This window comes from Microcebus murinus, chromosome 2 (assembly GCF_040939455.1).
Source record: "Microcebus murinus isolate Inina chromosome 2, M.murinus_Inina_mat1.0, whole genome shotgun sequence".
Lineage (NCBI taxonomy): Eukaryota > Metazoa > Chordata > Mammalia > Primates > Cheirogaleidae > Microcebus > Microcebus murinus.
In genome coordinates this window covers 35,142,619-35,285,757 of record NC_134105.1, presented here as the reverse complement: position 1 = coordinate 35,285,757, position 143,139 = coordinate 35,142,619, and the positions used below count along the sequence as shown (strand labels likewise).

The 143,139-nt window shown below is 42.1% G+C and overlaps 3 protein-coding genes, 1 non-coding gene and 2 pseudogenes across 6 annotated transcripts; 5 read left to right on the top strand and 1 right to left on the bottom strand.

The window, feature by feature from the left end:
- The first annotated feature begins 39,704 nt into the window (after positions 1-39,704).
- Positions 39,705-40,320, top strand: LOC105877616 (translationally-controlled tumor protein-like; annotated as a pseudogene).
- Positions 40,321-46,173: 5,853 nt separating this feature from the next.
- EFCAB14 (EF-hand calcium binding domain 14) lies at positions 46,174-90,030 on the top strand. Of its 2 annotated transcripts, XM_012776092.2 has the most exons (10): positions 46,174-47,364; positions 48,829-48,977; positions 56,168-56,313; positions 67,540-67,638; positions 73,059-73,169; positions 75,299-75,394; positions 76,455-76,646; positions 81,319-81,430; positions 82,498-82,623; positions 86,524-90,030. In XM_012776092.2, exons 1-10 carry the CDS (start codon positions 47,180-47,182, stop codon positions 86,697-86,699), a joined length of 1,392 nt encoding a protein of 463 aa, XP_012631546.1. In that variant the 5' UTR covers positions 46,174-47,179; the 3' UTR covers positions 86,700-90,030. The 2 variants fall into 2 exon arrangements, with proteins under 2 accessions (XP_012631546.1, XP_075854160.1); XM_075998045.1 differs by lacking the exon at positions 76,455-76,646.
- Positions 70,838-71,767, top strand: LOC105877508 (ADP-ribosylation factor-like protein 5A pseudogene; annotated as a pseudogene).
- Positions 90,031-91,885: 1,855 nt separating the features above from the next.
- On the bottom strand, positions 91,886-96,518 carry TEX38 (testis expressed 38). Of its 2 annotated transcripts, none has more exons than XM_012776097.3 (2): positions 96,382-96,518; positions 91,886-92,635 (listed from the first exon to the last, which is right to left on the bottom strand). In XM_012776097.3, exon 2 carries the CDS (start codon positions 92,508-92,510, stop codon positions 92,022-92,024), a length of 489 nt encoding a protein of 162 aa, XP_012631551.1. In that variant the 5' UTR covers positions 92,511-92,635; positions 96,382-96,518; the 3' UTR covers positions 91,886-92,021. The 2 variants fall into 2 exon arrangements, with proteins under 2 accessions (XP_012631551.1, XP_012631549.3); XM_012776095.3 differs by lacking the exon at positions 96,382-96,518 and adding an exon at positions 93,241-93,493.
- Positions 96,519-96,571: 53 nt separating this feature from the next.
- Positions 96,572-131,097, top strand: ATPAF1 (ATP synthase mitochondrial F1 complex assembly factor 1). The gene is made up of 9 exons (XM_012776093.3): positions 96,572-97,106; positions 99,780-99,888; positions 105,312-105,362; positions 106,009-106,071; positions 110,264-110,314; positions 111,566-111,613; positions 118,308-118,403; positions 120,351-120,458; positions 128,688-131,097. The coding sequence occupies exons 1-9, from the start codon at positions 96,775-96,777 to the stop codon at positions 128,880-128,882; spliced, it is 1,053 nt and encodes a 350-aa protein (XP_012631547.1). The 5' UTR covers positions 96,572-96,774; the 3' UTR covers positions 128,883-131,097.
- Positions 119,556-119,659, top strand: LOC142869885 (small nucleolar RNA U13). Its single transcript, XR_012918433.1, has one exon. It is a non-coding gene; the product is annotated as a small nucleolar RNA U13 (small nucleolar RNA).
- Positions 131,098-143,139: the final 12,042 nt, after the last annotated feature.

The following is a 143,139-nucleotide window of genomic DNA, read 5'->3' as shown; positions in this document are numbered from 1 at the left end:
CTGGGAAGTGAACAGGGCTGGCTTAGAAGGTGTTGAGTTGGGAAAGTGGATGTTGGGTGAATAACTCCCCAGCATCCATTCCTTGGTTCCCACTTCCAGCCAGTATCTTGAATTTCCTAGCTTTAGGATGCATTAGGATTTATCTACCTCCAACTCAGGTATGAGCCTGTATTTATTTAAGACAGTCTGCATTCATCTTGTCCATAGCAACTGATTGTTTCAAGGATAGTCCCATGATGAAAGTTAGCCACTCAGGGCTAGTGAAACTCAGTTTCCAGGATTTAACTGAAGCTATCTGAGAACAGAGTCTCTCTTCAATATTGCATTCGAATGTGAAAGCATGCAATATCAACAGCCATCAGTGTGGGTGGAGCCAGGCAAGAATGTACTCAACACCAAAAGAATAGAACTGAAATATGTACAGAGAGAAACTGAATACTACCCCCTTGTTTGAATTCCTGGATCAAGCTTTTCCTGAAGCTTGGATTGGCTTTGATTCTTTTAATCACATGAACCAACAAATCCTCATTATTGTTTAAATTCTACTTGAGTTGGATTTTCTATTTGAAAATCCAACTGGTTTGAAACCATGGTTTGAAAGCATGATATATCCTACATGATATACCGGGGAAAGTCCAGGAAACATATTGAGGGGGTTTGCCTGGGACAAACTGAATGGAATTAACCTGGGAAGGGACAGCGGGATTAATGTGATATATTTTGAGTGGTGGGGCTACCCTGGGAGTTCACAGAGAAGTTCTAAGTGGGACTGGCCTGGGCAAGGCTCCCCTAAGATGGGAGTGAGCAGTGATGTGGGTACAGTAAAGAGAGGGGCACAGGCTGGGGAAGAGGCAGATGTCGGAGATGTTGTGAAGCAGAAAACACAAAGGGGAGAAATGTGTCAGGAAACTGAAGTGTCAAGAACAGGGTTAACGTGGAGCTTCAAACAGAGAGGTCAGGAGAATAAACATTGTCTTCTAGGCTGCAGGGAGCCATGGGAGGGTCTTAAGCAGAGGAACAAGGGTGGTCAGGGATGGACTCCAGGAAGGTGACCCCTCTGTGTGTGTGCAGTGGCGTGGGCTGGTGAGGATGAGGCGTGGAAAGGAGAAGCAGCTATCAATGCGCTGATCCTTGTGGGAGACGACAAACCTGGACAGTGAGGTAGCAGAGGGCGTGATTCTTGGCTGGTGGCATGAAAGGGGCTGGGGCCCAGCCTGGGTTGGCAGGCAGGGAGGCGAAGTCAGAGGAAGGACGGGTTGAGTAAATGCTGCTTGTGGCCTCAGAGGTCCTTGCGTGCCTTCTCCTGCCAGAAACATGGCCCAGCGCTCATGGTTTATTTGTCACACACCCTGCTGTCTACTCCTTGGCTGAAATCTGGCAGCCATCCACACTTCTAGGGCAAAAGGCAGGTCGTCATGTGGCCAGAGTAGGGGCTGGGCAGCAGTCAACTCCCAGGTCCTGATCCTAGTAGCTACCCAACCTGGCCACCATGGCAGTGTGATTCTTGGAAGCCAAAATGTGCCTCCCTGAATGGTCCACCCACTGGCCTTATTTCTGCCCACAAGGGCCCCATAGAAAACTTCAGCTGTATTAAAAAAAAAAAAAAAAAGGCTTGGAGACAACTCCCAACTGCAGCAGTGTGCTAGGGCAGGCCGGCACTGGCTCTCCAGAGCAGATTGTGTGTGTCACTTCCCAACTCTAAGTCCAGTGACATCACATTAGTGACCTGAACTTGGCCATCAAGGGAGTGTTTATACCATGGAAATTGGCAAATGCTACAACTCAAACTTTTTCCCCTGCAGAGGCAGTTGTCAAACATTCTCCAAGACACCATTGCCCCGACCCCAGGCTGCACAGTCAGCAGCTCTCCTTCACCGGTGATACGTGCCTAAGAGACCACCACTCTGCAGGCCTGTAGGACCAGACTGGAAGGCTCCTTTTAAGGCTCCTTAGAAAAAAAAAATCTTTAGGTCTTTAGCAATGATAAATTCCCATTTGTGGGAGGAGACCTGGGGCCATGGAAGTAGGGAGAGAACGTTAGATGGAGACAATGAGATTGCCCTTATCCAATCCTCCCCATCCATTCTTCTCCCAGAAGGCTTCCTCCACACCCTTCCACTTCAGAAACACCAACCAGAGCCAGTCTTCTAAATCTGCTACCTCAGTCTACAACTTCTCTTGGATGTGTTCACTTTCAACCTTGCAGTAGCCATTTCATTCAGTGCTTGTCTTATCCTCAAATCCTCTCATTCTGCCATAAGCCAGAGACCAAGCTTGTCTTTTCCCTGACTTTGCATAGGACAGACAAGATATAAGCACTTGGTGAACACATGACCATGTGCATGAATGAAAGAATGGACCATCCTTGAAGGTTTTGTAGGCACTGAGTTACGGGAGTTGGGAGAACATTGCCCGTGCACCCGCCACACTGCACCGCTCTTACCCGCAGTTCCATAAACCATCAAGGGCCATTCCAGGTCCTTTCCACTTCCCCAGCATCCAGCACACTGTAGACACTTAATAAATAATTGTTTGTTGAATGAATGTTGAAGAGATTGGCTATTATACCTGGGGATGTGGGGAGGAGATGGCAAGGAAAGGTTGACTGAGCAACACAAATATATTGGAAATGCTATACTGACATTTGGACAATGCAGTTGGCGCCTCTTGTGACTGGGTCCCAGTAGCCACTGCTTGGTGGGGAGCCCAGAGCTTACCACAGTCCTCAACAGGACCCCTACCTCAATTCCCAGTCTCCCCGCTTAGCACTATGCGGAATAGACTCTTTCTCCATTGCAACCTCACTGTCTCAGTACACTGGCTCTTCTCTGCACAGCAGGCAATACAACCTAGTTGGGCGGCAATATATCAGCCCCAGCAACTTTCATGCTGCATCTCACATGCCCTCAGACTTTCTGCTCTGACCATTGCCGTAGCAGCCAGCTGCACACAGGTGTAACCTGTTGGCACTTCATCTCTTGCTTTCTGCCCTAGGATTACCCTGCTGCTGCCAAGTGGAATAATGGAAGGAGCTTGCCCAGCCTTTCCAGCACAGCCATGCCACACCTGCTCCAGCCAGGGTGCTAGGCAACCCCTGACCAATGGACAACAGGGGAAGAGTGGCTAAATACTCTCCCACATCCCAAGCAGGCAACCCTGGGGTGCATTCTGCGCAGCTCCTCAGAGGGTCCCCAGCATGACTAGCCATCATCTTCTATAGATAACAGCTTCGTCTTCTTTCCTGCAGGCTCTTCTCAGCCCCTCATTTTCAGCCCCTGGGCTCACTACCTGCAAATAAGCCTTTCCCTCCAGCTCTGAATTTGGGGGGAACCCAAGCTAAGACATACGGATATGCTGCTCTGTGTGGATGGGAGGGTGCTGAGGTGACAAGGTTCAGAAGACAGGGGTGAGGTTTACATGCTGATGCCAAACACATGTGGTAATCCTATTTTATTGCACTAATAGTGCAATAAACCCTGAGTCAACGGGCAGCTCTTGCAGCCTGGTCCTGGAGAACCATTAAGCTTGGGAATTCCGATAAATGCACAATTTCCCAGATGCCAAGAAAAGAGATATGGGTATTCTCAATTGCTTCAGAACCATTTGTGGCAGAGGGATGTGTTTGGCACATCAGACAAAACTTCTTCTGACATCCCAAAAGGGGGGGGAGCCCCCCCCCGTTTCCCTATGTGGGTGGGCTCTTTAGCCCGCCCCTCCTGTCCTGCACAGCCCCATTTGGCATCTTCCAGAAACAAAGCTCCACCAGTTTCTGCTCTCAGGGGCCTGGCCCTTAGCCTGGCATGCAGGCCACCCACAGTAGAAGCCTTGCCGTCCCCTGTGCCTCCTCATCAGACGTGCTAGCTGCCTGGGATGGCAGGAGCTTCAGTCAAGAGCATCATCTTGGGTTTCTGACCAGCCTGAGATGCAAATCCAACCCTGGGCAAGTTCTTAACCTCTCTAAATCTCAGGTTGGTAACCTATGGAACAAAAGTTATAACAGTATCTGGCTTACAAAGTTAAGGAGGGTTAAATGAGATAATATTACTAAAGTATATAGCTCTCACATTGAGAGCTCAGTACAGTTTAGTTTAATATTCATACCTGTAGTTGCTTATGGATGGGTGGTGATCAATAAAAGGAGAATGGGTAAGATAGCCTCTAGCCTAGACTCTAGGCTACCCTGCCTTCTGCACATCTTATTCCCCTGAGATACACTTGCTTCAGTGTAATTCCAGCTGCCCCTGGTCCCTGAGCTTGGGTGTGTGTGAAGTGCAGGGAGAGGGAAAGATCTGTGGAATGTGAGCAGGCCAGGCAAAATGAGGAGGCCTGGAAGCTGGCCATGTTCCTCTCAGATACTATGCCAGTAAGGCAAGCTGGCATCTTCCAGAGCAGCCTGAGGGCCTTTGGCTAAGTGGCCAGGATCAGGTCCCTGGAATGAACAGTTTGGGTGTGTGCTGGGCAGCATATTGGGCTGGAGAGCTGAATTCCAGGATAACTTCTTCCATGGACCCACTGTGTGATACTGGGCAATCAGATTCCTTCTCAGGTCCTCAGTTTACCCATCTGTTTAATGGGAGAGTTGGACAAGGACCCATCTTACTCTAAGATACGGCATTTGAAAGGATCTGACATCTTAGAAAGAAAGCAGAGTTAACACAAAATCGTAGGTGGGTGGGTGTCTGAAAGCAGCTGAGAGAGAAGCAAAACTGACTTTTTGTCTCTTCTAACCTCCAATCTCTGCCTACCTAATACTACGCATTCTATACCCCAGGCACTTCCTCCAGGAAGCCCTCCCTGAGCCCATCTCCACCCCCAGCCCCCCTACTGCTGTGCTTGGCTGTCTATGATTCCCTTCCTGCATTTAGCCTGCTGTATACAAGTACATTTGTCCACAAACCTCCCTCGGCTCATCCTCCACCTAAGTCCCCCAAGGCCCTCCAAGACCCGTCCCCCTCCTCAAAAGCAAGGGCTCATCCAATTCAACTCTCTGGTGGCCCATGGCTCAGCACAGAACCCAGTGACCAACCACCCCAGTGTGCCTGAGACAGAGTTTCCCAGGACACAGGACCTGCAGCGGTAAAATCAGCAAAGTCTTGAGCATACCGGGATGGCGGGTCACCAGTTGATCCACAGTTGGGTCAGGAAGTGCTTATTGAATTAAATTAAGAGAAAAGAAAAAGCACAGGAAACTTGTTATCAAAAGAGGTGGCCTGTTTCTGGTGAATTTTAATCTCAGAAAGCAGGGGCCGGAAATTGGTGGGTCTTAATAACATGCCAAGGCTTCAACAAACACGTGCAGAACTACAGATTTGAAGAGCATTTTCTTATTTATTTATTTATTTTATTTTTCTTTTCTTTTTGCCACAGGTTAATCTGCTTCAAAAAAGAGCATTTTTTTGAGCATAGTCTCTGTGGATTCTCACACAACCTGTTAGCTTGTTAAAGAAAGAAACCTAATCCCCAGCTCACCAGCCAGCGAGGTCTAGAGAAGTTGACACATGGAGTAATATACCAAATCCATACAAGAGGAGACTCAAGATCACACAGATGGTACTTCTTCCTAAAGTATAATAATATTTCATTCCAGACAAAATCCCAACAGGAATTTTCATGGGACTTAATGAGATGATCCTAAAATTCTTATGGAATAATAAAAGTCTAAATATGGCCAGAAAAATTTGAAAAAGAACAAGAGTGGACTCACCCCTACAAGGACATCAAGACTTACTTTAAAGCTATCATCGTATGAAAAAGTGTAATAATGGCACAATGGGACAGAAAGACTAATAATTATATTGAAACTTCATATATGACAAAAGTATCATCACAAATCAGTGGGAATAAGAGAAATACGCAATAGATGGTGCTGTGACTACCAACTATCCACATGGAAATGGGGAAAATTAGATCTCGATTTCGTATTACACACAAAAATTCCAAATTCCAAACATTAAATTTTGTTTAAGTCTTTAGGTTTTTAAAGCTTTAAAACTTTTGGAAAAATATCAAGGTATAAAGGAAAAAAATTTGACCACATTAAAAATCAATAAATTTCACCATATTAAAATTTAAAATTTGTGTATGACAAAAGATATATTAGCATAATAAGCAAAATTAAAAGACAAGTCACAGACTGAATCAGATATTCACAAAACATGTAACTGACAACAAATTAGCATCCAAAATATGTAAAGATTTATAAATAATAAGCAAAAGACAAACATCCCAGCAGAAAAATAGGCAAAAAGTATGAAAAGGCAATTCATAGAAGAAAATTCAATGGCCAAACACATGGGACAATGTTTAACTCTACTGAAAACCAGGGGTATGAAAATTTACTCCACAAATGGAGTTCTTTTCACATGCAACAAATTAGCAAAAATCTTCAAGTTTGACAATATCACGTGTTAAAGATGTGGGGAAACAGAAGCCTGCATGCATTTCCAGTAAGAGTATGAGCTGGACAGCAATGTGGCAACACTCAGGAAATTTGCAGAGGCGCAAAACTCACCACCCAGCAATTCTTCTTCTAGCCATGCACCCAACTCCTATGCTTGCACCTGGAGACCACACAAGGGTGCTCCTTGCAGCTGTGCTTGTGATGGTAGAAAAAGTAGAAATATCCAAACTTTCCCTCAGTCGGAAAGTGGATATGTAAACTGAACAATCCCTACGACGGAATACTACAGGACAGTTAAAATGAATCAACCAATCCACATATATCAACATGGAGAAATCTCAAAAACGAAGCTGGTGGGGTGGAGGTGGGGAAGGAAGTTGCAGAAGCATATAACCATTTATGTAAAATTTTAAAACACACAAAGCAATACTATACATTATACACACACCCTATATGTAGAAAAAGTATAAAAACATGCACGGAAACAATACATGCCAATTTCAGGTTAGATTTTTGCGGAGAGAGGGAGGGAACAGGGACAGGAGATCAGCGTAGGGTTTTAGCTGTATCTAGCATTTAACTGCTTTTAAAAGATAGAGAGGGCCATCTGAAGCAGACAGGGCAAAATATTCACATCTGTTAAATCTGGGAGGTAGGTTCGTAGGTTTCTGTTATATTATTTTCTATATTGTCGGTTTGTTTGACATCTTGTCTCATAATTTAAATGTTAGGCTTGACACGCCCCCTTAGTGGGGTGGTGTGTGCATGGCGCTGCTGCAGGGCTTGGAGCGTTGGCGGGAGCAACGTCGCAGCAGCAGTGGTGGTGACGGTGACACTCAGAATCTCTTGAGCTTCTGGTGGCAGTTATGGTGTCCTCATGGCTCCAAGGAGACCCATCTAAGGTAAGTATAGCCAGAAGTGGTCTTTTGATCCCAGCAATCTCCTGGGGATTTCCTAAAATGTCACATTAGCAGGAGCCCGGGAAAGGGCATTCTCAGAGATTAGGGAGGTGGGAAATCAGCCATCTCACTGAAATATTAAAGTGAGATATAAAGTAGTGCCGCTTCCCTTTTGGCTCTTTTTTTCAGGATATTATGAGGGTACACACATTTTGGTTACATTTTATGTCTTTGCCTCACCCAAGCGAGGATTAGAGGCATGCCTTTCCCCTCTACAACGCTCACCTCATGGAAACTGCTAGAAGAACTCATTCCCAGCTTCAGGGCCCCAGGCTAAGAAATACTTTCTCTTGCTGAGATGACCCAGAGGGTCTTGGTGGAGCTGGGAGGAGAGGTCAGAGTCCTCACTGCCAGCCCACCGACAGCTGCCATCTCAGCAAACTCCCAGCACCCCACCCTCCACAGCATCAGGGAAGGTTCTGGTTTGGTAGTAGAGTCAGGTTGTTGCCCAGAGTTGCCAGGTAAGGCACTTGGAATGAAGATAGCTCTCTCTGCCCGAAGCCCCTGAAACCTCCTTCAGAACCCAAGATCCCTCCCTCAAATTTGCTGTCCCCAATAGTTCAAAGTTAGGTTATTTTTGCTTACAAAATTTGAATGGAAACCTTCATGCCATAGATTTTTTTTCTTTTGCAAGATACCTGTTTATCACTTTGTTTAAATGTAAATGTTTCCTTATGCTTTTGAAATAAATTTCCTTTTGTAATTTTGAAAAAAAAAATTGCTGTCTCCAGGTGCATGCAGGTCAGTGTCCCCATCCTCACCCTAAAGCTCTTTGGCCTATGGTCAGTTAATCAGTTTCCAATCATCAGAATTACAGAGCTCAGAGCTGAAAGCCTTAGCAATTGTCTTTCGGTCTTGGGTAAGTCCTCGAGAGGAGAGGGACCTGGCTAGCAAGGCTCTGAAAGAGCTGGGAAGAGACCTTCAGTCTCTAGATTTGCACAGTCACTGAGGCTAAAAGTCCTCGGACAGAGCTGGAAGCCAGGAGGAAAAATGACTCAGAGAAGGGAGGAGAGTAGTCTGAGCCATTCCAGTTATGGAGCCCAAAGTGAGGAGACAGAGCTCATGGAATGCGGTCCTTGGAAACTGGGAGGAGCCCAAGAGTCCTGAGCTGTGAGGCCCAGAAGGCGGGGTCCTTGGGACAAACTCCACCGGCCTTCTCTAATTCTCTAGGTCTGCCCAGAGAGTACAACCCACAGTCAAAGGGCAAAGCAAGCTCCAGCTCCAGCAAAGCAGTGGGAGGCGAGAAGCCGGCAGGAGTCACGGCCTAAGTCACGAAACTGACAGGAGGCCATCACAGCAGAGTCTGGCAGGGATGGTCACAGTGGCTGGCCACTCCTTTTGGCTCTATCTTTTCCCCCAGCACTATTTATGTTACCCAGATGTAATGGGGGAGAAGCAGCCTGTATTAGTCAGGGTTCTCCAGAGACACGTACTAAGAGGATCAATATACAGAGGGAGGCAGACTTATCACAAGGAATTTACTCGTGTGACTGTGGAGACCAACAGGTCCCACGATCTGCAGTGAGTCCCAGCCCGAAGGCCTGAGAACCAGGAGAGGTGATGGGGTAGTTCCAGTCCAGAAGCCAGTAGGTTTGAGGCCCAAAGACAGGAAGAGTGATGTCCCGGCTCCAGGGCAGTACGGTGGTGGGTCCCTCCCATTCAGCCTTTTCGTTATCTTCGGGTTCTCAACTGAATGGAAGAGACCCACTCACATGAGGGAGGGCAGTCTGCCTTGCTCAGTCTACCCATTCAAATGCTAATTTTATCTAGAAGCATCCTCACAGACACACCCAGAATAATGTTTGACCAAGTATCTGGGCACCCCATGGCCCCGTCAAGTTAACACATAAAGTTAACCATCACACAGCCTCTCCATGCAAAAGCACAGATGGCCATTCTATCTCTTTGGCCACTCCTTCTTAGCCCCCTTGCTGGCTCTTTCCTCTCTGAATTAGTTATCTTTGTTATACAACAAATTATCCCAAAACTTAACAGCTAAAAACAACAAACATTATCTCACAAAGTTTCTGACAGTCAGGATCTAGGGGACAGTTTGGGAGAATGTTCTGGCTCAGGGTTTCTAAAGAGGTTGTAGTCGAGCTGTTGGCCAAGGCTGCCATCATCTGGAAGGGCTGGAGGATCCCCTGCCAAGTGCACTTGCGTGGCTGTCGGCAGGAGGCCTCAGTTCCTCCCTCCCTGGGGCTGCTCCCAGCATAGCAACTGGCTTCCCCCAGAGCAAGGGATCTGTAAGGGCAAAAGTACAAGACAGCAACCAAAAAGGAAGTCTTTTATCATTTATCTCAGATGTGACATATCATCACTTCTGCCATATTCTGTTGGTCCCATGGACGAAACCTGGCACAATGTGGAAGGAACTACACAAGGAGGAAAATCCAGGAAGCAGAGACCATTGAGGGCCATCTGAGAGGCTGACTACCACACCCTCTACCAGACCATCAAATGTTGGTGGCCTCAGGGCTCTGTCTCCTGCCTTTTCCTCTGCATTTTCTCTGAAGGCAATGTCCTATTCCCACGTATACCATTCCCAGGTTTATATCTCCTGCCCAAACCACTCCTCTGAACTCCTTTTATCCACACCCTGGCTGGACACTCCCACTCAGCTAGCTGTCTCCCAGGCACTGCAAACTCAGTATGTCCAACATTCCAACATACCCCAAACCAAACCTGTTACCCACCTGTGTACCACACCTCAAGAAGTAGCCCCACCATCCACCCCTTGATCAAGTAGAATTTGGATTTCCTCCCAATGCAACCTGTCATTGTGTTCAGTAGACTATACTTTCCAACGAGCTCTCAAATCCATCTGCTTCTTTCCGTCCCACTGCCACTTCCTGAGTGCATCCCACTATCATGTTTACACAGACTACTGCAGTGGTCTCCTGACTGTCCTCCCAAACCTACTCCTGTGTCCCTCAAATGCATACCCCATGCTGGGGCCAGTAGTACTTCCAGAATGCAGATTTGACCATGTCACTGCTCTGCTTAAATCTCTCCTGTGGCTTCCCTTGCCCCTCAGCTAAAGGAAGAAGTTCTTCATGTGCCCCCATGGAAGTGCTCAGCCCAGCTCCTGCTCCCCACTCAGCTTCAGCCTCTTCCCCACCCTCCCTTCGGGGTTTCCAGGACGATCTGCTCCCTCTTGTCTTCAGGCTTGCCACGTGTGTATTCTTCCCTCAGCCAGGAATCCTCTTTCCACTCTCTTTGAAATATCTCAGTCATCTCTCAATTCAAACATCACTTCCTGCAGGAATCATTCTATGAATTACTGAACAAAACTGAGCTTATCTGTTTTCTGTACTTCTATGGAGACTTGCCCTTATTTTTCGTATCTCTCAGCATATTTTCACTTGCTTGTTCAGTTCACTGTCTCCCTGACTAGAGTTTAAATGACTAGTTGAGGTGGAAGGTGGAAAAAAAAAGAGAAGTAGGGATGTTTTCAAGGTCATTGACTTGAACGCCTGATTTGATGGTGGTGCTCTTCTCTGAGAGAAAAGACTAAAAGAATCAGGTCTGAAGATGAGAGGTGAGGGAGAGGGAGCAGGGTGAGAGATGATAACAGTAGGTTGGCCCAGTGAGTTTGAGGTACCTGGGGTTTGTCCACATGGAGATATGTGTCACTCAAGTCTGTAACACAAGCTGGAGGCTGGAATGGCAGTAAAGTTTTGGAACTGTATCCATTCAGAAATGGGAAGAATCGAGGGTGCTCTGGGGATACAGGCAGCAGGAACTCGTGGTCAGTCTCACTGGGACACTGCTGCCAGGAAAAACCATCTCAAAATTCAGGATCCAAGAAAAACACCCTGATTGGTCCAACTGGAGTCACGTGCTCACACCTTCACCAGGGAGGGCAGGCAGCTCGATGAGTGCTTCCACCCGGATTACATCCAAGCGGAGAAGGAGGGGTGCATGCAGAAGACCAGAAGAAGCGGGAAGGCACGTTGCAGGACGGCCAGGGAAGTCGGCTTCAGGGCCAATAGCCTCCATGGAGATTAAAGCTGTGGAGATGGATGAGATCCATGAACTGTGTGGGTAGCATGAGAAGAGAGAGGCGGAGGAGGAGGAGCAGGAAAGGTTTTTTCCTGATGTTCCCCGTGTTCACCAGAAATCACCTGCCCTCAGAGCTCACTCGGAGCACGGAAGGCTGCTTCTCCACAGGAGCTGAAGGGGACCCAAATCGAGGCTCTGGCTTCTTTCTCAGAAGAGTCTAGTTTTCATCCATCATTTTGCACCACCTAGTATTTTAGGGATTTGAGAGGGACCTGGACAAGCTTACAGGCTGGAGAGAACACAGAAAGTTGCCCACCAACCTGGGGATCTGATTTTGTCCCCTTTCAGGCAACTGGTGAGCACACCAGAAGATGCCAAGATCCCCCTTGGTCACCCCAGCCATCTCCAGTACACATGCCCTCTGCAGAGCACAGAGATGCGTCCCCTCTGCAGCGCATTGACACCCACATCGCTTTGCCCATATCACGGGACTTGGGGAAGGCAGAGCCCCTGCAGGCAGGCACCCCACGAGAGGGCAACCACTCCCTCCAGGCCTCAAGCATGTGAAGGAACTCACTCACTGAGGTGGAGTGAGACAAAACAGCTTGAACCTTTGGCTTCTGTCGTCAGCCATTGCCTCCTCCCTTCTGCTTTGGAGTTATTTCTGAAAGATTAGCAACTGGATTAGGGCACCCATGCCTACACACATTATATCCAATTAGCTCAGGGAGGATTTACCAAGCAGCTAATTACTGTGCATGGCATCACCAAGGTGAGTAGGGAGGGTGAGAAACAGAAGACAAAAGACCAAAGGATTATCAGGCCTGGAACAGTGTTGGTCCCCATGGGCTTGGGTTGCAGTGACCACAGCACTGGCCCAGAAATGGAAGGAGAGAATTCTTTAAATTCTGTCCCTGGCTGAATTCCGCCTTGGCTTATGTTGAGGTAAGCCTGCCTCAATCTTGTTCATATGTGTTGTTGACAAATCATGTCCCTTCCATCCCCAAATACCTGTAGGTGAACTTTCGAACCATTGCTCAGGATTCTGTGCTTCTCCCTAGTAGTATCATCTTAGTTGTTTAGCCTACCTTTCTGGCTTCTCATGACCTCTTTGAGGCCATACTTGGTCACTCATCACGGTGATTCTTGCCCCCCAGCCCAGCTCTGTGTTACTGACAATGTACTGAGCAGGTCTTCCACCTGAGACAACCTGCTGGCTCACCAGAACTCTCCTAACATCTTTACTAAATCAATTGTATCCTTTCCAAACTAAAGCCCCACTTATGGACAGAGAAGATGGAAGGAAGTCAAAGGAGATCTTTTGCCTTTATCCCTCTCCTTTATAAAGCCATTGCTCTGTCATTGCTCAGGATACATCCACCCAACCTTCCTGTCACAAGCACAGCATCAAAGCCCCTCACCTGTCTAGGGCCTTCCTGGACCCACTCTGCTCTATCCCATTGCTACCCAAGCAGGACCATGCTCTTTGGCCCACCCTCCTCCACCGCTTCCTCCCCTCACGCCTGTCTTTCTTGATTCCTCTCTCCCTCTCATTTCAGCTCCTGCACCTCTATGATGGCCCATTCTGTTTGGACTCAGCAGCCCAGCTTGACTTTCCAGGGTGCAACTTAAGGAGCCTGGCTTCCAGCTCCTCTTGCTGTAACTCAAGTAAAAGGCCAACTGTCCCCATCTCAGGCCACCTGCCTCTACCATGGCCCTGTGGCTGTACTCCTGGCTTCCCCATTGGTGACAGAAACCTTTCTTAACCTTTCACTCCTTCTTAACATCAGAGGTGACCAAGGAGCAACCCATATAGCCACAGATGCTTGTCAGAAGGCCAGAGCAGCAGGGACTCGCCCAAGATCTGGTCACAGAAGTTGGGTGTACCTCAGAATAATACCTCTGCCAACATCTTGTCAGGCAAACAAAGCAAAACCTCCCCATAACCCACCTGACCCAGATGGCCTGCCCTGCCTGACAGCCCAGCCCCATCTCGCCTCTAAATGTGTCTGCTTCACAAGGTTGCCTTCTCTGGCCCCTTCTTGCAGGCTTTTTCCAGTCTTGGTGCCTTCACTCGCACTGTCATCTTACTCCTGCTCCAGGGCCCAGCTGCAGAGACACTTCCTCTGCCAGCCAACCCGCAGCCTCCCTCTACCCAGTCGGAACCACATGCTCCTATATGAAGTTGCCCAAGGAGCATGAAATGGAGAACAGGAATTCTGAATAAATGCTCTGTTTGCCCAGGTGGATGAGGAATTTGTAATTTTTATTTGTAAAACATTCAAATACATACTTCAGCTAAACATTCAAGTATTTAGAAATGAAGTATCATGTTGAGTGCCACTTATCTTCAAATGATTCAGAAAAAATACATAAAGATATAAATATGTATATGTAAGCTATGTATGTATATGTAATACATAACAATATATATATTCATATATGGAGTGTGTACGTATGTGTATAGTAATGTGTTACATAGGGATAATTTCATTGCTGGAACATCACAGAGTGTACTTACACAAACCTAGATGGTCTAGCCTCCTACACGCCTAGGCTATATGGCATAGCCTATTGCTCCTAGGCTACAAACCTGCACAGCGTGTTACTGTCCTGAATACTGTAGGCAATTGTAACACAGTGGCAAGTATTTGTATATCTAAGCATATCTCAATGTAGCAAATGTACAGTAAAAATATGGTATAAAACGGCAGTCCCCAACTTTTTTGGGACCAGGGACCAGTTTCATGGAAAACAATTATTTTCATGGCAAGGTGGATGGTGAGTGATGGGGAGTGGCTGTAAATACAGATGAAGCTTCCCTCGCTGGCCTGCCACTCACCTCCTGCTGTGCGGCCAATTCCTAACAGGCTGCAGACTTCCGGGGTTGGGAACTGCAGGCATAAAAGATAAAACATGATGCATCTACACAGGGCACTTACCGTGAATGGAGCTTGCAGGACTGGAAGCTGCTCTGGGTGAGTCAGTGAGTGAGCAGTGAGTGAATGTGAAGGCCTAAGAAATTACTAGGTATTAGAGTAGACTTTGTAAACACTGTACACTTAGACTACACTAAATTTATATAAATTTATTTCCTCAATAATAAATTAACCTTAGCTTACTGTAATTTTTTTACTTCATAAACTTCTTAATTTTTTAAACTTTTTGACTCTTTTGCAATAACACTTAGCTTAAAACACAAGCACATTGTTCAGTTGTACAAGAATATTTTCTTTATCTATATCCTTATTCTATAAATTTTTTTATACTTTTAAATTTTTTATTTTGTTTGTACTTTTAAAATTTTTTTGTTAAAAAGTAAGACACAAATACACACATTAACCTAGGCCTACACAGGGTCAGGAGCACCAATGTCACTGTCTTCCACCTCCATATCTTGTCCCACTGGAAGGTTCTTAGGGGTTGTAGCATGCATGGAGCTGTCACTTCCTATGATAATAATACCTTTCCTGCAATACCTCCTGAAGGACCTACCTGAGGCTGTTTTACGTTAGCTTTTTAAATATATAAGTAGAAGTACACTCTAAGTATAAAAACTATAGTATAGTAATACACAAACCACTGACATAATCATTTATTATCATCAAATATTATGATAGTACTGTACATAATTATTCTGGAGGGGATAAAATATTGATATTAACTTTGGACTTTGATATGTAAAATATGGATGTTAAAACTTCTAGGTAGCCACTTAAGAATGTAATTTAACAGCTTTCAAATTTGTAGGTAGAAAATGGAAAAAGAAAGTATTCAGTCAACCCGAAAGAAAGCAAGAAAGATGAGAAAAGGAAATATAGAAAAGGTGGGGCAAATAGAAAGCACAAAATATAGCCGAGAGCGGTGGCTCACGCCTGTAATCCTAGCTATCTGGGAGGCCGAGGCGGGCGGATTGCTCGAGGTCAGGAGTTCGAAACCAGCCTGAGCAAGAGCAAGACCCCGTCTCTACTATAAATAGAAAGAAACTAATTGGCCAACTAATATAGATAGAAAAAAAATTAGCCGGGCATGGTGGCACATGCCTGTAGTCCCAGCTACTCGGGAGGCTGAGGCAGGAGGATCACTTGAGCCCAGGAGTTTGAGGTTGCTGTGAGCTAGGCTGACGCCACGGCACTCACTCTAGCCTGGGCAACAAAGCAAGACTTTGTCTCAAAAAAAAAAAAAAAAAAAGAAAGCACAAAATATAATGAAAGAAAGATGACACGACTGCTGGCGAATGGAGTGGAGGGTGAGGGGGCCATGTTGGCCCCCCCTCAGTGGAGGGACAGTGGGGGAGGGGCTACAGACGCATACAATTACGATGCCTTAACCCAATCCCCAATATCTCCAAGGGCCTCCCACTAATGCATCCCTCACAAATACAGTTTAAGCAAAAGCAAAGCACTTGTTATAAAAATGCAGAAAACATAGGCCGGGCGCGGTGGCTCACACCTGTAATCCTAGTACTCCAGGAGGCCGAGGCCGGAGGATAGCTTCAAGGTCAGGAGTTTGAAAAATGCAGAAAACAAGTGCTCTAGGTATTCCCCACCCCTAATACATACCACCCATTCCAGCCAGGGTTCTTGTGAAGAGTAGATGCCATGATCTCATTTGCAAACGCACAGAAAGAAGTGCTCCAGGTTTCACTGGGTTTCCCCTGAGCCATAAGGCAGAGCTGAGCCAACTGTTGGGACTCATCAAAAATATAACAGGCTTGGTATCAGACCCAGTGGGGAAAAAACTCTCCAACATGCACCACTGCCTGGAGACACAAAAGGAAAAAGGGAACAGAAACTCACAGGTCCATTACACAACCAACCTGCCAGGCAGCTACCTCTGAGCTATGAGATAGTGAGCTCCCCAGCACTGGAAGTAAGCAAGCAGGGGCTGGGCCTCCCATCAGTAGGGGAGAGGAAAGGAGCTAAGTTGATGCCCTCAGAGACTCGTTTCTGTCTAGTTCAGGGAACAGGGCTCTACTTTAGCAAGATAGGCCAGATTATGGAGGGTGGCCTGGTCTCCAACAAGGGCAACCAAGGACAGCTGGCACAGGTGCAGGTTAGGGCAAGGGATCAAGTTACCAGGCTCAGGTTACAGTAATACCATCGTGTGTCCTACCCCTGCCCTGTGGCAGCTCAGGCAATTAGACAGAATTTAGGCTTAGGACAGCTTCCAGAAACTGCAAAAGCTTTCTAAAGTGCCTTTCTCTCCTGCTCAGCCTCTGGCCCTGCCCTGGGAACAGCTCTCTCTATTCTGTGTAAAACAAACATCGTCCTGGCCTGGTAATCCCAGCTAAGCAGCTTTAGTAAAAGGGCTGTGCTCAGAGAAAGGTCATGAATTGGATAGGAGGGGTGGGGCAGCATTGGTGGCTTGGGCCAGAGCCACGTCAGGGGAATGACTCTGGGGTCAGAAATTAGAAAACAGTGGATTTGATTTGAGACAGGAGACAGGAATTTTAAATGAGTATCAGGGACCCTTCGAGGGTGAAGGGTGTTCATTATCTTGATTGTATGATTGTTTCCTAAGTGTATACATATGTCAAAACTTATCAAATTGTATACTGTAAATATGTGCAGTTTTTGGTATGTCAATTATACCTCAGCAAAGCCGTTAATAAATAGAAAAAAAAAAGAAAAAGAAAAGAAAACAGTGGGCAGAGGACTGAGCAGGAGGTGAGGAATGCGGGCAGCGCAGATCAACAGCAACTCTTCTGAGCATGGCTGCGAAGGGGAGAAGCTGGGGGCACCGAAGGGGCCAGGGCAGGATTCTCTGCTTTTAAAATGGGGAGACCCGAGCATGTCTAAATGCTCAAAGAAGCAAGGTTGTGAATGCAGGAGAGAAGGAGGGATTAAGAGAGGGATCCATGTCCCAACGTGCCATAGGACATGAGAACTACAGGGCAACACTGGCCATGCCCAGGTGGGACAGGGTCATGAGAGTGGGGTGTGGTGAAGACAGGGCTTCAGGGGGACAAGGAGGACACTGGATCCTTCTAAGGGCAGAAGGAGACAGGCCTCAGGCAGAGAGGAGGCTGCCCTGAGTGAGAGAAAGAGGAAACAGTGGCCAGCCAGAGAAGCCTGGGAACAGTCCAGAGAAGGGGCACAGCAGAGTAGGAGTTGGGGGCCCAGCAATACAGAGGGCCCTGGGAGCCGCCACTAGCAGGTGGGCAGAGCTACGAGGACCACAGCAAGCCAGGGTGGAAAGCTCCTCCTTGGGGGCTCCTCTTCATCCCTCAAGGCCCAGCCTGAGAAGTCCCCCAGTCCACCCTCCCTGCTCCCCTCTGAGAGCCTCCACAGGCCTCTCTTGATAATTGCAATCCCTACAGTAATGCCTGGATGTTCTTTAGATATATTGATTTTTCTCATTTAACCCTCATAACACACCCTCCATAGGCAGGAATCATCATCCTCATTTTACCAAGGGGAAACTGAGGCTCAGAGAGGTAAAGACAGTTGCCCAAGGTGACTCAGCCAGGACTTGCCCAGGTGAGTCTGAGCACGAAGCTCATCCTTTCCACCTTGCCAGTGTGTTAGAACCATCTTAGTATGAGTCTGAGGCCCTCTGGACCGTGTGCTCCGTGAGGGCAGGAATGGGGTCTGGTTCGTCTTCGTACCACCAGCAGACTCAGCATGGTACTTGTGGGGGACACGCAGAGACAGATCATCTAGTCCAACCCTTTCATTTTATAGATGAGGGTATCCAAAGTATCCTTACAATATCTGTCATAAATAAGGAAACCGAGGCTCAAGAGAGGAGAAGGGGACTTGCCAGGATCACATGACAAATTAGTCCTGGTGCTGGGTTAGGACCCAGGTCTTCTGACTCCAAGATCAGAGCTGGGCCCACACAACCTAGAACGAGGTTTGGGTTTCCTCTCTGGAGCCAAACCCTCACTTGTAGCAACCTATTTATTTACCAATTATTTACCCACTAATCTTATCATATTCTTTATGACTTGACCCATGGATCAGAAACAGATTCCAATGCCTGGGAGTGCTGCCTGTGCTACCTCCCTGCTCCCTATGCCAAAAGAATCCACCCCAGGGAGCAACTCACCCCCCTGCCCAGGCAGCCTACAGCTCAGATGTTAGGCTGGGTTCCCCTTTGGGACACTTTACAGGAAACACAGATCAGAAACATCTATGGAGCACAGAGGGAGCACCTTGGCTCAGCCTAGGGGCCTGGGTATGGTTTGGGGAGGTAACTCCAGAGTCAAGATGTAAAAGATGAGTAAGAGATCACCAGAGGGAAAGGGGCAGGACACATGCTCCTGGTGAAGGGAACAGCAAGAGCAAAGGCCTAGAGGAAGAAGAGAGGGTATTCTGAGACCATGCCCTGCAGATGCAGGGTGACTGCAAAGAAGGTGCTGTGAGCTGCAGGGTGCCGGAGCAGAGGGGAAGGAGATGGGGTGTTGGGCTGGGTGAAACCAGAAATTCTTCCCATACAAGGAAGAGAATGGCCCTGGGCACCTCAGGAGGGAAGAATGGAATGAGCAAATACCAGAAGGAGGACAAAGTGTTTGAATCCTGGCACTGCCCTGCCTAGAACATTTCAATGGGCTCACACCTCTTATGCTCAGGATGGAAGCCAAACCCTTTGCCTCTCAGGCCTGGCACAAGCCATCCCCTGCAGGCCACCCTCATGCCCCTTACCTGCTGCTCATGGTGCTCAGGACAACCTTTGCCTGGAATGCACTCCCAGCTCAAATGGCACTTCCTCCAAGAAGCCTTCTGTGACCTGCCCTTGCAACTAGTCTCTGCCCTGGGGTCCCCAGTCCTGGCCTCCACCATAGCTCTGGCTGCACAGGTTTATAATTACATAACAGCAAGGAGGGAAATGGGGAAAAGTGTTTTGAAACAGTCATCTGCAATCTGGCCTAACTGGCCTAGGAAGAAGATGGAATTGTTTTTAGGGAGATAATGGTCTTTCAGTCAGAAAGGGACAATAAGAATTAAGTTTTGAAATAAAATGTCCCTGGCTGTAGGTTAGATGTGAAGTGAGTGAGCAGACAAAGAGACTTTAAATCACCGTGAAAGGCATCTGCTTCCCAAGACTCCCCGTTATCTCTGCACACGGCTCCCCCTCCTCGCCCAATCCCCGCTCCAGCAGCTAGGCCTTGCCATTCTTTGCAACCAGAGTTAAATTCTTGATTTGAGGATTCAAAAGCCAAGACTTTGAGTTGCAAAAACCCAGGCTTTTGAACTTCAAAAGGCTAAGCCCTGAAGGATTTGGAGCATGAATTCTATAACATAAATAGCAGATTTGGAGAAGTACATGATCGGTTAGAGCCATTTTCCCAGCTGAGACCAGAACTGAACTGAATGGGGCAGCAGGGGAAAAAGAGAAACAGCCAGAGGTGAAGAAGAGAGGAGGACTGAGGAATCCCTGAGAAAGTCCATTACCTCTGCAGGGAGCTCGGAGAGTGAGAAATGACATGTGCGCTTCCTGGGTCAAGCCCAGGAAAGCAGCAGTCACCACCGTTCAAGGAAGGTGGAGGAGAAGGGGCTGCATGGGGCTTCTAGGCTGATGAGTCTTAACAGCTTCATGGCAGGGGAGTGAATAAGTGCTCTGTGCACCCAGGAGGTTCAGGGAGAGCTGGGAGGTAGTTGGATCTGGAGAGGCCTTGTGGTTAGAGATGCACAATGACACAGCAGCCTCCCCCGTGACCTGACAACTAAGGGTTGTCAGAGATAGAACCAAGCAGTCCAGGTCATACCCACGAGAATGGGCACCCTGAACCTCAGCCCCACTAGCGTTGTGGACTCTTAGAATTTAACACAGCCTGGTGCAATGGTCCGAATGTTTGTGCCCTCCCAAATTCATGTGTTGGAACCTAATCATCAATGTGATGATATTAGGAGGTGATTAGGTCATGAGGGCAGAACCTTCATGAAAGAGATTAGTGCCTTTTTATAAGGACAACACTTGCCCCTTCCCCTATGTGAGGAAACAGAGAGAAGGTGCCATCTATGAATCAGGAAGTGGTCCCTCACCACAACTTGAGTCTGCAGGTATCTTGATCACGGACTTCCCAGTCTCCAGAACTGTGAAAAATAAATTTCTGTTGTTTACAAGCCACCCAATTTATGGTACAGAATATTGTTATAACAGCCCGAATGGACTAAGACACCCAGCAAGAAGCGGTGCAGAGACCCTAAAGTGACTGAAATTTGTTTCTGCCACCTATAGGATGGGATTTGGAAAGAGAAAATAAGTTTATATGTGGGGAAATAACATTTGGTTTCTGAAAGCCCTAAGTTTGTGGTCTAAGAATCTAACCTTTGGATAGCTCTGCAGATGAAGGCAAGAATTCATGTAACTAAGAAAAAGAGAGGAGGGCTAGGGTGAGCAAGAGGCTCAAGGCAACGGCAGCTGCTGCCCAAGCGTGGGCAAGACCTGTAAGAAATTCCCCGTGATGGGGAATGCCTGTGAATTTTCATTCGGATAAGTCTAATACTCAAATTTAAGTTCTCATTCGTTCTGGTCTTTGCTGCAACCCTTTTTGTGGCCCCAAATCTTCCATATCACCTACTGCACACATTCGTCTTGCATTGGTCTGGGCTTCCTCACAGCATGGTATCCTGACAGAAGCTCAACTGTTTCTTATGACCACCTCGCTCCACGAATCAAGCAGCATCTCTTCCACTTCCTTCTGTTTATTAGAAGCAAATCACATTTTTTTTATTTCAAGATGGCTGACCAGAGATATTAGCTGCTAGATCATTTCAGAAAAAAGGAAAAGTTTTAGATGAAAGAAAAAAGAGAAAAAAAAAAACATAGATCAGATGTAATTCTGAGGGAAAGGTGCCAGAATCTACCAGAGATTCCACAGGAAGAAGTGGTACAGCAGAATAAGAAGGAGCAAGATATCAGTAGAGATTAACCCCAGAGAGGCTTGGAGCCTGGCAAAAAAAGGTGGGGCTTTTGTTTCTCCTTCCCTCACACTTCTGGAAGTCAGCAGGCTCCCAAACACAATGAACAGAACAGCATCCCACATATCAGTTCTATCACTCAATGTGAACAGTCTGAATGTCCCACTCAGGAGACACAGGCTAGCTGAATGTATGAAAAAATACAACTCAAGCATTTGCTATCTCCAGGAAACGCATCTCACCCACAAGGACTCACACAGACTCAAGGTGAAGAGATGAAAAAAAAAAAAAAACACTGCACACAAACAGAAACCAAAAGAGAGCAAGTGTAGCCATTCTTGTATCAGATAAAACTGACTTTAAACCAACAACAGTAAAGAAAGACAAAGATGGTCATTATATAATGGTAAACGGGGCAATTCAACAAAAGATATAAGAATACAAACAGAAGTTTTTCAAAAGAAGATAGACAAATGGCCAACAAACACATGAAAAAATGCTCAATGTCACTAATAATCAGAGAAATGCAAATTAAAACAACAATGAGATATCACCCAACCCCTGTTAGAATGGCTTATATTAAAAAGTTCAAAAAAAATGGATGTTGGCATGGATGCAGAGAGAAAGGAACATTTATACACCATTGGTGAGACTGTAAATTAGTACAACCTCTGTGGAAAACAGTATGGAGATGTATCAAGAACTAAAAGTAGACCTATCAGTCAATCCAGCACTACTGGGTATCTACCCAAAGGAAAAGAGCTCATTTTATCAAAAAGACACCTGCCCTTGAATGTTTATTGCAGCACAATTCACAACTGCAAAGATGTGGAATCAACCCAAGTACCCATCAATTCATAAGTGGATTAACAAAATGTGAAGTACTGCTCAGCCATAAAAGGACAAATTAATGCCTTTTGCAGCCATTTGGATGGAACTGGAGACCATTATTCTAAGTGAATATCTAAAGAGTGGAAAAACAAACACCACACATACTCTCTAATAAACTGGAACTAACCAAGGGGCATACATCTGGACAGAGAGAAGTAAAAGTCATTGGAAATCAAGCGTGGCCGTTTGGAGGAGGAAGAGATGGGCAAAAACTTACCTAACGGGCACAATGAACACTGTTTGGGCACACCTATAAGCCTGACTCAAGTATTACAAAAGGTATTCATATAACCAAAACATTTGTATCCCCTTAATATTTTGGGGGAAAAATAAAACAAGATAAATAGGGCTTTTTTTTTTTAACACTCCAAGTAGTTTACATGTGATGAATAAGAAAATATATTGTTAGAAAGTAAAAAAAAAAAAAAAAAAAAAAGGAAATTTCTGAATTCTTATTGCCTAGGAGATATATTTCTAACAAACAACTTCCATAATAATAATAGTGGCCCTTTATTTGCCTTAATTCAAACAAAGAAGCAAATCACTAAGCCTGGCCCATATTCAAGGAAAGGGGAATTAGATCTCATCTCTTGATAGGAAGCGTGTCCGAGGATATGCAGACATGTTTAAAACCAGCCAAGGAGACCAAGAGGTCACCAGGAGAAACGTAATCCCCTGAGAATCTCTGAAAACATTGATTGTGAGGGTGGTGCTAGTTTTCCCACCATGTGTAGAAATGCATCCCAGAAAGAGTGGCCCCAGAGGCTGGAGGACTTTGGAGAACCCAGGACAGCATGTGGCCTGCCTGTCACCGCCAGCAGACAGTGAACTTACTACCCTTTTCCCCGGGCGTTTGACTGTATTGGAGAATGAGTAGTGCAGGGCAAAGGAACTCCTCAGGGCTTCAGTTTCCACGGGATGCACATGCTTGCTTTGATCTAACGCACGTGTAAAGTTTATGAATACCACCACAAGAGAGGGAACAGTAATCTTCACAGGTGGGAATGAGCATCTGGAGTCGACTTTGGCACTGACCAGAGTCTGCCAGGCACACCCAGAGGTGGGTGATGGTTCCTCCAGTGATCAAAACTCCCAAACTACATCAGGCAGTTAAAATCAGCATCGACAGATTGAAGCATGGATCCCTCCATGGCATGGTGAGTGTCTAATAATAAAACAATCAAAGCACACATATTACACACATGTCTGTGAGTGGGAGAGGACAAGACAAGGACGGAAAGTGTGAATTAAGTTCTTCCAAAAGAAAAAAGAAAAGCCTGGAGCTTGGCAGCTCTGGCTGCCTAGGAGGACCCTCCCTCAGGGAGATGCTGAGGTTCCCTACAGTAAATCATTCATCCCTTTCCCAGATTCCCAGCAGCAAGTGCCAAAGAGGAGGAATTACTTTGGCTTAATTTGGCTTAATCAGTGCTAGCCACTTCACCAGAACAGTGGAAGCCCTGGAACGTAAAGGGATTACTCACCTTCTCCTATCTCCAATAAGGGATTACTCACCTTCTCCTATCTCCAATCTCCAGCCGCACCTTCTCCCTCCCCTCTCTCCTAGTAAAGGACAGCAACAGAGGATGAGTAATGCATAGAGATTTTGTAAAGACTTGTGGCCAGACTTTTGGAGAAAGAAGTGATTGAGGAAGGAAGGAGGGAATGTGCCTCAAAGCTTATGCGGAGGCAGAATTCAGACAAGATCTCCCTCTGGCTGTGTGGGTGGGGGTGGGGTAGGGGAGGAGGAAACATGGGACAGGTGCCCTAATTATGAAAGGGTTTCTGGAAGAAGGAGGAACCTAACCAGCAGGGACACTGAGGCTAGCCCTTTCTTCACGTATCTTTGCAAATTTTTCCTACCACCTAGGAGGAGATTGGAGCAGCAGGAACCTGAAGCCATGGGCCTGAGCAGTGTAAGCCATCCAAGGTCTAGTTCAGGCATTCAGCAGACACGCACTAAGCTACTACTGTGTGCCAGGCCCAGTGCAAGGGCTGTGAACACAGAGGTATCTCAGACATGGACCCTGACATTAAGAGCTCAAAGATGAGCAGGAGAGAAAGACACAGAACAGATCGAGGCAGTCAAGTCTTTTCAGTGCTGGCACCATGGGGAGGGGAGTGGAGGAAGAATTTGTTCCAGCTGAAGTGGTAGAGGAAATCATGGAAGACTCCCCAGAAGAGGGGCCACTACAGTTGAGTCTGGAAAGATAAATGAGCATCCCCTAGCAGGGATGTAGTGTAGGTGGGCAAGGCCACAGAGGCAGAGGACGGTTGGCCAGTTGTTGGATAAAGCCAGAACAGCGGGCGTGAGGATGGGGCAGGTTGAGGGAAGAGCCTGGAGAGGCAGACCAGGCCCAGGCCATCCCTGGCCTTGCAGGCTGGGCTGAGGAGTTGGAGCTTTACCCTGAGGCCATGGGGGGTGGGGGTACTGGAAGGTTTCAAGGGAATGGAGGCATTGCCAGTGAGGGCCACTCTGGCCGTTATGTGGGGATTAATGTGGGGAAGCAGATTCCCATTAATACGATTATTATAGAGAGGTAGACTGGAGGGTAGGAGATCAGCGAGGAGGTGGTGGATCAGCAAGAGATGGGGGAGGTTGATATTAGGGCAGTGGCCACTAAGAGCACCTGGGTGCAGGATGGGCCACAACAAGACCAGGATGACCAGTAAGGCCAGAGGCTAGAGGTCAGGACCCAGGCCAGTCCAGTGTCCCAGGATCTTGCCCCAAACACCTGGTTCCTGTCCTAGCTTTGGGGGGAAAAGAAGTATTGGAAGCAGGTTCAAGAAAAATGGAGAGGAAGGTATCACGGGAGACATCAGGCAGTGACAGACTCAGGAGGTATGAGGCAGGAGGCATCGGGCTAGGGATGTGCTCTCAGCCCTGTGTGGTGGCAACCTGGAGAAGTAGGAGGGCTGGGAGGAGGAGGACAGCTGGGAGGGAGGGAGGAAGACCTTCCCTGACTTTATTCAGTATTTGTCCTGGGCCTGCTAAGAGAGAGGCACCAATCCTTTGGAACCAGTAGACTTGGTTCAAATCCCAGCCAAATCATTTACCAATTCCATGGCTTCCGGCAAGTGATTTAATCTCTGAGCCAATTTCCCCATCTGGAAAAGGGAGACGGCCATCCCTGCCATGCAAAGCTGTTTTAAGGATTACAAATATATATGCAATTCATAATTCAGGCACGTGGTGCATGTTCAGTAAATGATAGTCCTTATTATTTGCCTAGAATTTCACCGAGGCTCTGATCACGTATATTGAGGGTGAAGCTAAACCAGTCCTAAGCTTAGGCAGGCTCTGCGTTTCAGTGCTTCCCTCTGCCGGCCAAATGGGGCAGACGCGCTGGAGAGAGAACCGCAGGATGCTAAGACCAGACACAGCTCCCTGCCCCTACCCAGATTAGGAATCCCCCTACCCTGAGCATCCCCCGGTGGGAAGACATCAGCCTGGGCGTGGATCCCTCCAGAGGTGGCAGACATGGTGTAGCATGTAGACCAGCAACAGTGTGAAGTGAGATGCATCACTTCACCTGTCTGAGCCTCAGTTTCCTTGGCTATGAAGTGGGATGATGATTCCCAACATCTTTCACAGAGTTGCTGTGAATCCCAAATGAGATTATGTCTGTGGAACTTTTTAGGAAACCTGAGCTACCTGCAAATGTTAGTGGTCAAGCACTTTCTGATGCCCTTTCGCCACCATACTGGGTGCTGGGGACCCCAGGAAGACTTAAGAAGCCGGCCCTGCCCCTCAGAAGCCCCCGTCTGGTGGGGGAGATAGTCACGCTTCAGGCAGTTATTGATGCAGTGGATGGGGACTCTGTGTGCCCAGGGGACTCAGGGAAAGACCAGCCTGTTTCAAGGCCCCAGTTTCTTGGCCCTAAAAGAACAGAGGCCGAAGCCAAGTCCAGAATGACCTGCAGGCCTCCAACCATTGCATCTCTTGGCATAATCCTTCTTTCTCCCCCACAAGCCCATCTCCCCCGAACCAGTGAACAGGGAGATGTGGAAGGGGGTCGTCAGAGTGAACTGGCTAAAATCACAGCTGTGTCTCCAAGCAGTACAGACCACTTCGTACTCAGAGAAGGCTCTAGAGACACTGCTATAGTTTACAATACCCTCTCACCAGATTCCCTGGACCAGCTCCTGATGCACTTCACAATTACCCTCATCTCCAAAGCTTTGTTTCGACTTCACCTCACTAAACTTGTTAGATCGCCATAGGTAGGTTTCTACCAGGTAAATTTACCCTGGTCCCCCAAACTTAAATTCCTGAAGACATGGGTTTTGACAAAGAATCATAGGGATGGAAAGAGGTTCAGGCCAGCAGACAGGGACAAACTGGCAGGAAAACAGAGACCCCTTCCTTAGAATTTAGAATCAGGAAAAGAAATTTGTGTGTGTGATGAGGAAAACTATGTAAATAAGCATTTTCCAAAATAAACTACTCAAAATGTTGGCTTCTTCCAAGATGTTAATAAATTTTCCATGAGAAAGGGGCTCCATGATCAAGTAAACCTGGGAAACTGAGTAAAAAAATTTAATTTTGCTGCAAGATATGTCAGAGCCTTCATTATTTAATACCATTAGGAATCTTCAAACAGGATATGGGATGTAGTATATGTAGTATTCCTCAGGTTTGTTTGACTAAAGAACTGCTTATTCTAGGCACACATTAACATCTTAAGGGACTCTGGATTTCATAAAACGAAATCTATTGTGGTTCCCTTTGTGCCTTGGCTTCCAAGGGAGCTCAATGCTAAGCATAATGCTCATTTGTAGTTACAGAAAGTATGTATCTTAGGTCTGAGATGGAATTATCTCCACCAATAATATTTTAGGATTTCTGAACAAGATATAGCTGTTATTCCATAGCATTAGAGGGCACAGATATTGCTATAGATAGTAGAACATTTTCTCCCACCCTTGACCACCCTTAAGCTCTAGACCAGGCTCATTAATGTGAGCCCCTGAACCTGAGGTCTGGCTATTCCTGTCCCTGCAAAAGTTGCACAGCTTGAGGTTAAGGAGGCAGCTCTAACCTCCTAGGAGCCAAGACTAGAAGCCAAGGATTGGCCCTTGAGGGACTGCTCCCTGGGAATTTCCAAGCCGAAGGCTCACAGGCCATCTGTTGCGAAGTCCAGGGAGGTCGCTGGAGTAAAAGATGAACCCACAATCCCTGAGGAATCAGAACTTTCTGGTCATTCCTCAGACCCAAAGAAAAGTCTTAGGCCACCTTTCACATTGCCTGAATTGATAAGGCTGTCCCAGGATACCAGCCACTGTGATGGCCCTGCCAGACTATGAACCCCCAGCATATTACTGCTCCCAAAGACTGCTGGGGAAGGGTGCAGAATATACAATGGGCCTCACTATGTTGCAGGGGGGACCACTAGGGCTTCCAGAGGTAACCAGAACCAGTAGCCTTGTGCTCAAACCTCTCCAGAGAAAGAGGGACTCCAAGAGATCTTCTTAAACCACCCGCAGACTGAAGGAGGCACCCTGATGCTTCCTCCTACCAATTCACTCATTAATTCACTAGGGAAGCATTAAAAAATGGTGATTAAGAGAAAAGTGTTAGGTATCAAATTTGAGCTCAAATCCAAGCGCATCTTCTTTCTAGTTGCATGTCTTTTGGTGAGTTGCTTAACTTCTCTGAGTCTCAGTTTGCTCATTTGAAAAAGGAGATAATAATTGTACCCATCTTATAGTGTTGTTAGAAGGCTTAAATGTAATTATTTATATAAAATGCATAGCACAGTGCTCAATAAATTATTATTATTACTCCCAAACATTCACTCTGGGCCACGATTTATTGAGTACCACAAATTCAGAGGCAAATCAATCTATGTCCTCAAGGAATTCTGAGGCTAGTAAAGGAGACAGACAAAAAATCAGAGATTAATAATACGTACTATCAGTCCTGTGGTTGAGGGAAGCACAGGAGCTTAGAGAGCATGAAAGGAAAACTTCAGCTCTAATAAGTAAAAAAGACATTCAGGCATAAATGATTGGAAAGGGAGAAATAAAGCTGTCATTATGTACAGGTGATATGATTGTTCACATAAAATGAAACAAAATGAAAAATCCATAGACAAATTATTTCTGAAGAAGAAAAATAGGAAGGAAGAACATCTCTTATCATCTATCAGAATATTATTATGAAATCCTGATAATTAAGACAGTGTACCCTGAGCAAGAGACTCTGTCTCTATAAAAAATAGAAAAATTAGCTGAACATTTTAGCATCATAGCTGGGCTGTAGGAGGCTGAGGCAGGAGGGTCACTTGAGCCTATGAGTTTGAGGTTACAGTAAGCTATGGTGATGCCACTGCACTCTGGCTCAGGTGACAGAGTGAGATCCTGTGCTCCCCCCCCAAAAAGACAGTGTGTTGGTACAAGCTGGCCAATATGGATTAAAATAGGCACCCCCAAAACAGACCTACCACATAATATGATAGACACAGAAAAAATAAAATTGGGTTCCTATTTTTCCCCATATGCAAAAAAAATCCATTCAAGATAGACTAAGGGCTGAAAGAAAAAATAAAAATCTTAAAGCATTTAGTATAAAATATAGATAAATATCTTTATTACTTTGGCCTAGGGAATAATTTCTTAAACAATTAACCCAAAATACAGCTAATCATATAAGAAAAGATTAATAACTGGAATTATATTAAAACAATTGCTTCTGTTAATGAAAGATATTTTAAAGAAAGAAGAGAGATAATTTACAAATTGGGAGAAAATAATTTCAACAGATAATCAGCAAAGGATTTATATCAAGAATCTATAAAATGCCTCAAATCATTCAGAGAAGGAAAAAACAATAGGAAAAATGAATGAAAGTCAGGATTAGACATTTCATAGGAAAGGAAACCATATCTTCAATAAACATTGGCTCAACCCTATAAGTAATGAGGAAAATAAAAATAAAGACTATAATGAAAGTCCAAATACCCCCATTTAATTTACAAAGATTAAGAAATCTGGCAATAGCAAGTGTTAGAATGTGGGCCAACCATTCTACTATACATTGTTGGAGGGAATGTAAATTGACATAACTGTTTAGAAAAACAATTTAGTGTTATCTTGTAAAGTTGAATTTTCACATATTTTACAACCCAGAAATTCCACTTCAAGATACGTGCATGTGTATGTGTGAGTGTGTGTGTGAGAGAGAAAGAGAATGTACAATAGGACATGCACCAGGAGACATGTACCATAATATTTTTAGCAGTACTATTTGTAATAGCAAAATAATGGCAACTCCAATGCTCATTGACAGGAAAATGGATAAATAAATTGTAATATATTTGCACAAAAGAATGTTTTATATATACCAGCAAAATTGAATGAACTACAGTCCATATAACAACTTGAATGAATCTTGGTAACATTATATTAAAAAAAAAAAAAACAAGCCTCAGAAGATTGCATATGACATGATACCCTTTTTATAAATTTCAATAAAAACTAAAACCAAAAATAAGTTAGATATGTATATATTTTTAAAAACCAAAAAAATTACAAACACAAATTTCAGGATGGTGTTTACTTGGGGATGGGGAACGGGACGGGACACTTAAATGCAAATGATTGTTGATGTGACGTATTGGATTGGGTTCGGTTGTGAGTTTCTTTATGTGTGTGTGTGTGTGTGTGTGTGTGTGTGTGTGCGTGTGTGTGCAGAGAGAGAGAGAAAGAAAGAAAGCAAGACAGTAAGTAAGGAGGAAGAAAGGAAAAAGAAAAAAAACAGAAGGAAGGAAAAAGGGAGGAAGGGAAAGAGGTCTATACAAGGATGACAATGATGACAATGTCAGGAGCCAAGATTATAGACAAGCCAATTTTCTGCATAGTGTCAATTAAGAAGAAGAGGATTCCATCTTGAAGTTATTCCTTAAAAAATTAAAAAAAAAAAAAAAGAAAGAAAGAAGAAGAGGAGAGAAAGAAGTGACACCTAAGCAATCTTGGAGGGATCAGGGAAGGCTTTCTGGAACCAGATACAGACATACCTCGTTTTATTGCGCTTCTCTTATTTGCACTTTGCAGATATTGTGTTCATTTTACAAATTGAAGGTTTGTGGCAACCCTTCATGGAGCAAGTCTATTGGTGCCATTTTTCCAACAGCACGTGCTCACTTTGTGTCTCTGTGTCACATCTTGGTAATTCTCTGAATATTTCAAACTTTTTCATTATTATTATTCTTATTGTGTCTATTATGGTGATCTGTGATCACGGATCTTTGATGTTACTATTATAATTGTTTTGGGGCACCATGAACCACGCCCATATAAGATGACAAACTTAATTGATAAATGTAGCATGTGTTCTAACTGCTCCACTTACCAGGCGTTCTCCTGTCCTTTTTCCTCTCCTGGGGCCTCCTATTCCGTGGAACACAAAAATATTGAAATCGGGCCAATTAATAACCCTAAAATGACCTCTAAATGTTCAAGGGAAAGGAAGAGTCACACATCTCTCACTTTAAATCAAAAGCTAGAAAGATGAAGTTTAGCTAGGAAAACATGTTGAAAGCCAAGACAGGCTGAAAGGTAGGCCTCTTCCACCAATGGTTAACCAAGTTGTGAATGCAAATGAAAAACTCTACTCCAGTAGAAATAAAATTAAATATATATGTGTATAAAGTACTACTCCAATGAACACATGAAAGGTAAGAAAGTGAAACAGCCTTATTAGTGATATGGAGAAAGTTTTCAGTGGTCTAAATATATGAAACCAGCCACATTTCCTTAATTGAAAGCCTAATCTAGGCCGGGCGTGGTGGCTCACGCCTGTAATCCTAGCAACTCTGGGAGGCTGAGGTGGGCGGATCGCTCGAGGTCAGGAGTTCGAAACCAGCCTGAGTGAGACCCCGTCTCTACCAAAAACAGAAAGAAATTAATCGACCAACTAAAAATATATATACAAAAAATTAGCCGGGCATAGTGGCACATGCCTATAGTCCCAGCTACTCAGGAGGCTGAGGCAGCAGGATTGCTTGAGCCCAAGAGATTGAGGTTGCTGTGAGCTAGGTTGATGCCATGGCACTCACTCTAGCCTGGGCAACAAAGTGAGACTCTGTCTCAAAAAAAAAAAGAAGAAAGAAAGAAAAGAAAGCCTAATCCAGAGCGAGGCCTTTTTTTCTAATAGAAACGAGGTCTCGCTCTTGCTCAGGCTGGTCTCATACTCCTGAGCTCAAGGGATCCTCCCAACTCAGCCTCCCAGAGTTCCAGGATTACAGGTGGGAGCCACCGCACCTGGACTCAGAGTAAGGCCTTAACCCTTTTCAACTCTATGAAGACTGAGAGAGCTGAGAAAGCTACGGAAGAAAAGTTTGAAGCTAGCAGAGGTTAGTTCATGAGGTTTAAGGAAAGAAGGCATCTCCATAACATAAAAGTGCAAGGTGAAGCAGCAAGTGCTGATGTATGTAGAAGTCACAGCAAGTTATCCAGAAGATCTAGCTAAGATAAATGATAAAGGTAGCTACACCAAGCAACAAATTTTCAAATGTAGACGAAACACCCTTCTAATGGAAGAAGATGCCATCTAGAACTTTCATAGCTAGAGAGGAAAAGCCAATGCCTGGATTCAAAGTTCGAAGGACCGGCTGACTCTCTTGTTAGAGGCCACAGCAGCCAGTAACTTGAAGTTGAAGCCAATGCTCACTTACTATTCCAAAAATCTCAGTGTCCTTAAGAATTAAGCTAAATCTACTCTGCCTGTGCTCTGTAAGTGGAACAGCAAAGCCTGGATGACAGCACATCTGTTTACGGAATGTTTAGTGAATATTATAAACCCACTGTTGAGACCTACTGCCAGAAAAAAATATTCCTTTCAAAATATTACTGCTCATTCACAATGTGCCTGGTCACCCAAGAGCTCTGATGAATATGTGCAAGGAGATCAATGTTGTTTTCATGCCTGCTAATACAACATCCATTGAGCAGCCCATGGATCAAGGAGTAATTTTGACTTTCAAATCTCATTATTATTTAAGAAATACATTTTATAAGGCTATAGCTGCCATAGTGATTACTGTGATGGATCTGGGCAAAGTAAATTGAAAACTTTCGGAAAGGATTCACCATTCTAGGTGCCATTTAGAACAATCATGATTCATGGGAAGAAGTCAAAATATCGACATTAACAGGAGTTTGGAAGAAGTTGATTCCAACTCTCATGGATGACTTTGAGGAGTTCAAGACTTCAGTGGAGGAAGTAACTGCAAATGTGGTAGAAATAGCAAAAGAACTAGAATTAGAAGTGGAGCCTGAAGATGTTACTGAATTGCTGCAATCTCATGATAAAACTTGAACGAATAGAATGGAGCCTGCAATATCTCTGAGGTATGTCTGTATACCTAAGTTGAGCATTGAATAGTACCTGGGACATAGCCAGATGAAGGAGTCATAAAGGTACTTTTCAGGAAAAGCTAACATGCAAAGACAAAATTCCAGAAAGTTCAGGCCTACAGGTTGCTCAGGAAACCTGCTGAGCAGAGTGGGAACTAGGCCACTATGAGAAACAAAATTAGCCAAGTCCTGAGCCACCTCCAACAGCCTCGACCACAGGAGTGGAGGAGCTTAGGGAAGTAACTGGGTCAGAGTCCTACTGTTCTCTAGATATGAAGCTTTTCTCCATCTGTCTGGCCAGCCAGATTCCACCAAAACAGCTATGACCTGGGGGAATCTAAACAGATGTCGAGCCAGGCACACATCCCAAAACCATCTTTTATCTGAACCCAAAGCCTCTGTACCTCTGGCCATTTGTGGGGTGATGCTGGTGTCGTTGATTCTGTGCCCGTTGGAGATCTGAGATGGAATGCTGGTGTGCCTGCAAGAGGTGGATGCGGAGAATTATGCATCAGCACCATGGACAGAGGCCAAGAACTTTCTCTGGGTTCAGGCCAAGCCATGAAGGCCAGGGTAGAATCAAACAAATTCCTGGAGACTTTGACACTCCAGGTTGGAGGATCCCAGGAGCAGAAAATTTCCAGATCAGTAGACCATCTCGGCCCTGATCTAGCCTGATATAATGGCCTCCTGGTTCCTCTTGCCTCTTCCCTGGTCTTCCTGCCTGCAAGCTTACCTCACCCTAAGCTCCGTTTCATCTCCTCAGTGCTGCCAGAGCAATCTTTCTAAATCATGAATCTGACTATGACTCTGCCTTCAGAGTCATAGTTTTAGAAGCCCTTCAATGATACCCCTAGCCTTGCATTCAAGGCCCTTGATGACCTCCTCTGCCCTTATTTCTAAGATTATCGGTAGCCTCTGTTCCTACACACCTTTGCTCATAGCAAAGCTTTCCCTCCTACTTCTCTAATTATTTTCCCCATTCCTCCAAGCTGGGGATTGGAGGATCACCAGGGCTCAGTTCTTGAAACCCTGTCCTTCTATTTCCACTCATCCCATTACTGATCTAATCTAGTCTATGGCTTTAGATATATCTCTAACCTAGATCTCTGCTCTGAACTTCAGATTCACTTTTCTAACTACTTGACAGATCCTCTTAGATATCTAACAGACACCTCAAACTTAACAAATATGCAGCAAAACACTTGGTCTACCCCTCCCAAAATGTATCCTCCCTCATCTTCCCCATCTCAATAATAAGCAACTCTGTCTTCCAGTTGCTCAGGCATTAACTTATTTCTTTCATATCTCATACCCAATTCATCAGCAAATTTTGTCAGCTATACCTTCAAAATGTGTCCATAAATCGACCAGTTTTCACCACCTTCAGCTTGATCCAGATCAACATCATCTCCGCATTATTGCAGCAAAATTGCCTCAAAATTGATTTCCCTGCTTCTGCTCTCGCACCCTTTTATTCTATTCTGAACATGGCAACCAGACTGGTCCTGTTAAAACATTAAGAGGGATCATGTAATTCCCTCTATCAAAACTCTCTAATGGCTTCCTAACTCACCTAGAGTAAAATCCATAATCTTTACAATAATCTCCCTGGACCTAAGTGATCTGGCCTTCTGTTACCTGTCTGACCTCATCTCTGCTATGCTCTGCATCCATCATTCTGCCACAGCCATACTGTATCCTCATTGTTCCGCAAATATGCCAAATGTACTCTCTCCTTGGGGCCTTTGCATTTTTTCTTCTTCCTGCTTGAATTACTTTCTCCCCTAATTTCCACATGGTTTGGTCCCTCACTTACCTCCATCTTGGTTACTGTCACATTCTTTAAGTCTTGGAACCAAACAGTGAAAATCTTCCAACTTCTTTAAAAACTTTTGGACTATTCTAGATTCTTTGCATTTCCATATGTATTTTAGGATCATCTCGTCGATTTCTGAAAAAAAGAAAACAATTTGCTGGCATTTTGCTTAAGACTGCATTGAAACTATAGATCAATTTGGGAATAATTGACATCTTAACAATATTGTCTTCTAGTCTATGAGCATGGTACAGATCTTCATTTATTTAGGTCTTATTTTGACCTCTCAGTAATATTTCATAGATTTGTTGCACAGATTTTACACATAATTTGTGAAACATTCACAAATATTTCATGTTTTATGTTATTTTAAATGGTATTATTTTTTAAATTTCATTTTCCAGTGTTCATTCCTAGCAGGTAAAAATACAATTGATTTTTGCATATTGACCTCTTGTGAGTTTGCTAAATTAATATGTTAGTTCTCATCGTTGTTTTTTTTTTTAGACTCCCCAGGACTTTTCATTTGTATGATCATATTGTTTGTAAATACAATTTTACTTCTATATCTAGCTATGTGTAAACACATATCTAGCTATGTGTTTTTTGTTTTTGTTTTTTGGGTGTTTTTGTCTTAAGGCGCTGATTAGGACCTCAGTACAATGTTGAATAGAAATGGTGAGAGCAGACATATTTGCCTTGTTCCCAATCTAAGAGAAAATACATGCTATATTTCAGCATCAAGTATGATATTTAGCTGTAGGCTCTTCATAGATACCTTTAATCACATTGAGGAAGTTCCCTTTTACTCTTAATTTGCTTAGAGTTTTTATGAATAGATAGTGAATGCTGTCAAATGTCTTTTTTGCATATATCATATTGTTTTCCCCATTTATTCTATAATATGAAGTACATATCTTTTTATATGTTGATGATTTCAATTTGCAAAAATTTGCTAAAGATTTTTGCATGGTTTTTCATAAGAGAACATGATGTATAGTTTCTTTCCTTATAATGTCTTTGTCTGATTTTAATATTAGGATAATATTGGCCTCAACAAATAAGTTGGAAATTTTCTCTCCCCTCATATTCTTTGAATATGTTTGTATTAGATTAGCATTGTTTATTCCTTGTGTGTTTAACAGAATTCACCAGGGAAGCTATATAGGCCTGGATTTTCTTTTCCGTTATTATTTTTGCAGGGTGAAGGGAGAGACTTTAATTACAGATTTAATGTATTTAATAGATCTGAGGATATTAAGGTCATCTATTTTTTCTTGACTAAGCTTTGGCAGTTTGTACTTTTCAAGAAATTTGTCCACTTCATTTAAGTTGTCAAACGTATTACCATAAAGTTTTTTCAAAATATTACCTTCTTAGGCCGGGCGCTGTGGCTCACGCCTGTAATCCTAGCTCTTGGGAGGCCGAGGCGGGCTGATTGCTCAAGGTCAGGAGTTCAAAACCAGCCTGAGCAAGAGCGAGACCCCGTCTCTACTATAAATAGAAAAAAATTAATTGGCCAACTGATATATATATAAAAAAAATTAGCCGGGCATGGTGGCGCATGCCTGTAGTCCCAGCTACTCGGGAGGCTGAGGCAGAAGGATCACTCAAGCCCAGGAGTTTGAGGTTGCTGTGGGCTAGGCTGACACCATGGCACTCACGCTAGCCTGGACAACAAAGCGAGACTCTGTCTCAAAAAAAAAAAAAATATTACCTTCTTATCTTATTCATGTCTGAAGGGTATATAGTGATGTTCCCTCTTTTATTAATCATATTGATAATTTGTGCCTTCTCTCTTTTCTCATGATTACTCTAGCTAGAGGTATATCCATTTTATTAAAATTTTCAGAGAACCAGCCTTTGGTTTAATTTTTTTCTATTGTTTTCTATTTAGTTAATTTCCACTCATATTATTTCCTTCCTTCTATTTAAGTTTAATTTGTTCTATTTTTATAGTGTGTTAAGGTAGAAATTTAGATAATTGATTTTTAACCTTTCTTCTTTTCTAACATAAGCAGTTAAAGCTATAAATTTTCTTTTAAGTAGTTTTAGTCACTATTCTCAGATTTTGGTTTGTTCTTTGTTCCCTTTCCCTGACTTCTTTTGGATTGAGTATTTTTTACTATTTCATTTTACTTCCACCATTAGTTTATTAGCCATGAATCTTTTATTTTTAGTGGTTTCTCTAGGGTTTTCAATATACATCTATAACTTACCACAACCTGCCTTCCATCAATATTATTCTACTTCATACATATTGAAGGAAACATAACAATATGCTTCGATATTCTCCATCATAGTCTTTGCTGCCATACATTTTATTCTACATGTTGTAAACACCATATTACATTGTTGTTATTTTTGCCTTAAATAGTCAATTTAAACAAATTTTTAACTAAGAAAAATGGCACTGCATTTAATATTCCCAGTGTTCTTCATTCTTTGATATAGATCCAAATTTCTAGCTGGTATTATTTTACTACACCCTGAAGAATTTCCTTGAACATTTTTTATAATGCAGAATTGTTGGCATAAATTCTCCCGGTTTTTGTTTATCTGAAAATGTCTCTATTTTGTCTTCATTTTGAAGAATATTTACACTGGATGTAGAATTTCAGTTTGACTTTTTTTTTTTCTTTCAGCTCCTTAAAGATATGCCATTATATCAAGTACCAGTATCTTCAAATGTTAAAAAAATGTAATTATTAAAAATTATTTAAATAAAAAAATACTATGCCATTGTCTTTTAGTCTAATAATTAATTAATGATAATTCTTATCTTTATTCCCTTGTATATAATACATGTCTTCTTTTTTATCTTCAATATTTTCTCTTTATCACTGTTTATTTGGTAAATGGGTTATGATGTGCCTTGGTATCATTTTCTGTGTGTTTATCCTGTTTAGGATTGGTTGAACTTCTTAGGTTTATTGCTTAGTCTTCGAGTTTGGACAATTTTTGTCTATTATGTCTTCAACTATTTTTCTGCCCCTACTTTTTCTGAGACCCCAATTACACATACATTAGACCATTTGACAGTGTCCCATAGGTACTATGGTGCCATTCTTTCTTTTAAAGTCTTTTTTTTTAGTTTTTTTCTTTCTGTGCTATAGTTTGTATATTTTCTATTACTATATCTTCAAGTTCACTGAAATGTTCTTCTTTAGTATCTAATATGCATATATATATATATTTATATATTAGTTGTCCAGCTAATTTCTTTTTATCTTTTTAGTAGAGACAGTGTCTTGCCCTTGCTCAGGCTGGTCTCAAACTCCTGAGCTCAAATGATCTGCCCAGCTTGGCCTCCCAGAGTGCTAGGATTACAGGCATGAGCCACCATGCCTAGCCTATACAGTGCTTTTTTTTTGATACAGAGTCTCACTTTGTTGCCCAGGCTAGAGTGAGTGCTGTGGCGTCAGCCTAGCTCACAGCAACCTCAATCTTCTGGACTCAAGCAATCCTCCTGCCTCAGCCTCCTGAGTAGCTGGGACTACAGGCATGCACCACCATGCCTGACTAATTTTTTCTATATATATTAGTTGGCCAATTAATTTCTTTCTATTTATAGTAGAGACGGAGTCTCTTGCTCAGGCTGGTTTCAAACTCCTGACCTTGAGCAATCCGCCCGCCTTGGCCTCCCATTACAGGCGTGAGCCATGCGCCCGGCCAACAGTGCATTTTTAAATTCAGATATTGTACTTTTAAACTCTTAAAGTTCCATTTCGTAACTTCCACTTCTTTCTTCATGATGTTCATGTTTTCATTGAAATATTTTAATATATATTTAGAATAGGTGCTGCAAATTCTGTCTGCTACTTCTATCATCTCTATATTTCTGGGTCTATTTCTATAGAATGATTTTTCTCCTGGTTAGAGGTCATATTTTCCTGCTCCTTTCCATGGTCTAATTATTTTATTGGATGGTGGACATTGTGAATGTTCCATTATTGAGGGTCTGAATTCTTGTTTCCTTCCTTTCGAGAGTGTGAAGTTTGTTTTATTTTGGTAAGTAGTAAAATTACTTGTGCATCAGCTTTTTCCTTTTGAGGCTTGTTTTTAAGCTTTGTTAAGGGGCCTCTAGGGTAGACTTTAGTCTAAAGCTAGTTTAACCCTATTACAATGACCCTTTTGAGGTCTATGTTGAATGCTGCAGGTGTTCGACAAGTTCTCTCCATTCTGGCCACCTGAAACTTGAATGTTTCTCAGCCCTTCCTTAATCTAGAAATTGTTCAGTAGTTGTTACCTGGCCACACACATGGAGTTGCACCCTATGCATGTACAACTTAGTATTTAGACAAAGACTCAAGGGAGACACTTACACAGATTTTTCTGGAGCTCTTTTTCTGAGTAGCTCCTTCCACTCTGGTACTCTTCCCTGCAAATTCTAGTGCTTCAACCTTTCCAAATGCCAACATCTCTGTCTTCAACACAAAAAGATCCCTACCATCTACTTGGGTTTCTCCTCCCTGCTCTGTCAGAAAGTGCCTTCAGACAGAAAGCTAGGGATCACTTTGCTTGCTTTCCTTGTCTTGGGATCATAGTACTGTGCTAACTATTGTCCAGGGTCTGTATAGTTGTTTCATATATTTGTCGAGTTTTCCAGTTATTTATACAGGACAGAAAGTTCAGTACCAGTTAATCATGCTTAGAAGCTGAAGCCCCTCTCCCTTGGGTCTTTATTCAAATGTTACCACAAGAGGTGCAATTATCCCAACGATATTCCCTGTTCTCCTTTCCTGTTTCATTTTTCTCCTTAGTACTCATCCAACACTATATATTTACCTATCTTAATCTATTAATTTTTTCTCTTCATTAGAATGTAAGCTTCACACAGGCAGGAATTTTTATGTATTCGGTTCCCTGTTGTAGTTCCAGCATGAATATTAGGGCTTGAAATACATTACATGCTCAATAAATATTTGGTGGATGAATGAATGAATGAAAGATCATCACCTTTTGAAAACTTTCCCTGGTACCATCCCTATCATTTCTGTATCTTGTATTATGGTGTTGATCACACTTTTATTCATCTCTCTCTCTCTCTCTCTCTCTCTCTCTCTCTCTCTCTCTCTTTCACTCTCTCTCATCCCCCACCACATACACACATCAGGAGCTTTCAAAAAGCAGGAACATGATTTTGTCTGTGTGTCCCCACTACCCAACACAGGGTTATGAGAGTCACTGTGTGTGAGCAGAAATTGTCCCCATCTAAGAAGCGCACTTGTCCGTGACACCAGCAGAGGGCAGCACAAGGCCGTGCCTGTCAGTGCTTACGCTCGCCCCAGCACCAGCCTTCTCGGGTGAGGAGGGGCTGGCATCCGTGGAGCTGGAGCGGCTGACTCAGGCTGCCAGGGATGTGCCCTCAGAAAAGAGAGCATTGCTGTGCCACCCGGGACCCCACAACTGGAAAAAAAACTTTTGCTTGCTTGTAAATGACCCCGTTTTTGTACGGATCAACAGTTAGTTCTTGTTGAGATGGTCAGTACGACAGAGAGTAACATTGATGACTCGCTCATTGGTGGAAATGCTTCCGCTGAAGGCCCTGAGGGCGAAGGTGCCAAGCGCAGTAATCACTGGTGTTGATATCGTCATGAACTATCATTTGCAAGAAACCAGCTTCACAAAAGAAGCCGACAACTAAGTACATCAAAGACTACATGAAGTCAATCAAAGGCAAACTTGAAGAACAGAGGTCAGAAAGAGTAAAACCTTTTATGACAGGGGCTGCAGAACAAATCAAACACATCCTTGCTAGTTTCAAAAACTACCAGTTCTTTATTGGTGAAAACATGAATCCAGATGGCATGGTTGCTCTACCGGACTACCGTGAGGACGGTGTGACCCCATATATGATTTTCTTTAAGGATGGTTTAGAAATGGAAAAATGTTAACAAATTTGGCAATTACTTTGGATCTATCACCTGTCATCATAACTGGCTGCTGCTTGTCACCCACACAGCACCAGAACTCAAGACAAACGGGACTGATGTCATCTTGAGCTCTTCATTTATTTTCACCATGATTTATTTGGAGGCATTGTTTTTAAGGAAAAAACATTGTCATGTAGGTTGTCTCAAAATGAAATGCATTTAAACTCAAAAAAAAAAAAAAACAACAACAACAACAACAACGTAGGAGAGACCAGGCAGCCTTCCCTGGGGGTCCCTCACATGGCCTTGCTGACTCAGCATCTCCCACCGCTTATTCCTTCATCCACACACACCCAGCCAGGATGGCAGGAGCGTGCGCACACACACTCAAACACACATACACGGCCCTTCCTCAACTTCTCTCCCAGCCTGTGTTGTTTAAATTTTTTCATTCATATGGGATCTCTCAGAGTCCAATTCTTGCCGCCCTGTCCACTCCGTGCACTTAGCAATTCCCTGGAAGTCCTTTAATGCCTACTACTTAAATTTAGTCCTTACCACGGGCACTGCCAGGAGGTGAATGTTGTTAGTTCCAATTTACAGATGAGGAAACAGGCCTGAAGAGGAAAAGGAATTTGCAGAAGGCCACATGGCTAGTGAATGGAGAGGCTGAAATTCAAACCCAGTGCTGCTGGCCCAGGGCTCCTTCCACGGCGGTTTCAGCCTCTTCTCCCACTAGAGCCCACAGCAAGGGGATCGGAGTGGAGGCCACAGCAGGGTCCTTTCCTCCCAGGATTATTATTCTCATCCTAAAGTAAACCTAGACACTACAGACTTGCTATGTCCCCCCTATACACATACACGCTATAAACCTTTCTGTGGCACTTACCCTGGAAAAGGACGGTGGCATTGCCTGCTTCCTGGGAACACTTGCAGGGCAGAGCCTGGGTGTCATCAACATACCCCAGGGCCTCACAGCGGACCTCGCACACAGTAGGGACTCATCAGGGCAGGGTTATGGGTCGGATGGGTGGATGGATGGGGATCGCCAAGGTGATGGACAATGCTGGGAGGCTCTTTAGAGTCTCATCTACTCTAATAATTTAATTCAGCAAACAGCCCCTGAAGGTTCCCCCCAGCACGGGGCTGTGTTCTGGATACTATAGACAGTTTACAGATGGGGAAACTAAGGCTACGAGTTGAAACAGAGACACAAAAGCTTGCAGCAATTCAGAAGAAGATGTGCCTGGAATAGAAGGAGAATCTTAGCAGGGGCAGCCCTCATCGCTGGCCACAATAATGCTGAGAACCACTTGCTGCTTCCGGCTCTTTAGGACCCACCATTGTTTAGCTCGGTGCTTGGCCCCTTTCCTACCACCCAGTCCTTCCTCTTCCCATTGTCCCTGGGCCCCTCACCAGGGCACAGGAAGCAGCTGCTGCACAGCAGCAAAAAGAATGGGAAGGAACTGGGGGAAGTAGATGAGGCCATCCCTGGAGAGTTGAGAGGTTTTGGCTGATGGTTCCTTTCCAGATGAGCTGCTGACAAAGGCCCCGGGTGAGGGCTCTCCCAGCATAGCGCCAGGCACTGGGTGCTGAACTCAGGCTTCAGAAGCAGACAGATCCAGGTTCAAGCCCTCGCATCTGCTGATTTGCTGTGTGTCCTTGGGCAAGCCTCTTTCAATCTCTGAGCATCAGCTTCCTTGTTGGTTAGAGCAAGAATAAGGTGCTTGCCTGCTAAGGAATGACTTACTGTAGTGAGGGTTAACACAAAATTGCATGCTACCTAACTATTTTAAAAGGTTCATTTCTGTTCCTTTCTGTTCCTTCCCCCCACTTCAACCATAACAAAGCACCAAGAAAGAGGATGTCAAAGAGAGTTCTTATAGGCAAGTGGCAGCTTCCTATTAGGTAAATGAAGATATTTTCCCACAGTGGAGTCATCATCAAACTCACATTTAATAAATCTATAATAAATCACATTTAATAATTTATAATCACATTAATGGAACAGCTGACATTTACTGAGCACTTGCCATGAGTCAGGCACATCACTTCTGCACAGACCCTCTGTGAGCTAGGTGCTATCACAGCCAACTTCATGGGCATGTAACCAGCGCAGCTGCATAGAGTCCCCTACTCAGACTGGTGCTCCACACTTGGGGTTTGATGCTTTATGGTCACGATCTTGAAATTCTTAATAATTCTATCTTTGAAATTGTGTTTGTAAGTGAATGGAACAATGGAACAATGAAACATGCACTGGGTATTCAGAGCCTTGGCGCACACATGGGCCTGCCTTTCTCACCTCCCCATCTCCTCCTCCCCAACAGGGGTTCTCATCTACTGTGCTTCCTTCCTGACTACCCTCCCATCCCCCACCCCACTCCCAGCCACAATTCCATCCTAGGCAGGGTCTGGACACAGGCACAGGGAGAGGAAGGGAGGGTTGCGAGTTCAGTCATAAGCCAGGACCCCCAGGTCCCTGAGAATGTCTGCACTCTCTTTGTGGGCATCACCAGGCCCAAAAGAGCCTGACATTAGGTTGAAAGAGAAATCGGAGAAGAAAGGGAAAAAGGAGCCCTGAATTTCTGTTTTTAAGGGTCCCCACAAATTATGTAGCCAGTCCTGGGTACTATTATTACCAACATTTCACAAAACTGGACACTTAGGCTCAGAAAGGTTCATTAATTGGCCCAAGATCACATAGCTGCCAAGTGGCAGCATTCAGACACACACTTAGATCCCCAACAACAAAGGACTGCGAGATAGTAAAGAGCTTCAGCCCAGGAATTAGGAGATCTGGGTCCAATTTCTGACCATGACCCTGGGCAAATTTGCCTCACTTTATGCCCCATTTTTCCCAAGTGAAAGCACTGTGTTGAGTCTTCCAGGGCAGCACAGGTCCTCAAGACTTGGCTTTGCCACTTACACAGGCTGTGATTTTGAGCACAGAGAAATCATCTTTGCCCAGCTTCTCCACAGAGCTGCCAGGAGCATTGAGTGGACAAGCACTCACCCTGTGTGACACCTCATAGCATATAAAGTACTTTCATGCCACTCCTCCCTCAAACAACATTCAGCAGAAGGCTGGGCGAGAAATATTATCCGCATTTTACAGACAGGAACTTTGAAGCACCAGAGCTGTAAAGCGACTTCCCCAAGCTCACAATGCATTTTAGGCAAACTTTGAATAGGTTAACAGGCCTCCACAGTGTCATGATATGAACATCCCCAAAGGAGAAGATGGGAGTCCTGGTGTGGTAGGGCAGCGTGGGCCTCACAGTACAGGAGCCCCTGCTCCAAGGGGATTGGCTTAATCCCTGGCCTTGAGGGTTCCAGGTCTAAGGGAGGAGGCCAGAGAGGTGTCCAAGAGCTCCTGAGAAAAGAGAAAGACCTGGCCAGCAGCTTTTAAAGGGTGGCAACATCCTGTGGGATGTCTGCCCAATACAGGAGGGGAGTTATGTACAGATCATAGCAAACAGGCAGACAGAAGGACCAACAGATAGATCCAGCAGAAGCATCTCCTTATCTGTAGACTCCACTTTTACAGCCTCTCCACCTGTGACCAGCCCACTGGCCAGTCCTGGGGAAGGTCTCCACCTGCAGAGAGGGCAGGATCTGGTAGAACAGAAGTCATTGCAGCTGGGGTGGTGCATCCCTGGCCCTGCCCCATACCCCTAGGTTCTGCAGACCCTGGTTCCTTTGGTAAGGATGTGACATCTATGACACAGGAGGGCCACCCAACCTGGGCCAGCCATCTTTCTTGCCTGGGGCTTCTGGTGACCACAGGATGTGTTTGTGAAATGGTTCCTGAAGTCTGGAGCCTCACCTGTCTGTCTCCAGTCCTTTAGGAAAGTATTAGTGCAGAACTGTCCAATAAAACTTTCTATAATGATGGAATTGTACTATTGTGTGCTGTCCAATAGCCACTAGCCACATATGGCTGCTGGGCACCATATGCCAGTTGCCAGTGATACCGAGGAACTAATTTAAAATTTTTGTTTTATTTTAATTAAATTAAATGCAGATTTAAATTGCCTTATATAGCTAGTGGCTACTGTATTGGGCAGTGCAGCTCTCAAAACAAAAATAAAACAACAGTGCCATGATTTGGGGTTTCAAAAGTACGTTTATGATCATCTCATTATCCTGGGAAATAGGTCTTTATCCCCTATACTTCAGAGGGAAAAACTGAAGAGAAATTAAATTGTGCCATGTTGACAGAGCTAGGAAGTATTAGAGGCATGATTCAATCCCAGATCTCTCTATTCCAAAACGCCACTCACACCTCTATGCAACACTGCACACCTACGTAGTCATCCCTTATTTATTGGGTCATTGTTATTAGGTGCATACCTCTGGACCAGACACTTAAAAACAAATTAGACACAGGCCGAGACTTTGGGTGGGAAATCCCAAACAAATGTGGTGTAATTCCACAATAAGAATATGGGTATAAAATTACTTTAAGTGACTTTCTTCCAAGTAGTTCAAAATACTTTGCTTTAAATACCATTTATATCTGACGATTCCCCAATTTACATTCCAGGCCCTAACCTCTGCCCAGAACTCCCAATGCATATACCAAATAACCTCCATTTGAATATTGAAATGGCTTCTCAAGATTGCCCGGACCTGCTTTTTCCCATCTCAGCAAATGACAATTCCCTTCTTCCAGTTGTTCCACCCGAAAACCCTGGAGTCATCCATGACTTCTCTTTTTTTCACATCTTTCATCTAATCTATCAGCAAAAAATTGCTAGCTCTATCTTCAAAAAGCACCCAGAATGCTCTCCATCTCCACCACTGCCTCCCTAGTCTAGAATCATCACCATCAATGCACCTTCATCACAGCCGGACTGTAACAAACTGATCTCCTGTGTCCCTCACTCTCCCAATTCTTTTTTCCACCTGTAACCAAAGTGATCTTTTTAAAACCTGAAAAGCCAGAAAATGCTCCTCTCAGCTTAAAGCCCCCAAGGTTTCCCAAAGTCCTTGCAGTGATCCTTAAGGCCCTATAACCTCTGGCCCCTGATGCTTGTCTGACTGCATTTCTGACTGCTCAACTCCTTGCTCTTCAGGTCCACCCACACCAGGTCTTCCTGGCCACTCCTTCCTGCAGCCTCTGCTTAGGTCATTTGCTCACTCCCTCCCACCTCTGACCAAATAAATGTCCCTTTATCACAGAGGCACTCTCCATCACCTTATCATGTTTCTATTTTCCTCATAACACTTATCACCTCCTGACATTTAATATGTTTGCCTGTTGCTGTTTTCCTCCCACTGGAGTGTAAGCTGCAGGAATAGATCAACAGATAAAATACAAGATGCCCAGTTAAACTTGAATTCAGAAAAACAACGAATAATTTTTTAGTATGAGGATGTCCCAGATGTTGCATGGGATTTATTTATATTAAAATATTATTCACTGTTTATCTGAAATTCAAACTTTATTGGGTGACCTATATTTTTATTTGCTGAATCCGGCAACCCTATACAGGAAGGCAAGGACCCCGGTTATTTAGTTCATTGCAGTATCCCCAGAGCTAGAACAGTTCCTGACACATAGTAATTTCTCAATGAATATTTACTGAATAAATTCATGTGTTAAACTGGATCATTAATCTGAAACGCGCCTAAACTTTTAACAAACAGCCTGCGAGTCAGAGGGGCGAGGCCTCTAGGCTGGGTTAGTCCAGTTCACAATTAGGAGCCTGAGTGGCTGATGAACGTTTCATGCAAATCAAGAGCTGGGTGCTTTGCCTGCCCCCGCCCTAGCTCCATGGGAAACAAAACTCAGCCGGGGTCAGGTAAGCGGTAGATACCAGGTGGCCCTCCTGGGGGCGGGGCCTCCCTAACCGGCAGGTGGGACCCAGCCCTACCCAGAGCCAGGGCCCCTTTAACGCCCCGCCTCCCCGCCATCCCTCGCGCCCAGGGGCGTGACGTCAGTCCAGCGGGCGACCAATCGGGGCACGGCTTACTGGCAGGCAGTGCCGGCGGCCGCTGCCAAAGGGGAAGTGATCTGGGGCAGGAGCGATGGCCCGGGTCTGGAGCCCGCGGCCGCCGCCGCTTCCACCAGCGCGTCGGGAGCAGCCGCGGCCGGAGCGGAGGCCGGAGTCGCGGCTGGATTGGGGGCGGCGCGTGTGAGTTGCCCGAGCTGGAACATCTCAAACTCTAGGCAGGAGTGCTTTAAGTGGGCCGGGCCGCAGTCGCCTTCAGCACCGCGCCCCCCAGGCCCAGGAAGCCGGGCTGGGGTCTACCCTGGCGCAGGACTGGCTCTTCTCAGGAGGAGCCCTCTGAGTTGGGCTCTGGGTCTTCCTCAGTCTTTGGCTCCCTTCAAACTCAGGACGGAGGCCGGAAAACGGTGATCATCCCAGACCCCTGCCAGACTTCCTGGCCCCGGCATTTTTCAGCGGCCACGCAGTGCAGGGTTGATGCGGGTAGGAGCCCCCTTCTGCCACCTCTCCAGCCAAGAAGGGACTAACAGGTTCCCACGTTCTTGCTCTGCACCCGCCCCTCCCCTCCCATTCAAGAATAAGTTTCTTTTCCCTCTCTTTTGGAAATCCTGTCCCAAAGGTACAAAACACCCATTCTATGTGCCCTTCCCTAGCTCCTGGAACACCTTTGGAAATATTGCATACTTATCAGGGCTGAGAATCTCTGGTTCTTGACTTGGTTTTTCCCCCTTTTGGGATTCAGAGGTTGTCCTCGCTTTTCACTCTCTTAACTGACACTCTATGCCTAAGACCTTATCCATTTGGATCACCAGCTCTCTGGCCATTTTTATGTGACTCCCCCTACCCATCTGAGTTCCAGTTTCCTCTGGGCTCCATCTCCAGTCGCCAGAGGATCTGGTCAGTCCCACCCCTAGGTGGGAGTGACCGGGGGGCTCTGGCCCGGGATTCCCCACCCTGGAAGGCAGCTCCAAGGCAGCAAGAGAATTGGGCGTCGGGTACGAACCTGGCTGCTCAGGAGTGGGCGCTCCACTCACCCCACACAAGAAGATGAAAAAGCGCAAAGAGCTCAATGCATTGATCGGCTTGGCTGGCGACAGCAGGAGAAAGAAGCCGAAGAAAGGCTCAAGCAGCCACCGCCTGCTTCGCACGGAGCCTCCTGACTCAGACTCTGAGTCTACCTCCGAGGAGGAAGAGGAATTCGGTGTGGTTGGAAATCGCTCTCGTTTTGTCAAGTGAGTGCTGAGGGGTGGGATAGGGAAAAGGCATCTCCCTGCACTATCAAGGGAGCAAATTAACAGGAAGGAAAAAAGGAAGTCCTTAGGAAGAAAAAAGGAAGTAAAGCTTGGAACACAAAGAGGGAGAAAAGGTTTTAGGGAGAAGGCAAGTTCAGATCTGACTGAAGGGTAAGTTAGAGATCTGTCTTTAAGGATAGAAGGAAAAGTTCCAAATCTAAAGTGGAAGTGTGGATTTGGGGAATGTGCCAAGAGCCCAGTGAGTGGTAAAGAAGCTAAGAACAGAGAGAGGAGCAGAGAAGTTTTCAGGACTAGACCTTTATAAAACAATGCAGGAGAGATAGGGACCTTAAGACTTCAATTTACTTATTTTTTGTACTCTTCATGAGTCTGAATCTTGGTGATGGGAGAATATGGTGAGGGACATACTGTAGGAAGTATGAGACTTGAGAGCAGCTGGAGGGTTGGGAGCAAAAAGAAGAGGAATCTTTTCCCCAAATCATTTGTAGGTGGAGAGACTACTAGACAAGTAGTGGGGTTTGAGGACATTGGTAGTGGGGCTCAGGGTGGGAAAGGGCTGAAGGGAACCTTGAAGATGCCCTTGGACCCTCTCAGGGTGCACACTAAAAGAAAAGAGTATTCTGCTGACGATGTGGAAGCAAGGGCCAGGCAGCAGGTTGGGGTGCTAAAAGAGATTGCCTGGTTGGTTTAAAATGTCTGTGTTCTTTAATTTTGTTAAAGGAAAAGTATTGTTTCTAATGCCCTTTGCCATATTTGGTAATTAACGGTAATCCTGGGTTTGGGGTGTGTGTTAAGTGTTAATCCTGAAATAGTTATGCTGCTGAGTTAGTTTGGACCTTGAGGGCCAGTTGAAGTTTGGTGTGAAAATGAACCCCTTTCTGTGTTTCCTTCCTTCCGAGCCAATAAGTTAGAATGCGCCAAGTGTTACTTCAACCTACAGATCCTATTTCTTTCATTCCATTTGCAGTAAAACTTGCTCAAAAGTTTATAAAGTTTCAGTGAACTGAAACAAGATCCTCTGGAGTAAGTGAGTGTGTATTAGTGAGAGAAATAGATAGATAGATAAATTACAGTGCAGTGATGGAATTGCAGAGAAGCATTCATCTTTGTATTTTTATAACCTAAGCTTGTCTCAAAGACCTGCCTCCTGAATTGATGATAATAATGGCAATGAGTTACGTTACTATTAGGTTCTCCCTGTCATCCACAGAACCTCCCTCTGTTTCATTTGAAACTTTTGTACCCAATAGGTGAACTCTTCACAGGTCATATTATTTAGTCATTTTTCAAACTGCTGTTAAGATTTAAATGCATTAGTCTACCTGCCCTGATAAATCTACTGGTTATTCATTAGAGAAGATAATTGCATGGCAACACATGTGTACTATTTCTAGCTATACTCATGACTTTTGTACTCTTGGTTGAATTTGTTCTTTTGAATAGGGGAGACTATTTACGATGCTGCAAGATCTGTTATCCCCTCTGTGGTTTTGTCATCCTTGCTGCCTGTGTTGTAGCCTGTGTTGGCTTGGTGTGGATGCAGGTTGCTCTCAAGGAGGATCTGGATGCCCTCAAGGAAAAATTTAGAACAAGTAAGTGGTCATCCTTTTCAGAGTGTAATCTTGGACTCCTTCCCAGGTTCTAGAACAAAGTGGACCATGCTGAATTAAGAGTTTTGCCCACTCTGGTGAAGCAATTATACATTCCTTTCAGCATTTTTATACTCTTTCTCAGCTGTCAGCTTGAATGTTGTAACACTGATTTGTTTTTAAACTCACAAACAAAAGACAGTGTTTACATACCATCAGAACAAGTGGTGGCATTACAAGTCAATACTTAAGAGTGCAGAAGGGAACAGCTAAGGTCCAGGAGTCCAGATCCTTGTTTAATCTCCACCTGTGGCCTGCACATCCCCAAGTTTAAAGTGGCAATGGCAACAATGGGCTATTTCCTTCTATCTCACAGGGCCACTTGGGAAAAGAATGTAGGAGCACCTATCAAATGATTTCCTCTTAAGAAAAACCGTATAAGAACATAGGAATGAGTGATAATAATAGGCAACATTTATGGAATGCCTACTGTATGCCAAGTGACAAATAAATCGTTTTAGTCCTAAAATAGTCCCATGAGATGGGCATTATTTTTATTACTTGCATGCTCTTGAAAAGGCTCAGAAGGATTAAGTATTAACTTGTCCATTGATTAAGTATAGCAGAGCTGAGACTTGTCCCTGGTTCTCTTGTTCCCTTGCTGCCCAAGTTCATGTTCATCACCACTGCTATACTGCATCACTGTTCTTAGTCTCTTTGTAAGCCTACGCACATTTCTCTGAGTGCTCATAGATCCCTTTGATAATGAATTGATCGGTAATCCAAAAGAAGTTTGGTAGAAGTACTGGAAGAGCTGGTTTTCTGCATTCTTAGTTTTCAAGCTTATAGCAAGAACTAATAGATTTCTTTCCTATGCTTAGATGTGCTTGTGTTTGTGATATTATCTACTTAAAGGAAAAAAACTTTAAATGCTATTAATGAGTGTAATTATTTTAAAGTTATAGGAAACCTTTGTGATTCTTTGAACTAAATTACATATTCATAAAGGACTTACAATAATCATAATGTTGCCTACCTTGAACACTACAACTAGCAGAAATATTTGTCTCATGAGTGAATTTTAAAGTTTAAGGGACTTTTCAAGTCACAGAATTGTGCATATTCTAAATTGTAAAGTTGTATTTTATATATCAAACTACTTTTTCTAAAAGGTGTTTGCATAGTAGCTTCAACCAAATTTAACTTAAATATCTCTTATTAACAACACTGAAATTTTTGGTTCTGTGTTTTAAGGGTTAATCTTCTAAGCAAAGGAACCAGTTTCAACTTAATCACAAATATCCTATCCTTAATAACATTAGCACACCAGGAAACTGACCACAAGACTTTCTCAAGGTCATAAAGAAATCTGGCTCCAGAGCTGGAATAAGAGTTCTTACTTCCTATCTTAAGCCTAGATCACAACATCCTCTCTTTCCTTCACCCCAGCTTCCCTTTGCTGCCTGTGATTATTCAAGTTTTGAACTTGACCTAGGAATAGGTAATCCTTAGCATGTTAATGATGTTTCTAAAGATGTTGCTTAAACAAAAAAGTTGAAGTACTACTTTTGGCTTTCTCCTGAGTTTCTGATCCAAGGAATAGGATTAGGTAAGCCACAATTCTCTGCCAGAATCATCCCAACCTATATGTTCTATCAACTGGTTGAATTCAGAGTACAGTATAAGAAAGATTGAGATTTATACTCTGTAGTTATTTTTCCTCCTTAAGTATAGTTTTTGCAGTATTGCAAGGCATTTTTAAGACATGTGTTTTCTTTGTATGTAAGTAATAATCATGACTTGGAAATGAGGTTCTAAGAAACAATGATTATAAATAACCACTGAAGACACCTGTCAGTGCCATCATCTCTCCATAATTAGTTGGTTCTCCTAGGCTGAGCCATAGCTTGTTTTGATCACATATGGCAATTATTTATTAATATATTTCAAAACATTGCTCAGTTCCACCCTCTAGGGATTCCTTTCTCTGACTACTTTGTGCCTATGTTTATAGGGTACTCATGTAATTTATACCTTAGCTGAGCTTTTCAGGGAATTTCTTTGTTTGGAAATACATATTTAAAATGTAGTGCCTATACATGGAATAGACCTGGCAATCAGTCAACAGATATGTATTGAGCACTTGTAAATACCAGTCCCTGGAAATACTGTACTGCCTTCAGGAGATGCCAGGAATTATAACCTGGATCATGAAGCCTGTTTTCTACCATTGAGCAGCATTCCCTAGGACCCAGACTACATTTGTTAGTCAGCTGAATGAAGCAGATTTGGAATTGTCAATCCAGCTGTTTTGTTGATTGTGATTTGCTACAATAGAAATGCCAGCACCTGCAATGTCTAAAAGCAGGACTGCCTGAGGGAGGGTAGAGGGTGGGTCCTAGGGCAGTCAGTCCATAGGCTGAACCATTGTAGACTATTTGCCAGGAGTTTTTTGTGAAAACCAATATCTTTACTAAATGGGGTCAATCTTGTTCAGTTTAAGTAATCTTTCTTTGAATTATGCTTCTACATATACATATATATATATATATATATATATGTATTTTTTTCTTTCTTTGAGAAAGGGTTTTACTCTCTTGCCTAGGCTAGAGTGCAGCAGCAGTATCACAGCTCACTGCAACCTCAAACTCATGGGCTCAAGCAGTCTTCCTGCCTCAGCCTTCTGAGTAACTGGGACTATAGGTGCACACCACCTTGGCCCACTAATTTTTCTATTTTTTGTGGAGAAAGGGATCTCAATATTTTGCTCAGGCTGGTCTTGAACTCCTGGCCTCAAGCAAGCCTCCTGCCTTGGCCTCCTAAAGTGTGTATAGGCATGAGTCACCTTGCCTGGCGTACTTTAAATATGTTTTTAAAAGTCAATTTTTATTTCTTGTTTTTCAAGAGGACAGAGGGATTCACTGGCTCAAATAAGACTACCTACTTGTCTGGCTTTAGTACTTTTTTGAGAAATTTAGAGCCCCTTGTTTCAATAAATTTTCCAAGATGCTTGTGAGGAAAGGAAGAGGGATTACTAAAATGTCTGAAACAGAAAGCAAAGCAGAGTTTTTCTTTATGGTCAAGGAGTAACTTGATCATAAGCTAAAAGCATTGGCTGGCCTTGAAACTCTCAGCTCAGTATTCTTTTTCCAGAACCAGGTACTTCAGAAGACCTCCACAGTTATTCTAAGGAAGAATTCTGTTCCCAGCCATCCCTCTTCTGTCACTCAACTATGAAACACTAGAGTAAATGAAAAGAATTTGGAAGAGAAATAAAGTATTAATAAATCAGGCATTTCCTTTTCTGGCCATACAAAGTAGTGGTTTGGTCATTTAGTACAGAACTTCAGAATGGTCTTGTGCTGATAAGGCCATTAGGAGATGTAAGTATCTGTGACCTCTGGAGTATAGTAGAAAGAGTACCGGTCCTAGGAGCAGAAGGTTTGACTGAATTTTGGCTTCTCATTACTAGCTGTAAAACTCAGACAAGTCACTTACTCTTTCTGAGGCTTCATTTTCTTACCCATAAAACATAAAGATGTATTTGTGCTACCAAAGCACTTTGGGCATTCCTGTTGTAACATCTGTCACACTGTATAGTAATTCTGTGACCATGCCTCACTCCCCACTAGACTGAGAGCTGCAGGGTCTTTGTACACACTGGTGCTGAGTGCAGGGCTGGGCATGTGGTAGGGACTCAATAGCAAATTGTTAAATAATTAATTATATAAAAGTTTATTGCAAACTGTAAAGACATTATATAAATATAAAATATTGCTATTAGCATTTTATGTTCTTTTTTTTTTTTGAGTCAGAGTCTCACTCTGTTGCCTGGGCTAGAGTGCCGTGGCATCAGCCTAGCTCACAGCAACCTCAAACTCCAGGATTCAAGTGATCCTTTTGCCTCACCCTCCCAAGTAGCTGGGAATACAGGCATGCGCCACCATGCCCAGCTAATTTTTTCTAGATATTTTTAGTTGTCCGGCTAATTTCTTTCTATTTTCAGTAGAGACAGGGTCTTGCTCTTGCTCAGGCTGGTCTCAAACTCCTGAGCTCAAACGATCCGCCCACCTTGGCCTCCCAGAGTGCTAGGATTACAGGCGTCAGCCACTGCGCCCGGCCAGCATTTTATGTTTTATTTGAAGGGTATATACAGAGATTTCCATTTCCTGATTTTAAAGATTAGGAAATCAAGAGAACTAAGTAAATTCTTTTGGGTATTAAACTACTAAATTTTAAATTAACTACTTTCCTTGTTGAAGAAACATGAATTAATAATCATAAGTTGCTTGTTTGCTATACTTCCTCCTGTTTTTTTAATCAAAGTGCCTCTACTCGGCTTGTCTCTTCTAAAATGCCCCAAATCAAATAATGATTATGATCCCCTCTTGGCACATACAAACCTCAGGATTCAAAGTGTTTTCGGGGATTGTCAGCTATATATATTTATTAGTTACTCATTAAAGCCCAGGTTATTTATGTATTTGTCTTATTTCCTCTTCCACTTCTCCCTCCTAGTTAATGCATATAAACTCCAGGAAAGGGACAGACTCCCTCTAACCCCCCTGACCCTTGGGATGTTTGACCACCTGAGATGGCAGACATTTTGTAGGATGTGTTTTTCTTTACAACTGAAAATGCATAGGAAATTCACTGTAATGCTAAGAGCTGCATTAATTCACACTAAGTGGTAAAATGTTCTTACTGTGAGATGGATATATTCCTGCAAACCATGTATATATTCCTGGAAATCAAGTACTACATGAAAAAGCACCCAGGAAGTCTAATATTTATAATGTAATCCTTTGTCAAACATTTTTTAAAAATGAATAAAAATATCTAATTTCTTTTAGTTATTCTGAATTTTCAGATGGTGGGCTTGCCTGAAATAAGGATACCACCACCCCTACCCCCACCCCGATTTTATGATGTTTTTGTTGGTTTTTTAAGTGTGTTTGCTTGTTTGGGTTTTTTATTTGTTGAGTTTTCTTTATTTAACTTGATAGTATAACAATAACTCCTTTTTTTTTTTTTTTTTTTGAGACAGAGTCTCACTTTGTTGCCCAGGCTAGAGTGAGTGCCGTGGCGTCAGCCTGGCTCACAGCAACCTCAATCTCCGGGGCTCAGTGATCCTACTGCCTCAGCCTCCCGAGTAGCTGGGACTACAGGCATGCGCCACCATGCCCGGCTAATTTTTTGTATATATATTTTTAGTTGGTCAATTAATTTATTTCTATTTTTGGTAGAGACGGGGTCTCGCTCAGGCTGGTTTCGAACTCCTGACCTTGAGCAATCCGCCCGCCTCGGCCTCCCAAAGTGTTAGGATTACAGGCGTGAGCCACCACGCCCGGCAATAACTCCATTTTATACCTTACAATTTCACTGGACAAGCTTTTGAGTGCTTCTGTGTACCTGGCAGTGTGCTGGCCACTGGTAATACATAACCAAGTAAGATCTAGTCTTTGTCCTCAAATATCTCTCTGTCTGGTAAAGGAGTCAGACCAGTGAACAGTTACAGCACAATGTGTTAAGTGCTTGGTAGAGTTTGGAGTGGTAAAAAGGTAGCAGTGGACCAAGGTGGGCACCACGCTATTTAAGCTGAATCTTAAATGGAATTAACTAGGCTAAGATGGCAGCAATGAAGAAGGGGCAAGCCAGGCACATCTAGGCAGAAAGCATAGCGTGTTCAAGGTCCCATAGACTTAAGAGGTTAGTGTATCAGCAAGATCAGTTTGGCTGGAAAGTAGACGGAAGAGGAAGGTAAAGTGATGAGAAATGTGGTTGGAAGGCAAGCAAAGGCCAGATTTTTTCAGGTAATAATATCTATTGAGTGCGTAAATTGTGCCAAGAGTATTCTAAGTACTAACTGTAGAAATGAACAAAGTCTTGGAGCTTACGTAAACTGTTTTATGTAGGTCCTTTGTGCCAGTATTTTGTTTTAAGAAAGCATACAGTAACTAATGAGATAGTCTGTGGCTTTTAAAATATGATGTAGGCTTTATTCTGAAGGACCAGATTTTATCAGTATTTTATTTTTCATGACAAGGAAAAATGCTCTTTAAAGAAAGAAGAGAAAGCACTCTTTTTGCCCTCTACTTTCAGGCTGGCAAATCTCTAAATCATTCAGGAGATACTTTTCACAAAAGAAATGCCAAATTTCACCCTGTACTTCACCTAGCATGTTTCTTTATCTTCTATTTCTCTTTCAGCTTTTGGGTTGATTTAAGACTTAAGAAAACACTATTTGCTATTTATGAAAAGATTAAAAATCTTAGTCCTCATAATAGCATTTGAAAGACGGTAAGATGCCACCTTGCAGGTGAGCAATTTAAGGTAGAAAAAATAGATTTAAGCATCTACAAGTATAACTTATAATGTCACCGTGAGCATTAACAGAGTAAGGTTTATAAATCTTCATTGACTAATCAAAAGGCTCCTTAATTGAGCTGGTCAGTACTAAGATTTATTTATCACTTATTGCATGCCTGGCCCGCTGAGTCAAGTACTGTATAGCCATTCTCTCACTTAATGTTAACAATCCTATGAAGTATATTTTATCACTATATTACAGAAGAGGAAACTGAGCTCTAAGAATTTGAGTAATTTGCTTAAGTTATAGAGTTGAGATTCAAATCCAACTTTTTCTACTCATATTCTTTATGATTTTTAGTTATCTGACTTTTTAAAAAGTGTACTGCCAGGCTGGGCAAAGTGGCTCATACCTGTAATCCTAGCACTGTGGAAGGCCAAGGCAGAAGGATCACTTGAGGCCAGGAATTCAAGACCAGCCTGAGCAAGAGTGAGACCCCGTCTCTACCAAAAGAAAAATAGAAAAATTAGCTGGACATGGTAGTGTGTGCCTGTTGTAGTCCCAGCTACTCGGGAGGCTGAGGCAGGAGGATTGCTTGAGCCCAGCAGTTTGAGGCTGCTGTGAGCTACAATGATGCCACTGCACTCTAGCTAGGGTGACAGAGTGAGACTCCGTCTCAAAGAAAAAAAAATTGCATTGCCAGTAGTGAAATGGCCCCAGTTAAAATGGAGCATTGGTGTTAAATATATACATTTACATAAATAACAGCGTAGTTGATAAACAGAATTAACTTCTGTTAATCCATCTTCTTTCCTATTGTATGATTATTTTTTCATCTTAAGGCCATGAAGGAACTTTGATTTTTCTTACTTTATATTTTTAGTGGAATCTAATCAGAAAGGCTCATTCCAAGAAATCCCCAGAATTAACGAAGACCTACTCAGCAAACAAAAACGACTTGAGAAGATTGAATCTGGAGAGTTGGGCTTGAACAAAGTCTGGATAAACGTCACAGAAATGCATAAGCAGGTAGCAAAAGTGTGATTTTATTTCTGTGTAAGCTATGAATATTTAGTTTGGTTAGTTGTTTAGTATGAATCTGTAAGTATAAGGAATTCACTTCAGATTGTTTTATGTTTTGAAATAGAGTTTTTGCATACTGTGATCCCAACACATTAAAGTCAGGTAAAATAGATAATAGTTATACATTTACCAAATACTTAAAATGTAACCCTTTCTGCAAAGGAACAGAATTCTACTAAGTATGGCAGTTTAGAGATAGTTAGAAATTCTTAAGTCAGCTTTTCCTACAGAACAGTGTAGGTATCAAATAGAAAAGGAGTGTCATCTAACCCACAAGAAAAATGGATAGTCTATTTTTATTAGCTAATTGGGTTTATGAACTTAACAGATGCAGCCTTAGGGTGTAGTGCTTTATACCATGCTAAAACAAATCTGGAAATCATCAATAGTCGTCATTCTAGAATAGCTTAGAAGCAGGTGGTAGAGTTGATTAAGTATCTTGGTCAGGCAAGCAAGCCCAGAGCATAAGCTCTTCTAGTCCCTAAATTGACCAGAGCTCGGTAGGCATTGATTCTAAAAGAGGGACTCTGCTAGAGAAAAGGGCTTATTCTATGGATGTTGATCAAGCATCCCATATGTATAAGAGTGCTATACTGTAGTTGCCATTGGGTAACTATAGCTCAAGTCCTTAGTATTTCCAATTTAGTTAAGAATGATACATGCATTGAAAAAGAAAAGTCAACTACACATGCAAAGTGTTTAAACATAGGCATATCATCCCTGTGGAGTCTAAGAGGGTATTCTTTGGAGTAGAGTCACAAATTTCAGAATGAACCAGTGGCAGGGAGCACAGTGCTAGAAGAAAGCACTTGCAAATGTTTCTGAAGCTATGTCTTTCAGCAGTGGTTCAGGAGTGGGACAGTTTAGCATTTAAGACCAAAGAACAGTGGCCTATGGCAATGGCTTCCAAACTTTTGCCTGGAGCCCATAGTAAAAAATGTTTTACATTGTTACCCAGTAAACACATACGTACATATAAGTAATTTAAATAAACATTTCTGAAACAATAGCTTACCCTTAATATGTATGATGCTTTATGATATTTTCTATTCAGTTCTATTTCATTTTTTGAATTGTTCATGAAATAATTGATGAGGTTGCAGCAGTTAGTATTTACTAGCTGTCATCTATTCTTGGATTCTCAGTAATTAGGGAAAAGCAAGTAGTCACCCCTTTTTTTACAAAAAAAAAAAAAAATAGGATAAGTTATGGCCTTGCTTACATTCACACAGCAGATAAGCAGTTTGACCAGATATTATATCAGGTGAAAGTAGACCACATTGAAGCACTGAGAAATAATTAACATTTCTTCTGGGGCAAACTGTGTATTCCATGTAGTTACCCAGTCATGGAGTTTATCATTCTGAGAGAAGAGTGAGATTGTTCAGCATGAAGAGGCAAAATCAACTATCTTTCTCATCTCCTTCTTGTAAATTGACATTAAAGGAAGAGTCAAAGGAGAAATTGGTACATTGTGTGAGAACACACATAAATATTTTAAATCTTTGGTACATATGTTGATTTCTGAGTTCTCTTTAACCAGGAATCTAGATACAAAAGAACCATTTTATTCTTGGCCTAGCTGTTATTTTTAGTGCAAGAAGCACCTGAGAAGGCAGATACAGGAAGTCTTCACTTAATGTTGCCGATAGGTTGTCTGAAACTGTGACTTTAAGTTATGTGATATATAATGAAACCAATTTTATCATAGGCTAATTGATAGAAACAAAAGTTAAGTTCCTAAGGCATATTTCTGGTCACAAAAATATCACCAAACTTATAAATAAAGACCAAAACACTTCTAACATTAAGCACTGAAATAAATGTGAGCTATACATGCATTTAAGAAAGATTAATAAAAAACAAGTGAGATAATTATTTACCCAGTTATTCCAGTTCAGAGTCGAAGGTGACCAGGGCCTAACCTGGCAGCTCAGGGTGCAAGGTGGGAACTGACTCTGGACCAGGTAACCATGCTATTGCAGGGCTCACTCCCACACCCACACTCACTTAGACTGGGACCATTTAGACATGCCAACTAACCATACCTGTGTAGCTTTGGGATGTGGGAGGAAACGAGTACCTGGAGAAAACCCATGCAGACGTGGGGAAAACATGCAAACTCCACACAGCCCCAGCTTGAAATCAATTTTTTTCTTAATAATGTTATTTAAAAAATGATGTTGAATGAAACGACATTATTCAAGGACCTGCTATAAACAGGAAAGTTTACTTCAGTCCTAGGGCTTCATATAGGAAATGGGGAGAGATTGAACTGAAACCCTTTCCATTTTAGTTTCAATGTACCTTCAATGATGCTAAGACTAACATAGGAAGCCAACCTGATGCAGAGGAATTCGCTTCTGGCATGAGCCCAGAAGGATGGGTGGTGGTGAAGCAGAACCTTATGTTGTTTCCAAAGTGAACTTGGCACTGTCTCTCTGAGTGGTTTTCTTTTTTTTTTTTTTTTTTGAGACAGAGTCTCACTTTGTTGTCCAGGCTAGAGTGAGTGCCGTGGCGTTAGCCTAGCTCACAGCAACCTCAAACTCCTGGGCTCAAGCGATCCTCCTGCCTCAGCCTCCCAAGTAGCTGGGACTACAGGCATGTGCCACCATGCCCGGCTAATCTTTTACATATATATATATCAGTTGGCCAATTAATTTCTTTCTATTTATAGTAGAGACGGGGTCTTGCTCTTGCTCAGGCTGGTTTTGAACTCCTGACCTCGAGCAATCCGCCCGCCTCGGCCTCCCAGAGAGCTAGGATTACAGGCGTGAGCCACTGCGCCCGGCCTCTCTGAGTGGTTTTCTAAAATTACTGTTACATATCTCTGATGGCCTGTTCATCTAAGAGGCATTTGTTCTCAACCAAAATAGGTATAAAAATAAAATTAATATTTAACCATGTTTCTATATTTAATGGTGAGTGTCAATTAAGATGCTTTTAGTGGCAATTTTTAAAAGCAGTTCAAAGTAGCTTAAACAACAAGGAAATGTATCATATCACTTAATAAGAACTGTTCTTTGCACAATATGAGCTGGAGTTAATGCAGTCTGAAAAAAAGCCATTAATCTGAAAAAGTTAAAATCACATTTTGTCTTGAAAAGCTTTAAGCTAGTAGTTGAAATCCCATTTCCTTTTCTGTTTTATTCATGAAACCTCTGATTTTATACCTATTCCCTCTATACCATTATAGGGAGTCTTCTCCCACTTCTTTGAAGACTATTAATTTAATAGATGTTAACTGAGCTGTTCTGTGGAGCTAGGCTTTACGTTCTGTCTTAATCTATTTAGGATGCTATAATAAAATACCTTAAACTAGGTAACTTATAAACAACAGAAAATTATTGCTCACAGTTCTGGAGGTTGGGAAGCCCAAGATCACGGTGCCAGCAGATTCAGTGTCTGGTGAAAGCTCACTCTCTAATTCATACATGTCACCTTGCTGTGTCCTCACATGGCGGAAGGGACAAACAAGCCCCCTCAGACTTCTATTTTAAGGGCAGTAATTCCATTCATGAGGGTGGAGTCCTCCTAAATCACCTCCCAAAGACTCCATCTCTTAATACCATCACATTGAGGTTCAATTTTCAACATATTAATTTTAGGGGCACACAAAATTCAAACACTAGTAGATTTAAAACCAAAAAAAGATGTGATTCCTTCCCTCAAGGATCTTACAGTCAAATGGAGGAGATAGAAAAGTAAACAATTATAAAATAGCCTGATAAGCAATAAGAAATGGGTCCAAATGAGCATTATGAGGGCATATTTAAGTATGTATGTAACTGAGACTGGGATCAGGTGAGATTTCCCAGCGATTTTGAGCTGACTCCTGAAGGGCAACTAGGAGTTGGCCAGGTGAATTCTACAGAAAGAAAGAAGGATATTCAGGCCGGGCGCTGTGGCTCACGCCTGTAATCCTAGCTCTTGGGAGGCCGAGGCGGGCGGATTGCTCAAGGTCAGGAGTTCAAAACCAGCCTGAGCAAGAGCGAGACCCCGTCTCTACTATAAATAGAAAGAAATTAATTGGCCAACTGATATATATATAAAAAATTAGCCGGGCATAGTGGCGCATGCCTGTAGTCCCAGCTACTTGGGAGGCTGAGGCAGAAGGATCACTGGAGCCCAGGAGTTTGAGGTTGCTGTGAGCTAGGCTAACGCCACGGCACTCACTCTAGCCTGGACAACAAAGCGAGACTCTGTCTCAAAAAAAAAAAAAAAAAAAAAGAAGGATATTCCAGGTAAAATTGATCTTCATAGTTTATGAATCCCATATTTCCAAATTTCCCATTTGCTAAATTTATTTATAACCCCCAAATCTATCCTGGCACTTTTGCAGTCATTCACCAACATGTACACAGTGGCAAAAAATTTGTGTCACTCAAAATGCATATTTACAGCTGAGGTCAAACAAGGTGACATGCTGCCTTCTTGTTTCAGCTCTCCTACTGTAAACAAGTGTTTACAGTATATTTAGTGTCACATTTTTGTGCTTTCTACTGCTGATTTCGCTGTTTAAAATGTCCCCCAGGTATAGTGCTAACCTGCTGTCTGAAGTTCCTAAGTGCAAGGAGACTATAACGTGCCATATGGAGAAAATACGTGTATTAGATAGGCTTCTTTCAGGCATGAGTTATGGTTCTGCTGGCCGTGAGTTCAGTGCTGAGTCAATAATATGCATTAAATAAGATGTCTTTAAACAGAAACACACATAAAACAAGGTTATGTATTGTACTGATCAGTTGATTGAAATGTGAGCAGAGGGCTCACAGACACCTAATCCTATGTTTCCCCTAGGTGCAATGGTTCAGTAATCACTAATTTGGTGTTTGTTACAAATTTCTAGAACATAGCTACAACTAATAATGAGAATTGACTGTGTGTGCAACAGCAGAGATGAATGAAAACAAGGTGTGTTCAGGGAATTGTAGTCATTCGTTATAGCTACAGTATAGTTTGGTGAAAAGAGGCCAGAGATAAAGGTAAGCCAGCAAGAGCCATATCAAGAAGGACCTGGAGGCCGAGTACGGTGGCTCACGCCTGTAACCCTAACACTCTGGGAGGCCAAAGCAGGTGGATCGTTCAAGGTCAGGAGTTCAAAACCAGCCTGAGCAAGAGCGAGACCCCGTCTCTACTAAAAATAGAAAGAAATTAATTGGCAAACTAAAAATATATATAGAAAAAATTAGCTGGGCATGGTGGTGCATGCCTGTAGTCCCAGCTACTCGGGAGGCTGAGGCAGCAGGATTGCTTGAGCCCAGGAGTTTGAGGTTGCTGTGGCTGATGTCACGGCACTCTAGCCCAGGCAACAGAGTGAGACTCTGTCACAAAAAAAAAAAAAAATAGAAGGACCTTGAGTGCTCTTCTCCTGTAGTACTCTATCTTTTTTTAACACTTGGTCCAAATACCTTATGTGATGATTATTTGCATATGTATCTAATTGCACCAAAAGACTGTATACTGTATTCTAAGCCTTAAGCATGGTGATGAAGATAACAATGGTGATGATGATGGTATTGAAAATAATTGCCATTCATGAATTGCTTTCTTTGTGCAGGCCATTATTAGATGCACTACCCATATGACTTCCTTTCTTTGTTTCTATAACCCTTTGTTCCCTATGAAGTGGAGGTGGTATCTCCATTTTACAGATAAGAAAACTAAGGCTCAAAGAGGTTAAGAAGTAATTTGCCCAAAATCACACAAATGTGTATCAATGCTAACATTAAAATACTCAAGTCCTGGGAACCTTTTTCCCCCCAGTTTCCCATTCTACCTCCTATCTTTGTATCTCCTGTAGGATTCAGTAGGTGCTCGGTAGATAAAGTTGAACATAAAGGATATGTTGTCGGGTCCCTAGTAGGGCTCACAATAATTCATCATTGATGATTGCCTGTCTTACTAACTCTTTTCCTTACTATTCAAAGAATACTTAATTTCAACTCCAAAGCAAAAAAGCAGCATTTCAGACTTTATAGTATAAAATGATCTATTAAGCAATGGTGTACAATAGCTATTTTTAATTTTTCTAATGAAAAGTCATGTAATATGCATAAAAGTCATGGCTCATCTTTTGGCTGGAATATGGATTTTTCTCTTAATGGTTTCTATTTAATTCAACTTCTTAGACTCTTCATATTGCAAAGTATAACTTTTAGGGAAAAGTTCTGTAATGCTTGAATCCAATCTGACATTCTAAAATGCATCTGTTAGAGTCCAGAGCAGTTCCAGAGACAGTAATAGGAGGATGCCCCTTGTCTCTCCATTCCAGTTACACACGTAGCTTTGCTGTACTTTTCCATAAATTGTGGCATTATTCTAAGGAGAAAAATATTGGAAGATGGAATCCAGCTTTGTAATTTATGGGAATATAGCTGTGTCCTGGGGACTAGTGTGTGATTCAGGTCTTTATATGTGAGTAAGGTGCCCTAAGTGATGTTTGGTACCTGGAGAGTTCATGGTCAGCTCCCCAGAGTGTGCTTTTTCATTGAGGCTGCCGATAACCCTAGTCCTAGAGTTTTGCAGCCTGGAGAGAAGTGTGGCAGTACCTCACCTAATCCTGCTGGCATTGGCTGTCCGCTGCTTCTCTGGCTTTGGGTGAAATGGCAGCTGCCAACCAGCCACCCTGGCTTTTTGTGAGGCCATTACCTTCCCTGAGATACTTCTTATTAACAATGAGCTCTGCTATAGCCTCAGGAACTCGCAGTACCTGGAAGGATAGTTTCTGCCCAGCGCACAGCTTTCTGTTCCTTTAGGATCTGGCCAGTTGTCAGTGGAGAGTTTGTTCCCTCAGGTGGTTGACAGGTAAACACATAATTGATAGGGTGTTTGGAATAATTATATTCTTGCCCATCAAACTAGTCTTGAGCCAGCTACATACATACTTTGGAGCACTGAAGAAAACATACCTGGGGGAGGACTACCTTCCTGGCACTTTATGATCGGGCATGTTAAGGTAGTCTTGGAAGGCCTCGTGGAGGGCATGGAGGAAAGGGTCAGCCAAGAAAACCCATCAAACCCCTTCCAAAGGTATATGGTATCTTTTTCTTATGTGCATATTTCTTTTCATCTTTTGTCTTTTTAAAAATGCCATAAGTAATTTGTGAATATATTCTTATTTAAGATTTAAACAATAAAATACATATAGAACTCCTATGAAAATTTTCCTTCGGCCCCCATCTTTGTTTATGCTGCACCACACATGCTCCCTGTCCCCATGGATGTCCACTGTCAATAATATAGGCTGTGTCCTTCCAGTCCTCTTTGTATTTGCAAAATCAAAGTAGCTTTTGATATGAATTAGCTTATGGGTTAATGTGTGTATGTGTGTAAATAGGGTCATTTGATACGTTATTCTAGAACTACCTTTGTTCACTGAATATACCATGTCCTTACTGATAGACATTTAGATTGTTTATGGTACAGGGTGTTCTAAACGTCTCCATACAAATGAAAAACTTTGTAATGAATATTTTGTAAATAAAGGGACATTTAGCTACAATTTCCCATTTTCCCTATATATGGTGACTTTTGGGACACCCGGTATTTTGCTGTTACGAATAAGGAAGAATTGCATAAATCTTTGTGCACATGAGCTAATAATCTTTAAGATTTCTAGAAGTGAAATTGCTGAATTAAAGGATATAAATGTTTCAAATTTTGATGGATTTTTCCTGAATAACCTTCTAATAAGCCTTCTCCAGTTTATACTCCCATAAACAATGCATGAGAATACCTGTTTCCATATGTCCTTTTCAAAGCTGGATATTATTCATATCTTTTTAAAGGCATGGGTGAAAACCTGCTTTATGTAATTGCTGCTCTTAAGAGGTTTATAGTTTGCTGAGAGTATCTCCTTGTGGGCTAAATTTTCTTACCTAATTTGTTTTTTAAGTGGATAGAGTTAGAATATTGGTGATTAGTCTGAATATTTTGGAGCACATGTGGAGAATTGCATGTTTAAGTTCTTATTAAATTTCACTGCTAAAAACTGTCACTTGACATTTTGTTTGTACTAGGTGTGGTGTTTTTTACTTACATATCTCAATTCTCATAGCTTGTATTAGTCATGTGTTGCTGGGTTACATATCATCCCAAAACTTAGTGGCTTAAAACAGCCAACATTTATTATCTTGTTGTTTCTATGGGTCAGGAATTTGGAACAGTTTAGCAGAGGGCTTCTGTCTAGAATATCTAAGGTTGTAGTTAAGATGTTGGCCTTGGGGCTTCATAATCTGAAGGCTTGACTGGGGCTGGATGATCCTCACTCACATGGCTATTGGCAGAAGGCCTCAGTTCCTCCCAACATAGGCTTCTCTACCCTGGGGCAACATGACAGCTGGCTTCCCCAGAGAGAACAAAAAGGAAGGCATAAGACTTTTGTGACCTGATTTCTAAAGTTGCCAATTGTTAATACCACTTTATTCTGTTCACTAGAAGCAAGTTATTTAAGTCAGGTCACATTCAAGAGGAAGAGAATTAGATTTCACCTCTTGAAGAGAGGACTATTGAAGAATTTATAGACATATTTTAAAACCATCACACATCCCTACAAGATGGTTGTTAAACAGTTGTTGTTATACCCATTTTACTGATGAGGAAAATAAGTTCATTACTTATCTGGCATTATCTCTTACTTCTTGGCCTCTGTCCTCCACCGTGCTTGGACTAGCCTTCTCAAATGCCCATCCTGGACAAGAATGTTCATTCTCAGCCATTCATTCAATCAGTAAATGCTTATTGAGTGCCTGTCTTTGTGCCAGGCATATTGTGGAAAGTAAAACAGACATGGTCCTTGATCACATGGAGCTTATAGTCTTGAGGAGAGAACCTTAATTAATAGTCACATAAATAAATAAATCATTGTCACTTTGAGAAATTCTATGGAAAAAGTCCTCCTGAGCCTATTCATACCATTGTACCACGTCTGTTCCCCATTGTGACCCTCACCCTTATAGCCTGGAAAGAATGCTTGCTTTGTGTTTATATATCAAACTCTAACTTCTTTGTTAGTCTAATTTGAGTCCTACCTCAATGAAGCCTGTCCTTTTCAGCTTGCACTGATACTCTTTTCTCAGAACTTTATTCAGTATCACATTTAATGCCTAATTGTTTCTTTAGTGTGAAACCTGTCTCTCAGCTATATTGAGAGCTCCTTGAGATGAGAGATCTAGGAGTTTCCCTCAGTTTCTCTCATCTCACCCCTCACATTTGGTCCCAGCAAATCATGTCATCTCTACTGTGACTGCCTCTGCTACCACTCAAGTCTAAACCATTATCTCCTGCCTAGACTATGCAGACATCCTTCTTACTGGCCTTCCTATTTCCACTAACCATAGGAATCTTCCTACAAGCTGTCTCCATTCATGTAATTATCCTGTTTACATGCCCTGTCTCATCACACTTCAAATAGAGTCGATATCCTTGTCCTGGTTTACAGAGTCCTGCCTATTCTGTCCTTTTCGTGTGTCTCTGGCCGCACCTCCTACTTCTCTCTCTGTCTCTTCTGTCTCTCTGTCTCTCTCATGTACACACACATATTTTGTGATCTGCCACCTGACCTTTCTATTCTATAAATATGCTATGCTCTTTCCTGTACTGAGGCCTTTGCCCAACAATTCCCTCTGCCCTGAAATGTACTTCATCCAATTTTCATATGATTAATTCTTACTTATTATCTAGATCTCAGTTTAAATTTCATCTCCTTATAGGGCCTTCTCTGGGCAGTCAGTCTAACACAGCTACCCAGTCACTCTTACCAAGTCACTTTATTTTAATTTTTTTCTAATGCTTCCCACTATCTAATTGCACTAAAATTTAAATACCACAAGATTCCTGCATCTGTGTTGTTCACCACTGGTGTATAGTAGGGCTCAATACATATTTGTTGTATTAATGAAGGAGTGAAAAATCGTCTTAAGCCTCTGAATTTATCCCTCCTAGAAGGAAGACAGAGGAGAGAACCTGAGTTCCCAGGCTCCTCACTGGACTCCCTTGTTCAGACCAAGCTACTGCTCACTTGGGGAACTCTGTTTAAATTCTTTGCATACTGCTTATTACTGTCTGATTTTTTTCTTCTTTGTTTTTTGTTTTTTGTTTTTGTTTTTGTTTTTTGTCTGGCACAGAGAAGATGCTAAACATTTGTTGAAGGAATGAGAAGGGAATCAGATTCTGCTTTGTCCTATATGCCCCAGTGCCTCCTACTGTGCTTGGCCTGTAGCAAGTGCCCAGAAACTCCACTAGTTACCCTATGAGGCTGATCCAAATATAATTGCTATTCGTAGATCTGTGTTCTCATCCAAGACTTTGGAATAGGAAAGCAGTTTGGAACTAAGGATCTTTCAAGAATGTTTTGAGCAATACTACAAGGCTTGTTAGAATATTATCTCTGCAGCCTGAAACTGGGTATTATATAGGTTCCCCCAGTTCCCATTCAAAAGAGAAGTCTAGCTTCTTAGAATTCTGCCCTTAAATAGCAGAAGAAAAGCCACATTTTATTTTGATGCAGCTCCTATTTTAATACATTCAGTGCATTAGTCAGTGAGTCAGTGGGTATATACTGAGCCCCTTCAGGATACAAAGTAGTGCTTTGGTTGAGCTATTGAGTTTGAAATATTAATCACATTATTAAACCAAAACCAAATCCCCAAGTAGTTGAGAGTGCTGTTCAAGTTGTCAGGGTATAGTACCTGTAGACTATATTTTGTGATGATGGGCTTTTACTTTATATGTTCCCACTTGGGCAGGAACAAAAGTTCAATAAATAACGGAGGTGTTATATTTTACCAAAAATGAAATATTGATGTGGCCCTTGATCATTAGCTTTCTTCCTGTCCAATTGTTGAAGGATTGTGTGGTAATTACTACATCTTTTGGGTAATTTAGGAGTTTGGGATCTTGTAGCTACCAGGACTAGAGTAAAGAATAATACTTGCTTTTCCCTCTTTGGCACTACTGTTTATATTGAACAGGAAAAAAGGGGGTATTATTGCTGCCTCCCAGATCTCTAGTCTAGGCAAGATACTATAGTTCCTCTACTCCTATACCTGACAGCATAACAGAAATGCATAAAATCCAAGGGTACCTTGACATCATAAACCATAGAGTATGTGAAGGAAGCATATACTCTACAAATACTGTTTTTATTGTTTGTTATTCTTTTTCTTTCAGATTTCCCTGTTGTCTTCTGCAGTAAACCACCTCAAAGCCAATGTTAAGTCAGCTGCAGACTTAATTAGCCTGCCTGCCACTGTAGAGGGACTTCAGAAGGTAAGTGCTATGTATGTGTACTGAGATTAACCTATTGCGGTAATTCTAGCTTCTTATAAGTTTTCTTTGAAAGCCTGGAATTTGAAATCAGCTGCTCCAAGAAAGCAATAACAGAATGTATCATTGTGTTCTAAAGAGTTCAGAACAACTATGTTTTGGTCTGGTTAGTTGGGCCTTTAATTTGTAACAAGTTTCATTAGCTATGGTTTATATAGATTCATACCTTTTTATTTGGCTCTGGGAGTCCCAGAATTGCTGTGCTGGGATTTAAGTTAGCATATATGGATTTGCTTTTTAACACTCGCCTTTTCAGTTGGTCATTCACAATGTGTTCATGAAAGCAGACCAATTATACATGAGAGTTGCTCTGAATCTCTATTTTCCATGCTTGAAAAAGAATTTCAGGAAAGAAAGGATCCAAGGCAGCAGTCCCTAACATTTTTGGCACCAGGGACCAGTCTCCTGCAAGACAGTTCTTCCACACAGGGGTAGGGTAGAGCTCTGTAGCCTGATTTCTAACAGGCCATGAACTGATACCAGTCCACTGCCCAGGGCTTGGGTACCACAGATATAGGGAATGGCAAAATTAAGAATTCAGGAAACATTTAAGTATTGGCAAGAATAGCAAAGGAAACTTTAAAACACTCCTACCTGGACTATAAATGGCAAAAATCACTTTGGAAAACAATTGGATGTTATTTTATAAAGGTAAAGGTGCACATACTCTAAGCAGTTCACTCCCAGGTATATAGACTCTAGGGCTGAGGCAAACAATAGTTTAAAATTTCTACTTACTTGATCCCTAGGACTCAGGTCTAGAGTAGGAGGCAAGGACCAACTAGAAGAATACTACCTTGAGGATCCTTTGAGCTAGATGGGGAGAGTAGGCAGGCATAGGAAGGGAGAAGAAAGTACCTAATTAGAACACAAGGAACATCATCCCCTGCAGCAGGGAATGGGTGAAGGGATTCCCCAAACAGTGAGTGTCAAATATAGGATCTGACTTTTAAAAGCAATTGTATGATAAGTTTGATCTGATGATGTGCCGGGTCCTATGAGCTTATGGGTTGTTTCCACAAAGGAGTAAAAGATTCCTAAGCCATGAGTGAAAACAAAATTTGTTGTTCTATCAGTATGTGCTCAGTCTCCATAATTTACTACTTGTCCAATATGGTCATCTACTTAAAACTTAAAAAAAAATTGTAGGGACAGCTTTGATGAGGCCACATTCTTGCCATTGTTCCCTAGGCCAAGTGGGGAAAAGGCAGGCCTCTGTAGCCTTTAGTATAGGAGCAACCTTGGCAGTCTTGCATTAGAAAAGGAAATTGTTTTTTTCTGGTATTCATTAATATAATAAACATTTGTGGAGCTTCCTCCAGGATGTACCAGGCACTTTGCAGTTGGTGGGAATACTTGTTTGAGAGTTTTGCTGCAGAGTTCACATGGGTCTGTCAGCTGCTTTCTTAAAAAAAAGATCTTTAAACAGGAGCTTACTATCTTCTGTATCCTCATGGACTCATACATCCAGCTAGTGAGGATTCTCAAACAGTAGGTGTCTTTGAATGCCTATGGCTTATTTAACAACAGAGCTTACTTAGATAGCATACCATCTTAGAGTCTTCCAGCCACTATATTATCTCTTTGCAAATCTGTGCATTTATAATGCCCAGGCACTGCTTTTATTGCAAGTGGCTCAGTTTTGAAATAGTAGGTCATGTCAAATGCCTAACTTCATTGTATCACATGTAATTTTTTAAATGTTGAAAATGTTATCTCTTGTTCTCTTGGACTCTGGATATCAGTACAGTAAAAAATGATATTGGTTAAAAATACTAATTTAGTGGCCGGGCGCAGTGGCTCACACCTGTAATCCTAGCACTCTGGGAGGCCGAGGAGGGCGGATTGCTCGAGGTCAGGAGTTCGAAACCAGCCTGAGCAAGAGCGAGACCCCGTCTCTACTATAAATAGAAAGAAATTAATTGGCCAACTAATATATATATATATAAATTAGCCGGGCATGGTGGCACATGCCTGTAGTCCCAGCTACTCGGGAGGCTGAGGCAGAAGGATTACTTGAGCCCAGGAGTTTGAGGTTGCTGTGAGCTAGGCTGACGCCACGGCACTCACTATAGCCTGGGCAACAAATGAGACTCTGTCTCAAAAAAAAAAAAAAAAAATACTAATTTAGTGGCACTACAAATAAAATCTTAATGAAAGGCCAAAACTCCCAAAAAAGAGTGTTACTGCCAACCAGTAACACTCTTTCGGATGTTCTGTTAGGACAGGCCTTTTTAAAAAGATGGCTTCTGAATTATATCTCCAAGTCCCCAGTCCACTTGGGCTCCTTAGTCCTAATGAAAACAAAGTAAGCTACTATCCATGTCTAACTCTATTCAGTGGCTGCTGAGAGGATGCTACAGTGGAAGCAGAACAAATACTGCCAAATGGAATTTTTTTTTCATCTCTGCAATGCTGGATTTCCCAAAGCCAAAAGTGGTTCCTGCCCATTTTTGCTCAAAAGTCATCATTTTCTCCTGACACAGTGGCCATCTGCAGTGTTAGCTCAGGCCATCTGCCTGCCCACAGCAGGAGACTTGATAGGCAGTTTGTGAGAAAACCTTACCCATGGGTGTCAGATTTATAAACTAATATTTTTTTCTTTAGGAATGATTTGGTTTTCCTCTAGGAAAAGTTCTTTGAGAAAACTGCTTGTTTGATAGATTGGTGAATAGATTATTGTTAATCGTCTCAGCATATGTTATGTGGAATTCATAGTTCGAACAGATTTGAAATAACTAAAAACACTGATCTCCATTAGGTCAGTGTTTAATGTAAATGAAAATCACGACATACACTTCCATTAGAATAGCTAAAATTGAAAAGACTGTCAGTGCCAATGTTGGTGAGGATATGGGATGAGAACTCTCACACCCCGCTGGTGGGATTATAAAAAGATACAACTGTTTTATTTATTTATTTATTGAGACAGAGTCTCGCTTTGTTGCCCAGGCTAGAGTGAGTGCCATGGCGTCAGCCTAGCTCACAGCAACCTCAAACTCCTGGGCTCCAGCAATCCTTCTGCCTCAGCCTCCCGAGTAGCTGGGACTACAGGCATGCGCCACCATGCCCGGCTAATTTTTTCTCTATATATTAGTTGGCCAATTAATTTCTTTCTATTTATGGTAGAGACAAGGTCTTGCTCTTGCTCAGGCTGGTTTCGAACTCCTGACCTCGAGCAATCCGCCCTCCTCGGCCTCCCAGAGAGCTAGTATTACAGGCATGAGTCACCGCACCCACCCGATACACCTGTTTTAGAACAGTTTGGCCATCTTTTAAAAAGTTAAGCATAGGCCTCCACCACTGCCACCTGAGAGGAGTTGGAGGAGGACAGTGGTCCACACAAGTCAGGCGAGTGCTGTGGTGCACAGTGGCAGGGCCTCATGTGCTTTGGGAAGCCTGGGCTTCAGTCTCCCTTCTGTTCCCTGGAAGCGGGCCAGCACTGGAGTAGCAGCAGAGGTGGAGGCACTAGTATGTCTCTCTCCTCCTCCTACGCCAGGCGGCTGGGGTGGCTGGAGGGGGGTCTGCTGCCCAAGAATGGGAATTCTCTTCACCAGAATATGGAGACTATTCAATCACCAGGAGCACAAAGTCATCATTGTTGGGCTGGATGAAGCAGGGAAAACTACTTTACCAATTTTCTATGAATGAAGTTGTACATATATCCTCCATAATAGGAAGTAATGTAGAAGAGATAGTGATTAATAATACATGTTTCCTAATGTGGGATATTGATGGCCAAGAATCGTTTCATTCTTCCTGGAACGCTTACTATACTAACATGGTGTTTGTAATAGTTGTTGTGGGACAATACAGAGAGAGGATATCTGTAACGAGAGAAGAACTCTATAAAATGTTAGCACAGGAGGCCCTAAGGAAAGCTGGATTGCTGATTTTTGTTAATAAACAAGATGTTTAAAAGTGCATGACCACAGCAGAAATCTCCCAGTTTTTGAAGCTAATGTCTCTCAAAGATCACCAGTGATCACCAACACAGGCATGCTGTGCTCTTACTGGCAAAGGATTGTGCTAAGGACTTGAATGGATGATGTCATGACTTAAGATTAGATGATCTCTACTGACCTCTTCTCATTGACTTTGTATAAACAAATTGCTGGACTTTACCTGGAAGCTGCAAAAATCAATGGTTTAGATATGTTTATAATAAACTGATTTAAACTTTTCCTATAAGAAGAAAAATTAAGACCACTTATTTGAAAACAAAGATAAGTCTCACCTTCCAATTTGCTTTCTCATTAGTTCCTTCCCAAGTAAGTTATTAAAGCTGTGATTGACATTTATCTCATAATCCTCTCAGGACATTGTGTAGCCAGTGTTAAGTACAAAGGGAGAGGAAGACATTTTGAACTTTAAGAGCTTTATTATCAGTGTAACCCTCCCCTAGTTAAATATTCTCTTTTTGCTTCATTAAGTCAAAAAACAAATCAGCACAGATACTCAGGTTTCAATATTTTAAAATGTAATGTTACTTATGAAAAGTGTTTTGTATAAGGTGTATGTATTGTGTATATGCCTCACATTCAAGTTAATGGCTTTGATTTATGTTCTAAAGAAAAGCAAATAATACAAAAATTAATAATATCCTTAGTTATAACCATAATAACTACTGGCATTGGTGTAAAGGGCCATTTTATACTCTTCCCTTATGTTCTCTGTATTATATTAACCAACCCCCCCCAAATCATTGAGCCATTCTTAAAAAAAAAAAAAAAGGAAAAGGAAAAAGCTTGCGGAAAAAAAAGTTCTGCCACACACTCAGCTATTCACTTTCTAGGTGTTGTGATCATAAGAGAGCACGTGATAAGGGAAATGAAAGCATAAGTCCACATGAAGACTTATGTGTGAATGTTCATAACAGCTTTATTTGTAGTAGTCAAATACTGAGAAACCTAAATGTCCATCAACATTTGTCCTCAATGTCCAGGTGAATAAACTAATATCGTCATTCAATGGAATGCTACACAGCAACATGCTGAGGAACCACAACATAGATGAATCTCAGTTATACTAGTGAATGAAGGCATACTTTTAAAAGTACTACTTGCTTACTGGTTGTGTTTGTATAAAATTCTGCAAAATGCAAACTGATTTATAGTGACAGAAAGTGTGTATCAGTGGTTGCCTGAGAACAGGGAGAGGGGATAGACTGGGGTATAAGGAAACTTTTGGAAGTGATGAATGCTTATTATCTTGATTGTGTTACTGGTTTCACAGTTGTATGTGTGTCAAAATAATCAAATTATACATTTTGAATATATGAAGTTTCTTGCATGTCAATTATAGCTTAATAAAGCTTATAAAAAGGAAAAAAAACACTGACTTTTCTCCATGTTTTTGTTCAGAGTGTAGCTTCCATTGGCAATACTTTAAACAGCGTCCATCTTGCTGTGGAGGCAATACAGAAAACTGTGGATGAGCAAAAGAAAACCTTGGAATTACTGCAGAGTGATACGGTAAGATCTACAAAAGCTCCAAAAAGTCAGCATGCTCTTTGCTCACCCTCTGTGTGAGAATTGTGATACCAGCTTTCCACTGATCTGAACAGGCCCTACTGTGCACCTGTTTAAAAGATCTAGCAATCAAAACAAGCAATATATGTTGATTGTTCTGCAATCTGTAAATTAAGCAGTTACAGTAGATAGAATCAAAGCTGAGTCTTTTGCAAGCATGGTGCTAGAGGAAATACAGTGATAAGACAATTCCTGAAAATGAAATGAGTAGGACAGAAAGTGGAAAAGAAGGAAAGGGAAGTGGGAAAGTGTCTCAGTTTATCTATTGCTACATAACAAACCATCCCACAACTTTGTGGCTTAAAACAAGTTATTACTTCTCACTATTCTGTGCATCAGGAATTTGAGCAGAGCTCTTAGACTCCCGGGTGCTGAGAGGTGTACTAGAGGATGAAAGGCCACCTGGGATGTTCCACCTCTAGCCAGGCTGTCAGTTGATAAATGCAGCCATATGTGTAACCTCAGCCTACACCACATGGAACAGAAGAATCACTCCTACCCCCACCTCCCAGCTGAGTCCAGTCAAGCCAAGAATCTAGAGAAACAATAAATTGTTGTCTTAATACACAAAGTTTTGTGATGATTTGCTATGTAGCAACAGATAACTAAGACAGAAGCAACCCCTGTAGTACCCAGGAATTATTTTCAAATGTCTCTGGGTCTCTCAATGCTGCTGCAGATGTAAGCTGTCCGCAGTCATTCGGAGGCCTTAATTAATCACTTCATGGGTAACAGCTCCATGAAGGATTTATAAAAGGTAAAAAGGATGGCACAGCCCTTGCTTTCTTGGTGGGGAAATGTGTTTTATGCGTAACTTACCTGAAATCAGGATTATTCAAGGCACACAAAAGTTCCCTAGCCTCACCACAAATTTCTAGATCTGCCCCGCACCCACCTAGTGCTGTGCAAGCTTCAGAATTCCAAGTTTAAACTGGGTAGTTTGTACCACGGAGACCTGGGCTGTATTAGAGAGTTCTAGAAGGGAGGGCGTTTCAGTTTCTTCAGAACCAGTACTCCGCACTGTTATTTAGTGGGGCTAACCCAGAGGAAAAAGCTTTGACCTGAGTGTCTAGGCACCTGTTGCTAGTTCTAATTGACACTGAGTAACTATGTGACCATAATAACAAAAACCCCTCTAACTCAGCAGTTCTTTTATTTTTATTTTAATATCCTGATCGTTACATTCTCAAGGTATTGACTATCTTCTAAAATATGTTTTCCTTACTAGAAATTCCTGCTTTCTAGAACCATGGGTTATTCCTCTCCTCCTTTTCTCTTTCTTGTTGCCTTTTGTTTTTTATAAAAGCGGGTTGATAAATGTCTGTGATTTCAAATTTCAGGAAAGCAATTTATTTTCACCAATTGCATTCTGTTTTAATTAAGTCTGCTCTCTTAAACTTCCATGGCTTCTAATAGTAATCCTCCTACTGGCATACTTTATACTGAATAAGTTATAGTTATGGGTTCTTAAGGTTTAAGCCATGCAAACTTTTTTCCCACTAAAGGGAAAAATTTTATATAAACATGTACTTCTGTCTCTGCAAAGAGAGACTTGAACAGTGGGAATGGAATGGGAAAGGAAGGATACCCCTCAAGCAAAAGTCTGGGTATGTGCTATAAGGGAAAAACTAATGATGTGTGTGATTGGTATAATAGTATGGTCAATGACCAAAGCCAGTGGTTACATGACTGGCTGTCCTTTTAATGTCCAAACCTCTAAGTCCAGTAGAAATGATAACACTGTCCCAGATTGAGTTGGTCCCTGGAAAGTTATAGTGATTCTGTAGTTTATCAGAGAGTACAGGTAATGGGGGAGAGGAGAAATGGTTTCAAGGGAGATTATTCCATTAAGAGACTGAGAAAGAGACTAGGAAGATCTCAGTTCCCTGAGGTAGATAATCTTGATGCTGCTGGTCCCGCTCATCCTTCAAACTGGGCAAAGTACGTGGTGACCCAAGGCGGAGCACTGAACTGGTTACATTACACATTCTTGGGAAATACTTGTGAATTAATCTATGGATACACTCTAATAATTACTTGTTGTCTACACTAACCTCCATTCCTCTTAACAGGATCAACAGGAGACTGCTGGAGGCACCCGAGTCATTCTGACACCTTCAGCCACATCAGAGCTTGATAATAAAACCCACAGTGAGAATTTGAAACAGGTATTGTTTTTGTCTCTGGCTTAACTCTCTCTGCCCACAGTGGGCTACGGAGGCAGCTGAGTTGTTTGGGCTTAGTGTTGTGATGCCTCCGCAGGCGTCTCCTGCATCTGTTTGCCTGCCTGGGAGCTGAATGAACAGAGAGGGGGATGTGTGTTGGTATCTTGTGATCCCAAATGCTGCCTCTCTCTTCTTTAGAGCTCTGCATTTTTCCCCTTGCATGTCAATCAGTGGGGTAAATTCCTTTTCATATCTTAAAAGACATAGAATCACCAGATTATCCTAAAACTCTTTATAAAAAATAGCAATCTTGGCATGTTGAAGATGGATGGATAGCACATTAATCCAGAGTGATGGCTATTTGGAACCACATTGAATTCTAAGAATGTTAGAAAGCATATCCTTGAAAATCAGGATTTTCTAAAGTCTAATGACAAAAAGGCGAGAGGAGAAAAAAGGATATTGAGTTCAGAATCACATTAAACAGAATAAAGGAAATCTTCACTAAGAAGAATTCCTGTCCTGAATTTAATGCCCTTTAAAACCTATAGTCATCATTCCTTTTTAAGTAGCAATCTGTACTAGAGGATGTCAATAAAAATAATTGAATCTTGTACTAAATAATGCACTACTTGTTATGGTTTTGTTACATGAGCCAATTCAGTAATTGGTATTGTTCCTAAGGTAGTTTTGTTCTGACAAATTAGGTTAATGGGCCTTTCAGTTAATAACCCAGCAAGATTTCCTGCCAGCAGGTGAGGTAAACATTGGGAAATCAATTCCCAAGCTCTCAGCTTCCTAGGACCAGAGAGTGAATCATGTAGGCAGTCCTCTTCCTTCTTTTTCCCTCCTGTCTCGCTGAGGTCAAACAATTCCAGAGGGAGTAAACTGAGAGCAATTTAGAGTGGGAGGGACAAAGCAGAGACAGGCAATTGATGGTCAAAACCAGGAAAAGGAGTTTACTTCAGTAGCTTGACACAATAATGGTTGTACGGTGCTACTGGCCTGCATGTCTAATATACATCTGTAGTGGATTCCACAACTTGATTTATTTCTGCTCTAGGATATCCTGTACCTTCACAACTCTTTAGAGGAGGTAAACAGTGCCCTGGTGGGGTACCAGAGACAGAATGATCTTAAACTCGAAGGGATGAATGAGACAGTCTGTAATCTTACCCAGAGAGTCAACCTGATAGAAAGCGACTTGATTGCTATGAGCAAGTTAGAAAAGAAAGCAAACCTGTCCTTCAGCATGGTAAGCCCTTTCAGATCTTTTGTGACGTATTCTATGTTGCAGTATGTTTTGTCTGTACATGGATGACATTCCACAACCTTTTGAAAACAGTCTTCTGGCATATTTGAGAGGTTACGCATTTGTACTGTGCTTTATCCACTTTATCCGTGTCTCCTTTAATCCTTGCACCAGCTCTATGATGTGAGTGGCACAGGCACTGTTAGCCCGGATTTGGAAGAGGCGATATGGAGAAGTCCAGTTGCTTGCCAAGGCCTCACCGCAAGCTGTTGGCAGAGATGACAAGTTTCCTATTATGTTACCAGTGGCCCATCTGGTAGGGAGGCTCTGGCACGTATGTCCAAGGGAGGGCTTCTTGATCTTTTTTAAGTTGTTAGGGGTGAGAGCCATGCAAGTGACAGTAACTGAAAATCTTTTGCCATTTCTTTACACCTGAACTTGGCTTTCAGATTCATCCTGCTTCTGTCTATCTATTAAGGAGAACCATTTGCCCATAATGCCAGGAAAGTCATTTAAAACAGATCAGGTCAGACCAGCTCCCCAACTTAAGAAGTCATTGAGTTCAACCCCTCATTTTGTATTAATGTATAAAGAAACTGAGTGACCTACTAAGTCACTGATGCTGGCAGACCGTGCACATTTACTGGTTTTCATGTTATTAATAAAATGTGGGTTTTTTAAAATCACCTTTCACATAAACACTGTGCAGGGATCCATATGGATTATTTTTTAATAGCTGCAGGCCCCACCCTTAGTGATTTCATACAGCAAAGACACAGGCGTATATTTAAAAATGGAAACCAAATACAGGAAATTGTACTATAAATTCAAGTAACCACCAAAGCTGGCTGCAAGCCCACAAATAGAGTAGAGAACTGTGGCACATGGAAAGCAGTGTTTGAACTGGCTCTGCCACAGTGGAGCCTTGGCAAGTTGCCTGGACTTGGCTTTGAAGGGTGGAATAGGAAGACCCATTTCCCCCTCTTGCTTTACAAGGGCGTGTAATTTACTATAATACAATGCTGTGAAGATTAAAGGAGCTTTATTTTAAAAAGCCCTTTTGAACTCAGCTGAGCTAAGTATAGGCTAGGAATTTTGGATGATGAGCATTATGTCTTGAAGGTTTTCAAGATTATTATGAAAACATGCCACCCCCAAACCCCCCTTACTGTATCTGCCCTCCCTATTTTATTTTTCTCCAGCAGAGAAAATTGGTAATAATATCCATCTGTCGTGATGTTTCTTCTAACAGCATCATACCCAGCATGGTTCTGGGTAAAAGTTCTATCGCCTTTTATACTTCAAAGTTCAAAAGTTTGTGACTGAACCACTAGCAGCACCAGCTTCAGTGGTGTCTCTCTGTGGCCTTTCTCCCTCTCTCCTCCCTTTTCCCACTCCTGCCATTTCTGTTGAAAGTATTCTGAGACCCTTTAAATAAATGTGACCAATTTGTTTAAACACTTCGGTACGGCACTCGCCAGCCGTGAAACCTTGCCCACAACCGGCACTCATAGTTCGCACTATAGTTTGTGCTGTGCATTGATGACGAATCCGTTTTGCTCTTGTGCAGAGGTCCTCAAACTTTTTGAACAGGGGGCCAGGTCACTGTCCCTCAGACCGTTGGAGGGCCAGACTATAGTTTAAAAAAACTATGAACAAATTCCTATGCACACTGCACATATCTTATTTTGAAGTAAAAAAACAAAGGGCAAAAACACCCGCATGTGACCTGCGGGCAATAGTTTGAGGACGCCTGCTCTTGTGTGATGAGGAAAGCTTTAAAGCGCTGAAAGCTTATTTTACTTTATAGGCAGCTTTACTTGTAATGTAAATCAGAATGGGTAACATCTACATATATGTTTTTATTATGTTATTTTTAAATGTTCACAATTTTATTTTGATAAATGAAAAATTAGAAAAGTCAATTCGAAATTATAGTTTTATTTTATTCATATCATAAAGAAATAAGGCAAGTTTTTGAATATTACGATAAATTTGTTCTTTGGTGTGATAAATTTTGAAGCATGGGGCTATATACATAGGCCAACATTACATTGTTTACAATAGTATCTAGTACTACGCCTTTTATTATTTTTTGAGCATACAATACATCTTATTGGATTTTTCCTTTTTGTTTTATCACTATTGTAAGGTGCTGGAAAATGTCTTTCTCTAAAACTCATGAGATTTTCTGATGCAGTACAAGGGTTGTTGTATTGCCTCGATTTGGAGTACTGTTGTAGAAGTTTTGTTATTAATGCTAAAGTCGACGCTCGGCTATGCTCCTTCATATCATGGCTGTGCACCTTCATATCATGGCTGTTGGCTACAGTCAGTGCTCAGCTGTGCGCGTTCATCTGTGGCTATCGACTATAGTCGACGCTCGTACCAAAGTGGTTAAAAGTGATAGATGTTGTTTAAATTTTAATGTTTGCCTTTGATCTTCCCTTGTTCCTTTTGCTCTTTAAGATGGGTAACAGAGCTGCCACTCTGAAAAGAGAGTCTTGGATCAAGTGACCAACAGAACAGATACAGTAAAAATCCAAAGCGTAATGGTAAATGAGAGGAGGCTTTTCCTGAAGTAAAAATAAAATACATCAGCATTTCTGTGCTTTTGATATACTACTTCTTTTTCAAATGGAGCACTTTTATCTCATATGCTGAACCATCAAGACAAAGCAATTAGCAAATTAGTATATTAGTTAATAAATGAATATTTTATCAGGCACCTACCCTGTGCCAAGCACTTTGCTGGGAGCTGGGGTGACCAGCATGAGCAAGGCAGACACATGACCCCTATTCTGGTGGAGCTCAAAGTCCATCAGTCAGAAAATCATTAAGACATAACTGAATAGATCATGAATCACAAGTATGATAAGTGCTACAAAGGAAAAGTATAGGGTATGATGAGGGGGCTATCAGAGAACCAGGAAGGCTTCCTAAGGAAATGACTTTTAAACTAAGACAGCAAGTTATCTATACTGATGTTGGGGGACAGAGGCACAGATAATCTAAAAATGATGTCTAACCTAAAAATTACTTCCTATTTTTAGATTGCAGATTTATGCAGTCCATTTAAGAGCTTCAGCCAGTTCCCTTCACCTTGTACCTTCCCCTTTTTTGTTCTTCCCAAACGTACTGTCAAAGCAATCTGTGATACACTTTAATATCCTAAGACAGAAAGTTTGATTACAATATTCTCTGATTAGAGTGGTGTTTAATATAAGCCCTGGGCTGAGATAAAGGAAAAGCCAGGAAGATTATGACTGAATGACTAAAATATCATCTCCGATGCACATTGCATTTGAGAAACTCAGAAAATATGAGGTTCAGAGGAAATGAACTTGGATTGGAACCATAGTCCAGGCAGCTTTTGATGTGATGCTTTCCATCTTTATTTTTTCTTCCTTAATAATTTTATAGACTAGATAAAGTCACTTATTAAGGTTTTAATGCTAGGCTTTGGTTGAGTTTTCTAACTGCTTATGTAGTTTTTTTTTAAACTTCACCTAGAGAATGACAAGAAAAATACAAGAGCACAAAAAATTAGCACTAATACTATTAGAAAGTAGTAGTGATTTCAGCAACAGTTCATGTTTTAACAGTAAATATCAGAACACAACACTAGTATGCACTTTTGCCTAAATTTCGTGGCTTTACTTTCAGACCCTTTGTTTTTAACTGTCATCCCAATGTATCAGTTCCTTTGTCCTACCTCATCTAAACATCCTAACCATATATAATTTCTCCTTACCATTAATTCTTCAAGCATTTAGTACCTCGTTTTTGTTACATATGTTCATATTTTAGTTCCCTAAATAAACCAAGAGTGATTACATACAGTAACTATTAAGGTAGAAATATTGGAGAGAGGTAAGTAAATATATATTGAATAAAAGAAATGTGTAACAAGTTGATGTTTAATTAAACGTAGGATCAGGACTTTTCTTGGTAGCCTAAGTAGTTAGCAACTAGCCTCATAGAAAACAGACTTCTCTCTTTTTATAATTAAGTGTATTTTTATAGGCCACTCTAGATCCTCCTGGGACTGAGGCAGGGTGTAGGGAAGAAACTTTTTAAAAAGATGTAAGCAAGCAAGACTTTGAATTGAAATAGTATAGCTCCTTCTTCATGTTCCTAATGGTTCCTGCCACCAGTTGAATTGTCACCAGGAGAGAGGGAAGATGGGGGAATACTGTGGTTTGTTTTCGTTTATTGCTTTTTTTTTTTAAGATAGTAAGAGCATGAAACTCTGCCTAATGTGGTCTAGTCACAAGGTGAAGTAAGATATTCAGGAAAGTTATTTAGTTAGTGTGAAATAGCTCCTGGAAAATATCCTACTCATTTAGGAAATGGGTGTCACACCTGAGCAAGGGTACATTTCCTTTACTGCTGACACATGCATGCCTTCCCTCATCAGCTGAAATCTTCACAGTGAATCAGATCATCTGTAGCATAATGTTCCCTTAATGGTCTCAAATCCAGCCAGACACTCATCAACCTTGAGGACCAAAGATATCGCTATTATTTGTTGATTCATTCCTTCATTGCCTTTATAAGGAACCTACTGAGGGTCAAACATTACGTGCTAAATAGGCTCTGGGAATAGAGCAGAGACTTAGATGAGGTCGTACATCCACCTTAATTAAACCTCTGTGATCTTTGTTTTGAACAGAAAGAAGATAGTTCAAATTCTCAGGTATCCAAGCTAAGAGAGAAACTGCAGCTTATCAGCGCTCTCACAAACAAACCTGAGAGCAACAGGCCTCCAGAGACTGCCAGTGAAGGTGAGAGCTGGGCGGCTTCTGAATATTTCATGCAGGCTTGGGCAGCTTGCCTCCCACACAGGGAGCGGGGAAGGTGTTCCAGCAGTACTGATCGAAGCAAGTGAGTGATGCCTGAGCGCACTGAGATGAAGCTGAAACACTTTGCTTTCATTTAGAAAAAGCCCATTTTGTACATGATTTGTATTCTAGTCTATTAAGGGAAGAATGGGTAATGTTTAGCTGGAAATAGACTTTTCCATGCTGTCTGCATCCAATTATAGGCAAAAATGTTACTGTCATAGCGGATATTAAAGCAGCCCTAAATATTGTTTATGGGAGTCTTTTCATTTCTCTAAGTATATAAAATTTACTTTAAAATAAATATTAGTCCTTCTGAAAATCATTAACAAATAGTGATGGGATCATTGGGTTAAAAGGGCCCTTGGCTTTAGGTAGGGACATAGCTAATCAATATTAGCAGATACATCAACCTCCACTAATTTTGGTCCTATGAGAATATAACCAAGGCATTGGACTGTGTTGGCTTTGATCCCTTGTCCTCCCAAAAGTATTTTTCAGTTTTTGAAAAATAATACACTCTCTTGAATTCTCTTTAGGGTAAGAAACAGAAATACAGTGGGTAGCCTTGTCCCTGCATTGTGCTACGTAATCCTGTGGTAGCACTGTCAGCACCAGGTTGTCTGCTGACACATATCCCCAGTCTGGGCTTAGGAGATGCTGGCACATCTCACAGGGTGTCAGAAGATCTTTAATATCCAACCACTATGCTGTTGTCACTTGGCAGCTTTAGACTCTTTCCATCTAAACATGTAAAAAGCTAACTTGTACCATAAGATCTTCCAATGAGACCGCTGCTTCAAACCTTAATGTAATATGAGACTGATCTTCACTTGCCCACAAACATATCTCAGTCCAAGCCTTTAACTTCACAGTCACTATGCTACTTAATTCTCAACTATTTCTCAAATAAGTACGTATGCAGTTACCCTAAAAGATGACCTTCAATACTAGTTTAATTTGGTGTTAGAGTCAATAATACTAAATAAAATCATATGTATTTGTTACAGAGCAAGTACAGAGTTTCACATCAAAGCCATCAGCATTGCCAAAATTTTCACAGTCCCCTGGAGGCCCAATTGAGAAAGCTGCCCAACTAAGACCTATCTCCCTACCAGGAATTTCTAGCATTGAAGGTAAATTTTTATATCATGGGGTAATGATGATGGGACTGTTCAAAGTAATAACTTTTATAATGTGTTCTTAACCTACAAAAAAATTATATTTAACATGTATTTAGCACTTCCTATGGGCCAGATAGATATGCATTATTTTATATTATCCTGATAACATCCTATGAATATAAGTATTCATTTATTATACCCATTTTACTGATAGGGAAACTGCCCAAGTCCACACAGCAAATAATTAATTGAGGCAGAATTCAAACCTAAGCAGTCCGACACTGAAGTTTGCACTCTTAACCAATGTACTATATTGTCTCTCTACTAATTTTGTTTAGGGTCTTTATTCATTCACCAAGCGCCTCATTAAACTCATTCTGAGCAGTAAGAAAACAGTATAAGATATGGTCTCTCTCCTCAAGGACATTATAATCTATTGGAGAAGGCATAAAAACAAATACAATACTGTGAGATTAGCAAAATAAAGTAAAAGTTGACCCTGTTTGTCAGGGCCCTCCAAAAAAGGAGGGACCCTTCTGCCAAAAATCAGCAAAATAAACATTAGTGGGAAGGATATGATTTACAGGAAGATGTGTTTGCCTTAAGCAGTGTGTGTTCTGTCCTTCATTGTGGTGTTTAGAGTCTCTTGATTTTGCATTTGCTAACTGCCTGACAAATCACCGGCTCCTGTCCACCTGCCCTCTTCCTCTGGCTCTTCTCTTTAGCTTAGAAACCATTCCACTGGCAAACATTTCTTTACCTCCCAAGACTGGATTATGCTCCTCCTGTACGCTCTTATATTTTGTTTGCCCCTGTTTAGCACATGTCACCCTGTTGTAATATCCTGGGGAGATACAAAGTTTAACTTCCTGTGGATAAGGGCTATCTATTTCTTGTTTACTCCCAGCCCTTAGCACAGTACTTTGTTAAGTGAATGAATGAGTTATCTATATGCTGCAATTAAATGCTTAAAGCATAGAAGACTTACAAATTTATATTACCATTTAAATGCGATTATTGTTTTTTTCCTATTTCTGATTTTGTTTGTTTGTTTGTTTTCTGGGAAGAGAATTTTAAGGTGTGTTTAATGGCAGCACAAGTTGCATCCTCCCACTCTCCATTATTACATCACCAATTAATGAGAACGAATGGGGAAAAGACTGTTAGTTTTGTGCTTCAGTCCTCAGCATAGGCTTTAGCACTTTTGAATGACTTTACTTTTGAAGTGACATAAAGCAGCAATGATATTTTTGTTCGAATACTGCTACCAAGTACATAGCATATTGTATAAACTCATGCCAGAAAAAAAAAAAAAGCCAGGTGGCTGCTTGGTGGCAGGCATTGGGAACAAGTGTACCACTTGCTTTTCTGGCTTGCAGAGAGCTTTTGAGGTTTTATTAGCTGCATTGCTGGACCTTTCATAGGAGTGAGAATAGGACCCTATTCAGAAGCTTGTTTACAAGAACTCCTTGTTGGACACTCCTTACACGACAACTATTTTCCCTCCTTTCGGGCCATTTTCATTCTTCGTGAGTACTAAACAGCAAGAGGCCTATTGAATCTAGATGTGGCATTGAATAAATGAAGAAAGTAAAGGAATTTAGGAAGATTTTTAAAGGAGCATATGCCCCATTGACCTTCTTTAGTATTAGGGACAAAATCTTCTATTTGATTATGAGGACACAATCTAGTTCTTTTTAAATGTTATATAAATAATCAGCCTTCCTAAGTGTTTATTATGGGGCCCTTAAGAAGAAAAATATTAGAAGAGACTAATATTGATAGAAATTCTCTAATCCTATGGACTCAAACAGTGCCTTACAAATTAAAAAAAGATAGATCAACTGGTAGTATTACTCTCTTTTTTTTTTTTTTTTTTGAGACAGAGTCTCACTGTTACCCAGACTAGAATGCCATGGCATCAGCCTAGCTCACAGCAACCTCAAACTCCTGAGCTCAGGCAATCCTCCCGCCTCATTGCCCCGAGTAGCTGGGACTACAGGCATGCACCACCATGCCCAGCTAATTTTTTCTATATTATTTTAGTTGACCAATTAATTTTCTATTTTTTATAGAGACAGGGTCTCGCTCTTGCTTAAGCTGGTTTCGAACTCCTGACCTTGAGCGATCCACCTGCCTGGGCCTCCCAGAGTGCTAGGATTATAGGCGTGAGCCACCATGCCTGGCCTCTCTTTCTTATTTATATTAAAAAAAAAAAAAAAACATGTAGAGAAAGCATGCTTTGAAGAGATATAGAGTCCTCTGGTTCTTGTTTTTAATTGAGATACAATTTACATACCATAACATTCATCCTTTTAAATGTATATTTCAGTGGTTTTTTTAGTGTATTCACACACTGTACAACTATCATTACTAATTCCAAAACATTTTCATCACCCTAAAAGGAATCTCTATACACATTAAACACTCACTCTCTAGCCCCTCTCCCCCTATTCCCTTCAACCGTAACTCTCTCAACCACTGTCTATGGATTTGCTTATTTGGGGTGTTTCATATACATGAAATCATACAATATATGGCCTTGTGTATGCTTCTTTCTTTCAATATGCTTCTTTCACTTAGTATAATTTTTATGGGCTATTCATGCTGTAGCAGGTAGCGATATTTCATTCCATTTTATGGCTGAATAATATTCCATTTTAGCGACATACATTTTGTTCATTCATCAGTTGATGGAAATTCAGGTTGTTGCCACTTACCTAGGAATGGAATTACTGGGTCATTTGATTACTCTAACTTTTTGAGGAATTGCCAAATTGTTTTCCAAAGTGGCTGTACCCTTTTATATTCCTATCTGCAGTGTAATAATATAAGGGTTCAATCCAGTTTCTCCACATCGTAACACTTGTTATCACTTATTGTTTTGATTATAGCCATCCTAGTGATTATGAAGTGGTATTTCATTGTGTTTTCAAGTCCCTGGTTCTTGAGCTGCTTAATTTCTGGATCCAGAGAGACAATGTCACATATTAGAACGAGCAACAGACTAGGTAATAAGAAAAGTTGTATTCTAGTCCACTTAAGAGTTATGTGGGCTGGGCATGGTGGCTCACACCTGTAATCCTAGCACCCTGGGAGGCCAAGGCAGGCCGTTTGTTCAAGGTCAAGAGTTCGAAACCAGCCTGAGCAAGAGCAAGACCCCGTCTCTACTATAAATAGAAAGAAATTAAGTGGCCAACTGAAAATATATAGAGAAAAAATAAGCCAGGCGTGGTGGCACATGCCTGTAGTCCCAGCTACTTGGGAGGCTGAGGCTGAAGGATTGCTTGAGCCCAGGAGTTTGAGGTTGCTGTGAGCTAGGCTGACGCCACAGCACTCTAGCCTGGGCAACAGAGTGAGACTCTGTCTCAAAAAAAAAAGTTATGTGACCTTAGGCAAGTTACTTTCCTCTTTGAGCTTTGGTTTTCCTATGAAAAATGAGGAAACTATGAGTGTTTTTTATTGTTACTATTTAAGGGCTTCCAAGTCTTTCCTCCAGTCCCCACCCAGCTCTGCAACAAGAAAGCTCACAATATGCCACACCTGTTTCACAAGCTAGCTCCTATCAAGTAGCTCATTAAGCCTCTGCTTTCCTTTTCTCCCTTTCAATTTAAGAATAAGATCTGGAATATCTAGAAGCTCTAGATAGAAAGAAAGCCAGTTCATTCATTTCTTCTATGATCATCTGTCACTGCTTCTGTTTTGAGGTCTAATGCCATATAGTTTTCCTCTCATTCTTAAAGGATTAAAATTTAGTCTTTCTGATTTAGGGAAACCCTAAACTTTACCTTTTGGAAACAAAATATGAAAAATAGCTTTTCCTTTAGTGCTTTAAATTCAGTTAAGGTTACTTTTAACTAAATTTAGCTATATGTGTAGACATATACATTTTTTGTAATTCCTTTTTAACAGATCTTCAGGATTTATTCCACAAGACTGGCCAGGATGCGGATGGGAAGCTGACCTACCAGGAAATCTGGAACTCACTAGGTTCTGCCATGCCAGAACCAGAGAGCTTGAGAGCATTTGATTCCAATGGAGATGGAAGATACTCATTCCTGGAGCTAAAAGTAGCTTTAGGTGTCTAGCGTCATTGGGCATGTTTTAGAAATGGCTGTGTACCCTGGACTGCCTAAAATCTACTTACCTAACAGAAACAACCCTTACCCATCAGTCCTCTAGTCCTCCAAACTACTGTAGCAGACACATTGCCACCTTTTAATTGTTTGAAGAAGCTATATAAAAGTTATTTTTTTAAAAAAGAAGACCATTTTACTTATAATATGATGTTCAGAAATCTTTGATTTCCTGACAGTAGTCAGATCTTACATTTTTAAATTGCCAGAAAAAAATAATAAAGCCCTCTTTTTTTCTCTTTCCTTTTTTTTTTTTTTTTTTTTTTGAGAGGAGGAGACCTTATCTTTTAAAACTGGGTAATGTGTATAGAGAGAATAAGCCACCTTTTATATTTCACATAAATTTGCCTTAAATTAGTTGCACTTTATAGAGACTCAGAAAATGTCTTTTCTTTAAAAGATAGGCCTTTTCTGTTTGTAAATATTTAAAAAGAAAGAAAGATTGTGCATATTGTGTGGAAAGTAGGAAGAATGATTTTGAACAGGATATGAACAAATGACTTGTTATTAAAAATTGCTAATCTGATCTGGCTAGCAGTTGAAACTGTGTCCACATCTCCTTAAGGCATCCCTCAAAGGCCCAGATGCTGCTGTGGGCTTTGGCTTGGTGGCTGGGGGAATAGATTCAGGGAGTAGACACTGTGAAGACAGTGCTGACTCCAGGCTCAGGAAAGTAGGATTCTGGTACTTTGTTCCTGTTCCCTCAGCTAATCCCAACCTGGGAATCAGAGAAGTCTTGGGGATTTTTCTCATTTTTAATCTTATTTCAGGGTTTATGAGCCTAAAACCTTATCCATTTTCTCTCTTCAGAAAGCTAGGTTGTCTTCCCCCACCCACCCACTCAAGTTTATCTTAAAGCTATAGCTGGCTTCCACCTCCAGTACCATCTCCATTCTGAATGGCAGGGCTAACGTCCCCTGGTCTCTGTCTCAGATTGACCATCCAGAGCTAAAGCTAGGCCTCTGATTTTGACCCAGGAAACAGCACCCCGTGAGATTTTACCTGAGCGCTAATGAAGAACCTGGTATGTTTCTCTGTGGGAAGAACAAGGCCAAAAAGGTTATGAAATGAAACATATGAAATCATATTTGATATCCTTATAGTTAGCTCAGAAGTAGCTAGAGGTTTTCTGTCCAGAGGATGCCAAAGTATGGCAGGGCAGGCCTGGAGCAGGGGCCTTCATGCGATGGTAGCAAGTTTTTTCAAATCTAATAAAAGCAAGTGCAATACTCCCTTCAGATACTTTGGTGGACCTGGACAAATGGACTAGAAGGAATAATACTTGCATGTCCCCTGTATGTTGAGTCTAAACTTGACGTGTTGTTCCTAGAAGCAGTCTTTGGGCAACACAAAAGGAAAAAGCTATATAACTTTGCTTTAGGCCAAGTCGGGGAGAAACTAGAGAAGCTTTCATGACACAGACTTCTTTCATAGAGATCATTTCCTTTTTAACTTTAAGTTGCCCTGTCAGCCTTGAATACAGTCCAGCATCCTTAAATATTTAAGGGCTGATTTTTTTCTTTCTGATATTCAGTTTGGTGTGAACTAATCTTAAATTTTTTTCTAGAAGTATTAAAATTTAGTTAAAGCAAGATGAGTCTTTTTCCATGAATGTGTCTGCTTATCTCATAATGGCTTATGCTTCTCCCTTTTTTTATTTTTTATTTTTGTTAACATTTCTTTTGCTCATCCAAATGATTTCACTTTCTTGGAAAGGTTAAAATATAGTATAAAATTAACCTGGCACTTTAGATAACTTGAAGATAATTCTTATTCTCTGGCTGCCTTCCATGCCCCCCTTTTTTTAAATATATACTTCCTTACAGATTTTATAACAACCAAATAAAATTCTAGCAATAAATTGAATTATACTGCTATATTTGTATATACTGTACCATAAATAGTATGTCTGTACCTGGAAGGTATTTTTTTCAAGAACTGATTTATATGAAATATACTTGAGGGTAATGTAGCTTGTCCTTTTCCGTTTCAAATTCTTATTCATAGGCAGATACTTTGAAGACACTTTAACTCTTTGCTGTATGTACTTTTCTTTTGCATCAAATAGCTATAGGTGAAGTCTGTCTTGTTTTTTAGTTTATCTTCTGTTCTTCCCACCTCGCTCAAGCTTGTCTGTCTAGCAGCACCCCTGAGCCAGTGTGTAGTACCATCTTTTCCCCTACCAAGTTTGGCAGAGGTGTTTATGCTATACTCTCAGACCTATGAATACCCTTGTCATCCTGCCTGAGAAAGTACCGTATCTTCCAGGCAGAAGTAGGGTATATTGAACTCCTTTGCTCTAACTTGAACATACCCACTGGCTTAAGAAAAGAGCCCCATAAGCCTGCTCAGTGTTGATTTGGGATTTTTATTTATCTTTACTTACCCAGCCTGTGACTTGTGTTCAGCTGTAATCAAGCCTCATCTGCCACAACTCAGCTCTGAGAGGAAGATTGGGTAGTGATGGTGAATTTGGTTTTGGTTTTGGTTTTAAATCCTTTTAGCTTTTTAGCCAGCAGCTCCTACTGCTTCTTTCTTAAGTTACCCAAAGCACTGCTTCTTGGTCCTTTTTTTCTTTTGCCTTGTACTATCTGATAAAATGTTTACTAAAAGAGCCTCCCCATAAAACAGAGAGGCAAAAAGGTAGTGTAGAAAGAGAAGACCCAAAAGAAGAGAGTACCTAACTCTGAGATGACTGCAGTGTCATCTAAAGGGCAGAGGGGTGCCTGGCACTCAGGAATGTGTCTGATGCAGCAAAGCTGAAGAGTGGACACCCCTCACCTGTTGCTGGCCATTCTCCCTTCCACTGGAGTTTCCTTTCTTAACAGTTGCTGTACATAACCCCGTCGGCCCCCTCACGGTCCTGCCGGTCACAGTTGAGGATTTTGACTGTGATGGCCTCATACTCATATGATGGCCTGTTGAGCTGTTTTTAGTGATAGTTTTTTTTGCTACACACCTCATTGGCTCGCTTACCAACACCAGCTAGATGTGGACCCTTCTCTCACATCCAAACCAGAACACATTTGGGTATTCCTGAGACTTTATAGAGCGTGTATTGTTTGTTATACGAACCTAACCTACCTTGTTGTTTTCTCATATTAAGAAATATAAATCTATTTTGTTTTAGTGGAGCTATTTTGGTAATGTATTAATATGAGCAATTTTGGTTGTTTATGGCGTGAATTCAAGGTTTCCATGATTTGATTTTAGCTTTGCTTATTTCATATCAGTAATATAGCCATTTTAATTTATCTAAATAAAACGTTTTCTTTTTCTCTCACTGTGTCTGAGTAAAGCCTCTCTCACTCCCCCAATTACTAAGAAAAAAAAATATGCTTTGATCCCTGTTTTTATGGACTCCTTACACCTTTTGAAAGCAAGGAGTACTAGATGCTGAGCACCAAGTAATGTTCAAGAATCTGTCTTAAAGATGGCAATATTGGGCCTGAAGAAGCAAAGGCTGCAGGGCACAGGCTTTAGGCATCTCCAGGGTGGGAAGGGTGGGTGGGGAAGGAATGAGCCCCCACCCCTGAGTCAGCCAAGAAGCACCACTTAGGCCTATTTTATATATATTTTTTTAATTTTTAATTTTTATTTTTTAAATTTTTCTCTATCTGCCACTGACACTGTAATATTTTATATTTAGAGATTCAGCATAAGAGCATGTTTGCAAGAAATATTCCATTGCCTTTAAAAAGGGAGTGGGGCCCCCGCTTGAAATCTATCACTAGAGAGGGGTCATATAGGAGCTAGAGGTTTTTTTACACATAGAAATATAAGAAAAAAAATAACTCTACATATTTGCTATATTCTGGGAATCTCCTCCTCCTCTCCCCCGCACACACACAAAATCTGGGTGGGCTGGGCACGGTGGCTCACGCCTGTAATCCTAGCACTCTGGGAGGCCGAGGCAGGAGGATTGCTTGAGGTCAGGAGTGTGAGACCAGCCTAAGCAAGAGTGAGACTCTGTCTCTACTAAAAATAGAAAAATTAACCAGGTATTGTACCTGTGGCTTGTACCTGTAATCCTAGCTACTCAGGAGGCTGAGGCTGGAGAATCGCTTGAACCCAGGAGTTTGAGGTTGCTGTGAGCTCGGCTGACACCATGGCACTCTAGCCCAGGTGACAGAGTGAGACTCCATATAAAAAAAAAAAAAAAATCCGGGTGGCCCTTCCCCTCAAGGAAGACCATACATACAGCTTAGGTCATTGACAAATAGGGTGAAAGGCATTGTTCATTTCCAAAATCATTTATCTTAAAATTCATTTTATCTTAAAACTGAGTCCAAATATTCTGTATTATCTTTGTGTCTCCTTTTAGGACCGTTTCCAGAAGGTATGAAATTTATTAATATTCTCATGTAGTACATCCTAATGTTTGGGGAGGGCGTGCATCCCAAAACTATGGATATATTTTTGTGTATAATTTTAGGGGGGTTCACTGACCAGCCCTCCTCCAAGCCAAGTTAATGACACCCTACACACTTGTATTCACCAAGTGTTTTCTAACAAGACATCATCAGGAAAGGTGTCTTGTGGGAAGATGTGATGGGAAGATCAGGAACTTTGCTGCCAGGCAGATGTACATTGGAGAGCTGGCTCTGCAACATAAGAAAGATACAGCATATGCCCCTGGAACCTGTCTCTTCATCTATCCATTTGGCAGGGTTCTTGTGAGTTATTAGAAATAATGTATAAAGACACATAAGAACTCAATACATCACAGATATTAATAACAAAGAATGCAGTTCAGCCAGTAGTGCAGTGTGGCTCATGGGTCTCATAATGACTTGCTTTGCCTATGACATAGCCACTGTGAGTCACCATAGTCATGTGCCCTCAGCAGCTATCACTCTTGTGGCAGCTGTGCTTCACATCCCACAGAATAGCAGTGCCTTTGGCTCCCTAGCCCAAGGCCTGGCACAAATTTTGGGGTCTTAAAAAAATACAGGGTGGATAGATATTTAGTGCGTCCACAAGTACCAGTTCAGTGTGTCTCCCCACGGCCAACCTCCAGTTCCCATTTATAGTCCCATTTACATTGGTGAGATTCAGTGACCAGCTTGGTTTGCAAAGTACCCCTCATCAAACGGCAGAAGGACATTGCCCTCCTAACAGCAAATGAGACACAAGGGAACCTTGGACTTCTTTTAATCTTTCATAATGTGACATCAAGATGGGCCCTGACCTCTGTGTCAATAACACCTCCCAGAGTTTAGCTCCATTTCTTACTCCGCACCTGATAGCTGCAGCTCCCGTAGGGAGAGGAAGTTACAATTCTGAGGCAAAAGGCTTGGCATTGAAGCGGTGGTCTCCGTGGGCCAGTGTGGGGAGGGAATGGAAGTTGACATTCCTTTCAGAAGAGGTGGCCAGAGGGTAGGAGACAGAGTGGTTCAGCATGGGTGGCAGGTTGCAGAGGGATAGGGGAAGGGGCGCCTCCTGAAAGATGGGAATCGGGAGCGGGGAGCTGGCCTGCGGCTGTGGCATCAGCATCGGGGAAGGTAGGGACTCCTGTAGGGGCAGCTGCCGTGCAGGTTGCAAGGGAACCGGCGCCTCTGCTTTGGGGCTGCCGTCTTGGACAGCATAGCTCCTGCCTTCGGGGATGTCCAACTCCCACCGAGGATCTGGATTCTGGACCTCAGTCTCAGACTTGGTGACAGCCGGGGGAGGGCCTGTGTTGATGGCTGCATTCATGCCATAGTGCCGTCGCTTATTAATCCAGTACAACAGTGGGCTATAGGTGAATGTGGCAACTTTCATCACCTCCACCCACTGCTGGGCTCGCTCTTCCCGCCGCAGGTTCTTCCTCCAGTGCAGAAAGAGAATGCAGCCGCCAGTTACCACGGAACACAGCCCCAGGAATCCAAAGTACAGTGAGACCCACACTGAGGCAGTAAGAAAGAAAAAGAGGCAGGCTGGCTGAGAGCTCTAGCTAGGGGCCTCTCCCTGACTTAACCCTTAGTCAATCACTCCTTCCACTTAACTGCTCTCACCTTCCACCCCTCCGTCCTCATTGACTTGCCTCTTCATTCTTACTCAGTCACAGCTAGATTTCCAGGGAGTTTAAGCGCCACCTTTAGCTCTTTACAGATCAAGAAGGCCGAGTGGGCCGATCAGGAAGGGGACATGGCCTGCCCAGCTCAGTCAAGCCTCTGGTTCCCAGCCCAGGACCCAACTGATCCATCAGACTAAGGAGCCTCACGAAGAGCAAGGCCATCAAGGGAGTAAAAGTTTACCAGTTGACAGGGACACCAGTGTTCCCTCCCACTCCACCACATGCCTTCACCATTCAGCTGTGATTGTCCTGGGCTATTCACAGTATCTCTTCTGGTTGGGCAGAGCATGACGTCTCTGCCTTAGTTTTCTAGAGGAGACTATCTCCTAACTGCTTAGCACTCCTCCATATAGGCAGCCACCATCCTATCCATGCAAAGGATCTTCCCTGAGTGTTTGCCTGAAGGCAAGGGACAGGGATTGGAGGGGCACTTACCGCCAGGGAGGCTCAAGTCCTCCCTCTGAGAATCCATGTAGTTGAGCTTTGGTACCTGGCTGATGTCTCTGGGTAGAGGGAACTCACCCACCCATCTGTCCAGCCAATAGGAGTCCCCAGAATGCCCAGGCCCCATTGTTCCCTAAAGGAGAGGCCACTGGGTTCTGAGCACTAGGCATTCCAGGGGCAGTGGTTGTGGAGTGGTCCTGGGTTCATGGAAGGACGGACTCCATCCAGTGGCATCTTGTGGTTATAGTGTTCTCTACTACTTTGACAGAGACTGATCCACCTACTAAATTATGTGCCCTGCCCCTTACAGTGAACCCACAGAGCAGTCCCTAGGAAAAGGGCCCTTGTTCCTTCAGGGGCTTATCTATGTTACTGGTCTTTAGGGAACAGTTGATGGATACCTGTCGCCAGGGGGAAGCAGGGCAGGGGACACAGAACATTGGGCAGCCCTGCACTCAACAAATCTGACCAAGTTGTCAGGAGAACACCTGTTTAAGAGAACCATCTGGTCAACACCTCCTTCTCTGGCTCCCAGTGTCTCTCTTTTGTTTACTTACCTTCCTTCAACAAGTGCTGGCTGGTGTTTCCTGGGCATCAGGCCCTGTGGGGGCTCCCTACCATCTGGCCCTGCATCTCTTTCCAGCATACCCTCCCTCTTCATCTTTCACACACCTTCCCTTTCTGGCCAGGCCCGACTTGTTAACAGACCCTGTTCATTCAGGTCTCTGGAGTTGTGCTCATGCTGCTCCTTCACCAGGGAGCACCCCTCCCACCTTCCCACCACTGAACACCTCATCCCGCTGGGCTCAGCTCGACCCCTACTCTGTGGCAAACAGTCCTTTTGGTTGACTTCCTATAATCACATCATCTCCAGTTTCAAGGGACACTGAGAGTTGTCTAGTCCAACTCCCATCAAATGCTTGAGTCCTGGGATAGATCTTCCTGACCCAGCCACTAATCCTCCCAACTCAGGACTCACTTGCATCAGGAACTTGCTTACCACCTCCTGAGGCAGCTTGGTCCATTTATGGGCAGTTCAATTAGAAAGTCTTCCCTAATGAAGCTTACTTAAGTCAGCCTCCCAGTAGGTTGCACCACTGATCCTACCTAGGCTTCTTGGCACTACTTTAATTACTCCTCTATTAATAATCCTCCAGTGTGTGACTTAAAGCACTTTTCCACACAGAGTTCTCTCCAGGGTCCGCTTACCCTTGGCTCCTACATCAGTGGCCCCTGCTTTTCAGGCTCCTTTGCTGGTTCCCCCTCTTTCCCCTGATCTCTAAATGTTAGCATGCCCTAGGGCTCAATCCTTAGCACTCTATTTACATCCATTCCCTCAGTTATCCAGGTACATGGTTTTAAACATCGTACATACATTGACAATTCACAACTGTATATATATATCTCCTCTACTCAGAACTTTAGACTCATATACCGAACAGTTTGGTTGACATCCCTCCTTGCCAATCTATGGAATAATCTCTAACATCTCTGAAACCAAATTCCTGATCATCCATCCTCCAAAATCTATTCTATCTACAACCTTCCTCCTCTTCGTATTATACCATCTCTGCCCTTCCAATTGTTCAGACCAAAACCCTGCAAGTCATCCTTGACTCGTTTCATTCTATCACACCCACATTCACCTATTAGCAAAATCTTTAGGCTTTTCTTTCAAAATATACCGCAAATCTGACCACTTTTCCATTGCTATCATTTTAGTCCAAGTACTACCATCTCTCACCTGGATTACTGGTATCCCTGTAGGGTGACCAACATCCTTGTTTGCCCAGGACTAAGGGGGCTCTCAGGACATGGGGTTTTCAATGCTAAAACCAAGAAAGTCCTAGGTAACAAATTAGTCACCTGTGGGAGAGTTTCCATCCTTATCCCACATACCCTAAATTCCACCAGCAGCCAGAATGATCTTTTTTATAATAAAAGTAGATCATGTTACTCCTCTGCTCAAAATCTGCAGCGACTTCCCATCTCACTCTGATTTAAAATCTTAGTCCTTAAACAAGGCTTACAAAGCTCTGAGCAATCTAACCCTCCCTATACTTTCTTAGTCTCAGTTCTACTGCTGTGCCCTGACTTACATCGACACAATAACCTCTTCATCAGGGCCTTTGCACTTGCTGTTCCCCCTACCTGGAATGCTATTCCTCCAGATATCCATACAGATCATCCCTCATTGCCTTAAGGTCTCTACTTGAGTGTCCCCTTATCCCCCTCTCTTATTCTGCCTTTTCCCCCTGCATAGCATGTAGCATCACCTAACATTATTCATTCATTTATTTATTTATTTTGTATCTCACTCCAATGGAATGTAAGCTCCATGAATGAATATAAACACGGATCTAAGAATTTCAGAAAATGATAACTGCTATGAAGAGAATAAAATAGAGTAATGGGATAAAGACTATAAAGGGATGGGGTGGTTCATCAAGATAGGTTCCTTTGAGGTGCTGACAGGTGAACTGAGCCGTAGATGACTAGGAAGCCACACAAGATCAGAGCAGAAAGAACAGCAAGTGCAAGGACTCCAAGCCAGGTACGGGTGGGCACCCTTGAAGAACTTACTAATTATTCACTACACTGTTCCTGGCCCAGGGCAGGGCCCAGGGCTGATCTCCGTGAGTGCAGGCTGAGTTGAGCAGGGTTGAAGCCTCTATCTCTGCCCCAGCTGGGGTTTCTGTCAGGTCAGAGCCAGACAGGAAGGACTTCTGTGCTATCACAGAAAGCCTGCTCCAGGCCTGGCCCTGTGCTGCGAGCAGGTGAGACACAGAGATGTTGATCACTGTCCCTGACCCCAGGAGCTCACACCTGATTCAGGGGATCAGGAAGATGGTGGCATTTGGGTTGAGAGAAAGGGAGAGGAAGGAGAGAGCATTCCAGGGATCAAAATAAAAGCCTAAATACAGACTTGTCCAAGAACAAATCCTGATGGTCTGTGGGAGGGGAGAGTAGTTCAGTTTGGCTGGAGTTCAAGGTGGATGCCAGCAGGAAAAGGGAGTCGAGGTTTCAGAGACAACTGGCATCTTGAACTCACCTCTTAGATAGAACTTGGACTAGTCACTTAACGACTCTCAGCCTCAGTTTTCTCACCTGTAAAATGAGGATAATGCCTACCTCACAGGGTATGAAGCCGACAAAATGTCCTGCACACAGTAACCTCAGTAAAATAAGTTGCTGCTGTGGTATAGTTGATGAAAGGGCCTCCGATGCTGAAGGGCAGACTGTCACAGCGAGTGCCAAGTGAATTTAAAGAGGCCTGGAAGTTCGAGCCAGCTTTACAGAGGAGACTTGGCACGCAAAGGCTGCTGGTCCCGAGTGGGAGGGCGTGAATCTGGGCAGCCTCCCGTGAGGAGGCGGGCCTTGGCACACCCCGCAGCTAGAACGCGCGGAGCAGGGGCCAGAGCGGCGAGATCCCACTCCGCCCCGCCTTGCCCCTCTCCTGCGCCCGGAACCTTGGGTGTGCGGAACCTCGGTGCTGCAGCGCGGGCGCGGAGGACTCGGAGGGGGATGGAGCGGGCGCGCGGGCCGGGGGCCGAGGCCAGCGCGCCTGAGGAGGAGGAAGAGGAGGTGGAGGTGGGGGTGGGGGCTGCCATGGCGGCGGGTGGCGCGGGACCGGCGGTCCTGCAGGTGGCCGGCCTCTACCGGGGCCTGTGCGCGGTGCGCAGCCGCGCCCTGGGCCTGGGGCTCGTGTCACCCGCTCAGCTGCGCGTGTTCCCGGTGCGCCGCAGCTCGGGCAGGCCCGAGGGGGGCGCAGACGGCAGTGGGGTCGGGGCGGAGGCCGAGCTCCAGGCCAACCCCTTCTACGACCGCTACCGCGACAAGATCCAGCAGCTGCGCAGGTGCGGGCCCGGATCCTCGGCGGCGGGCGGGGAGGGGGAGGAGGGGCGGCGCGCGGCCCCAGTTTATGGGCCTTGCGACACCCCTGTGAGGTGGGCGCTAATACTGTCCCCACTCTACAGAGGATATATCGAGGCTCAGAGAGGCTAGGTCACTTGCCCAAGATCACTCAGCTAATTAGCGTCAGAGCTGGGCGTCTCTGCAAAGCCCAGGCTCTTTCCACATTTGTCTGCGTTTGTGCTTTAGTTCTGGAAACGCTAAGGTGGACTTTTATGACAACCGTGTGAGGCAAGCAGTTCAGAGAGAGCCGTTCTCGTTATTAAACTGGAAAAATGCCTTCCAGAGAAGGAACTTGACTTACTCAAGGTCACTTATTGAGTCAACTGAGGCCTGGCCCAGAGCTCAGATTCCAGATCTCCTAGTTTAGGCCCCTGACTGCAAGGAAAGGAGATTGGGGGTGGGAGGAGCGAGTCACAGTTGATCAATTGAACGTTCTCAGTAAAATGAGGAAACTGAGGATTAGAGAGAGTAAGGGACTTGTCAGAGGTCACACACTGGGTTGGATTTGTCTGACTCTGAATCCTGGGTGCTTAACACTACCCGGCAGCTTCCAGAGGCAAGTATCTGGAGATTAGAGGGGTTTGAGGTGGTTAGGAGAGGGCCATGGTAGGGTCCGAAGAGTTCAAGTGGAAAGAACTGAAGAATATCAAAGATGAAACTTAAAGGCTTGGGAGAGAATTTGTCAGGGTAGGAAGGCAGTTGTCTTACGAAAGGAAACCAAAAATTGAATACTGTAAATTCTGAGTTCTGTCTCATTTCTACTTCCACTGCCTTAGTTTACTCCTTAACTCCTCCATCATCCTCGAACTAGTGTTCCCCACCTCCATTCTTGGCCCTCTCTATCCCAGTGTATCTCACTGCTACTAAAGTGATCTTTCTCACTTTCTGAAACAATGGTGGAATAAATGAGTATTTTTGTTCTCTTTCCAACAGCATTTAGGTATTCTCAAGTATTTGTCATCTTAAAAGCTTTTCTTGACCTACATTCCCATCCAGCCTTCTGTCTTTGATCCCTCTTTGATCCCATTTAAACACAGGCATCTCTGAAGAGTTATCTACTCATACTCTGAGTACTTAATCAGCTCCCATTCATGAATAGATGAATGACTGGTTTTGCTCTTCTCTGCTTGATCATTCCCATCAACAACGTTTACACATACTGTTATCTTTTAAAGAGTCCAAAGTGCCCCATTGACTGAATAACATCCAAATTCCTTGGTGTTCACACAAGGTCTTCACACTCTAGTCCCTGCTGGTCTCTTTAGCCTTATCTATTACACAAACTTCCTTTGAGCATGGTCCAGCACAAAAAAATTAGAAGGGGATATTCCAGGTAAGGGGAGCAGCAACATAAACAAAAGTACAGAGGCATGAAACCACCTCAACCATTTAGGGATGTTTGAGCAAATTTCATCACAATATCTGTAGCACTTTCATGTACTTATTTACATGTCTGTCTCTCCCATGAAATAGTAAGCTCCCTGATGTAGGGACTCTGTCTTGTTTGTTTCTATATCCCCAGAGGCCAGCAAGAGCTCTGCTGCTCAGGCTGCCCCACGTCCTCCCTACATGTTCACCATGGCAGGCCGAGGTGTGGCTGTGGCCGCTAGCAGGGCCAACCTTGCTCCTGGTGTAGGTCCCAGGGCTGCCTGCAGCCCTAGCCAGGCAAGCACTATGCCCCAATGAACAGGAACCCCTGGTGTGGCTCTTCACTGAGGAGGAACTGATCCACCATGCAGAGAAGGAAAAAGATCAGCCCATCTATGTGGCAGTGAAGAGAATGGTGTTCAATGTCTCCTCCAGAAAGGAGTTTTATGATGCCTTGTCCAGAAAGGTCCACACAAGGGGTAGCCAAGATGTCCCTAGATCCTATAGACCTCACCCATGATATTACAGGTCTCATGGCCAAGGAGCTGGAGTCCTTAGATGATGTCTTCACAAAAATGTACAAAGTGAAATATCCCATCATGAGCTACATAGCCTGAAGAATTCTTAACAAGCACGGCACACCAACCTGGACTTCAAGTGTGAAGACCAGCCCCATTTTGAATGCAGGATGAGTTCTGATGTTTCATTGGCAGGAGCAGGTTCTTTGGAGGGTAGGTCAGAGAGACACTCAAATGCTAAATCTTCTACAATATAGCCTAAAACCTCTAAATCACTAGGATCTGAATAAAACAGATATTTCACCTATAGGGGCAAGGGGAGTTATCCAAGAACTGGATGTATTCAAATAAAAGCTTGACACCTAGTAGGGACATTGTAGGATTCTTACCTGAGTAAGTGATCCAAAAAGATTACCTCAAAGTATCTTTCCCTTCCTGAGGATTCTAGATACCCAGAGTGTAAGTATCTGAGGGACCAAGCCTTGTGTCACCCTGGGGAATAGCCTATAGGAGAAAAATGTTACACAGGCCCCTTGAGGAGTATCAATAGTTGAATAACTGGATTTCTTGTTCTACTTTCTTGATTTCTGAGCTCATGTCCAGTCCTTACTAATTGAAGGGCAAATCCTTCAGCCTCTCTGAATGCCAGTGTCCTTAAAATGTGATGCTTTGTTATTTCAAAATCCAAAAAGGTCCAGGTGGTTTACTTTTTGGTTTACCTTTGATTAGGTCTGACCCAGCTGCTTTTGAGTCCCGCCTGGAGAAGCGCAGTGACTTTCGGAAACAGCCTGTGGGGCGCTCCAGGCAAGGTGATTTTATCAAATGTGTGGAGCAGAAGGTAAGATCCCCCTTTTTGAGTTGTTGGTTTACCAGCACTCCAACCTCCTTCCCCCAATCCTTGTCCTTGAAATGGGTTCACTAATGGATCTACTGGTCAACTGAACATAGACTCTCTCAGTCTCCATCCATATATGTGTATATCCTGCTCTTTCTAGGCAAGGCACTGTGGTCATGGTGGAGATAGAAAGCTATGAGAGGGGCAGTTTCTGCTCCTAGGAGGTACAGTCTAGTGGTCAAGGCGAGGCACACAGGGCAGTGGGCTGTAGGGATCAGGGAAAATTTCCCAGGGGAAGTAGAACCTGACCTGGGCTAGGAAGAGTGTGAAGGATTTAAATTAAGCCGAGAGGAAGGAGTAGGACTTGATGTAGAGCAGGAGTCATCAAACTTTTTCTGTAAAGGACCTAATAGTAAATATTTTAGACTTTGTGGGCCATGCGGTCTCTGTTGTAGCTACTCAACTCTGCTATTATATAGTGCAAAAGCTGGCATAGCCAATAAGTAAATGAGTGGGTGTGGTTGTGTTGCAATAAAACTTTACTTACAAAAACAGTTGGCAGGCTGTATTTAGTTTGCTGACAACCAACCACTCACCCCAACATCACTCCCACTGCCATGTTGAGGAATTAGCTTAAACAGAAGAAGAGCTTTGAAAGTAAAAGGAGTTTCAGGAAACAGTAAAGTACCTGGTCCAATTAAAAGGGAGAGGAATGGGCTGGGCATGGTGGCTCATGCCTATAATCCCAGCGCTTTGGGAGACTAAAGTGAGAGGATTGCTTCGGACCAGGAGTGAGACCAGCCTCAGCAAGAGCAAGCCCCATCTCTACAAAAAATAGAAAAATCAGATGAGTGTGGTGGCACATACCTGTAGTCCCAGCTACTTGGGAAGCTGAGGCAGGAGGATCACTCAAGCCCAGGAGTCTAAGGTTGCAGTGAGCTATGATGACGCCACTGCACTCTAGACAGGGTAACAGGGCAAGACCCTGTCTCAAAAAATAAATAAATAAAAAATGAAAATAGAGAGGAAAGTGTTAAGACTAAAGGTATAGGTTAGGCATTAAACTCTAAGCTGAGGCATTTGGGCTCAGTGAGCAGAGGCAGGATAACTTAGCTGCTAAGAGGATAGACTCTGGAACCAGGTGCCAAGAACGGAAACCTAGCTCTTCCACTTACTAGCTAGGTGACTCTGGAAAATTATATAACTTTTCCATGCCTCAGTTTGCTTATCTGTAAAACAGGAAATTAACAGTACCTATCTCATTGAGTTGTGCTGAAGATTGAATGAGATAATACCATGTAAAACTCTTTAGCCCAGTCCGGGGCATATAATATGTACTTAATTCATATTAGCCATTGTTATCTTTAAATAAAGAATAATTATTTATTTGGGAAATAAATAATTTAATAATTTAAATAAATTATTTATCTGGGAAATAATTATTCTTTATTTAAAGGGGAAAAGAATAATTAGCTGTGTATAGGAAAATTAATCTATTGCAGTGTTTTTCAAACTTTTTGACCATAACCCGCAGTAAGAAAGAAATTTTACATTGCAATTCAGTACACATATATGTATATGATTGTAACTGAAACATTTTTACAAAACAATGCTTACTTTTATAACATGCTGTACATGCTTTTTTAAAAGATGAAAAAGAAAAATAACAAGAATGTACAGCATTCTTGTTATGCTGTACATTCTTGTTATTTTTCTTTTTCATCTTTTAAAAAAATTCTGATCATAATCCACTAAATTGATTTCACGACCTGTTATTTGAAAAATACTAATCTAGGGTGGTGTACAGAACAAACTGGAGTGGGAGAGGCCAGAACCAGGAAGAATATGCAGTAATCCAGGTCTGGGCTGCAGAGAGCCTGAAATAAGGTAGTTATAGTAGAAAATTGGATTCTACATTGTGTTTTAAAGTCAAATTAGAGATATTTGTTTTACTTAGTACTTTTTTTTGCTGTGGATATCCTAAATTTTAAGATAATCTACTCAGTCTTAATAACTAGTTGAGTTAATTACAACAAGATTAATAGTCAGTGGGTTAATCATCACAAGTTTGAGGAACAAATTCAATCTCCTATGACAAACATAGTTTATAACTTTATGTGAACAAACAGCTCTTTACTATTAATACAAATATTGTAACATTGTCATTTCCTATAATAAACATATATAGTAGCAAGGTTGAAGTCAGTAGCTCTTGGAAATATTACTGCATTACAAACTTTCAGTATTATATGGGAAAGCTCTTTGCCCCTTTTTTGTAAATAGAAATTCACCTTTACAATGATAAGATGAAGAATAAGTAAAGATACAATTTAAATTATGGCAGCCCTTAGGTAAATATTCACTTACTCTCTTCCTTATCTAGCAAGATAGAGAGGAAAGCTAATGGCTAAACTGAACTCTCCATTCCCGAAGTCTTTTTTTTTTTTTTTTTTTTTTTTTGAGATGAATTCTCACTCTGTTGCCCAAGCTGGAGTGCAGTGGTCTGATTATCATAGCTCACTGCAGCCTCAAACTCCTGGGCTTAAGCAGTCCTCCTGCCTCAGCCTCTCAAGTAGTTGGGACTACAGGTGCACACCTTCACACCCAGCTTATTTTTAAATTTTTGTAGAGACAGGGATCTTACCATGTTACCAGGCTGGTTTTGAATCCAGGGAGCCTCCCACCTCGACCTCCCAAAGTACTGGGATTATAGGTGTGAGCTACCTCACCCAGCCCCCAATGTCTTTTTTTTTTACTGATTCACTGGTTTCCAACCACACAGGACTCAAAATCCCCCTTTTACAATAAATTTTTTTAATTCTCCCTTTTCTACCCTAAAATGAAACAATGTAAGTATGTAGACAATATAACCTACTTATATGCATAATTTTAGGAGAGGGAGAAATCAATATAATGCCCTAACCATAATATAAAGGAAAGTATTTTTTAATAAAATACATATTTTAGTATGTAAATTTTGGGACACATCCATACTGTGAGACCTAATGTAGTCATCAGATGCTTTCACCTCTTTGTGAAATAAACATGAACACATAAGCAGCAAATGCTAACTGGTAAAGGGATATTATATTAGTAATTATAAAAACTGATGAACCGTAAGTAGTTTTGTTATCTGTGACCCAAGATTCCACAATGTATAGTTATCTCTCAAGTTATATAGTAGTTACATTTCTGGGAAATTTAGTGTTTATTAAAGCTGTGTTTAGGCTGGGCATGGAGGCTCATGTCTATAATCCTAGCACTCTGGGAGGCCAAGGCGAGAGGATCGTTTGAGGTCAGGAGTTCAAGACCAGCCCGAACAAGAGTGAGACCCCATCTTTACTAAAAATAGAAAAATTAACCAGACATGGTGGCGCACACCTGTAGTCCCAGCTACTCGGGAGACTAAGGCAGGAGGATCACTTGAGCCCAGGAGTTTGAGGTTGCTGTGAGCTAGGGTGATGCCATGGCACTCTAGCCCAGGCAACAGAGCGAGACTGTGTCTCAAAAAAGAGAAAAAAAGCTGGGTATTTTTGGGTGTTTTTAAAGCTAGGTTCTAGGCCCAGGTAATTATAAATATTAAAATATTGTAGGTATTTTCACCTACAAGGATGTCTGGCTAAACACTGAAAAGTTGTATAGGATGAGGGAAAGTTCTTTACTATGTAGAACTCATCTCATTTGGTACCACTATTCCTCCCATAAATGCAGATATCACTATCCAATAAATTATCATGACAACAATAAAATTGTCCCCACAGATTTCCAAAACATCCCTAGGAAGGAAGTTAAGTACCCATTTAAAGTTCTTATTAAATGCTTCTGAGACTTTTTGGTATATAGTTCCAACTATTTTAATTACCTTATTTCATCAATTCTATAGCCTACTTTATTTTCATATTTTAATATCTCAAAAATTGTCTTAAGATAGATGTGATAGTAAAGTATTGTGCTATTGTTTAATTGGCATCATTTTCTGATACGTAAAATAATGGTACATCTTAAGATCATTGGTGTCTTTGATTTGATAAAATATAATAAGCTTGTACTTAGGCTTATAGAAATTTTTTATTTCTATAAAAGGAAAAGATACACAGAGTATGGTGACCAAAAGGTAAGGATAGCTGTGCAAATGGAGGGTTTTGTTTGTTTTGTTTTCATAGTATACCTGAGAGTGAGTGGTATGAAAATGAAATTAATTCTTTCCTGTTTAGATTGTTTGCATAAGAAGGAACAGCTATACTAGAATGCTGCCAGTTTATAGGGTGTGACCAAAAAGACTGTATTCAACAAGTTTTTGTCTAATTTGTGCGTACAGGTTCCATGAGCATCCTCATGAAAAATTTGAATTAATAAAGTACAGAGTGACTAAAGTCATGGTTTTATGCATAAAGTGTTTTTCAGCCTCAGAATCCCAGGAGTAGACTGTACTCTTTCCCTCTTTAAAGGTATGGTCTTGAACTTAGAGATTGCATGGAAGACTCAAAACAGCCCATCCCTACTATCAGAAACAACTCAGAATTGGATTTTCTGGTTGTGGCCTTTATCAGAGATAATGGGCTAGGAGAAAAAATAATCACTTTCAGTTATTCTTGGCATTTTTTGAGGGGGAGTCTAATTTGATAGAGGAAATACTAAGACAGTACTAAAAAAGTCTCTGGTCTTCTGAGGATGACTGCCATCTAAGTGCTGTCAGAAATAAGAAGCAGCTTTGGATAACATATCTGTCCACTTCTCACCTCCTCTGTGGTTCAGTGTGGAGTAGGTCTGAGGATAAAGCATAGTAAACCCAAGTAGGCCTAATTCTGAAAGAAGTTCCTCATATCCATAGTGGCAAGTATAGAATGGACTCTCAATGCCAATAGATGATAATTGCTGACAAAGAAATCTTCTCATCTCTGCATCTCAGAATCTTTTTGTTTTTGCTTTTTTGTTTTTGTTTTGTTGTTGAGATAGTCTCACTCTGTCACCTTGGGTAGAGTGCAGTGGCATCATTGTAGCTCACTGCAACCTCCAACTCCTGGGCTCTAGTGATCCTTCTGCGTCAGCCTCCCAAGTAGCGGGGACTACAGGAACATGCCACAATGGCCAGCTGATTTTTCTATTTTAATAGAGATGGGGTCTCGTTCCCGCTCAGGCTGGTCTCGAACTCCCTCAAGCAATCCACCCGCCTCGGCCTCCCAGAGTGCCAGGATTACAGGCGTGAGCCACCGTGTCCAGCCATGCATCTCAGAATCTTAGTCAGAGGAAAGTTGTCTCACTAACAGTAACTTTTAGAACAATGTATATGATTATTATAAAGAGTGGAGAGAAGCCAGTTCTCGGGTACAAAATTAATTAAGAAGATTGGGCACCTCACCTAGTTTGGTGATCTGTTTCTTATGAGTAAAGTGTAGATTAATATCCTGTCTCATCATGTATTTCAGACAGATGCCTTGGGGAAACAGCCTATGAGCAGAGGATTTACTAAGGACAAGGTAGGTTTCTAATTAAATATAGGGTCCAGGTCTAAAGTAGTATGGAGCATCTATAACAAGAGACTGCAAGTTTGAACATATGAACTAGTTCAGTGATTTTGTGTAAGATGATATTCCAAATATAGAGATAAGAAATATTCCTGAAACTTTTGTGTCCTTGCCATGACACATTGCCTAAGTGTGGGTCCTGAGAGTACTCGAGGAAATACGAAGGAAATGTAGCAACACTCTTCGTTTCTATAGGAAATAGTTTAAAAATCAAAAATTTATTTGGTCTGTCACTTAATTTACAAATAAGGAGTCACTCCTGGTAGAATAGCAGTTAAATAAAAATAACCAGGCTTTCTCCTCTTACCAGCTGCAGAGTGCTGCATGACTCATTGGTGAGGATAAAACATTTGGGAAGGATATGGTGACCTAATAGATACTCACCAGAAATAGAACTGTGAAAACCTGCCTGGGCTTGGGCATTCACTTTATCTGAGCATGTGGGCTTTCTTATACTTTTTCTTTGCTTATGATAGATGGATTTGCTTCACTGTCCTGACATGTTTGTTTCCCACAAGCTTAGAGACATAGTTAAGCTGTTTTGTTTTGGTTTTTAATTGTTGGTATTAATTCCTTTTTATTTATTTTCTATTTCAAGACTCTCAGTTCAATCTTTAACATTGAGATGGTAAAAGAGAAAACTGCAGAAGAAATAAAACAGGTAATGAATGAAAACGAGTTGGCATACTCCATGAAAATGTGTGTTCTATGAACCAAATCTGAGAGTAGAAAGAAGCATACATTTTCTGACACATCTTTCTAGCCATAATGAAAGGTAGTCATAAAGGCAAAAATGATGAATTACAGGAAGTAGAATGGCATAAGAAAACTTGTCTTTCTTGGTCTTACTCTTATATGTCTAATTAACTCATATTTCCCCTTTCTTTTCCATTCCTATTGCCCACATTTTATTTAAAATCATCAGTATTCTGTGCCTGGATTACTGTACTGCCTTTTTAAAACAGGTTTCCTTGCTCCTATTTTTCCCATTCCACCTATAATATTCTCACCAGCTGAGTTTTCTTAAAGTTCTTCTTTCATTATGGAGAAACATTGTATGTATATTGGATAAGAACACAGACTGTAGAACCAAGCTTCTGGTTTTAAGTCCTAGTGTGACATTATTAGCTGCGTGACTTGGACAAGTTAGATAACTTCTCTGGGCCTCAGTTTCCCTAGTGTAAAGTGGAGATAATAATATTATTTACCTCATAGAGTTATTTGGAGAATTAACTGAGTTAACATGTATAAAGCATTTAGAACAGTGCCTGGCACAGAGTAAGTGCTATATTTATGTTTTTAAATAAATGAAAGGAAAAATATTATGTTAGGAACCTGCTCACAAATGATGCATGACTTCCCATATTCCTTTTCCTGCATTCCATTTCCTGCATTCTCCATTATTATAGGACCTCCTACAGGAAGCTTCCTGGAGACCTTCCTTCCAAGCACTCATAATCTATTGCATGTACCTCAATTTGCATTCCTATTTACATTTTCATGTCTGTGATCCTTTTCTCTGCAATTAGACTATTTTGTAGTTATATGAATTATATTTTAGGTAAATTAAGAGGATCAAAATAATAATAAAAGCAACATACTGTGTGCCAGATACTATGCCTAGTGCTTCATATGCATTATTTCATTAAATTCTCTTACCCCCCCTGTAAAGTAGGTGCTATTATTCTCAATTTACAATTAAGGAAACTGTGACTTAAAGAGATTCTATAACTTAGTGATAGATCTGGGACTGAAACCCGTGTCTATTTGACTCTGTGTCATATTCTCTAACAGGAAATTGTGCCCATTACCATGGGTTTCCTTTGAATGCTACATCATTTATTTTAGCAGGCATTTAATATCTGTTAAGTGTCAGGCTCTGAGCCAGACACAGAGATAAATGGGAGAATCCCCTACCTTCAAGGAGTTTTAGCCTAGTCAAGGGACAGGCACAAAAACAAATAAGATCAGTACAAAGTTCTAACTTCTGTTAACAGAGGCTTATGCAAAGTCTCAGGGAGAACATAGGCTGTGCCTTTGTTAAGAAGTACCAATGGAGCACAGACACCAAGCAAGTCGTTTAGGGGAGAAAGAAGTCAGACCCAGGAGCCCTGATCATATGACAAGTACGACTTAGACCTGTAGTTTTACATACATATTTGTGCTCATTGAAATATTTTTTTAGTAACAAAGATCAACTATATTAGGAACTATCAGTCTCATAAATGTCACTGTAGATTCATAAGCTATTATATCTACTAATATAAATTAAATCAGAATATACTGTCCTTAACTTGAGAAGATAATGTTTTGACATGCATAAAACAAACAAAAAAGAAAAAGCAAAGCAACCTTAGATTTCATTAATAGAGTGGTTTGCATAGATTCTAGCAGGTAATAGTTCTTTCATGCTCTGTGTTGGTTAGATAGATCACGCTTTGATTAGTAGCTTTAGTGGAGGCCCCACCTTCCAATAGAAATGTTAGCAAAGCAGAGCAACTCTAAAGGAGGTGACCCATTCTTCAACACCAGCTCACTCTGGTGTCACCTTGGTTATGATGCCTTCCCCTACTTCTCTATGCCTTTGTTACTTTTATTCTCTGCATAGAATGTGTTTCTTATATCCTCCTGCCCTACCTGTTCATCTTCATAGCCTACCTATTTACTCAGCTAACTCCTGATCGTTCTTTTTTTGTGTGTGTGTGTGTGAGACAGAGTCTCGTTTTGTTGCCCAGGCTAGAGTGAGTGCCATGGCGTCAGCCTAGCTCACAGCAACCTCAAACTCCTGGGCTCAAGCAATCCTTCTGCCTCAGCCTCCCAAGTAGCTGGGACTACAGGCATGCACCACCATGCCCGGCTAGTTTTTTCTATATATATTAGTTGGCCAATTAATTTCTTTCTATTTATAGTAGAGACAGGGTCTCACTCTTGCTCAGGCTGGTTTCGAACTCCTGACCTCGAGCAATCCGCCCGCCTCGGCCTCCCAGAGTGCTAGGATTACAGGCGTGAGCCACCAAACCCGGCCTCTCCTGATCGTTCTTAATGATACAGCTCAAGTGTCCCTTCCTCTGGCACACTCTTCCCTAACCTAGGTTAAATGCCTCTTTTAGGAGCTCTGTAGCTGAAACCAAGGCAGGGACTGAATAAATGTTAATTATTATGTCACAGTTGTCTGTCATTCAGCCAGCATTTCTGAGTACCTTTTAGGTTGCAAGACATTGGTGACAACACAAACAGACATCCTGCCTACAGGGCCTTGCAAACTAGTGAGGGAGATGGATCCATGTGCAAATGACCTTATAATGAAGTAGCATATCCTAGGCATCTTTGTAGAGGTATAAAGTACAAAAGCAATTCATGGGAAAACTTCTGACTAAAGTGATCAAGGGAGACTACATAGAAGAAGAGGTATATAGGCTCAGCTTCAGAGGACAGGAAGAATTTGGGGGGTCAGAGATGAGGAGAGGGGCCAGGTATGGTGGTTCATGCCTGCAATCCTAACACTGGGAAGATGAAGCAGGAGGATTGCTTGAGCTCAGGAGTTAGACACCAGGCTGAGCAAGAGTGAGACCCCATCTCTACTGAAAATAGAAAAATCAGCCAGGCATTGTGGCATGCACCTATAGTCCCAGCTACTCGGGAGACTGAGGCAAAAGGGTTGCTTGAGCTCAGGAGTTTGACATTGCAGTGAACTATAATGACACCACTGCACTCTACCCAGGGCAACAGAATGAGACTGTCTGAAAAAAAAAAGATGCGGAGAGGAATGTTTTCTAGTAAGAGCCAATAACACGTGAAAAGGCATGGGTGACAATAAAAATAATGGCAGTAAAAATTATGAGCACAGAGCATCTATATGATATAATGCTAAGTGATAAAAAAGCAAGATACAATATTGCCTATATTTACATCTGTGTATACTATAAAAGAAAGAATATTAAGACATACTAGAAACAAATACATCAAGATAACAACAGTGATTTTTGTTAGGGTGGTAAGACTATGGACATTTTTATTTCTTTTCCCTATTTTCTAGTTTTGTAATTTTATTATATAAATTTTTATTCCTTACCTTTTGGTGTTCGCATCATGAAAGTCAGCTGTGCCCTTCCTGTTCTTTGGTGCAAGCAGTAGAACTGCTTCTGCTTGGCATATACCATAGTCAGATCCAGCAGCCTCCATCTCTTCCTCATGTGAAGACTTTCTAGACTTGGGATTTTTAAGAGATGCCTATAATGTGGCAATAATACCTAATAAAAGCTAACATTATTTGTAATGTTTACTCTGTGCCAGGCATTATTTCAGCTAGTTTTTACAATAATCCTGTGAGATTGATTTTATTGCTATTTATTGATTGATTTTATTGCTATTTATTGATGTTTTTTAGGCAGTTTTGAGTAATTTGACCAAGGTAGCATAGGTAGTAAATGATTGCAGCTGGTATTCACATCCAGGTTTGCCTAACCCCAGACTCTGAGCTCTGAGTGACTGATGTCCTGTCTGTCTGAAAAGGACCACAGTTGGCTGGGGACATGTGAGTTTAGGGAGGAAAGAAAGATACAAACAAAAAGAGATTATCTATCACACAAGGCAGATCTTGAGATCTTGAGAGTCATAGAATCGGTTTCTTTGACAGTAATTTGTTATTAAGAGTTACAGTTTAATCATCCAGAAGAGCGTATTGTATTAAATCTTTTTTGTAACCATGTACTAGTAATAAAAGTATTACATTGGGTTTTTCCTCACTCTTGTCAAATAGCATATTGCTCGGAACAATGAAAACTGTCACCATTTCTTAGCACAAGTTGAAAAGATTACCCACATGTCACAGACACCCTCTCTTTTTTGTACAGATTTGGCAGCAGTATTTTGCAGCAAAAGATACAGTCTACGCAGTTATTCCTGTAAGTAGTTTGGAAGGGAAAATGAAAGTGTTACAACATGAAGGTCAGCTCTCTAACCTTATCAGGCAGTTGCCTTTAGTTTTACTATGTTTATTGCCTCTTGAGAACTTGCATTTTACAGCTCTGAGGGTTTTTATTATGCCCTGAGCACCAAAGATTGGAAGCTCCATATGGTATATTTATGGCTCTTGTTTTTCCTCTTTCTGGTTTAGAAATGTCTTTGAGTCAAGTCTCTGACAAGGGAGTATGGTATAAGATCATGTTGCTGAGTAATTTCCAGATGTCTTTTATTTTTTTTTTGGTGTTTTCCAACCAAGCTGTTGGAATTTAAGACAGGGCCTCTAACATAGTTTTTTTCCCTTCTTGTTAGTGACCTATACCTGAGTTGACATGAAGCCTCTCCTAGTCTTTCTCTGGCATTTCCCCTTACCAAGTAGCATTGTCTTGATTTTTCCCTCTTTGAAATTGCTGTCTTGGAGATGTTCACCAGCCACTGCTTGACCTTTAAGAACTGTGATGGAGAAGGGATGCTACTGGCTTCTCTGGTTTAATGTCCTTTTGCTGATTTCCAACCATAATAAAGTATTTGAAGTACTGGGTTATCAGCTTGAAGAAGTGGGTTTAGGTTAAGTTTATATAAAGCACACAAATAATACTGAATTTATGTGAGTAAGTATAAGATTAAGGAGGAAAACATAGATGGAAGGATAAAGCCAGGCCTTTTGGTTGTGAGGGTATCACTCTGTGTGTGTGTGTGTGTGTGTGTGTCTGTGTGTGTGTGTCTGTGTGTGTGTGTCTGTGTGTGTGTGTGTCTGTGTGTGTGTCTGTGTGTATTTTTATAACATCTTAAACATACATACCTTTACCCTTCATGAATTCAATAGCCAAAAGTCTGCATTTTTTATGATATTTTAGATCTCTGATACTGACTCATTGTTTGAACAGACCTCAGCTCTGCCTCTGACTGACTTAGTAGTGACCTGACATCTCTACCACTTGTCAGAGGTCCCTGGAGAGTTTGGAGCACTGAAGCCTCTACTCTTTACATGTAATTCTGACAGTGAACAACAAAACATATGTCTGGTTTTTCTAGTCTTTCTGTCATAAGAGCGATTTGGAAATGATGGAATTTAAAAGATTGTTTTTAGTTGTATTATAGTTCTAGAATTCAGTCTTGGGGAATTTAAATGTGATTGTGGCCTTTTGTGTTTTCCTGTTTGTGAGTTAATTTTATTCTTTTTGGACTTACAGGAAGAGAAGTTTGATTTGATCTGGAATCGGGCTCAGTCCTGTCCAACAGTAAGTTTCTGGTGACCATGTAAGGATTGCTTTCAGTGCTGCAAACAAAACAAGGGTGTTTTCCCACCAATCTCATCATATTTAATAATCTCTCACATGTTATGATGCTCTGTTTAACAAAGATGCTCACATGTTGATCGTACTGATAAATGAGATGTTCAGCCTTGTGAAATTGTGTGGGTTTGGCCCAGTAAGCCTATGGTTTTTAGCTCTCTATCACATCTCAGCCTTTTCTAATGTGGATCTTAAGCTGTCAGTATAAGTGTATTTTGGAAAGTAGCTGAGACCTTAATCTTCTCAACATCTTTTTTTTCCTTGTCTTAATTTTTATTATTTTTATTTACCATATAATTGTACATATTTATGAGGTACAATATGATATTTCAATACACATATATAATGTGTAGTGTTCAAATCAGGGTAATTAGCATATCTATGACCTCAAACATTAATCATTTCTTTGTGTTGGGAACATTCAAAATCCACTCTTCTAGCTATTTGAAAATATGCAATAAGTTGTTTTCAATTATAGTTACCCTATAGTGCTATAGAATACTAGAATTTATTCCTCCTATCTAGCTTTACTTCTGTATCCATTAACCAACCTTTGGCTGTCCTCCATCTCCCTTCCTCTTCCCTGCTAGTGGGCACTATTCTACTTTCTACTTCTAAGAGATCAACTTTCTTAGCCTCTCCATATGAGTGAGAGAACATGTAGTATTTATCATTCTGAGCCTGGCTTATTTCGTTAAACATGATCTCCATGTTCATCCATGTTGCCACAAAAGAAAGAATTCCATTCTTTCTTTATGGCTAAATCATATTCCATTGTGTATATATACCACATTTTCTTTATCCATTCATTCATTGATGGATACTTAGGTTGATTCCTTAGCTTGACTGTTGTGAATAGTGCCGCTTTAAAGGTGGGTGTGCAGGTATCTCTTTAACATACTGATTTCCTTTCCTTTACATATATATCTAGTAGTGGGGTTGCTGCATCATGGTAGTTCTATTTTTAGTTTTTTGAGGAACCTTCATACTGTTTTCCATAATGGCTATACTACTTTACATTCCCACTAATAACAGTGTATAAGAGTTTCCCTTTTTCTGCATCTTTACTAGCATTTGTTATTTTTTGTCTTTATGATAATAGCTATTCTAACTAGGGTGGGATGCTTGCTTTATTGCTAATTTTCTTTGCAGTTTTGGCTATGCTATCCTAATAATATGTGCCTAAAAGGAATTATGAGGTTGTTGCTGGAGTAATGAGCTGCCAGAAGGCCTAAGGGAGAGGGAGTATGTGAACTGGACAGCTAACTTGGTGTCAATAATTATTTCTAGGGTTTTTAAAAATTTTCCAAACATTGCTGAAAATAAAGAATACCTAAGTAAATGAAGAGATATATACCATGTTCATGGGCTGGATGACTCAATATTGTTAAAATGTCAGTTATCCCTAAATTGGTTTCTAGATTAAATACAATACCATTCAAAAAATCTCAATAGGCTTTTTTTCTCCCAGAAATTGACAAACTGGTTTTAAAAGTTTATTTGTAAGGCCGGGCGCTGTGGCTCACGCCTGTAATCCTAGCTCTTGGGAGGCTGAGGCGGGCGGATTGCTCAAGGTCAGGAGTTCAAAACCAGCCTGAGCAAGAGCGAGACCCCGTCTCTACTATAAATAGAAAGAAATTAATTGGCCAACTGATATATATATAAAAAAAAAAAATTAGCCGGGCATGGTGGCACATGCCTGTAGTCCCAGCTACCCGGGAGGCTGAGGCAGAAGGATCACTCGAGCCCAGGAGTTTGAGGTTGCTGTGAGCTAGGCTGACGCCACGGCACTCACTCTAGCCTGGACAACAAAGCGAGACTCTGTCTCAAAAAAAAAAAAAAAGTTTATTTGTATACCCAAAGGACCTAAAATAGCTAAAACAATTTTGAAAAAAAAAACAACAAAGTTAGAGGACTTACATTTCCTGATTTTAAGACTTATAAAAATATAGTAATGAAAACAGTATGATATTGCCATAAAGACAGACATATAGGTCAATGAAACAGAATAGAGAGTCCAGGAATAGACCAACATATATGTGGTCAGCTGTTTTTCAAGAAAGGTGCCAAGAAATTAAATAGGAAACGATAATCACTTCAACAAATGCTGCTAAAACAATTGAATATCATGTGTGGAAAAAAAAACAAAACCTCTAACCTTACTGTATACAAAAATTAACTCAAAATAGACCATAGACATAAATGTAATCTCTAGAAGAAAATAAAAGAGAAAATCTCACTGATCTAGGGTTTGGCAAAGATTTCTTAAATATATCACAAAAACACTATAAAAGAAAAAAATCAATAAATTGGAGTTCATCAAAATTTAAACATTGTGGTTGTATACCCAAGTTCCTAGTAGCATTAGTCACAATAGCCAAAAGGCGGAAGTAACCAAAGTTATATCAAAAACTCTTATAACTCAATAATAACGAGGACAGACAACCCAATTTAAAAATGGACAGAAGGTGAGGTGTGGTAGCTCACATCTACGATCCTAACACCTTGGGAGGCTTAGGCAAGAGAATCATTTGAGCCCAGGAATTTGAGGCCAGCCTGAGCAACATATTGAGACCATGTCTCTATAAAAACATAGAAAAATTAGCCACATGTAGTGGCACATGTCTGTAATCCCAGCTACTTGGGAGGCTGAAGCAAGAGGATCACTTGAGCCTAGGGTTTGAGGTTGCGGTGAGCTATAATGACACTACTGCACTCTAGCCTGCACAACTGAGTGAGACCCTATCTCAAAAAAAAAAGAGACAGAAGATTTGAATGGTTTGCCAAACAAGTAGAGTAGCAGATAAGCACTTGAAAAGATGCTTGGTATCATCAGTCATAATTGGAATACAAATTAAAACTACAGTGAGATACCCCTAGAATGGCTAAAATTTTTAAAACTGATTATACTAAGTGTTGGTGAGGATGTGCAGCAACTGGAACTCTCCTGTACTGCTGATGATAATATAAAATGGGATAAGCACTTTAGAAAATAATTTTTTGGTTTCTTTAAGAGTTAAGCATAGGCCGGGCACAGTGGCTCATGCCTGTAATCCTAGCTCTCTGGGAGGCCGAGGTGGGTGGATTCTTTGAGTTCAGGAGTTCGAAACCAACCTGAGCAAGAATGAGACCCCGTCTCTACTATAAAAATAGAAAGAAATTAATTGGCCAACTAAAAACATATAGAAGAAATTATCCGGACATGGTGGCGCATGCCTTCAGTCCCAGCTACTTGAGAGGCTGAGGCAGAAGGATGGCTTGAGCCCAGGAATTTGAGGTTGCTGTGAGCTAGGCTGACGCCAAGGCACTCACTCTAGCCTTGGCAACAAAGTGAGACTCTGTCTCAAAAAAAAAAAAAAAAGTTAAGCATAGGCTAGGGGCGGTGGCTCAGGCCTGTAATCCTAGCACTCTGTGAGGCTGGGCCAGGAGCATTGCTTGAGCTCAAGAGTTAAAGACCAACCTGAGAAAGAGCAAGATCCCACCTCTACTAAAAATAGAAAAATTAGCCAGACATAGTGGTGTGTTCCTGTAGTCCTAGCTACTCGGAAGGCTGAGGCAGGAGGATCACTTGATACAGGGTTTGAAGTTGCAGTGAGCTATGATGATCCCACTGCACTCTAGCCAGGGCGACAAAGTGAGATTCTGTCTCAAATAAATAAATAAACGTATGTATATATGTATGTAAAGCATATACCTGCTATACTAACTAGCCATTCCACTCCTAGATATTTTCCCAAGAGAACTGAAAGCATATGTCCATACAATGACTTGTACACAAATGTTTGAGCAGCTTTATTTGTAATAACCAAATACTGGAAACAATCCAAATGTCTATCACAGGTGCGTAGAAATTGTGGAAAGAGTGTGTGTGGTGTGTACATTTGTGTACATAATAGAGTAATATTCAGCAATAAAAAGGAATGCATTATCGATACATGCACCAACATGGATGGATCACAAAATAATTATGCTGGGTGTAAGAAACGAAACCAAAGAAAGGACATATTCTATGGTTCCATTTATATAAAATTTTATAAAATATAGACCTATAGCGACAAAAAGCAAATCAGTGGTTACTTAGGAGCAGTTCAGGACAGAAAAGTATAGATTATAAATGGAGATTAGAGATTATACATATATTTGTTATGTTAATTATAGTTATGGTTATACAGTATATATATGTAAAACTCATCAAATTGTACACTTTAAATATGAGCAATTTATTGAATTTCCCAAAACTCTAAAAAAAATTTCCCTAGAAAGGAATCAGCTATCAAGTAGGCGAGGAGTTTATCTCATCTAATAATAATAAATTGGAGGCCGGGTGTGGTGGCTCACGCCTGTAATCCTAGCACTCTGGGAGGCCAAGACGGGCGGATTGCTCGAGGTCAGGAGTTCGGAACCAGCCCGAATGAGAGTGAGACCCCACCTCTACTATAAATAAAAAAAGAAATTAATTGACCAACTAATATATAGAGAAAAAATTAGCCGGGCATGGTGGTGCATGCCTGTAGTCCCAGCTACTCGGGAGGCTGAGGCAGCAGGATTGCTTGAACCCAGGAGTTTGAGGTTGCTATGAGCTAGGCTGACACCACAGCACTCACTCTAGCCTGGGCAACAAGGCGAGACTCTGTCTCAAAAAATAATAATAATAATAAATTGGAGCCTGAGTGATTGGCAATAAGACAATTCTGTGACTTATTAACTTATTATATTATATATCTGTGTATTAAACTTATTATACTTTGTTTTGCTCTGGTACCATTCTCTTCTCCACTACTTATCTCCAATTCTAAACATCTTGAGCATAAAACTAATTGTTTCTTGGTAGTTAGTCTAGAGCCATGCTCCAATATTAGCCTCAACTGATAGAATATGAAGTAATTATAGCAAATGGAAAAAAGGATTTATTTTTTTATTTTTATTTATTTTTTTTGAGGCAGAGTCTCACTCGCTTGTCTGGGCTAGAGTGCCATGGTGTGAAGCTAGCTCACAGCAACCTCAAACTCCTGGGCTCAAGTGATCCTCCTGCCTCAGCCTCCCAGGTAGCTGGGACTACAGGCATGCGCCACCATGCCTGTTTAATTTTTTCTATTTTTAGTTGTTTGGCTAATTTATTTCTATTTATAGTAGAGACAGGGTTTTGCTCTTGCTCAGGCTGGTCTCAAACTCCTGAGCTCAAGCAATCCTCTAGCCTCAGCCTCCCAGAGTGCTAGGATTACAGGCGTGCGCCACCGTGCACGGCCAAAAAAAAGATATTTTAGCAGCATTAGAAAGTTTAGAAATTGAAAAAGACCCAAGTATTCATCAAGAGAAGAATAAATAAATCCAATTGTGGTAAGTTTCTACAGTAGAATGTCATACAACAATGAAAAATTCATAAATGAGAGTTATATTTATCAACATGGATAAATGTCAAAAGCATAATGTGAAATAAAAAAGCAAGTTACAACAGGATACATACACTTTGATAAGATTTAAGTTTTTAAACATGCAAACTGTTTCTTATTTATGGATATACACATATACATTAAAAGTATAAAAATATGAAAGGAAATGATAGACACCAAATGCAGGATAAGCCAGGCGTCCTGGCTCCCACCTGTAATTCCAGCACTTTAAGAGACCAAGGTGGAAGGATTGCTTAAGGCTGAGAGTTCAAGACTCCCATCTCTACAAAAATTTTTTTTAAAAATTAGCCGGGCATGGTGGCACATGCCTGTTGTCGCATGGGATAGGTGTTAACTCTAGGATGGGATTGGAATTGGGTACACAGGGAGCCTCTGTTATATCTCTAATGCTTTCTTAGGTGGATTGAGAAGTACATAAGTGTTTATTATATTACCACATATGAATTTCATAATTATTTTTTAGAGACAGGGTCTCACTCTATTGCCCAGGCTGGAGTACAGTGGTACAATCATAACTCACTGCAGCCTTGAACTTCTGGATTCAAGCAGTCCTCCCGTCTCAGCCTCCTGGGTACCTGGGACCACAGGTGCACACCACTGCACCTGACTAATTTTTTTTTTTTTTATAAAGATGGAGTCTTACTATGTTGCCCAAGCTGGTCTTTTTTTTTTTTTTTTTTTTTTTTTTTTTTGAGACAGTTTTGCTTTGTTGCCCAGGCTAGAGTGAGTGCCGTGGCGTCAGCCTAGCCCACAGCAACCTCCAACTCCTGGGCTCAAGCAGTCTTCTTGCCTCAGCCTCCTGAGTAGCTGGGACTACAGGCATGCGCCACCATGCCCGGATAATTTTTTCTATATATATTAGTTGGCCAATTAATTTCTTTCTATTTTTAGTAGAGACGGGGTCTCGCTCTTGCTTAGGCTGGTTTCGAACTCCTGACCTCGAGCAATCTGCCCGCCTCGGCCTCCCAGAGTGCTAGGATTATAGGCATGAGCCACCGCGCCCAGCCCCCAAGCTGGTCTTGAACTTTTGGCATCAAGTGATCCTCCTGTCTCTGCCTCCCAAAGTGCTGGGATTGCAGGTGTGAGCCACCACGCCTAAAAATTAAATGTCATAATTAAAAATTTTTTAAACCAAATATTGAAGAAATCAAATGAATGATACACGTAGTTGAATATAGAGCAAATTATTTCACTTATTCATCTATCTCCTTGTGTATCTGTTTCCATAGTTTCTGTGTGCTCTGCCAAGAAGGGAAGGTTATGAGTTCTTTGTAGGACAATGGACAGGTACTGAGCTCCACTTCACTGCACTTATAAATATTCAGGTAAGTGGTTTATGCTCTTCCTCTAGAGGAAAGAGACCTACCCCTTGATAGTACTAGGACACCTTGCTGAGGCTCTGGGGCACAGAATATCTACTGACTCCCAGCATTATTTGCTATAGCACTGATGAATTGTCATACTTTCCATGTTGGGTTAGTTTTCTAGGCCCCACTCAATACCTAGAAATTGAAAAAGACTCCAAAACACTTTCTCTGACTACTCCTGGCTCTCTTCTGTCTCTTCCCCTGACTTCTATCCCATTTACTGCATGTGCCTCACTTAACAAACATGGCTTAACAACCTGAAGTTAAGATGGTTATATTTTTAACTCAAGTTGAAGAGTCCCTTGAGGAAGGCTTCATGTCCTACGTGTGTTTTAGTAACCAAGTCAGCACTTTCCAACATGCTACATGAATAGTTTCCATTTAATGAATTATGTTGTTTGCTTTCTTTCTTCTTTCTTTTTATTTTATTACCAAATATTAGACTTACAAGTTAGATTCAAAGTATTTGAAGCTTTTAAAATGAAAGTCCGTATTTTAAATCAGATCATAACTAGAATTGGCATTCTCTATTTAGAGGCCAAATCTGACAAAAATAAGCATGTATTATATTGTCTTTGAAGTTGGTGTACAAAATAGAATGAGGGAGCAGCTTTTCACTTTTATTTTGTAATTCATCCAACAACTGTTCATTGTGTACATACTATAGTAACCAACATTTGACATACTTATTAATACTATATGCCAGATGTTTTATGTACATTGTGTCATTTAATCCTCATACATATGCCATGAGATAGTTACTATTATTATTTTCTATTTCTATTCACTGCTAATAAGTGATAGGGCCACCTCTGAGTCCAGGTTATTCGACTCCAGCATCTCTGAACTTAATCATTATGCCATTGTCTTGGGAACTATGTTAAGACCTGGATGGAGATCTATGAGACCAGGTCCCTGCCCTGATGAAGCTTATCCCCAAGTACAGGAGAAAGATCCAGAAACGCAATTACAATCAAAATGATTGTAAAATTGTAAAATATAAGAATTATGATGAAAACAATCAGCATACTATTAGAAGTATGTTCAATAGTACTGAGAGGCTGAAGTATTAAGAGTACGCTAGTAATAGGTATTGATAATTAAAATGAGATCCTTTTGTAGTTCATAAGCGTGATGATTGGGTTTTCACGCGCATGCGTGAGATGTGCCTCCCTCAAACCTTGTTACGACATCGGCACATTACCCGTCTGACGTGAAAAAAAAAAAAAAATGACTCTTGCTGAAATATTAAAGGTGAAACCCAGAGATTTTTCTTTGATTGTATTTGTTTCCTTCTACACTATATAGAGGCTTTAGCTTTGAGCCCATACTCTCTTTCTAATCTAGACTTGAAGTGTTGTAGCCACTGCCCTGACCATTCTTCATGAAATTATGTTTCCATCCTTCTCCCCACACCCCCTACCCAGTTTATGTTTTAAAACTGCACATTACAAATCTAGCCCATGTGCAAACTCTTCAGCTCTTGCTACAGCTTAAAAGAGCTCAGTCTTCATAGCTAGCCAAAGGGAGTAGATTTCAGCTGTGAAATGTGCTAGTCCGTAAAAGAGGCAATTACGTAGGCACCTTGCTTTCTTTAGAACTTGATTTGGTAGCTGCCTGTGCCATTTTGTTTTTAAATGTATGGCCACAATGAAGGATTCACTGCCTACTGTAAACATTTTCTGGGAAAAAAGCCAAACCTCTCCCAGCTGAAGACACAAATAACACTGTGCAAACTGTCAGTTTCACTGTGCCTTTGCAGGCCTGACCTTGTCCCCCTATACCAGTCCTCCAACTCACTAGCCACCCAAGGGGCTGAATTTCCTCCAGACTCTCTATTGCTTTGAAATTGCAGTTTGTTGTGATGGTACCTTATTGAGCCTTGATAAGTGTTCCTCCTTGCAGACCCGAGGGGAAGCTGCAGCCAGCCAGCTGATTTTATATCACTACCCTGAACTTAAGGAAGAAAAGGGCATAGTGCTGATGACAGCAGAAATGGATTCCACATTTCTGGTAAGAATTAACTTTTACCTCTTTGGATTTACCTAGTGGCCTTGAAGATATTATTCCTCTGCCAAATCTTACGAGAGGTAAAATTCCAGAGAGCTACATGTACCTTGTTTCTTACTTACTTTAAAGTTGACAATAATTTTGTCTTGTTCAAGCTCTTTCAAGTTGAATTTAATACAGATCCTCAATCATTTATTCACAATTCTAAAATCCACAGGCTCTAAAAATAAAATTTTTTCATAATCATTTTGTCACAAAACTTCACCTGCAGCCAAGCATGGCAACTTATGCTTGTAATCCCAGCACTTTGGAAAGCCGAGGCAGGGGAATCACTTTTGGCCAGGAGTTCAAGACCAGTCTGAAGCCGGGCACAGTAGCTCATGCCTGTAATCCTAGCATTCTGGGAGGCCGAGGCAGGAGGATCACTCAAGGTCAGGAGTTTGAGACCAGCCTGAACAAGAGCGAGACCCTGTCTGTACTAGAAAAATAGAAATTAGCTGGACAACTAAAAGTGTGTGTATATATATATATATATATATATATATATATATATATATATATATAACCCCGGCATGGTGGCACATGCCTGTAGTCCCAGCTACTCGGGAGGCTGAAGTAGGAGGATTGCTTGAGCCAAGGAGTTTGAGGTTGCTGAGAGCTAGGCTGGCACCATAGCACTCTCTAGCCTGGGCAACATAGTGAGACTCTGTCTCAAAAAAAAGATAAAAAGACCAGTCTGAGCAATATAGTGAGACTCCATCTCAAAAAACAAACAAAACCTAAACTTGGACTCATTTGGTAACTAACTCTTCACTTAAATTGATATGAAGACATTTATAGTCCTTATTAATCCCACTTGGTATGGAATAGTATGTATTTTACTAGGGAAATATTAATGTGTTTAATTATGAGGAGTTGTATAATAAACAGTTGTACAGTATCTGCACCCATTACCTTTCTAAAATTCAATAATTCCGAATCTAAGACACATCAGGCCCAAAGGGTTTTGCGTAAGAGAGTGTAAGTAAGAGACAAGTAAGTGACTTCCTAATTGTGGAGAAGAGATCAAAGTCTAGTATAGTTCTCAATCTTTTATCTTCTTGCATACTGTTCATATGTACAACATTGATTATAGATAGAGGTTGAAAGAATATGAAATTCATACACGGGGGGAAAAGAATTCTCACACAGTGATTAGGATATACAGAAGTACCTAGTTTGTGTATTTTCCCAAGGAAGAGAGAGAGAGAGAGAAGGAGGGAATGGCCACAGCACACAGAAAAAAGAAGGAAGTGCCTGACAGCTGAGGGAAAGTTTCTTAGAGTTTTAAAGTGTAAAAATGGCTTTTTTTTCTCTGCTTTAGTAGACTGATAACTGAAGTGATGGTGAAGTTGTTTCAGATGTTCTTTATTTTGTCTTTGTGAGTCTGATTTCATCTGAGTCCTTGGAATCTGGTGCTGGCAAGAACTGAAGTGGGGAGTTTGCATGCCTACTGTCTGCTTAGGGCTCTTCAAGGATATGAAAATGAAACTCTTAGAGATAACTAGTTAGGCCACAGGTGTTTAATTAAACAAAGGGTAGTTGTGAGTTTTCTCTTCAAAGGGTCAGTTATGTGCTGTGGGTTTATTTCTCTTACTTTCTGTTAGATAGGTTATTTCCCTCTGTTAGGTTATTAGTAAGGCCACCTTTCAGTGGTTTCTTTTCCTCCTTTTCCTATTCCCAGATGAGAATCACTGGGATAGAGCATGGACCATAATGCCCATAGCTAATGATGTCTGTTGTGTTCTCCATGCACATCTAGGTGCTAGGAGCAATTTATGACTACTGCACAACCTGTTTATCTACTCCTTGCTCATTTCAGTCTCATTTATCTGGCAACAGTTAAGTTCAGATTGCCCTCAAAATAGTGGAATAGAGCCTCTTTCCCCTAAGAGTCTTCATTATAACACCCACTTCTTTTTTTCTCTCTCTCTTACCAGCTGCTTAGAGGGAAGGAAGAAGTGATGTCATTCAGCTAGTATCTCCAGTAGCAGTAGGCCCCAAGCCTAGGACACAGTGGAGACTCTACTTCCCTATCTATTATTCTTGAAACCATGCAGTCCCATTTCTCCCATGCTTCCTGCCACTTAAACCCTTCCATTCACCACGTTCAACTAGAAGTTCCCCAACATGCTATCCAAAAAAATGGAGTTGCCATTAACTGAGATAGACAAGATTGAAGGAAGAATAGATATGGGAGGAAAATCAGGAGCTCACTTTTGGATATGTTAATTCTGAGATGTCTGTTATATATCCAAGTAGTAGGCAGTTAGATATAGCCTGGAGTTCAGGGGAGAGGTCCAGACTGGAATATAAATATAGATATTGTCAGCATACAGATTGCATTTTAAACCAAGGGACTAAATGAAGTCACCAAGGCAGTGAGTAAAGACAGAGAAGAGGTCTGAGAACTGAACCCTAGAGAGATGAAGAAATATCAATAAAGAAGATTAAGAAGAAATGGTCATGAGGTAGGAGGAAAATTAAGATGATGGAATGCTCTGGAAGCTAAGATAAAATGTTTCAAGGAATAGGAACTGACCAAATCTCACTTTCTTGTAGGGAAAGTGAGATGCTAACTGGAAATTTACTAGATTTCACAAACATGGAAGTCACTGGGGACCTTAAAAGCAGTTTCAAAGGTGTGATTCAGTAAAAGTGTGATTGGAGTAGATTTAAGATAAAATGGGAAGAAGAATACACATAGAAACTCAAGACATTTCTGTAAGAGGAAGAAAGAATGGAGCATTAGCTGGAGAGGGAGAAGTGGGACCAACGGTATCTTTTGTTTTAAATATGGAAAAAAATAACATCATATTTATATGCTGATGGAAAGATCCAGTAAAGATGAAAATATTTAATACAAGAGAAAGAGGGAGGAAGTGGCAAGTCTGGGAATGAGGGGCTGATCTTTGCCAGGAGTACAGTAACGGGAGAGAAGCATAGTATAAGGACACAGGTACAGTTAAATAGATAGAGGTACTCATTGGTTGTAGAAGTTCTCTCCAGATTGCTTAGTGAAAAGAAAGAAAGGTCATTAGCTGAAAGCAAGGATAGAAAAATGTTGGACAGTTGAGTTGAAAAGAGGAAGTATGAAATTGTTGTCTAGGACAAAGGTCAGCAAACTATAGCTTGTGGGCCAAATCCAACCCACTGCCTGTTTTTATAAGGCCTATGAGTTAAGAATGTCTTGTACATCTTTAAGTGCTTGGGCAGAGCTGCAGGGGGGAAGCTTAAAGAAAAATAGTATTTCATGACATGTGAAAGGTATATGAAATTCAAATTTCAGTGTCTATAAGTAAAGTTTTCTTGGAACACATCCATGCTTATTTACCTACATATTATATATGACTGCTTTTGCTCTGCAACAGAAAGTTGAGTAGTTACAACAGACACTGTATGGCTCACAGAGCCTAAAATATTCAGGCTGTTCCTTTATAGGAATTGCATGCCAACCCATCGTCTAGGGGGATTGAAGAGAGAATGGGTGTGCCAGTACAGGCCTAGAAAGGGGAGACTGAAAGCTGGATTTAACTAGGGTTATGTTTAGCCAAGTGGTATAGTGAAGTAATCAAGAGGTCAGGAAGGTGAATTCAAAGGAATGATTAACGCCATGGAGTGGAAGCTGGGTAAATAGGAAAGTAAAAATATAAGGGAGGCTAGAGACAGTAACAATTGAGAGTCCTAGTGAGATTGTGGTGGAAGGATTGTTGGAGTTGGGGGTAAGCTAGGAGGATAGAAAATAATAGACAAAGTGTAGATGCTTCAAACTGAAATTTGGAAGAGAGACAGTTGCTGATAATTACAAAGTTTGATTTGACCACAGGAGTGAGTAACAATAAAAAAATTGTGGCCAGGCGCGGTGGCTCAGGCCTGTAATCCTAGTACTCTGGGAAGCCGAGGTTGGCGGATTGCTCGAGGTCAGGAGTTCGAAACCAGCCTGAGCAAGAGCGAGACCCCGTCTCTACTATAAACAGAAAGAAATTAATTGACCAACTAATATATATAGAAAAAATTCGCCAGGCATAGTGGCGAATGCCTATAGTCCTAGCTATTCGGGAGGCTGAGGCAGCAGGATTGCTTGAGCTCAGGAGTTTGAGGTTGCTGTGAAGTAGGCTGACGCCAAGGCACTCACTCTAGCCTGGGCAACAAAGCGAGACTCTGTCTCAAAAAAAAAAAAAAAAGATCTTAAAAAAAATAATAAGAAACCAAACCAAAAAAAATTGTACTGTATTTTCTGGTCTTTAGGAAAGCACAGCATCTAACTGTATTAAAAGTGGATCCTAGAGGTCAGAGGAGTCCCATTCCAGTTTTTTGCCATTTTTGCCACCTCATCCTGGTGGTTTCAAACTGCTGCATGGTTATCATCATCATTAAATTTTGCTTCCTGGCCTTATAACATTTGACAGCATATCAGACCACATACATATGCCTCATATAAATCAACTGGACTGTGAGGGTCCAACTAGAACAAGTGTAAAACTAGACATGTTAGAATTTATTATCCAGGTACATGATTTAGAGAAGAGAAACCTAAAAATGTAGTATGAATGTGTGATCCCCTGCATACTCGTGCATGAAACGTGCTCTTTAGGCATAGCATTTAAACAACTATGGTATAGCATTAACCTCAGATGAATAGAAATATATGGAAACTAGAGGTTTCTTCTGAACTAACTTTATTGCTAAAAAGTTAGTAGAATATTCAGAAACATAGCCCTGTTTGGCTCCACGTCTGTGTCAATAGATGATTTTATGGGAATGCAATAAGTACTAGGATGGAGATTTGCAGAGGGTTCTGGGGGATGGGTGGTGTCCCTGGCCCACAGGGAGTAAGAAGGCTTCCTGGAGATGATACCTGGGCTGAACCTTCAAGGATCAGCAGGAGTTTAGCCAAATAAAGGAAGAGGGGCAGGGTGGGGGAAATGTCCCAGACAGAGGGAATAGCAGTAAGTAGATGCTAACAGGCATAAAATGACTTGGGGTATTGCAAATAGTTTGATATCACTGGTATATATTTTAAAAAGGAGGTTTGGTGGGTTGTGTCTAGAGGTTTGGCTTTATACTAAGGGCATGAGTAATTAAAAGGTTTGAACAAGGAGTAACCCATAAACAGTGGGTTTAAGACCATTAATCTTGGGCCAGGCACAGGGGCTCATGCCTGTAATCCTAGCACTCTGGGAGGCCAAGGTAGGCGGATTGCTCAAGGTCAGGAGTTCGAAACCAGCCTGAGCAAGAGCAAGACCCTGTCTCTACTATAAATAGAAAGAAATTAATTGGCCAACTAAAAATATATAGAAAAAATTAGCTGGGCATGGTGGCACATGCCTGTATTCCCAGCCACTCGGGAGGATGAGGCAGAAGGATTGCTTGAGCCCAGGAGTTTGAGGTTGCTGTGAGCTAGGCTGCTGCCACAGCACTCTAGCCCGGGCAACAGAGCAAGACTCTGTCTCAAATAAATAAATAAATAAATAAAATAAGACCATTAATCTTGATTATTTGCTTCCTAAACATTATGTAGTTCAAGTCTGGTCATTGTGATCATTTAGAAGACAATTGTAATAGTCTGGGCAAGAAGAGTTGGTATAGACCTGAACTAGAGTAGTGGTAGTAGAGATGGAGGAGAGAGAATGACCGCAGGAAAATGTAGGGATAAAATGGGCAGGACCCAGTATACTGATTGTAGATGTGAAGATTGAAAGAGAGGGAGAAGTCATATTTGTTAAAATACCTCTTTATTGAGCAACACAGGGTGTTGGTATGTTTATCTTCTTGAGTCTTGGAAAGGGAGGAGATGACTGCTTCGTGTTAAGAGTCAAGAGTACAGCAAGGCCAGGGGTGAGAAGGGGAGGCCTTTCTATAACCCTCCATTAGAGACAGACAAACACATATCTCTTCTATCTCTCTCTTGTGTCTTACTCCCCACCCACTATACTAGTGATCTTCAAATTTCTTTTTAAAGTGGTAGGAAGAACTCTTTATCCAAACAAAATCTTATTAAGTAAAACCCCAGGGTATAACAGCTTAAACAAAGGTGAAGAAACCTAAGGCACTTTCTCAGAGCCCCTAGGACTCTGCAGAATCGTTTGAACAGCACTGTTGTAGTGTGCACACAACTCAACTTACCCCTCAAGCTTCAAATAAAAGTTGATGTCAGATGCCCTGCAACTCAGAAGCTAAAAAAGTGGTGGTAACTTCCTCAGATTATGGCAATGCACTTCTTTAGAAATGGTTTGCTCTTGGCCAAGCCCAGTGGCCAAGCCTATGATCCTAGTACTCTAGGAGGCCGAGGCAGGATGATCACTTGAGGTCAGGAGTTTGAGAAATGGTTTGCTATTGAGGTATGTGTGAGTTTAAGAAAAATAAAATTGGTGAAGTAGAGTTATCAATCTTGATCAATCTTAATTCTCTTAGCCCTCCAAAAACAGTAGCAAGGTGATTCTAGAGGTCTGGTCCTGGTTCTGACCCTGGGCCTGTCCTTGAATCTCATCTGCCTTGGTTTCCTGGCCTAGTAAATGAGCCAAGGTGATCCCTGAGGCCTCTTCCAGCTCTAAAATTCTATTAATTTGAAGTAGCCAGCTTTTTGGGAAAAGGCTTTTGATTGAAGATGCAGTCTTGGATTAGTGCTTGCTTGTGAGCAATGACCGGAAAGTCCCATGGAAGGAATAGAAGTGAAGCCCAGCCTATGGTATTTGTGAACCTGTCTTCATCACTTCTACAGCCAGACATAGCATGCTTTTGACAGTCAGCTCTTACTGGGAATTTTCCATTACCTTTTGGAGTTTGATTTTGGGCGTATAAACATGGTGATAATGGATAAGTGCCTCTGACCAACTAGAATCACAGAATGTATATGAAGCAAAAGTAAAAGTTGTTTGAGGTAATTCTTCGGTAAGGTTTTGAGAATGTAGCCTATGTCCTAATACCCCACCTTCCACCTTTGTCACATAGAGTGATCTCCTTAACCATTGCCCTGTTTCTGAGCTTTAGAGAATGTGGCCCCTTCTCTTCCCTGGAGCTTTGTTGGTATGTTACTTATAAATGCATAATAAATTACTTAGTGTTGTAATCAGCAAACATTTATTACCTCATAGTTTCTGTGGGTCAGGAGTAGCTTAGCTGAGTGGCTCTGGCTCAGAGTCTCATGATGCTACTGTTAATATGTTGGATGGTGCTACATTTATCTGAAAGTTGACAGGCTTGAGAATCCACTTCCAGCCCCACTCACATGTCTGTTGGCAGAGGTCTCGTGTCCTCACCATGTTGGCTTCTCCATAGGGCTGCTTGGATGTTCTCATGACATGGCAACTGACTTTCCCCAAGGCAAGACAGAAGCTACAATTTTTTATGGCTTAATGGCAGAAGCCATTATCTATCATTTTGTCATATGCTATTTTTTTTTAAGACATGAAGTTTCGCTATGTTGTCCAGGCTGGCCTTGGACTTCTGCACTGAAGCAATCCTCTACCTTGGCCTCTAGAACAGCTGGGACTTCAGGCTCATGCTGCCATACCCAGCAATTTTGTCATAGTCTATTTGTTAGAAGTCAGTCTCTGAGTACAGCCCTCACTTAAGGAAAGGGAAATGAGGCCCCACCAAAAAAAGGGAAAAGTATCATAAAATTTGTGGACAAATTTTAAAACTATCACAGCTGGCTCTGGCACTACTTTTCTGACTGAAGTGGTATCAGTAACAGGTTTTATTCAAGTATATATCTGGTGAGTCAAGAACTTAGTACTCACTCACAAACTGGTTCTTGGAACTGGGTAACTATTGCTCTTTTTTTTCCCCTGTTGAGATATATTTAACAGTTATTAAGGAACTAAATGAAGAGGAAAATTATGAACATGTGCATTAATTTATTCAGCAAACATTTACCAGATGTCATTATGTGTGGGGATACAAAACAAGCTATGGTTTTATATCTTTGAGGAATTTGCACTAGGAAAGGTAGACAAAAAAGAAAAAGAAGAAAAAAAGGACAGTGTGATAAATAGTAGGATGGTGGTAAGTACAGGGTAATTTGGTTACTCAAAGAATGGGTACCTAACCAAGACTGGGGAGGTCAGGAAATCAGGGAAATGTTCTAGAGGCAGTGACTGTTGGGTGAGGGTCCCCACCCCCTCAGAACTCAGACACAAAGCCTTGTGGCCATGTGCAGGGAAGGATCTCATTACTCTTTTTACCTTACAGAATGTTGCGGAGGCACAGTGCATCGCCAACCAAGTTCAGCTCTTCTATGCCACTGATCGGAAAGAGACCTACGGGTTAGTGGAGACCTTTAACCTCAGACCAAATGAGTTCAAATATATGTCTGTCATCGCTGAATTGGAGCAAAGTGGAATTGGAGCAGAACTGAAATGTGCCCGGAACCAGGATAAGACTTAGAGCTATAATGCTTGGCCCTTCACCAAGTCAGCTCAGCCTTGGATAGTCTAGAGCCCACCTACCCCTCAAGAACTCAAAAAACTCAGCATCTACAATGAGCAGTCTATAATGAGCTGCCCTGTGTGCTTATGCAAAAAGTAATTGTAGAGATGAGCCCTATTACTTGATATTCAGGAATGAAGATACCTAAACATTCTGATAACTATCTCAGTATACTTGAGGTTTCCTTTTAAGTGTTTGCGGTTATAACAAGAGACAGCCAGGGATCTACAGGATAGTTGACTTGACTTTGTATAGTGCAACAGTGCAGTTGCATTCTGGCCATTTTGACCTCATAGCTCACAAATGATCAGTTTGTCATCTTTATTAACTTGAGACAGGATAATAAGCTTGAAGACTTGCTATGGTTAGATGTGGGCTTTATATATGCTTCCCATGCTCTAGTCAGCTAGCCAAAGGCATAACCCAGATGTCTTGTTTAGGTTCTAGAACAACCAGATATTCCCATCAAGATAAAGACTTTATCTAGATGCCTTTAGTTTAGCTAGTTCGAGGTATCAATAAATTTCAAGTATAGTTAGATAAACAGGTACAGTGCCTACATATTATTAAACCATAGTTTGTGGCACCTGCTTCTCTAACTGCCTGTTCGAAGGTGTGCTTTTGATGGGGTGAGTCAGTGCAGTGTAAGTAAACCAAAGCACTTTTATAAAGAGAAGATCAATCCAGATTTGCATGATTTTTTTTAAAACTACTCTAAATGTTATATGAAAAAGTAGGTGAAAGCAAACATTCCCAGATTTTGTGTGGGGAAAATGTAGCAATAAAAAAAAATAGTCTGGCTTACCATCTTTGTTACACATAATAATGAAACTTAAGCTATGTGCTATCCATAGTGTCAGCTGTATGGCCTGATTTTATCAAAACTCATCTTGGCACTCAGCAATTGCTAGGAATACCAGAAATAAGAACGTTGTTCTCCCGTACTGGAAACCCATCTTTTGTCTGTAGTGTTGCTGTTGTGGCTTCAAGCTCGGTGATAGAAGAGGATGGTGGTTACATACCAGGCTTCTGAATCCGAGGCCCCAAGTGCCCCTCAGTATTGTTGTTGACTGCCTTTACTATGCCTTTCCTTTATTGCTCTGACATGTTCCACTTTGTCTGCTGCTCCTGCCTAAGATCTGGTTGGATGACGCTGAATATGGTGAATGGGAATTTAGGTAGTATCTGCAGTTTGTGTGTATGGCTGAGGCCTGTCCTCAAGCTCTTTAAATAGAATTGGGCTTCCTATTATTTTCTGAGCTGTGTCTTTTTTGTTCTACCGATGTGTGTGTGTATAGAAAGAGACAGATGGTGTTTGTTTGACCTGAAGAAGCTGCTACCCTTTCACAATTTCTCTAGAGGTCGAGCTCTTCACTAATGCAAATTCTGGACCTGCCTCTGGTCCTGACATTTCTATTTTGAGAAACTTGAGTCTCATCAGCCCTGCTATTTTCCTTAAATGCACTGGCACTATTCTGACTGAAGTGGTATCAGTAACAGGTTTTATTCAAATATATATCTGGTTAGTCAAGAACTTAGTACTCATTCACAAACTGGTTCTTGGAACTGGGTAACTATTGCTCTTCCCCCCCCCCTTGAGATGTATTTAACAGTTATTAAGGAACTGAATGAAGAAGAAAATTATGAACATGTGCATTAATTTATTCAGCAATGTTTTGAGTCCCTGGATGTTTGAGTCTGGATGTTTTGAGTACCAGAATCTTTGATGTCAGATAGAGTTGCTTTCATGGTTATCCAGTTATATTTGCTTTTCCCTCCAGATGGACCCAGTTCTTAGCCATAGTACATTTTCATAACACCTCCACCACAGGGTAAGAAAACAGGGTGATGGAAAAACAAGTAAAATATGACTGCTCATTTTATCATTCCTCCTGGCTTTGCCCTCAATCCCCACTTGCCAAGAATATATCCATGGATAATTACATTGGATGTGACCAAAGTACCGCTGACTGTTCTTTTTATTTATTTACCGAGATGGATCTGGTGAATAACTAAAAGAAAAATGTAACATTTAATCAGTAATTTGTCTTTTGGTGCTAGCATGGCGTTATGGAAAGTGGAAAGACTTTAGAGGTAAGTGAATCTGGGTTCAGATGTAAGTGTTGCTATTCATTAGCTCTACAATGTTGAATAAATTATTTAAACTCTCTAATTCTGTTTTTTTCACCGGTAAAATGGGGATGCTAATATCTACCTCATAGGAATATTGTGAGAATAAATTAACTTATCTATAGACTACTGTAGAACTTAATAGATGTCAACTTCCTTCCTTTTCTCTATTTCCCCTGCCCCTCATTAAAAACTAACATAGATTAACATTTCAGGTATGCAAATCATTCTTCATTCCAGTTAAAAGAACAAACCTTATCTTTAAGATGCAATAGAATCACCTAGAGCACTTTAAAATGCAGATTCCCCAGTTGAAAACCCCCTCACAACCTTCTGAATCAGATGTGTGCAGAAGGGGATGGGAATCTATACTTCAGTATCTGCTCCACATGATTCCAATAGAGGTAATCAGCCAGCCGTACTCTGGGAACCATTGCCTTATTTATTCTTTACAAAAATGTACAGTAGCCAGGTCTTTTCTTTCCTGTGGACACTAACCATAGGATTTAGGTCCCTGTGTTCTTTGTCTCCCATAGTGGTCCCCTTTGCATACTCTAATTACATTATTCTTGTGTCTATTTTTCCCCTATTAGACTGTGAGCTCCTTGAGGGCCAGGATTTATCTCTATTCCCAGTGCCAATGGCATGGCCTGGACCATAGAAAATAGTTGTCTGTTGAATAAATAAATGACATGGATTTTAGCCAAAACATTATCTTGTGTGTGCGCCTATATTTAAAGACTCTCGATTTAAGAGTATCTCTTAACACACATAGATTGAGAAATTGCTGAATAGGGATATTTATAAACCAAGATACCAAGTTATACACAGAGTCTTTGTGTCTTGCCTGGTCCACGGCATTACCTCAATGGCCCGCCTACTCAGTACACTTTAACACTTGTTCACAGAGCACCTAATCTGCAGCCATTATGTTAAGTGCTGGACACAGGAAAATGAGTAGGGTCTGATCCCTGCTCTCAAGCTCTGTTTCAGCCACTGCCTCTTTCCCTCTTGCCTCTGATTCTGTGCCTCACACCATACCTGCTCATAGTTTACCTTGTCTTGTTCTCAGGATATTCATACTGGTACTTCTTTCTTCTTGAACCAGTTTGAAAGCTGGAACCACGTGTTCTGTTTATTGCCTTCTCCACAATACTAACCTTCTGTTCAGTCTTGAAGAAGAGGTACTAATGCCCACTCTGACAGTCATTTGATTTAACATTGATTCAGCATTCATTCATATTTATTGAGCACCTATGATATGCCAAGGACTATTCCAGAAAACTGGGGAATACATCAATGAACAGGACAAATAAGGCCCCTGTTCTCATGTAGCTTATATTCTTGTGGAGAAGACAAATGAGTAAGCCAATAAAATTTTAACTTAGAAAAAAGCTTATTGAATGAGGATATAAAGAAAAAAAATATTTTTGTAAAACTGAACAATGTGTTTGTTTTATGCTGTGTTATAAGAGTCAAAAAGTTAAAAAACAGTGGCCGGGTGTGGTGGCTCACGCCTGTAATCCTAGCACTTTGGGAGGCCAAGACGGGCGGATTGCTCAAGGTCAGGAGTTCGAAACCAGCCTGAGCGAGATCCCGTCTCTACCAAAAGTAGAAAGAAATTAATTGACCAACTAAAAATATATATACAAAAAATTAGCCGGGCATGGTGGCGCATGCCTGTAGTCCCAGCTACTTGGGAGGCTGAGGCAGTAGGATTGCTGAGCCCAGGAGATTGAGGTTGCTGTGAGCCAGGCTGACGCCACGGCACTCACTCTAGCCTGGGCAACAAAGTGAGACTCTGTCTCAAAAAAATAAAAAAAAAGTTAAAAACAATTAAAAAGTATATAAAGTAAAAAAAGTTACAATAAGCTAAGATTAATTAATTATTGAAGAAAGAAAAATATTTTTTATAAATTTAGTGTAGCCTAGGTATATAGTTTATAAAGTCTATGGTAGTGTACCATAATGTCCTAAGCCCTTACATTCACTCACGACTCACTGATTCACACAGGAACTTCCAGTTTTTCCTGCAAGCTCCATTCATGGTAAGTGCCCTATATAGGTATACCATTTTTATCTTTTATACCATATTTTTACTGTACTTTGTTTAAATATGTTTTGATAACACAAATACTTACTATTGTGTTATGATTGCCAACGGTATTTGGCCCAGGAACATGCTCCTTGATTTGTATAGCCTAGGAGCAATAGGCTATACCATATAGTCAAAGAGTGTAGTAGGCTATACCAGCAGTCCCCAACCTTTTTGGCACCAGAGACCGGTTTCATGGAAGACAGTTTTTCCAAGGTGGGGGATGGGAGTGCAGAGCTCAGGCTGTGATGTGAGTGATGAGGAGTGGTTGTCAATACAGATTACAGATGAAGCTTCACTCGCTCCCCTCCTGCTAGGCAGCCCCCCACCAAGTTCCTAAATTTCATGGAAGACAATTTTTCCATGGACCCGGGTTGGGGTTGGTGGGGGCGGTGGAGCTCTGTGGCCCTGGTCCCTACCAGGTGCAGACTGGTACTGGTCCATGGCCCTGGGGGTTGGGGACCGCAGGGCTATACCATCTAGATTTGTGTAAGCATACCCTATGATGTTTGCACAACAAAGAAATTACCCAATGATGCATTTCTCAGTGTATTCCCCATTGTTAAGCAACACATAACTATATATATATTAATAATAACCACTAGCATTTAATGAAGGTTTACCATGTGCCAAGCCTCTGTGCTAAGTAAGCCCTGTATAGGGATTATCTCAATCCTACCAACAACCCTACAAGGTCAGTAGGAACCTGCTTGTGGGTGACATGTGCTACTGCTCTCCTTATACCCTCCTGCCCTCTCCCAGCTCCAGGTCAGAAAAGAGGGCAACCTTCCGGTGATCTCTAACCCCAGCTCCAGCAGTGAACTCAGGTCCTAAGAAGTCATGAGTAGCTATGGAATCAGCCCTGAGAAACATGTCTACCAATTTTCCTGCTGGTAACTAAAGAACAAAATGCAGGTATTATTCATCTCTGATTCCCCCAGACCATTTTGAGAGACATCATGTTCTAACTAAGGAGGGCTTCTTTTGTGCTCTGTGTTTAATTCTGAATAGAGCACTTTGGTCTTGTCGATTCTCCTAATGTGGCATGTTGGTGGCAGCATCTTTATCCCTGTTCTGCTAAAGGAGAGACTTGGGTCACAGAAAGGGAAAGGATGACTTGACGGTTGCTGCCTGCATCAGGAGGCGAGCCAGGACTAGGAGGCGACTGCCCACACTCCAGACTTCATGGGATCATTTGTAATGTCCACTGAGCAGGCTCATTGCTCACATTCACTTAAACAGGGCTACTTCTGAGCTCTTCAGGCCTTAGGAACTGGAATATCTACAAGAAAAATTGGTTCAAACCACTTATGAATCATCCCAGGTTCCCCAGAATGTTCAAAACAAAGTCCCTTTGGGTCAGCTAACAAGAGCTTCAGGATCCAGTGCCTGGTGACTTCTCCAGGCTCATCTTGTGCTAGGCCTCCATCCATCCACCCCTTTAGTTGCAGCCATTCTGGATGACTGGCAGTTCCCCAAACACTGCTCTCCCTACCTCTGCTCTGCTCTTTTCAAATACATTTGCCTGATTCAAATGCCCATTCCCTCTTCATCAGGTTAATCCTTATTTGTCTTTCAGAGCTCCACTGAAGCATCTCTACCAGAAGTCTAGGGTCACCTGGGTCATGTGCTCCTCCCCTGGGTCATGTGCTCCTCTGTGCTTCCGCAGCATTTTGCACTCAAGCCTTTGCAAGCCTGCCCCCCCACTAAACTGGAAACCCCTTGGAGGCAGGGATCATATCTGCCTGGGCATTGTACTGCCAGTGTCCAGCATGAAACCTGGCAGAGGGAGATAAGATACCCTGTGGATGCTGAATAAACTTCTCTTGAGTGACCACAAAACTCAGACACCAGCACCTACAAGCATCCTCTGCACGATGAGATCCAGCCCTGGCAAACACATTGTGGTTATGTCCCAGTCCAGGCAGCGGCCATTTTGCTTGCTCTTATTGCAGAGGCCCCATGTGGAAAACCAAGCCAAGGGGCCATCAGAGGAAGCAGGCATGTCCAGGGTTTGTGAGCAGAAAGAACTGAGAGATGAATGAACTTTTGGAACAAAACAAATATTTTAAAGTACCAGTCCAGCACATTCAAGTTCTTAGCTTAGCTTACCAAGCCTTAACAATAAAAAGGACCTTACTACCCAGTCACTAGTTTTCAAACTATGCTTCAAGAAATCTCAGAAGTCCCTTAGAGATGGGGACCTTGAGAGTCTGATCCTTATCCCAACTCAACCACAGGATCAGTGTTTTATCTGCCAGGCTTTGCAAAAGCTGTCATTTGAAGAAACAGTTCCCAAGAAAGATTGAAAAAACCCTGGTCTAGTTAGTCTAATCTCCTACTCACTGTAGTAGCCCTCTCTACAGCATTTGCAAGCCATTGGGCAACTGTTTGAAAACTTCCCAGGGACTAGAAGCTCTCTACCCTGCTAACTGATCTGTACCATGCTGAGACAGCTCTGAGTGATAGCAACTTCTTCCCCACCCCTAGCTGAAATCTAGCCTCCTCTCACTACTGTCTACCCACTACCTCACTACCCTGGGCTTCTTCTGCCTGCCATAAAGGGAGCCTCCCAAAAAAGCCCTCACTTTAATATCTAACAGCCTCTCCTATTGATATGTGAATATAGCTCTCAAGTTGCTTTGGCATCTTTTCACCAGATTAAGCAACCTTCTGTCTTTCCTTATATGACTCAAAACCCCAGCCCCACAGTGTCTGGCTCAACTGCTTCTCACTTGTTTCTGTAGTTAATCAGTGTCTAACTCACAGTTGAGGTCTACAGTTGAGCCCAAGATGATCTTGTGAGGTTAGCAGAGTGGATTCATGGTGACAATATCTTGAGAATTGGTATGACCCACATAGAAGTCATTTCCCCACCCTCATCCCCACTGCCACCCTCTCCTGTCTTCTCATGATCTATTGTTTTGTTTTTCTTTCCCAAGACAGAGTCTCACTTCGTTGCCCAGGCTAGAGTGACTGCCATGGCGTCAGCCTAGCTCACAGCAACCTCAATCTCCTGGGCTCAAGCAATCCAGCTGCCTCAGCCTCCCGAGTAGCTGGAACTACAAGCATGTGCCACCATGCCCAGCTAATTTTTTTCTATATATATTAGTTGGCCAATTGATTTCTTTCTATTTATAGTAGAGACGGGGTCTCACTCTTGCTCAGGTTGGTTTCAAACTGCTGAGCTCAAACGATCCACCCGCCTCAGCCTCCCAGAGAGCTAGGATTACAGGCGTGAGCCACCACACCGGGCCTCATGATCTATTGTTAAACATGGATTTTCCTGCCTGGAATTTTTGACTTTTGGGCCTCTACACATATCCCCATTTCATCTGGTTGGTTTCCAGTGTTCCCATCACATCTTGACTGAATCCACTCTATTGCTCAGAACCTGTGTCCCTCCCAACAAATATGGAATTCACTCTTTCTTGGTCCTCCTCTACATCTGCCATGGCAGTAGTCATAGGTAAGTGATGTCCTCTAAAGCTCTTTATTTACCCAAAATGTCCTTGCCATAGTTTGAAACATCACTACCAAGTCATGCTTAATGTTGGCCCACTGTGATCCCACACCACTTTTGTTGTTGCTGTTGTTCATACATTCATAATTTGACATGATTGCCCATCTTGCATTCTTTTTTTTTTTTTTTTTTTTTTTGAGACAGAGTCTCGCTTTGTTGCCCAGGCTAGAGTGAGTGCCGTGGCATCAGCCTAGCTCACGGCAACCTCAAACTCCTGGGCTCAGGCAATCCTACTGCCTCAGCCTCCCGAGTAGCTGGGACTACAGGCATGCGCCACCATGCCCGGCTAATTTTTTCTATATATTTTAGTTGGCCAATTGATTTCTTTCTATTTATAGTAGAGACAGGGTCACGCTCTTGCTCAGGCTGGTCTTGAACTCCTGACCTCGAGCGATCCGCCCGCCTCGGTCTCCCAGAGTGCTAGGATTACAGGCATGAGCCACTGAGCCCAGCCACCATCTTGCATTCATTCTTATTTTTCAACCCACATTCATTCTCCCATTTTGGCCATACCTCTGGTCAGATAGGAAGTAGCAGACAGATCTTAACATTTTGACACTAATTTTGCAGGCAGGGGGAAAAGGAGCAGAAGTGTTTTACTGAGTCACACAGGTACATGACTCCCAGCAAACTCTTTGAGATGTTTGATTCCACTGCCTAAGTTTCTTTCATTTGATCTTTGTGACAAAACTATAAGGGTAATATTATTCCCATTTTACAGATGAAGACGCTGGGGAGACAGCATCATGGATGTTAACAGTCAGATCTAAATTAGAATCCCAGCTCTGCCTTTTATTAATTGTCTAACCTTGGACAAGTTACTCAATCTCTCTGAGCCATTGTGTTCCCATCTGTAAATTATATAATAGTCCTATTTCAAAAGTTAAGAAAGGATTAAATGATGTAGTATATGTAGAGTATTTAGCATTATGCTTCACACATAATAAAATGCAAAAAAAAGTAGCTGTTAGATTAAGTACTTTACCTTTTCAAGGTACATATCTATACAGAGGAGGTGGAACCTTCTGTTTCTGGAACAAATCTAGAACATAAACCTTCTACTTCTGGAACACGTTTCTTTCGTGCTATTTTTCTGCATTATGTTGCCATTTTCAGAAATTCTCTTCCAGGTATTTATAGAGGCTTGAGCAGTAGTAATCATATCAGACCAGGGGACAAGCATTAGGAATTTGGGAGTCTCAAGGCTAGATTCACAGGGCTTTGCATAAGCTGTCATTTGAAGAAACAGTTCCCAAGAAAGCTGGAGGGTAGGAGCAGGGAAGGGAAGGCTAGGTTAAGTGCAGACCAGATCATACAGGTTGGAGTAAGTACCATTTATCAATCACTAATCAGTAGCTGGCTGGACCTAGTGCATACATCTAGCATAGAGGTGGGAGTAAAATGAGGGCAGGTAGGCAGACCTGGGGCCTGAGAGCTAACATCTAGATTAGAAGCAAGGTAACACCTGGAGTTCTGGGCCAAGGCACAGACCTGTCTGATTATTTGTAGATGGCTTATCTGAGACAAAATCATTTCCTTTTATAGACCTCTACTTAATTCCTTGTCAACTCATTAGACAACTGTTTACAGCTTAAAGAGACTAAATCCATTTAATCTTGTCATTTTCTCACCTGGCTGGACATCAGAAACACCTGAAGAACTTGTCAAACTTGGGCCCTACCTCTGAGATATGGATTCTATTGCCCCAGGCTGAGGCCTAGGAAACTATTTCTTTATAACTCTCCAAGTAATTCTGCAACTCAGCCTGATTTGGGAACCTCTGTAATAAATTAGTGATTTTACTTTTTTTTCCTATAGTTGAGTAAAAAGGCCCCAAACCAGGCTGGGTGCAGTGGCTCACACCTATAATCCTAGCACTCTGGGAGGCTGAGATGGGAGGATCACTTGAGCTCAGGAGTTTGAGACCAGCCTGAGCACAAGAGAGACCCCATCTCTACTAAAATTAGAAAAAATTAACCAGGTGTCATGGCACGTGCCTATTGCCCCAGCTAATCTGGAGGCTGAGGTAGGAGAATTGCTTGAGCCCAAGAGTTTGAGTTTGCAGTGAACTATGATGACACCACTGTACTCTAGCTAGGTGATAGAGTAGATCCTGTCTCAAAAAACAAATTAAAATTTAAAAATCCTAGCACTCTGGGAAGCCGAGGCGGGCGGATTGCTCAAGGTCAGGAGTTCAAAGCCAACCTGAGCAAGAGCAAGACCCTGTCTCTACTATAAATAGAAAGAAATTAATTGGCCAACTAACATATATATAGAAAATATTAGCCGGGCATGGTGGCGCATGCCTGTAGTCCCAGCTACTTGGGAGGCTGAGGCAGGAGGATTGCTTGAGCCCAGGAGTTTGAGGTTGCTGTGAGCTAGGCTGATGCCACGGCACTCACTCTAGCCTGGGCAACAAAGTGAGACCCTGTTTCAAAAAAAAAAAACAGAAAAAAAAATTTAAAAGGCCCCAAACCAGGTGAAGTAACTTCCCCAAGGTCACATAGGGTATTGGTAGCAGCATTCCTTCTATCTCTCCTTTCCAAATTTTGTTTGCACTTCAATCCCACGCAACCCAACTGGAAAATATCTGGAAAAAACAAGGATTTTATTATTGTCTGCCTCTAGGGAGGGAACATTTCTGGGATGAGATTAGCTGTTCCCAGCATGTCTCAGGCAAGGACCTCAATGGGGCATGAGAGGAAAGCAGAGGCCTTCCCAGATGCTAGGAATTCAGATAGTTTCCTTGCTTGATTTTGAGAGCTGAGAATTTCCTAGGCTTATGACCCCTGGAGCCAAATGCTGGATTATCTGTTGCACTGGATTATGTGTGCATGGCCCCTGCAGCTGCACAGAGAATTGTGTGTTGCCTGAGCAGGCGGAAGCTCTCCATCCATCCTGTGTGCGTCTGCTCTTGCCTGTGGTAGTGCGCAGAGGGGAATGATATATGGAGAGCCAGGCAGGCAGCAATGGGGGGGGCAGGATTGATGGGAACTCAGCTACAGAGCTCAATTGGAATACTCACACCCCATTGGAGCTGGGATTGATTGGCTAGAACTTTCTCGCCCTTCTCAGTTTGTCTCAGAGCCAGCAGGCTGCACTGTGTCCTCTGGGCGCACCTGCAGAGAGAGGATTGCTCTCAAGGTCAGGAAAACTCTGGGCCCCTCAGTGGTAGTCTACCTCCAGCCCTCTTCTCAGAGGCAGGCAATCCTCCACTCTTGAAACCAAGTGACCCTAAGACAGTCTTCTGTTTCCTAAACCTCTTTGTGCTTGGCCTCCTTCCTACCTACTTCTCCTTTTCTAGCCCCGGCTCACACTGAATGACTTTCTGTCTTGGAATATGACTGGCCCCAGCAGATTTTGCAAGAGTATCAAAAAAAGTGCATGAGAAATCTAAGGTGGTATCAAGGTTGCTAAGGATGGTCAGTGTACCTAATGCCATTAATTGCTTTAACGTGGTTCCAGGCACAAATGTCTGTGTTATCATCTACTTTCCCAGCAGAACAGCTTTAAAAAATGTCTAGCCCCCTTTCAAACTGATTTGTTTTCCTTTCTCTAACTTACTGGAGGGTCATATGAGATAGCTCTTAAACAGTATGTTTGCTAAGTGCTCAGGCAGTGTGAGGCAGAAGGGTGGGCCCCTGCAACTGGAGTTGGGAGGCCCAACTCTGCCATCTCAGGCCGTGCTGCTTTTTTTTTTTTTTTTTGAGATAGTCTCACTTTGTTTCCCAGGCTAGAGTGCCGTGGTGTCAGCCTAGCTCACAGCAACCTCAAACTCCTGGGCTCAAGCAATCCTGCTGTGCCACCATGCCCAGCTAATATTTTCTATATATTTTTAGTTGGCCAAGTAATTTTCTTTCTATTTTTAGTAGAGACGGGGGTCTCGCTCTTGCTCAGGCTGGTTTGAACTCCTGACCTTGAGTGATCCACCAGCCTGGGCCTCCCAGAGTGCTCAGGTTACAGGCATGAGCCACCACGCCCAGCCCGGGCTGTGCTTTTTGACCAAGTCATTTCACCTTTTGGAGCCAATACTCACATCCCAAGGTTGTTGCAGGACTCAAAAATGACCAGAGTAGTAAAAATCACTTTTTAAACTAGAAAATTCTCTAAGGATACCCTAATCACAAAAAAAAAAAAAGGCTGGGCGCGGTGGCTCACGCCTGTAATCCTAGCTCTCTGGGAGGCCGAGGCGGGCGGATTGCTCGAGGTCAGGAGTTCGAAACTAGCCTGAGCAAGAGCGAGACCCCGTCTCTACTATAAATAGAAAGAAATTAATTGGCCAATTAACATATATATACAAAAAATTAGCCGGGCATGGTGGCGAATGCCTGTAGTCCCAGCTACTTGGGAGGCTGAGGCAGGAGGATTGCTTGAGCCCAGGAGTTTGAGGTTGCTGTGAGCTAGGCTGACGCCACGGCACTCACTCTAGCCTGGGCAACAAAGCGAGACTCTGTCTCAAAAAAAAAAATAAAAATAAAAAAAAAAATAAAAAGAAAAGAAAAGAGAAAATAAAGTAAAAAAAAAAAACAACTAGAAAATTCCTTACAACTGTCAATTGTTGCTACAAAGTCATGTAGGAGAAGATAAATAAAACCCCACTTTTAAGGGCTTACAGTGCAAAGGGGAAGACATGATCTCCATGGGCTTAAACAAGAAGCACATCTGCAAAGCACTGAGAACTTTTTGTGTCAAGAGCCAGCAGCTCCCCCCCCACCCCCGCTCCTCCCCCCCAAGGCTGGTTCCAAGCAGCTGGAGTAATTCAGGAAGACTTCCGGGAAAAGAAGAGCACACCCTTAGTTTACTTAGCCTTGGACAAAGCTGAGCTCCTACAGCTGCTTCTTGAAAAAGCCCCAAGTGCACCAGATGACAAGCTGGATAACAACTGTGGGAAGTCACAAGCTGGACATGTGTGGAATCCAGACTCCATGGGGCCCAGTGAGTCTCCTCCAAGAATCGGACCCCACCTACTGCCTGAATTGCTGCTCCCTGCTGCAGTGGATACAATTTTCCTATCTCCTGGAAATGCAGCCTAGATAGGACCCAGAGAGAACTGCAGGGTAGACGTGTCTAATCATCCAAACATGTCCAGAGCCTCTCCTGGGTAGAACTATCTTTCTGTCTTTCCTGCCCTCCACTCCTCTCTCTGAAGGGTTGCTCAGAGGAAGAAACGAGAATATGCATCTCAAGCACAGGGATATAAAAGGTTCACTAAATGGTTTTTATCACCATTTTTTTTTTTTTTTTGAGACAGAGTCTCGCTTTGTTGTCCAGGCTAGAGTGAGTGCCATGGCGTCAGCCTAGCTCACAGCAACCTCAAACTCCTGGGCTCAAGCGATCCTACTGCCTCAGCCTCCCGAGTATCTGGGACTACAGGCATGTGCCACGATGCCCGGCTAATTTTTTATATATATATCAGTTGGCCAATTAATTTCTTTGTATTTATAGTAGAGACAGGGTCTCACTCTTGCTCAGGCTGATTTCGAACTCCTGACCTCGAGCAATCCGCCCGCCTCGGCCTCCCAGAGAGCTAGGATTACAGCCACCGCGCCCGGCCTTTATCACCATTTTTCACTGGGCTGATCCCCTTCTCTCCCTGTGCCTCAGTGTTCCCACATACTTCAAGGAGATTAGACTAAGTGATATCCAAGGACCCCTCCCTTTTAAGAGCTACCCCCTCCCTTATCTGTTGCTCCCTAATGGTCCTCTGTAGCCAGAGGGACACCTCAGCCCATGGAAGTTCCTTAGAAGACTTGAGGCCTTTGTCATCACCCATAAAGCAAGGAAAAGGTCTGCACTTGGCCCAAATACAGTGCCTGACACCTCGTGGGCCCTTCCTTATGGAAGGAAGGAAGGAATGAATGAAAAAACATGGAAGAAGTGGATGTGCTGTTTCCACCCCACCATAATAATTTTAATAATAATTTAAATAATTTACTACCATTGTTACTGAAAGATATCACTCACCCCTCTGGGACTATAAGGAACCCCCACCTACTGGCAACCCTGAGGCAGATGTTACACCAAACACACCTGGAGACAAAATGCTGTGGAGGAAGGAAGGAAGGAAGCACATGGGCCCGGGCAGTCTGAGGCGGCTTTCTGTAGGAGAACAGCTTTGAACTGGGTGGTGGTGCTCCAGGAAGGCAGCTCCAGGGGCTGAACTTGAGGTACCACAGTGGCAGAGAAGGGGAGAGGGTTAGACAGAACTTCCTGCACAGCCTTCAGGGTGGGTTCCATGGAAGGCTGAGCCTGGAACACTGATGAAACCACCCCCCAACTCTCAGTCCACTCCTGGGGCATCCCTGGGCTGGGAACTAACACAAGTGGTTGCAGGGCACAGTGCCTATCAGGGCCGTGCTGCGGGTCAGGTCTGGGGGCTATGAAATCATCTTCAGGCACTTACACACGCCAGGCTTCCCCCCGAGCCTGCAGAGGTCTCTTCCCCAGAAGGAAGACCCTAACCTGGA

Excerpts from the sequence above, each read along its gene's own strand:
- EFCAB14 (XM_012776092.2), top strand. The coding sequence starts at position 47,180 with ATGAAAAAGCGCAAAGAGCTCAATGCATTGATCGGCTTGGCTGGCGAC. Across the intron at positions 48,978-56,167 it reads CAAGGAAAAATTTAGAACAA|TGGAATCTAATCAGAAAGGC; the intron begins GTAAGTGGTCAT and ends TTATATTTTTAG. Across the intron at positions 75,395-76,454 it reads ACAGTGAGAATTTGAAACAG|GATATCCTGTACCTTCACAA; the intron begins GTATTGTTTTTG and ends TTTCTGCTCTAG.
- TEX38 (XM_012776095.3), bottom strand. The coding sequence starts at position 93,376 with ATGGGGCCTGGGCATTCTGGGGACTCCTATTGGCTGGACAGATGGGTG. Across the intron at positions 92,636-93,240 it reads GGACTTGAGCCTCCCTGGCG|TGTGGGTCTCACTGTACTTT; the intron begins GTAAGTGCCCCT and ends TTACTGCCTCAG.
- ATPAF1 (XM_012776093.3), top strand. The coding sequence starts at position 96,775 with ATGGAGCGGGCGCGCGGGCCGGGGGCCGAGGCCAGCGCGCCTGAGGAG. Across the intron at positions 106,072-110,263 it reads CTGCAGAAGAAATAAAACAG|ATTTGGCAGCAGTATTTTGC; the intron begins GTAATGAATGAA and ends TTTTTTGTACAG. Across the intron at positions 110,315-111,565 it reads CAGTCTACGCAGTTATTCCT|GAAGAGAAGTTTGATTTGAT; the intron begins GTAAGTAGTTTG and ends TTGGACTTACAG.